Source organism: Gastrolobium bilobum, unplaced genomic scaffold (genome assembly GCF_033153095.1).
Source record: "Gastrolobium bilobum isolate Gb01-03AN ecotype WA unplaced genomic scaffold, APGP_CSIRO_Gbil_v1 utg14319, whole genome shotgun sequence".
Lineage (NCBI taxonomy): Eukaryota > Viridiplantae > Streptophyta > Magnoliopsida > Fabales > Fabaceae > Gastrolobium > Gastrolobium bilobum.
The window spans coordinates 345,820-477,260 of record NW_026898237.1 but is presented as its reverse complement, the minus strand read 5'-3'; the positions used below and the strand labels follow the sequence as shown (position 1 = coordinate 477,260).

The 131,441-nt window shown below is 33.7% G+C and overlaps 9 protein-coding genes, 1 long non-coding RNA gene and 1 pseudogene across 13 annotated transcripts; 5 read left to right on the top strand and 6 right to left on the bottom strand.

Annotated features, from left to right (window-relative positions):
* Positions 1 to 10,837: 10,837 nt before the first annotated feature.
* Positions 10,838 to 13,420, top strand: LOC133314170 (NAC domain-containing protein 71-like). 2 transcript variants are annotated; one of them, XM_061515615.1, is made up of 4 exons: positions 10,838 to 11,671; positions 11,995 to 12,287; positions 12,378 to 12,683; positions 12,769 to 13,420. In XM_061515615.1, the coding sequence occupies exons 1-4, from the start codon at positions 11,515 to 11,517 to the stop codon at positions 13,030 to 13,032; spliced, it is 1,020 nt and encodes a 339-aa protein (XP_061371599.1). In that variant the 5' UTR covers positions 10,838 to 11,514; the 3' UTR covers positions 13,033 to 13,420. The 2 variants fall into 2 exon arrangements, with proteins under 2 accessions (XP_061371599.1, XP_061371598.1); XM_061515614.1 differs by having other exon boundaries at positions 12,763 to 13,420.
* Positions 13,421 to 16,499: 3,079 nt separating this feature from the next.
* LOC133314169 (aluminum-activated malate transporter 12-like) lies at positions 16,500 to 19,320 on the bottom strand. The gene is made up of 6 exons (XM_061515613.1): positions 18,798 to 19,320; positions 18,522 to 18,662; positions 17,966 to 18,238; positions 17,677 to 17,798; positions 17,430 to 17,573; positions 16,500 to 17,257 (listed from the first exon to the last, which is right to left on the bottom strand). The coding sequence occupies exons 1-6, from the start codon at positions 19,075 to 19,077 to the stop codon at positions 16,625 to 16,627; spliced, it is 1,593 nt and encodes a 530-aa protein (XP_061371597.1). The 5' UTR covers positions 19,078 to 19,320; the 3' UTR covers positions 16,500 to 16,624.
* A 20,757-nt stretch (positions 19,321 to 40,077) lies between these two features.
* Positions 40,078 to 42,285, top strand: LOC133314177 (protein LOL1-like). 2 transcript variants are annotated; one of them, XM_061515622.1, is made up of 7 exons: positions 40,078 to 40,125; positions 40,244 to 40,383; positions 40,650 to 40,658; positions 40,975 to 41,088; positions 41,217 to 41,330; positions 41,527 to 41,636; positions 42,058 to 42,285. In XM_061515622.1, exons 2-7 carry the CDS (start codon positions 40,323 to 40,325, stop codon positions 42,094 to 42,096), a joined length of 447 nt encoding a protein of 148 aa, XP_061371606.1. In that variant the 5' UTR covers positions 40,078 to 40,125; positions 40,244 to 40,322; the 3' UTR covers positions 42,097 to 42,285. The 2 variants fall into 2 exon arrangements, with proteins under 2 accessions (XP_061371606.1, XP_061371605.1); XM_061515621.1 differs by lacking the exon at positions 40,650 to 40,658.
* Positions 42,286 to 42,992: 707 nt separating this feature from the next.
* LOC133314176 (uncharacterized) lies at positions 42,993 to 47,996 on the bottom strand. Its single transcript, XM_061515619.1, has 2 exons — positions 47,652 to 47,996; positions 42,993 to 43,726 (listed from the first exon to the last, which is right to left on the bottom strand). The coding sequence occupies exons 1-2, from the start codon at positions 47,880 to 47,882 to the stop codon at positions 43,493 to 43,495; spliced, it is 465 nt and encodes a 154-aa protein (XP_061371603.1). The 5' UTR covers positions 47,883 to 47,996; the 3' UTR covers positions 42,993 to 43,492.
* Positions 47,997 to 50,421: 2,425 nt separating this feature from the next.
* LOC133314168 (serine/threonine-protein phosphatase 7 long form homolog) lies at positions 50,422 to 51,750 on the bottom strand. The gene is made up of 3 exons (XM_061515612.1): positions 51,490 to 51,750; positions 50,781 to 51,388; positions 50,422 to 50,686 (listed from the first exon to the last, which is right to left on the bottom strand). Exons 1-3 carry the CDS (start codon positions 51,748 to 51,750, stop codon positions 50,422 to 50,424), a joined length of 1,134 nt encoding a protein of 377 aa, XP_061371596.1.
* A 4,818-nt stretch (positions 51,751 to 56,568) lies between these two features.
* Positions 56,569 to 62,533, bottom strand: LOC133314181 (AP-2 complex subunit mu-like; annotated as a pseudogene).
* A 1,010-nt stretch (positions 62,534 to 63,543) lies between these two features.
* Positions 63,544 to 66,014, bottom strand: LOC133314186 (uncharacterized). 2 transcript variants are annotated; one of them, XR_009751906.1, is made up of 4 exons: positions 65,878 to 65,990; positions 65,602 to 65,785; positions 64,083 to 64,331; positions 63,544 to 63,986 (listed from the first exon to the last, which is right to left on the bottom strand). It is a non-coding gene; the product is annotated as an uncharacterized LOC133314186 (long non-coding RNA). The 2 variants fall into 2 exon arrangements; XR_009751905.1 differs by having other exon boundaries at positions 65,602 to 66,014.
* Positions 66,015 to 73,553: 7,539 nt separating this feature from the next.
* Positions 73,554 to 76,904, top strand: LOC133314167 (AT-hook motif nuclear-localized protein 10-like). Its single transcript, XM_061515610.1, has 7 exons — positions 73,554 to 73,697; positions 73,783 to 73,890; positions 74,691 to 74,976; positions 75,067 to 75,119; positions 75,538 to 75,669; positions 76,264 to 76,425; positions 76,629 to 76,904. The coding sequence occupies exons 1-7, from the start codon at positions 73,554 to 73,556 to the stop codon at positions 76,902 to 76,904; spliced, it is 1,161 nt and encodes a 386-aa protein (XP_061371594.1).
* Positions 76,905 to 80,745: 3,841 nt separating this feature from the next.
* LOC133314189 (uncharacterized) lies at positions 80,746 to 81,276 on the top strand. The gene has a single exon (XM_061515637.1). It carries the CDS (start codon positions 80,746 to 80,748, stop codon positions 81,130 to 81,132), a length of 387 nt encoding a protein of 128 aa, XP_061371621.1. The 3' UTR covers positions 81,133 to 81,276.
* Positions 81,277 to 89,878: 8,602 nt separating this feature from the next.
* Positions 89,879 to 90,700, bottom strand: LOC133314166 (AT-hook motif nuclear-localized protein 23-like). Its single transcript, XM_061515609.1, has one exon. It carries the CDS (start codon positions 90,698 to 90,700, stop codon positions 89,879 to 89,881), a length of 822 nt encoding a protein of 273 aa, XP_061371593.1.
* Positions 90,701 to 127,121: 36,421 nt separating this feature from the next.
* LOC133314164 (transcriptional regulator SUPERMAN) lies at positions 127,122 to 127,802 on the top strand. The gene has a single exon (XM_061515608.1). It carries the CDS (start codon positions 127,122 to 127,124, stop codon positions 127,800 to 127,802), a length of 681 nt encoding a protein of 226 aa, XP_061371592.1.
* The last annotated feature ends 3,639 nt before the right edge of the window (positions 127,803 to 131,441 follow it).

Sequence of the window (131,441 nt, the reverse complement as noted above, 5' to 3'; positions counted from 1 at the left end):
GCCTTGAAGTGACGACGAAAGCAAATCAGATCTGTTAGAGGCTAATAGGTTGGCCAATCAAGAAATGATGGCAGCAAGCAGAATGGCGAATATTGAAATGATGAGATTACTCTTGGTTGAGGTGAGGGCGGGTGGGCAAGGTCCACAGCCACAGCCTGAGCCACAACCACAACAGCCTGCTCCTCCTCCTCCATCCTATTGTTGTGGAGGGTGAAGGAAATGATGATGTGAATGAAGAATCTAGTCACAGGGGTGGTGTGGCACAGCCAGCCACTAATAGAGAGCAAAGAGAAAGAATGCTAAATGCCTTCCGAAACATGCACCACCAAATTATAAAGGAGGCATTGATCCTATTGCTGCAATTCAGTGGTTAGAAGAATTGGATCGCATTTTTACTGTCATGGAGTGTGATGATCAGCAGAAATTGTTGTATGCTTCTTATATGTTGCAGAATGATGCAGCTGATTGGTGGAGAAATACCCGTCTGCCCTTGGAATGTCAGGGTTATGCTATTACCTGGCCTTTATTTGAAAGGCAATCCTTGCTGAAATACTTTCCGGCTGAAGCCCGGATAAGGAAGAAGGGTGAATTTGAAGAACTAAAGCAGGGTCAGATGTCTATTGATGAATACTTGAATAAGTTCAATAAGCTGGCCAAATACTCTCATTTCCAGAGAGCTCCACCTACAGAGGATGACTTGATTTTTAAATTTCATAGAGGATTACATGATAACATCTCTGAAAAACTTGCAGGTGACTCATTTGATACTTTTGCTGCACTTGTTAAAAAGTGTAAAAATATTCAAGAATATTACAGAAGGAAGCATAAGGACCAATCTGCTCCTAATTCTGGTCCTAAAAACACCTCTGGGAATTCTAAAGGAAAAGGGTTGCAGGTTAGACAGTCTGATGGTAAGTTCAAAAAGGCAGGAAATTCTAAGCCTGGAAATATTAAGCCTGCTTCTCTATGTGCTACATGTGGTAAAGTTCATGTTGGGGTTTGCAGAAAAGAGCAAAGATTGTGTTACAAATGTGGCCAACCTGGGCATTTTATTAGGGACTTCCCTTTAATGGGGGGACCACTATTCAGGCCACTCCGGCTCCTATTGTGGTTGAGGAACCATCTCTACCTCTCCCACCTCCAGTTGCCCGAGTATATGCAGTGACTCAGCAAGAGGCTGAGAGGTCAGCTAGTTTGGTGCGAGGTATGATTTCTATTCATGATGAAATGCTTAGTGTTTTGTTTGATTCAACTCCTATGCGTATTGTTACGGCTGTGGGAAGAGTTTTTAATGAAGACTATGTTTGTGAAAATGTGAAATTCAAGTATGAAGGCAGGGAATATTCTGCCGACTTTATTGTCTTGCACCTTGCTTCTGTGAATTTAATTCTGGGGATGGATTGGTTGTCCAAGTACTGTGTGAAGATTGACTGCTGCAGTAAAACCATTTATGTCTCATCTCATGATGAAGAAATGGAGTCTCCTTATTTGTCTGTACTTCAGGTGGTAAAGGCCTTGAAGGAAGGAGATTCCGGGTATGTTTTATTGGGAGGTCTGGTTGGCGTCAACAAGGAGCCAATTTCTGTTATTCCGATTGTCTCTGAGTTTGAGGATGTCTTTCCGGATGAAATTCCGCACTTTCCTCCAGAGAGGGAAATTGAATTTGCAATTGACTTATTGCCTGGTGTGGGACCTATCTCCCTTGCCCCATACCGGATGTCACCTCTAGAATTATCTGAATTGAAGAAGCAGATTGAAGACTTGTCCAGTAAGAATTTTATCAGACCGAGTGTGTCTCCGTGGGGAGCACCGGTGATCTTTGTTAAGAAGAAGGATGGGTCTATGAGATTATGTACAGACTACCGGCAGTTGAATAAGGTTACTGTTAAGAATAAGTATCCTTTGCCGCGTATAGATGATTTGTTGGATCAGTTGCGTGGTGCGACTGTATTTTCTAAGATTGATCTCCGGTCCGGGTATCATCAGATCCGGGTAAAGCCGGATGACGTTCCGAAGACAGCTTTCAGGTCCCGTTATGGGCACTATGAGTATCTGGTTATTCCTTTTGGGCTTACAAATGCACCAGCCGTTTTCATGGGTTATATGAATCAGATCTTTAAAGCCTATCTGGATCAGTTTGTGGTGGTCTTTATAGATGACATACTGATATATTCAAAGAGTAAAGAAGAGCATTCTGAGCATCTAAAGGTTGTTTTGCAGATTCTGAGAGAGCATCAGTTGTATGCTAAACCATCAAAATGTGAATTCTGGCTTTCTGAGATACAATTTCTGGGCCATGTCATCTCATCTGAAGGAGTGGCAGTGGACCCGAGCAAGATTGAAGCAGTGGTAGAATGGGAACGTCCTAAAAATGTTACAGAGATCAGGAGTTTTCTTGGTTTGGCTGGATATTATAGGCGTTTTATTGAGGGATTCTCACGGATGGTTTTACCGTTGACACGGTTAACCCGTAAAGGGAACCCATTTGTGTGGACCCAAGAATGTGAAGTGAGCTTTCAAGAGTTAAAAAGGAAGTTGACTACAGCTCCGGTATTAATATTGCCGGATCCTACAAGTAAGTTTGTGGTGTATTGTGATGCTTCTAAGTTTGGGTTAGGTTGTGTGTTAATGCAGTTCCGTCAGGTGGTCGCTTATGCTTCTCGGCAGTTGAAACCACATGAGGAGAATTATCCGACACATGATCTTGAGTTGGCAGCCGTAGTGTTCACATTGAAAATTTGGCGACACTTTCTATACGGGGCCGATTTTATTGTCTACAGTGACCACAAAAGTCTAAAGTATCTGTTTGATCAGAAGGAGCTAAATATGAGGCAACGCCGATGGGTGGAATTTCTGAAGGATTATGATTTTGAATTGCAATATCACCCTGGTAAAGCCAATGTAGTAGCTGATGCTTTAAGCAGAAAGACGCTTGGTATGGCCAATTTGATGATTTCCGAGTATAATTTGATTGAGAAATTCAGGGATCTCCACATTCCTGTGAATACAGAAGATAGTCCGCATTTATTGACTACTACGGTAGTCCTGAATTCATTAGTTGAGCGGATTAAAGAAGCTCAATTGCTTGATGAAGAGATTCAGTCTATGAAAGAGCAGGACTTTGTGTCCACTGATAGGTTCGGTCTTAAGTTTTACAAGGATCGGATCATTGTTCCAAAAGGTCAGATGGTAGATGAGGTATTAACTGAGGGTCACATGGGTAAGTACACTATCCATCCTGGTGCTACCAAGATGTACCAAGACTTGAAACGGAATTTCTGGTGGTCGGGAATGAAGAAAGACATTGCTCTATTTGTGAGTAAGTGTTTGACATGTCAGAAAGTTAAGATTGAACATCAGAGACCTTCTGGATTACTGCAACCCTTGGATATTCCGGAATGGAAATGGGTCAGTATTTCTATGGATTTTGTAGTAGCATTACCGAGAACTCTGGCTGGTTTTGATTCCATCTGGGTAGTTGTTGACAGATTGACAAAGTCTGCACATTTCATACCAGTTAAAACGAGTTTCTCCACAGAGCAGTTGGCTCGGATATATGTAAGAGAGATTGTGAAACTTCATGGTGTTCCTGAAAGTATCATTAGTGATCGGGACCCTAAATTTACTTCTAGACTCTGGGATGCAGTGCAACAGGCCTTCGGTACACAGTTGAGGCTGAGCACGGCTTATCATCCCCAGACTGATGGTCAGACTGAGAGGACTATTCAGACCCTGGAGGACATGTTGAGGGCTTGTGCCTTAGAGCAGGGAAATGCATGGGATAAATATCTTCCTCTAGTGGAATTTTCCTACAATAATAGTTATCATGCCAGTTTGGGCATGGCTCCGTATGAAGCTTTGTATGGCCGTAGGTGCAGGGCGCCTACTTGTTGGTCAGAAATTGGAGAGAGGCAGTTATTTGGGCCTGATATGGTCCAAGAGACTACCGATCAAATTATGATGATTAAGGATCGATTGAAGAAAGCACAGAGTCGCCAAAAGAGTTATTATGATGCAAAGCATAGACCCCTTGAATTTTCAGAAGGGGATCATGTATTTATCCGTTTGTCTCCGACTACGGGTGTTGGGCGTGCTCTAGGAGTGAAGAAGTTGAGTCCTAGGTTCATTGGGCCCTACCAGATTATGAAAAGGGTCGGACCTGTGGCTTATCAGCTTGCTTTACCTCCACATCTGTCAAATTTGCATAGTGTTTTTCACATCAGTCAACTTCGAAAATACGTGCCGGATGAATCCCACATTGTACAGCCGGACAATATCGAAGTAAGAAAAGACTTGAAGTTTGTTGTGGGACCGTTTAAGGTTCTAGCACGTGATGAAAAAGTGTTGAGAAACAGGACTATTCCCATGATCAAGGTACAATGGGAAGGATTGACTCCTGAGGACGCCACTTGGGAGCGGGAGAATGAAATTCTCCAGCGATATCCTGAGTTTGATGTCAGGTATATGTATATTTGATATTTGATTTTGTGGGCAAAATCCTTAAAAGGTGGGGTGAATATAATGACCCTAACTGGTAAATCTTAGTTAGAGATTTAATTTAAGGATTTAAATGCCATAATTAGATTCAGTGAGCGATTTCGAGTATTTTGACTGTAATCATGACTATGTTATGAACAGTGCGTTCTGCCGGAGAATTTACAGTTTTGTGAATTAACCGGTAGAGCTTAAAATGAGCAAAATAATTTTAGGAACATAATTTGAAAATTCTGATGACAAATATGAGTTTAGAACGAAAAATTGTATAGTCTGGCACCTTCCGTGAAAATCTCGTGAATAGTGTTTCTACCGGGTATTTTGTACTGCTGTTTAAGCAACCGGTAGAGTCCAGAAATAAATAATTGATGAAATAAGAATAAGAAAGTCCAATATATGCCAAGCAAGTCAATATAGGCCCAAGAAAATGATAAGTTTATAAGTGTTAAGTTTCAGAATTAAATAAAGTACAGTTAGTGGTTCACAGTGCATTTCGTTAAAAACGGTGCAAAAACCATACTGTGAATTATGAATATTGTTCCTTAGGAAATAAAAATTAATTTAAATAACTTTAGAAAAATAAAAATATATCCGTAGCTTTAAGTTAAGTTTCCGGGTCAGTTTAAGTGAAAATACGCGAAAGAAAAACATCTGTTAAAAAGTCACATGTGGCTATAAAGCTTTGTCATTCAAGTGAATCACTATTCACACAACTAAAACTCCTTTCTCTCTCTTGCAAGCCGTGGAGTTCATCATGGAAGGGGGGGGTTTAGGGCTTTATTTCTTTTCTTGATTTCTTCTTGAATATGCCACCAAATCCAATGACCCACCACATGAAATTGATTGGAAACCACTCAATGAATCCATTCCTCCTATCCATTTGAGCTATAGTTGAGTGTGTGAAGAGTTATTCCTCCTCTCATTTTCGAGTTACTATTCATTGGAGGAGAAAAAGTGAGTTTTTGATGGAGCTTGGCTTGGAGGTTGCTTTCTAGGCTTTGGGAAGTTGATTAGTGGTAAGAAACCTTTGTTTCCATGATGTTATTTTGATGGTTTGTGTCATAGAAATTGTGAGCATATGTTGGTGTGAAATAAATTAGTTTAAAATTTGAATTGATGATGGATTGATGATGTGTTGGATATAGGAATGTGGAATAAGCATATGAACATGTATAAAAAAATTGGAAAAAAAAATCCCATGGTGACATACCCTAGATTTCGGCCTTGATAGGGTAATTAGGGATGATGCACAAAGATTTATTGTATGTATTGGGAAGGTTTAATGTGCTTGAATAAGAGGAAATTTGATGAGTTAGTAAGAATGTTAAATTTGAAAGAAAATCCTTTGAAACATACCCTTGATGTTTCGTCCTTGAAGGATTTAAAGAGCTTGAGATTTCCCAAAAATTAAATTGGAACTTGGTATATATATATATATTTATGTACGTGTAGTTGTTAAATTAAGTGAGGAAAATGTATTGTAAAAGAGAATGATCCTTGGAAATTCCCTTAAAGGATTCGACATATAGGGTGTTTAGGGAAAGATGTTGTCATATTTTATTTTAATAAAATATGTGTGTTTCAAAGTATGAAAATGATAAGGCATGAAGTGAAATGGTTTGAAAAGAAATCATGGAAAAATATATTGATTTCCTAATTTTAGGCTCACGGTCCTTTAAAGTAAAATGTTATGATTTATGTTGGAAATTCGTAAGGGAATGGATGATTAAATTAAAGAACACCAACGGTTATAAAGAGGTCTAGACTTGTGTATTGGCATAGGATTGGCAAAAATGCAAAGAAATGAAAAGAAGCGATAAAATGTGTGCCTTATGTGAAAGCTAGGCATGATGGCATTTTATTAATTGGTATTTGTGGATTCTTGCTCTAGGTGTACCTAGGGACTAAAAAGGAATCAGAATCTCTTGAAGATATATAAGTAACTTGTGCAACAAGTAAGGGTATTGGTAAAGCTTCAAGAGGTAAGCTCTATGTTTAAGGAGTCTTTTCCTGCTTGAGTGCTCCACCATGGTTAGTGAACTATGGTTGGACTGTATGACTGTGATTTAGATGCTTTGTATAGATGCATTCATATAGAGTTATTTGATAACATGATATGTTTTGCTCTGATATGACTTCTGTAATATGATTTCGGTAACAATCTCTGGCCATTGATTGTATAGTACCCGGACGTCCGCTTTGGGGTCCTCCCTCGGGACTGATGGTGTACTCCTCTGATATGTCTGGTTCCGCTTTGGGGTCCTCCCTCGGGAACACGTGCGTTGATTTCCGCTTGGGGTCCTCCCTTGGGAATGACGGCGCACATCCCTGATATGATATGGATATATGCTCTGTTCTGTTATGATATCTGTTATATGTTGTATTTGTATACTCTGTATCTGAATTTCATGCAGGAGTGAGCCAGGGGTATGGAGAATTCTCTATAAACCTGGAGCTTATTGAGATTTGTAATCTCACCCCTCTTTGGGGACACATTTTCAGGGGCCCAGATTTCCGGTGAGTCCTCACTAGGCAGGGACACGACACGTGGCTGAGGCAGTTGACAGACCGGATTTTGAGTGGCTGTAGGCTACTACCTTTTTGGAGTGTTTGATGTATTTTAGTATTTTCGCATTTGATGGATCATGATATTGATCCTTTATTTTGTATATGGCCTGTATATGTTTTGTACATGTCTATCAGTTTGATGCATGTACATTTGAGTATTCAGGAACGTTATATGATGATGTAGTATTCAGATAGGTTTATGTTTTGATGGCATGCTGTTAGATTTAGTGGCACGGAGCCATGTTATGCATGCGCCCATGTATGGGTATTTGATTATATTTGGATATCTGGCATTTCTGAATTGATATGTTGTATAAACTGTTTATCAGGAAATGCTTCTGAGTGGGATTGGAAAATCCCCAGTTGTCCGATTTATAGAGGAAACTCTGCCCGATTTTCGTTTACGCCGAGTAAGAATTAAGTTAGAAAAAGAAAAAGTTAGCTCATATTTTTGTAAGTTAAGTCTTCCGCTGTTTCTGTTTGTATCATATGTATGTTAATTGAACCGGCTCGAGACGGGGATGTTACAAGACTCCGATGGGTTAATAAACTAGAAGTACAAGAAAGCTAAAATAAGAATGACATCAAATTCAAAATAGAAACTAGGCAAAAGGAACACTTAATTATTGTGCTTCTTTTGCCTTTTTCACATCTTAAAAAGTGGCAAGGGTTTCAATGCCAATTGCTGCTTTGTCTAATTTAACTTCTAAGCCACACAAGCGGGGGAAAATCGACCAATATGTTCAAACGAAAACAAGAACTTAGAAGCTCAATAATGAGAAAATAACTCGTATTCTCCCCTTGGTGGCAGGGTCGTTCTGCTTTCTTTCATGTCCCGCTATTGAAAAAGCAAAAGCTTTTGCTCTTGTGCCTTTACTTTCTTTGCTAATAAGTGTAAAAAAGCAAATGCTTCATTACAGTTAGCCTTAGTAATGGATGACTAAGCATGATACATCACTTTAATGAGAGATTGCGTCACTACAATTTTATATGGTAAATCGTATGCTTCCTATCCTACATAGCTTTTGAAGTGTCTTTTTTTTTTTTTTTTTAAATAGTTATCAGCTAAGGATCATTCAATTGCAGGACTCAAAAGATTGATTGCTAGATAGATCCCACCAAAAAAAAATAAAAATACCTTACATGGTTAGGAAAAAAAATGGCAAAAATTGATTGCTAGATAGATCCCACCAAAAATAAATAAATACCTTGCATGGTTAGGGAAAAAAATGGCAAAAATATTCTCATTCTCAAAATTAACTCTCATCTTACATCGTAAATGAAGCCCTATATATATATATATATATATATATATGGGAAAACATTTTCTCATGTTGCATGAGAATTCAATTCTCATGTTGTGACCCTTCGATTTGCGTGCAAAGCTTTTTTTTTTTTTAATAAATGTGGGACCCACCACTAGTTGAGTCACAACATGAGAATTGAATTCTCATGCAACATGAGAAAATCAAAACCTTATATATATATATATATATATATATATATATATATGATTATACGAAGGAAAGCTCATTTTATACCTTTTACAAACCTCAAACAATACTCGTTATCTTTTCCAAAATTCCAGAGAGGAGTAGTGGTTAGATTCATAATTAAGGAGTAAGTATTTCATATAAAACTCTTGAGATATATAGTCCCACATTAGTTGTATGTGCAACTAATGTGGAGTTTATAAGGCCTTGGACACTCTCACCCTTTGAGCTGGCTTTTGGGGTGGTGTATCCCAAGGTTCTTTACATGGTATCAAAGTCTCGCCGTCTCCCGCTTTCTCTTGTGGCGTTTCTTAGCACAGGTAGGCTGGGCCTGTTGCATTGTCCACTCTTCAAGCCCAATGGGCTCTTGTGTGAGGGGGCGTGTTGAGATATATAATCTTACATTGATTGTATGTGCAACTAATGTGGAGTTTATAAGGCCTTGAACACTCCCACTCTTTGAACTAGCTTTTGGGATGGTGTATCCCAAGATTCTTTACAAAAGCAAATAGTAAATTAACCCAACCAGGTGTTAAAGCAAGCTTTAGTTTTACCTTTTGCTATTTTTGCTCGTACAAACGCAAGATAATCCACTATTTACATAGTATTTAATTTTTTGCAGCAACCAGTCCTTGGTTGGTCCCACTAATAGGAGTTTAGAGGGAGCTTGACTGCTTTTAACATCTAAATGTGAATTGATAAGAAGAAACGAACCTCTGAAAGTTAAAAAACTCGTGAAACACTTTTCGAGATTTTCCTTTTGGAAGGGTTGGACCCGCCTGATGACACAATCACTTGAATTAAAAAAGCCTAAAGTGTTCAATCCGACTCAGGATGACATGGAATAGACTTGAGGGTAATGGCAGCTTCAAGGAACCCCATATTCCCTAATTAATTGTTCTCCCTCCTCCTAGTGTTTACAAATTAGCCAATTTTTTTGGTGTTTTGTGAGAAAACTCGCTTTGTACAATATGTATCATCTTAATTATATAGCTAAAAATTATATAGTTAAACAAAGTCTGAGACAGTAATAATTCACATAAATGATATGGTACATATTCAATGGGAATGAAAAATGCTTTGCTATGTCATAGCACTAAGAATTTCTCTTGAACTTAAATACTAATGCTTACGTTAGGAATGATGAGTCTTGCAGTATTGGTGCTGTGGTTGGCAACGTAGATGGAGCCATCATGGCAGCTGCAATTTGAGAGCTTTGTTGGAAAACACGTGTGTGATCTAAGAGGTTACAAGTTTCACATTAGAAAGATTAGAAGAAAAAATGTGTTTTATAAACTTGGATGGACCACACTTCGATCACTTTGTGGAACCAAAAATGACTGAAATGTGGAGTTCTAATTTGGAAATAAAGTGGTTCCATGGCTTTACTCAAATTACAGCATTCCATACGAGTAATATATTACTATTCACCCCGTATTTACTCTTATCAGGCACAAATAAAGTTAAGGTGGCCAAATATAACTAACGTGACTTCTTTCTACTCATTTTACTAGAGAAAATGGTCAAACACGAGTAAAAAAACAAGAACACTTATACTTCGTGTACTAATGATGACTCTTGTTGGCGGGGAAAAGCCAACTGGGATCCCACTCTTGTAACTAGTGACGGTGAGGTGAATATAACACATGGACATAGTCTACGTTGGATGAACCTGAATAAATTACCGTGCCGATTTCAATCTTTCCTTTTTCTTTTTCTTTTTTGATTTGTGTGTGTGGATTTCCAACATGAGAGTGAGAAAGGCTTGCAAGAGAATATTTAAGGCTCATGGAGAATAATATTGTACTTGTAACATTTGTATTATTAGTTTGAAGGCTCACGGGTCAAGATAGGTTTGAAAATTGAAATGCACTTTGATGAAATTGGAGGTACACTGCTCTGCTTTTGCAAACAATTTGGGGGAGCTAAATCAGTTCTGAGTTGTTGAATCCATTGTTCAACTCGGATGCAGAGGAAGCGGCTCTTGCATCTTGGAAAGAACCAACAAAAACGCAGGAAAGATATCAAATAATTGTCACGAATAATTTGAACCGCGGGAATTGAATTTTAACTTTGTAGGTGTGAACACTGAACAGGTTTGAAATGGTGGGCCATTTGCTTTGGAATTTTGGGTGCACTAGGGACAAGCAATCTCAAACTTTCGGTGTGTGTAATTTTTGGACTGTTGGTTCCCTTCTCAAATGCTATATATAGCACACAAGTAGTTGCTTCTTCTTTTACTCTACTCTCTCTTTTCTTCTTCATCTCTCTCAATTCACTGATCCATCACCAGTTTTTTTTTTCTTTTTTTGGGTAGAAGTTTGTTTTCTTTTAGTCTCTCTAAACATAGTAACTACCCCATTATTCAATTTGGTTTATTTCAAATTGTGGGCTTTGAAAAGCTTCCACTTTTAGAAAATCTTTCTAATCAAGTTTTCAGAGCTCTTCTCATTTTTTCTTGGAGTCAAAAGTTAGTAGTTGATTACAGTGGTATTCCTCAGTTTCGTTCATTCTATTCTGTTCCAGGGATTAAATATTGTGGTTGAAGGGGTGGGGGTGAGATAGCTTCATAAGAGACCTTGAATTTCTTTAAGACGATGATTTTGGCACATAAAGGATGCACTCTGTTGAAGTGTCATCTGACTCTTGATAAAAAATATATTGTAGACAAAAGCTTCTATTTTTGGATCTTTCAGGTTTTTAATAGGTATAGTTTCGGTACTTAGCACAAGTTCTCACTATATCATTCCAAAACATCCTGGAAACTGCAACCTTTTTTTTTTTTCTTTTTCAATTTTTCACTATAAAGCTCTTGGCTTTGTTGGGGGAAATTTTTGGGTATATTTTTGTGTTGTGTTAAACTTGGATTGGAAGAGACTAGAGCTTCCTATAGCTTTGTTTCTAAGTTTCAATTTTTCTCTATTTTTGCTGATATAAGTAAGGAACACATAAATTTAAAATGGGAGGGGCATCACTGCCTCCGGGTTTTCGTTTCCATCCAACTGATGAAGAACTGCTAGGATATTACCTAAAAAGAAAAGTGGAGGGGCTTGAAATTGAGCTTGAAGTTATCCCCGTGATTGATTTGTACAAATTTGATCCCTGGGAGTTGCCGGGTAATCTTCAATTTCACATGTTGATCATTTGCACAGTAATATGTGTACTAATAAAAAAAGTAAAAGATAATCTTTCATACTAGTGTGAACTGAGACTTTATGAATGCTAGAAAGTAGAAAGCAGTGTTTTGTTCGTTTCCTTTACACTTTACTTTAGTGATTAATCTTTTTCCACTGAAAAAGCCGGTTCAATGGGGTTACTTGAGTCAAGGTTGGAAAAAGCAATGTTTTTTTTGTTTTTTGGTGTGTGACTGCATTTTTTTTTTTTATGGTAAGGAAAATTGAGAAGGCTAATAATATTTTGTGATGTGTGTGGAATGCAGAGAAATCGTTCCTACCAAAAAGAGATTTGGAATGGTTTTTCTTCTGTCCACGGGATCGCAAGTACCCAAATGGATCACGGACAAATAGAGCTACCAAAGCTGGGTACTGGAAAGCCACTGGAAAAGACAGAAAGGTTGTATGCCATTCTTGTCCACACATATCCACCACATCCACTGTGACAGGTTTCCGCAAGACCCTTGTTTTCTATCGTGGAAGGGCCCCCTTAGGAGATCGAACGGATTGGGTCATGCATGAGTATCGCCTATGTGATGATATTGGCCAAGGCTCACAGGTTAAGTTTTTTATTCTAGTTATTATTTATGTGTTAGCTTTGAATTTGATTGGCCTTAGAGCTTTAAGGTTCTTGTGGTCACTGTTGTAGGGTGCTTTTGCTTTGTGCCGAGTTATTAAAAAGAATGAGAAGGCCAATGATTCCCAAGGAGAACAAAAGGGTAAAGGAAAGGGTGAGGGCAACTCCACCAATGGGAATGACAACTCAATGAGATTCTCCGACCAGCTTTCCATTATCTCTGGTGACATTTCCTCTCAGGTTAGTCAACTGTGCAGCGAGAGTCGTTATTCAAGCCCTATTGATTCTCCTTACAATGTGGCTCCAGTGCAAGCTTCCTTGGACACCAATCCTTCCAACATCTGGGTCTCCCCTGATATGATTCTTGATTCTTCAAAGGTATTGTGTGTTTTGTAGGAATAGAGAAGGAAACTTGAGATTGAATGACTAGATGTTTATGACATTTTTCCTCCTCTAGCTGCAGGAATACTGTCAAATTCAAGATGGTGTTGGATTCTTTCCACAGTATGACTTACCAAGTACTATGTTTGAACATACAGAAATTTCACCCAGTTCATCATACTCAAATTTTAATGTGGAAATTGAATTTGCTGATGATCTCAGTCGAATTGGCTGCATGTCACCTTATTCCGGACAAGGAAACTTCATGGACTTTTATGGAAATGCAGATGTGACTTATGAAGGTTATGACCAAATTAATTCAATCGGGGACCTTAAACAATTCTGAAAAGAAAAGGAAGACCACTCTCCTTTTGCTTGCAGATCAGGATGTTTAGGAAAGCTTAGTGGTCTATGATTGCAGGAAGACTATTTAATGATTTTGGTGTGAGGGTCTAAAAGGGATCTCTGAGACTGCGCCTTTTAATGTATGTCTTGGAGTGAGAAATAATGAGTACAATCAAATCACCTTCTTATGCACCACGCGGAAACTGTTATCTGCTTGGAAGTGCTCTTGACTATGTTTATCATTAATGCTGTCATGTAGGATGCCCGGGTGACAACACTTTTATCGATTTCACCCGAAGTTGGTTTACATTCAGTCATTGTATGTGTGGCTTTATAAATCCATCTTATGTAATGGAGGAGGACTTCTTATATATGTTGTACCCCCTCACCCTCCATGTTCATGTTCCCTTTCTAGTGCTTCTGAAGTTATTTTCATATGAGCTTTCGTGACATATTACCTTATATATATGTGCAAAAACACGCCTAAGCCTAACTCTATTTAATACATATAGGCTGCATACTTAACCAGGCTTTTTTTCTCAAATGCTTGTCTTATATGTGGGTCCCTGAACTAATGTTGGATATTGAAACATGGTTTCTCTTGGCCATGTTGCTTTATATCAAATTTTCATTGCTGAAAGACTACAGGTTCAAGAAGCTTTATTATTCCCTCCCCTCTTCCCCCATAAAAAAAGGGTATGGTTAATTTTGAAAAGCTGCAAGATAAAGATAAAACTAACATGAGATAGATTATGCAACTGAACAAAGTAGGACTCCTGTTTCTACTTTCAGTTACAAGAGCCGCCATTTAAAAATAAAGCTATGGATGAATTTCACTTTTAGAGTTGATAAGACATTCCAATATGCAGTTGCTTCGAGAAAAGAAAAAGCAAACAAAAGCAAGGCTAAAGCGCAAGCAAACAAAAAATAGATGAAAATAGAGTTGTTATTAGATAGCAGGTAAAGAATCTAAAGACTGCACACATTAGACGATTGTGTTCAAAATATCAATATTTTTTACTATAGTTGTTTCATTTTTTGCTCTGTGAACTCCTCCTTAGTTTGAAATCAGAAGTAAACCTTCTGCTTTTACATGTTGACCCTACTTAACTAAATATGCAATTACCCCTTAATTCACTGTAGCCTCCCCAAGCAGGGAAAAGTTAACCTTTAAACAAAGGGTGTCACATGTTTCTTCATTGAAAGGAAACCAAAAAAGAAAGTGGACTATTACCAAAAAAAAAAAGAAGAAGAAGAAAGAAAGTGGAAAGAAAACGAGAGAATCAAATGAGAATTTTGTTCATTTAATATTGCACCAAATAAGCTCATTAGGATTAGAATTAGCCAATGATAACCATGCATACACTGATGCAGAGTTCTACATCATATACCCTCTCCTGATTACACAACACATATATTCTCAGAATACTTGGCTAGTTTAACGTCCACTATAATCTGAACACAGCTAGAAGAAAGATATTATGAATTTAAACATGGTCAACTGTTTAACAATTTAAAGAGATTATGAATTTCCAGTACTAGTTGTTTCAAACACTAATGAGTGCCTTGTGAAGTTGCGCCTTGATAAGGCCACGAGTTTCCAGGAAGCTACTAACTGAAAAAGATACCTTCCGAAATTTGCAAATTGTTCCCCACTAGTTCTTCTCCCTCTTAGCAAGAATCTCTATAAAGAAGGCTCATTAAGTTATGAGTTTTAGCAACGCTTTATTAAAGGTATGGGTGTAAATAGGTTGGGTTGAGTTAGATTTTGACTTAAATAAGTCAGGCCTATCTAAAATCCCTTAGACCTGGCCTAGTTTGTTAGCTTTGTATAGACTCAAATTATAAATTTGTTCTGACTTATAATTAAAAAATAAAAGCCTTAACTTAGAGACCTGTTAGTTTATTTAAGCCTATTAGTCATTTAATAATTAAAATAATATTACGTTAGTATTCAAAATTATTAAAATAATATATTATTTATTTTATTTAAAATAAATAATATAACATAGGTGGACCCAAGGTAGTCAAAATCGGGATTTTACCTAAAATCGGAAAGGGAATAAAAAATCGTAAATCGTAAAATCGTAATACAAATCGTAGATTTTACCTGCACTCTAAAATTAAATTTTTATATAAATATGCTTAAGTATAAAAAAATTAAGAAAAATAGACTACCCGCCACCATCCTTATACATTTGCATACAATTGTCACACTCTAAGGGTCTAAGCTAATAAATCATTCAAGTTATTATCATCGAAGACATTCTGTTCCACGTGATCTTCAACTACATCATTCAAAATTGTCTTCATCTAAACTTTCATCATGAGATAAAGTTCCTTCATTTTCCACAATCCATTCATCTTCGGATGAAACATCAGCAATGTTATATTCAACAATTTTTCTAACTTGCTTAACATCATTCCAATAGTTAAAATTGGGATTTAAATCTTAAAATCGAGACTTAAGTAAATGTCTAAATCGAGATTTTATATTGGAAAGGATTTTAAGTGAAATCTAAATCGTTTTAGCAAAAATAAATCGTTAAAATCGGGATTTTAAGATTTAAATCCAGATTTTAACTACCATGGGTGGACCTGTAAGATTATAGGTCAAATATATAAAAAAAAGTTTATAACTTACTTTTTAAATAGATTTTTTTTGAAGTCTGAATCTATTTTATTTGACTGTATGTGATAGGCTGAGCTGATGTAAGTTTAACTGAATGTTACGCCAAGAGACTCGTACGCCTAGTGACTAATAATTCCAAAACTCATATAAATGCAAAAACTATCCCATACTACAATCTTAGCACCTACCATCCACTGACTCCATTCTAAAGTATATAAGTGGCTTTTCCCTCACTAAACAATTGCTTTTATGTGGTTGTCGAGGAAAAATTCCTTCGACCATTATGCTCCACTTGCGGTGTTGAAAACGAAATGAGTGAAAAGCATCCTCAATGGAAGTTAATTTATAGAAACTGGTATTTTATATTTCTCTGTGTGAATCTTTCTACTGGAAGATGAGAAAATGGCCTAAATAGTATTGGTTCTTCATGCACAAAATATTACAGACACTGACAGCGGTCATGAAAGTCAAAAGGGTAGTATTCCTTACCCCTTATGCAGTTCTAGTATAAGCTTGCCATTTAAGACCGCAAAAGAAATCAACTTCTTCCTTTGTAACGTGTACTCATTCCCCCAAATGTGACTCTTGCCCACCATCATAAGACAATCCCAATCTATACTTGCTGTAATGTAAGTTGCCAAATTTTGTGCCTCTAGGCGCATATTAGAGAACAAACCTTGAAAGGAAGGGTTTTCTATAATCTGTAGGATTATAACTGTGGGGCATCTTTGTTTCCATAGTTAGTGTCATTCCATCACACAGTCTGACAGCTAATGTATATATGCATTTTATAACCGGAAATATATCATTATCCTGAGAAATATTCCTACTAAGTATTAAAAGTAGATCAAAAATTTAAAACATAAATATATCTTTTAATATTCATCACCATAATTCATCAAATAACAGATCATCGATATCCATGAAATAATGCAATTTCTAAGGGCTATCTGTCTCTTAATTAGTCTACTCCATGAGAAGGTAAATGATTCTGTAACACATCAACTCGGGGCCCCTCACAAGTCACAACAATCTCATCACCAGGTCTGAACTCTTTGAAGCATGCTAATCTCCCCAGTTCTTCAATTTCCTCTATGACAAGGTCCAGTTTGGCCACTGTTTCCACAAGCAAAGATGCAAAAGCAGCAAAAGGAAGGGCCTCAGAGAACTCAAGGCTAGTGATTGCAATTTTACTCAATTGGGGTCTTAAAGACTTTCTTTCTGTTTCCTTTGACTGTTCAGTGGAAACCCTTTTGGATTTCCATTCTAGCAAAGCTGAAGAGTCAGTTTTAACGCTTGATAGAGAGACTCCAGAGGTCTTTCCATGCCTTTCATTTCCAACCTGTGCTGCAGCTATTTTAAGCATGTTGCTAGTATGGTTTTGTTTGTGCTTGGAGCCTAAGAAGAGGCGAGGTTGAGATTTTATGGCAGTGTTGAGGTCCTTAAGGGCTTCATGAAGATGGTCTGAGAGTATTTCCGGAGAGCAATGGCGGCGATTCCTTATGCTGTTGGAAAGTTCTATCAGTACTTTGGATACCTCTGCTGCTAGCCTTATACAGGGGTCCTTGAACAGGGCTCTAACAGATCGTGGTGTCTAAAATAAATTTTCAAATCAAAGAAAAAATGTGTAAATAACAGTATTAGTGGGATTAAAGCATCCAATTGCATTTTAAATGTTTTACATTATAGATAATCCAATTGTTGTTGAGGCCAAATGATCCAAATTGATCATTATCTATCAGAATAAAATTACTCAAAAGTGTTACCTGAATTTCTGTTCTCAAACAGCCATGTAGGGCTACCACAGTATACCCAAATTGACGAAGAACAGCTCCAACTTTTACATACTGCTGCCATGGAAATCTGTGACAGTACCTCGAATGCCTCGGTTCCCAGCTTGCATGTAATGCCTGTCCAATTCAAAATAGAAGCATTAGAAGATCAGTTTTCATTGCTTCATTGAATTCCAAAAGGTTGTATTAAAATGAACCAAGAGATGATGGATGGGGTTACCAGCATTTCATCAGTGGATTTTGAATCCAAAACAGCCTTGTAACCTTTGTATATGGGATCCTCGGACAATTTGATATCTCCAGAAGCTTCAACTTCTCCATAAAAGTATTCATTGACACAAGCTGCAAGATTTTACCTTGACTAAGTGTTAATTTATATTCACACATGTAAGTTTCAAAAGGTATGATTATTTTGCAAGTTCAGAAAAGAAAATATGGAATATGAAATATGAATATTAAGTACTAGAATTTCGTGATACTATTATTATATGTATTATGAGGTTGCTTACCTTCAATAGATTTGGCAAGGCCTTCAAGCTTGAAAACCGTGGAATTGTGGAGGTCTTCTCCTGACCAATTTGGAAATATTAGTAGACTCATCAGAAGGCAAATGGCACATCCTATGGCAATGGTGTAGATGCGGTCATGTGCAATCTTCAAGACATTGTCAACTCGGTAGCTCGACACAGTAATGAGGTTGAAAGTCAAAAGAAATATAACTAGACCATAGTCATAGTTCTTCTTTATATAGGGAACAAACCTCATATAAGAAGCTACAGTTCCTGCAAGAAGAAAACCACATGAAAGCATAGATTTAGTTAGGAGTAACGTTTAGTCATCACAAGCTTGCTTATCCGTTGTCACTACTATAAAAGGTCCTTGCATGCTAACCATTTGTTCTCTCTGTAGAATGGATTATGGTAATATAAATTTGAAAGCTAAAAAACAAATTGAGTTAATCAAAATTCACAACGTTAACATTGTTAGAATCATTAAAAGTGCAATTTAAGTCTTAATTTTTTTGCTTGATTTCTTTTGAGCTTGTAAAGCAGCATATTTATATACCTATAAGAAAAACGGCAGCTCCAATGAGAACAGCTTGAAGGACCCGACCACATGCATTTGCAATAAACCCAATAAGAAGTGCCAATAGTCCAGCTAACAGTGTCCCCAATCCTCTGTTGAGCCCTTTGCATAAAGTTGCCCCTGCAAACCAAAAGAAAGTTGGAAAAAGTTAAGGTCATCAAACACATGCAGGAAGGGGACACACACACACACACATACATATATATATTATAGCACCAAACAGAAGGAATGAACGTAGATTTAAGAGAAACTTGCCTGCTGTGAACTCAAGCACAACCACCACTGTCATGACAGCCCAAATTGCACTCTGCCCAAATCCATTGTAGCATGGCTCCAACAGATACAGCAAAGAAACCAAAGTCAGAGACAAACCCACTTTGAATGCATGGATCACCCTTCTTGGGTCTTCACGTCCCACCTTCCACGTAGTCTGCCAAGCCAAACTAGGATATCTCCTCACCTTCTCACCAAAAACATGTAAACGTTTCTTCCAGTTCACATCCATTCTGCCATTCTCATTCTCAGCCATTGCCATGATTTCCTAGCCAGCATGAACTTAAGGTAACATTTCTTAATTAATTAACGTGTAGAATCAGATTGAGACTAATGGAAGCAGGTGGTAATTAAAGACGATGGTAATCCAAGCACAACACAAGAGGCTTCTCAGATGGTGTTTAATATTTCAGCCCAAGAGCAAGTAGCCATAATAGAGGAAATTTTTTTTTTTCTTAAAATAAGGAAAGGAACATATATTTTATTGGGATACTGGGGAGTCTAGACGTATGATACGAGAAACCCAATTTTGTCAAAGGAGCAAGTGTGAACTTTATATGGTCTGGGATAGGTAGAAGCTGGCCATGTTATTTCCACCTTCACATGCATTCCGTGAAAGTAACAAGGCTTTAGAGGGAATAGCTTTCTCAAGTCTTAAATGAGAAGTCAGCAAAGAGTAGAACTCTAATTACACCAGTCCTATTTTTTGTGGTGAATAATTCCATGTCATCTTGGTGATTATGTTTTCAGTCCACTTTTATGGAGAACAATAATAGGACTCTAGGAGGGAAACATGTAAACCATTGAAAATCGGCAAAGAATAATGCTTATAATTTTCCCATCCATAACAGTTAAATAGATATTTAAAATATTTAAATTTGTTGAATATGATAAAGAAACATTTCAACCCAACAGAAATGACACTACACTAATGATTTTTATATTATAATTCTTTAACATACCTTTTCGTAAAGAGCTCAGTTTATTGGACTTGAATGATGGGCAATGCTTAGGCCTCTCTTACCTATGCATGGTAACACATTAATAATTTTTATAATATATTTCTTTAATAAATATCATAAACTATATCGTAACATATGTTCGCCCCATTCGTTTTTATTATTCCTCATGTATGAAAAAGAAATTGAAGAGTTCTTCAAAGTTGGTAACTAAGCTTTCAAGGATTTGCTTAGGTCAGGGGTTTAAACCCTGTCTCAAGCAAATTCTTGGAAAAATTTTGGGGGCCAGAGGACATGTTCTCTTCTCGAAGGGGGGATTAGTCTCATCCTTCCTTCGGTAGTGAAGCTCAACGCACCCGTATTCTAATAAGGGATAGCCTTCGGGCCGTACTCCGAGGATAAAGTGACCGAAAAAGGTTGAATAAGAATACCTTCCAGATTATATCAATATATATATATATATATATATATATATATATATGGACAAGATCCGTTTACAAACTTTTTTTGCAATTACACTAATGTAGAACCGGTCGTACATTGTATGATTAATGTAAGACCGGTCCTACATAACGTAGTTTGTAAGAGTTTGTAAACAAAAAAGTTTGTAAATATAACCTGACTCATATATATATATATATATATATATATATATATATATAGAGGTAGGATCCTTTGACATCGGTGTCAAATTTGAAGTTTAGGGTTTAGGGTCTTTTTTTATCTAACGGCTCTCAGATGAGATGTCAAACTTCAAATTTGACACCAGTGTCAAAGGATCCTACCTCATATATATATTATTTTAGTTAAGCTAATAGTTGCACCTACGAAGGTTAAGTACGAAAAGGTACAATGCAAAACTTGAGTAAGTTCAACAAACGGGAAGCTCATGCACTTTTTAACATAAATGCTCAATTACTGCTTAAGCTTTGTGAATTCCAGTTTGCACTACCTCTCCCTAGTTGACATAACTCTAATTGATCGCGGCTGTTACAGACTCACATTTCTTTTCACAAAGCAAGGAAATAGTTCAGACAATTCCACCTTGGCCTGGTTGAGAGTTTCAATGGCATTAAAGAGTGCAGCTGCCAGCTACAATGACATAGTGATGATGGCATTGCAGCATAGTCCAAACTCCAAAGTAGCTCTTGACTCCTTGAGCTTCACGGGAAAACGGAAATACAACCAATAATAGCCATAATATAATATCTATATATCTCTAAAAGGAAAGAACCGAGTGAACGGTTCTGTTTGATATTAACCTAACTTTTTTGAACCAAAATGCGTGCGTTGTTGTCCCCACACAACTGAGGTTGATTTCTTTCTTTCTTTTGTTTTGTTCTATTAATGAGCGGTTCTCTCGTGCATTTCCAACTTCTCCATGACTCAATTTTGCCATTTGAAGCTGAGATTTCACCATGTGGCTCCATAAACTAATTGCCATTTGTGTTGTTATGTTGTATATATATATTAGAAACAATTTATAAATTACTTTAATATATTTTATGCAGCTACTGGTCATGCATCAACCCTTAACAGCTGCAAATAAGGGTTTTTTGATTTATTGAAAACTAAGTCTTTGAGAGTTCAATGAAATTGTTTGATCACATAATTGTTAATTTTTATTATGAGATTAGTGTTTTTCATATTATAGGAAATAAATTTATTTCCTACACACATAAAAGTGTGTGTGACCCTTTTTTTTCTCTCTCTTTTCTTTCACATAATCCCATATGGAACCCACGTACTTTTATACGTATGTAAGAAATAAAATTATCTCTTAATATGAAAAACATTAATCCTTTTATTATAGGGAGCATCTAATCTCATGTTGTAGGAGATACTTCTCTCATATCATAGACACAACACATGGTGGATCCCACCATGTGTTAAAAAAACACGTTTATCAATGTATCTATAACATAAGATAACTCTCTTTTATTAGGAGAATAATTTTCCCTTATTATATATAGAAAATTAAGATTGGAGTGGCAGACCAAAATCTTACTTGATAACATGTTAACAATAAAAACACAATCTAGTCACTTGTCAGTGGTTTTTCATACTAACAACTAGATCTATCAGTCGGGTTGGTTCCTTTGAACCAAATGCATAGCCAAGCCAAGGTTGAATTAGGGTATGTTTGAGGCCATTTTTTAATTTAAAATTTATTTTTTAGTTAAAATTAAAAAAAAAATTTAAAAATTAAAATTAGAAGCTGTTTGTGATTATATAAAAAATTTAACTTTAAAATTCAAGTTAAAAGTAAGTTATTTAATTAATACAATAACTTTCACTAGCTCTACACAAATATAATAAGAAATAAAAGACAATAATTTTAAAGGAAAAAAAGATTTAAGAATTAATAAAATAATTTATTTATTTTTTTGTGACCTTTTTAACATTTTTGAGGGGAGCAGGAGATCACATTATTTATCATTAGAATATATAGTAAAATTTGTAAGTATAATTTTAGATTAGTAACATAATTGAAGAAAAAAAATATGAAGACTCAAAAAAGTTGGAGTAAATTTTAAAAAAATTCATAGTTTTTTCTTATTTTAATAATTATAAAAAAAATTCATTTTATGATAACAACTTTTATTAAAATACACTTAGTTAAACTTCTCTTTATAAGAAGAAACGAAGTTAAAAATTTACCAAAAAAGAAAAAAGAAATGAAATGAAGTTAAAAAAAAGATCCGCGGAATGAGTACTTATAATATATGTCATTATTATTTTTAATACTTTATATATTTCATTATAAGTATTCATGGACTGGGCCGTTGATTGAGGTTTGGGAAAAAGATGTCCAAACTGATAAAATGGCCCAAGCTAGTCTAAGGAATTTGGATGGGTTTCTTCAACTTTTTCACGAAAAAGAATAGTCAAAATTGACTGAGCTTCATGAACAACTCAAATAACCCAATGAAATATGTGAGCCTAGCCGAATAAACAGTGCATGAAAACATCATTATCATTTTCTTCACATTTCATATTTCATTATAGTATTCATGGATTGAGTCTAAATAATTGTCCATACTAATAAAAATAAAATGGTTTCCTCCACTTTGTTACGAAACAGATATGTCAAACTGACTAAGTTTTATGAACAACTCAAATATTGTAAATGGGTAATACTTAGTTTTTTTTTTTTTTTTTTTTTTGGTTTCCCAAGGTATCTTCCAGCCAGACACTAATCCTTTCGAGGCGGGAGATCACATTAAATGGATAAACCTCTCCCAACAAAGTCTTTTCCATACACACGGCCAGGGATCGAACCTCTGTCAGCATGCTTAAGGAATCCAGCTATCTACCAACTGTGCTGGACTTTGTTGGTGTATAGTCGAAGTCTATGTAAAATATTTAGAGTCTGTACTGACCTATTAGTCTCTTAAAGACTTAATTCATAAGTCTGACCTAGCCTATTATAAAAAAACTTAAAAGTCTAACACGGACCTACCAAGTTGCAAACTAAAGTTTATAGGCCCAAACAAAATTCAAATATAAAAGATAAAATTTCTTATTCACAAAGATCACATAAAATAATATTCTCATTAACAACACATGAAATAATATTTTCATTAACAACACATGAAATAATGTTGATAAAAATCACATGAAAATTTCATTAAAAATTCTCAAACAATTTTTTTAACAAGATCACAATGATCCTTAAATAATGTTCATAACAACACATGAAATAATATTTTCATGAGCTTTTTATTTGTTGTTGGCAACCTTCACAATCTTTTAGTGAACATTCTTCTTATCTTTTCCCTGCTTTAATTGATCATTTTCACTTTTTGTGTCACTCAAACATCACATTCTTAAAAAATAACTACTTATTTTTACATAAAGTAATGATCAATTATACATGATAAGTGATAAACTTTTAAGGTGAAGTAGAATCTTTCCAAGAAATAAAATTATAAATGCATATTTGAGGTCATTGAAAATTTTCATGTACAAAATATAACAAATAACGTGCACACGTAGTGAATGCACACACAAACATATATATATATATATATATATATATATATATATATATATATATATATATATATATTTGGCAAAATAATTTCTGCAGCTGATGTACCTACAGCTAGCCAGGATTCGCGTGCGGATCCTAAGATATGGCACTGGATTCTTGATTTTTTTTAGAACGTCGTGGGGCCCACTTTTCTATGTCAGATGTAAAGAGTGTTATCTACGGCGGCTACAGAAATGATAAGCCATATATATATATATATAGCTTTAATATTTCTAAAATGAATGTAGATAAGTTATCTACATTCGCTGCTAAAACGACGTCGGTTTTTATTGAAAAATTAAAAAATTATAATGAAAAATACTATTATAACCCTGAAAAAATTATAATTATAAAAATACCTTGATTTTTGTCTCAAAACGACGTTGTTTTGGGCTCAAAGTAGATAAGTTATCTATATTGACCGTAGAAAAAGTGAACCATATATATATATATATAATATATATATATATATATATATATATATATATATAATTTACACCTTCTTTATCAATTTAATTTAATATTGAATTTGAAATTTTAAATAAATATTTATTATTTATTAAAATAACATCAATTATATTACTTTGAAAATTAGTGTTACAATTACAAATCATGATCTCAGAAAATATCTTTTAAGTGAACAATAAATAAATAAATATATATATTATTTAAAAAAGTTATAGGTCAGGTTTTTTAGAATGAGTGTATGACACCTAATTTTTAAATAGACTTTTCGATAAAAGCTTAAACCTGGCCTATTTAAAAATGTCGAACAAGATCGTTAGATAACTTTATAATATCTTATCATATCGTGAATGATAAAAAAGGTTAATGATATTTTATTTGAAAATATTAATAAAATCAAATAAGATTATTTTAAAATATCTCAGAGCATCTTAAAATATATTCTTTTTTCTAACTAATGTTGTTTTGAAAGCTAAAAAATAGCAAAAAAAACATGTGTCGAATCTTTCCAGTATCATTTTTTGGAGGGGTTTAAAGCCTTAATCTTGGACCCGCCCGATCGGATTAGTTGCAAAGCAATGAACCGATTGGAATATTTAAAAAAAAAAATAGCAAAAGAAACTTCTCATATCTAATTAAATCCACAATCAAAATTCACATGATCCATTCATATGAAAATACACAAAATCAAGTAACATGAATTCAAATAACAATGTCTGATCAATTGCTTCTATTGAAGTGAGCATGGGATAGTGACACAAAGTACACATATGACTTGTTTTCAACCACTGGTTGAGACATTCTTGGTGATACATATGCTTGAGCGCATCAACAAAACTTCCATATTATCATCGAATTCACTACATCTTTGCATTGTAGCATCACCTGCTTCACTTTCTTGAGGGATTCAATGGCGGTCTTTGATGCAAGAACCATTTTAACCTCTCTCATGGACTCCGTGACTATCTTGATGATCATCATCACCTGATATAACTTTTGAACAAATATTTATAGCCAAAGTAAGCAAGTGGGTGCTTTCCTAATGTAAATTTGAACTATAATTCTGATCTATGGCTTTGGCGTATGTTATCAGGTTTGGCATCATTGGAAATGATAGGGAGATGAAAGTATATTTGCATGTATTATGTACCGTTTTCTAGAAATTTTTGGGTCAATAGGATGACGGAGCTCTCGCGTGAAAACAATTCAAAGGATATTCATGAAGAGGTTACATGTGGCTGCGTATACGTGAAGCTTAGTTGATGTCTAACACGAATCTCAGGGACGTTTGGTAGAGGAGAAATTTTTTTTGTCCGAGAATTTCGATTTTCAAAGATATGATTTTTACATTCAGTTTACGATAATATCTGAAAATTTAAAATTTAAAAAAAATCAATTTTCCGGAAATCCTGCTAAAAGCCATGTACCAAACGGCCCCTTGTTGTTAAAATAATCACTAACATGATTTTGTTCGATGGTTTGAGAATATTCCTTTGATAGTATTCAAAGGCTAATGACCCATTTATACCTGACCCATTATATTTAAACAAATATTTAATATTTCTGAAATTATATTTATTTTGGAAATTAATTTTTTAGGATTTTTGCTGTTGATTGAAATTTAATTTTTATTAATTTATAATTGACCTATTAAAAAGCATGTAAATATAAAACGATACATTAAATAGATTTGATATAACCACAAATTGAAACGCTTTTTTCTTCTTCATATTTTTAGTCGAAGAAGTTCAACAATAAATTCTAATGTAAATTTTTTCAAATATTTTAATTTAAAATTATAAGCCACTAATATTTCAGAAGAAATAAAAAAATTTAAAAATAGAAAGAGAAATTAAGATTTGTAAAGAAGAAATTAACATAGAAAGAGAAATTTAAAAATGAATAATAATTTGGGAATTAGTAAAACCGTTATTTAATTTAATAATATGTTATCAATTTATCATATCTCAAATGATATGATACCGGCTGAAATTATATTTTGTCAAGAATAAAGAATCATTATATTTAAACAAATATTTAATACTGATTGGTTTTAGGTTCAGTTATATTTATTTTAGGAATTACTTTTTTTGGAGTTTTTATCCCTGGTTGAAATTTTATTTTTATTGATTTATAATTAATTTATTAAAAGGCAGACAAAAATGAAAAGAGACATTAAACAAATTTGATATAATCACAAATTGAAAACGCTTTTTTCTTCTTCATATTTTTAGTCGAATTAGGTCAACAACAAATTTCAATCTAATTTTTTCTAAAAACAATTTCATTTAATAGTATGAGCCACTGACATTTCAAAACAAACAAAATTTAAGCATAAAAAAGAAAATTTTAAACAAAATATTTTAAAAAATTGGTAATTAAGATTTGTGAAGAAAAAATTGTATAACAAAAAGAGAAATTAGAAAATAATTAATAATTCGAGAATTATTAAAAAAAATAAATTATCATATCTTAAATGATATAATGTTGGCTCAAATTATATTTAGCCAAGAAGAAAGCATCATTACATATAATGCATTCACCATTACAGCTGCTTTTATCTAATTTTCAAGCCAATGGACTGACCAAATAAAATTTCAAACATTCAACTAAGTACTGACATAAGCTGACGGCAGAACTTACTTTTCTTAATTTACATGATAATTTTTTATAATGATCACGCCTCACAACAAGGAGTGTATGAGATTATGGACAAATGAGTAGCAATAATGACTGCAAACAAATGTGAACCCTAATGCTCTGTTCGATTGAAACCCGACAGCATGAACAAAAAGCTTTGCCCTTTCTCCCATACTCCTCGTAGCGCCGAAATATTTAATATGTTCCAGAATCATTTAATGATTTGGTGCTTCCTCTCACAACACTAATTTTTTCCTTTTCATCCTATCTATGTTATTTTTTTTCTTTTTTAATTTTACCTTTTCATTTACATTAAGGAATCACCTAAAAAATGATGATTCCGGATCACAATAAATTATGTCCTCGTAGCATCTCGCATACATAACTTTGTGTGCACGTGTCAATAAAACAATTGAAACTTCATCCTTAGTACATATAATGCATTTCTCTATCCCCTTTGTGTATAGAATTCAGGTTTAACAATGGTGAATATTTGGACAATTCACTTTCAGGATTATGAATCAGAAAACACCAAGAATGTATATAATTTACGATCATCAAGGACTGAAAGACATAAGTTTAATATTTTTCTCGGTAAAGAATTACTTTCCAGGGCCCACCTTGGTGAAGCTCTTTTTTTTATTCACTTAGCTAAACCCACACGCACCCATTTTACCCATCGTAGACCTAACCCCCAAATTACCCCCAAAATTATCTTCTCTTTCACCCTGTATTCCTTGCCGTCATGAATTCTCACGAAGACGTTTCCAATGCGACTGAAGAACACATATTTCTGAGTGGGTTGGATCCTGAGTTTGAATCTAACACATATTTCTGAAGAACACATGCCTCTGCACTCTCTACTTGTTGTCAAAATTCGATTTGGATAATTGATACTGGGGCTACGGACCATATGGTCCATGACTTTTCTCTGTTAGATTCCCTTGGTCCCTCTACTAAGTCCTCTATGTTTACTGCAAATGGTAGCCATTCTATCATTACTGGGACAAGTTCTCTTAAATTACCTAATTCCATGTCACTTAACTCTGTGCTAGTTGTACCCTCCCTTGATTACAATCTATTGTCTGTTAGTCAGCTTGTTAATGATCTAAATTGTTTTGTCACTTTTGGTCCTACTTCTTGTGTTTTTTAGGACATCCAACATGGAAGAATCTTGGTTATGGTGTTAAGAGAGACAAACTATATTTCTTGGAGGTCCCTGCTGCTGCACTTTCCACTTTGGCTTCCACCTCTGTCACTGCTCGCACTAATATAATTATGCCTCATATCTGGCTATGCCATAGGCGTTTAGGCCATATCTCCTTCAGTTATCTCCAGAAATTACTTCCTCGTTTATTTACTACTTTGAATAAGGAAAAATTCCATTGTAGTGTTTGCGAATTAGCTAAAAGCCATTGTATTCCTTTTTATCCTAGTTTGAATAAAAGTAAGCTTCCCTTTGAAGTTGTCCATTCAGATGTTTGGGGGCTTGCTAAAATACCCTCATTTTCCAAAGCTCTTTATTATGTAACATTCATTGATGAGTGCACTAGAATGACATGGGTGACATTGTTAAAAAATAAGAGTGAGGTATTTACTGCATTCAAACAGTTTCATGCGTTAGTTGGCACCCAGTATCACGGTTTTATCAAAATCTTGCAATCTGATAATGGTTCTGAATATGTGAATGGCCCATTTACTAATTTCTTGCTTGAACATGGCATTAGACATCATCTGTCCTGTCCTTACATGCCACAACAAAATGGCTTGGCAGAGAGAAAGAACAGACATCTCCTGGAAGTGGTTCGGGCCTTGTTATTTGGTATGAATATGCCTAAGTCATATTAGGCTGAGGCAGTTAAATGTGCAACTTACGTCATCAACCGGACTTCTTCAAGTGTACTTAAGTTTCAGACTCCACAACAGAAATTAGAATCCTATTTCTCATTACCCCAGGTTCTCAACTTGGAACCTCGTGTGTTTGGTTGCACTGTGTTTTGTTAATATACCAAAGGCTTTACGCAGCAAGTTGGATTTATGTGCTACAAAATGTGTTTTTGTCAGATACTCTGATATGCATAAAGGTTATAAATGTTATGATCTGGTCTTCCACAAGCTTCATATCACTTTGGAAGCATCATTCAAAGAAAATATCCCTTTTTACTCAAGGGGAGTTTCTCAGCCTTCTTCTCAGGGGGAGAGTAGTAATGGAGAAGAAGTCTTTCTCCTTCCATCTGGGTATTATGAAGGTTCCACACCTATTCCTCATTGCTGACCTCACTGCTCCTACACCTGAGATTGATGTTGCCTTAGAATCACATCCTAGGCCACATGAGGTTGTGATAAAAGACTCTATCATGGATCATGACTTTTCATAAAACATAGTTCCAGCTGATTCATCACACTTAACACCCATAACTGAAGAATCAACCAGGGATGCTCTTGCTCGGCCACTATACACCATCATAAAGGTAAATTCTTCTCATACTGGTTCTGAAATACCTTGCATTAATGTTGAAACTAATACACCTAAACCAATTAGACGTTCACAAAGGTCCAACATAGGTGTACCTAAATAGCTGTATGAACCTGATCCTAGAGCAAAGGTAAAATATCCTATTAGTAATTACGTGTCTTCCCATAGGTTGTATGAATCGTATGCTCTAACCACCACTCAATTATCCAGTATATGTGTTCCTAACAATGTATAGGAAGCCTTGCAAGATCCAAAATGGAAAACAACCATGAATATTGAAAAGGAAGCACTTCAAAAGAATGCAACTTAGGAGCTAGTTCCTTTGCCACATGAAAAAAAATACTATTGGATACAAATGGGTGTTTGGTGTAAAATTAAAGGCGGATGGAAGCGTAGACAGGTACAAGGCAAGCTAGTCGCTAAAGGATACACACAGAAGTATAGAGTAGACTACCAGGAGACTTTTGCACTAGTGTCTAAGCTTAACACCATTCGTATCCTCATATCTTTATTAGCAAACAAAGATTGGCCATTAAAGCAATTGACGTTAAAAATGCCTTCTTGAACGGTGACCTCGAAGAAGAAGTGTATATGCAAATACCACCAGGAATAAAAGAAGGATTAGTGCAAGAAAATACAGTTTACAGGCTAAGAAAAGCTTTATATGGGCTCAAACAGTCACCTCGGGCGTGGTTTGGAAGGTTCTCTATAGATATGAAATCGTTTGGTTACAAACAAAGTAATGTAGATCAGAGACTATTCATCAAACACAAAGGTGGAAAGGTAACTACTTTGATTATTTATGTAGATGATATGGTCCTGACAGGTGATGATCCAATTGAAATGAAGTTAGTACAGGAATATTTAGCCACTGAATTTGAAATGAAAGACTTAGGACACCTCAAATACTTCTTGGGAATTGAGATTGCTTGATCTAAGCAGGGCATCTTCTTATCACAACAAAAATACATCTTAGACCTGTTAACCGAGACAGGAATGCTTGGGTGTAAACCAGTGGAAACACCTATGGAGATGAACTATAAGTTGGGAGTCTTTTCAGATCAAACAAAAATAGATATTGGTAGATACCAAAGGTTAGTTGGAAGTTTAATTTACCTATCTCACACTAGGCCAGATAGGGGTGTTCATCAACCAATCCAAACCGATTCAAACTATAATAACCGAACCGAAAAATCGATAACCGAATAAATCGAAAACCGAAAAATCGAAAACCGAAAAAAAACTGCAAATTTTAATTGGATTGGATCGGATTTCGAATTGGTTGATGAAAGCCGATCCAATCCAAACCGATCCAATATATTAATTTCTCTCTACCTAATTAGGTCTTTTCCCAATCATAACCTAAAAAATTCTAAACCCAAGACTTATTAACCCATCAACTAAATCCAAGAAAAAACTTAGTCACATCTCATCAGCAAAATTTCATCTATGAAAAGCTTCATATCTCATTGTCAAAAAAAAAAAACTATATTGTCGTTTCTTAATGCTTTTGTATTTCAAAAAAAGAAATTACAAAGCCAATATATACAAAAGATGTTATTTGCACAATAATCATGAAACAAATTTTAGGATTTTCAAAAAACCGAAAACTGATTCAATCCAAACCGAAAAAAATTGGATCGGATCGGATCGGATTTGAAAAAAAATCCAAACCGAATGGATGATTACATGATCAAACCGAAGGAATTGGATCAGATGATTTTTGCTTTCAAAACCGATCCAATCCAGACCGCGAACACCCCTAAGGCCAGATATAGTTTATGCTGTGAGTGTAGTCATGAGATTCATGCTTGCCCCTAGTGAAGACCACATGGATGTTGTGTACCGAATAATAGAAATAATTGTGTACATGATTACGCTTGGGATGAGAGAGTATACAATTGATTACATTAGTTCTATAAATTATTTCAAATCTACATTAATTTAGTATTACTTTTGTAAATTATTTCAAATCTGCATAGATTTATTATGATCAATTACAATTTGAGAATTGATCTATAATTTTTTCCATCTTCAAAAGAAGAATTCGAATATTCTCCAACCATAACTTGAATATTCAAATATTTTTGGAGCCATTTTTTCTTCTTCATGATTTCAGTCAAATTATGTTAGCAACAAATGTTATTAAGAGTATAAGCCACTAAAATTTCAGTAGAAATAAAAAAGTTTAACATATAAAAGAATTTTGAAAGAAAAATTAAAAATGTAAGTATAAAATATTTTAATATATTTTTAATATTTTGAATTTAATAATATATTATCACGTCTTAATTGATATGATGCCCTTCAGATTATATTTTTCCAAGAATAAAAAATCATTATATTTAAACAAATATTTAATGCTGATATATTGGTTTTTGTTTAGTTATATTTGTTTTTATCGCAGATTAAAATTTAAATTTTTATTGATTTGTAATTTACTTATTTAATGGCATACAAATATTAAAAGAGACATTAAATAGATTTGATATAATTACAAATTGAAATGCTTTTATCTTCGTATATTTAGTCGAATTATACAGGTCAACAACAAATTTCGATATAAATTTTTTTAAAAGAATTTTGTGCGGTCGGAGCAACGTCGTGCACACCTAAATCATGTTGTATTGAGATCGAGTTCCCGCAATAAACATGACGTCGTTCAGCCATCGACAATGCATGAACAATGTAACTTGGGAGTCTGGGACATCTCATATAGGTGTTTGAATCCTTTTGCATCCACAAACAAACGTTGCATGTTTGGTACGTCCCTTAAGAATTTAAGTAACTAAGATTTCAAAAATAATTAAATAAAATAAACCATAAATAAATAAAATTTTAATTTTTTTGTATAATTTGGGAATTGTTATAAAAGAAAATCGTTATTTAATTTAATAATATATTATATATCTTAAATGATATGATACTGGCTCAAATTATATTTTCTCAAGAATAAAGAATCATTATATTTAAACAAATATTTAATGCTGATTAAAGGATAATACGAAAAGTAAATCAGTGCTAGAGATTTGGTTGATAAATATTTGCTTCATATATTATAAGTACCGGATCAGTACTATAGGATACTATCGGGAACAGTGACCGTTATGCCACTGTTCCCATTCTTTATTACTTAAATGTCTCGTCCAAAAACTTATTTTTTAAACTGCCACGCAGGTAAGTTTGCTGGGCAAAGAGGCGAACTCGTTTTGCTGATGTGTCAACTTCCTGGTGGTGCACAAGTTCACTGCCTGATGTAACAAACTTGTTTGCAATAAATGCTCCTGCAGCTTCCCACCTTCCCAGACACGTGGCAGACAACAGTGAAGTTCGCTGGGCAGGCAGGCGAACTCTTCCCAACGAATCCAATGACACGTGGCAGCCATGCAACAAGTTCGCTTGGGTGGGCAGCGAACTTGTTCCAACGGATACATTTCCCCACCCCTTGCATGTCATCAATTTCTTGATCGGGGTGTGCCCAGTTAATGTTCGTGTAAAGTGGTATTTGCGACCAAAATGGTACACTATCCTCCCCTGTTTGACACAAGTTCGCATTTCATTACTAATAACATTTCAAAAAATAAAATAAAAACAACGATAAATAACCTAACCTGGAGCAGGTGATGGGTCATGCGTACCAACAATGCCTGGTGATGGAATCGGTTCAAACAATGCAGTAGACGGCTCTATTTCGAAATCACCATCAACGTCTGTATCTGATGAGTCACTGTCAGGGACAAGACCTTCATCAACATCTTCCTCAGAACTATCAGTACGCCATGACGGATCATACATGTCATTAGCAGGAATCACATCTAAAGGCATTGTTAGTGGGGGTGATGGTGGTGGGGGTGAGACATGCATATCATCCAGAGTTACTTGCGGCTCCCTGTTAATGTCTATGGAGTAACTGGTAGGGACGAAACTTTGAGTGCTTGCCTCTCCACCGGTGTTTAGTTCCGCATACAACTCGATGTATGAGGACTCTCCATGTTGTCGAAATGCATCAACTACTAATGATACATCTTCATCCTCCACCACCTCCACAGCAACCCATTGCACCGGGTTACCAGAAGCGCATCTAACAATCAGTCGAGACAGGGATTGACCTCGTTATAATCTCAACTTCTTGTATATTATTTTCTTCAGCTCAGTATATTTGCAACGCGGACTCATGCGGAAGATCTTCGTATCTCCTTCAAACACTTGATCGTTCGGTCCAAAATATCTTCTCCCATTGTAATATAGAAGGCATATTACATCGTTGTTACTCTCACTCATTATGTACTGAAATAGCAAAAAATAACAAACAAAAATGGAAACTTTAAAGGAAAACGGACGAGAATGACTTCGGGAGAGGAAGAAAGGTGTTTATATAGAACTGAGTTCGCTACCCAGGCCAGCGAACTGTAACTGTCGGCAGGTAGTTCGCTTCCCCGTGCAACAAATTTCTAGGGGACTGCCACGTGGCACACAGTTCGCTACAGGGCCCAGCGACCTGTGTCATTGTCTGCCACGTGGCAAGCAGTTCGCCTGGACCCCCAGCGAACTATATTGGTGTCAGACACGTGGCAAACCAAGTTCGCTTTGAGGAACAGCGAACTTGTCATACGTGTCAGCATTTATTGCACTCAAGTTCGCCTATGTCAGTAGCGAACTTGATCACCATCAGGCTGCTGACACATCACCATACCTAGTTCGCTACAACCCAAAGCGAACTTGCCTGCGTGGCAATTTGGGAAATAAGTTTTTGGGCGTTGCATTTAGGTAATAAAGAATGGGAACAATGGCATAACGATCATTGTTCCATACTATCGGTTTCTTGATTTGCATTATACAAAAATAAAAAATAAAACTTTGACCAACCAAACACTTTTTCGCAACTTAACTGACAAAAAGTCATTCTCGTCATATTTCACTTCTTTTTTATTTTTTGATAAAAAAAATATCTCCTGTATCAAACGCCTTCTGATAATCCATCGGTATTGTTATAGGAAAATATATTTTTTTCTTGTAGAGACAATCTTTTATGGGGCCATGCATTATTTTTTATTTCTCCTTATATCATTTTCTCTCTTCCAAAATGTTATTTATGCAAAACAATATTTTTTTAATAAGGAGAGATATTCTTACTACCAAAATCTTCTACTACCAACTCAGTACCTATCTAATCATCATGGATCAACATTTTCTCTTTCTTTAAATTTTTTTTAGTATTTTCTCTCTTTGATTCAATGGTAATTAGATAAGTAGTAAGTTAGTAATACATCTTTTTGATAATAAGAATTTTTTTTTTTTAATAGCACCGATGTATTCCCCATAAAATTATGGCTAAGGGAACCAAAGTTTACAGCTGAAAACTTGTGGTTAATTTTAGAAAGAAAGAAAAAAGAATAATGAGAGGAATATCCAATTGGGATCCAAGTTGGAATGCGGAGAAAATCCGGCAAAAAGTACAACTTCGGGGTCCATGTGCTTCTTGCTGTCTTGCATGCTTAACTATAGACTTGTTTTGGGTTCTCTGCAACGTATCACATGGTTCAGAAAAAAGTACTGCCCATACATCATGAGATGACTCATGAAGACTTGTGGTATGCCATTATCCGGAGAATATTTTTAGGACTCCCGTTATATTGATTAATGGGTGTTATTTTTATTTAAAATAAAATTAGAAATTTTATATTTATAAAAATATATAAATATAATATTAATTTTTTTTCATTTTTCAAAAAAATATGTCAACACATATATTATATTTTTATTGACCAAATGTAAGTACTAACGGAGCATGTTGGATTTTTTCCCCTTGTCGGTGGTTCTGAGCATGTCATTCTCGCACTTTCTTTTTTTTTTTTTGGAAAAAAAGGAAATTAAAACAAAAACACAACAAAAAGAAACTAGGCACAAAGCCAAGACCAGTGAACACCTATAGTGTCACCATACAGACTATCAATACAACCTGACGGTGGACAATCAAATTCCTGAATTACCCAAGAGAAACCATAAGAGTAAGAGGCTAGAAAGTCCGCTACTCTATTTCCTTCACGGTGAATGTGAGACATATAAATCTGCCAATCTCGCTGCATCAAATTTCGAATACGATTCACCAAATTAGCCGCAGGGTAATCATGGTGGCACCCATTTGTAATGAGCTGTTGAGCTGAAAGAGAATCTCCTTCGAGCCAAACTTGCCTAAAACCTCTATCCCAAGCTAGCTCCAAACCAACCAAGCAAGCCCATAACTCAGCATGCAAAACTGTACCTGAGCCTAAATTTTTACAGAATCCGACGATCCAAGTTCCTGAGGCATCGCGAAAAACTCCTCCACACCCAGTCCTAATACCATTAGCATCACATGCACCATCAACATTAAGCTTAACCCAATCCACAGGAGGACAACACCAAGCAACCAATCTCTCTATTCGATTCCTTGGTTGATTGCCCGCTCCAAAAACAGGGTTAGCTGCAAGAGCGACACTATCTCTGAAACCAATTGCTGAACGGATAAGTGAATAAGCATTCTGGCGATCACCTTCAAAAACCCAAGAATTCCTACATTTCCAAATTTTCCAGGCTAAGATTCCAAATAAAAGAGGCCAGTCCGACCCCATCCCCCAATCCTTTGAGCTGTCTAAATTAGAAATGATCCAATTGTGCAGGTTGAGGTTGAAAAAATCACGCTGATTTATATGAGGCATTATCATGCACCATACTTCCTTTGATTGTGGACAGTCGCGAATAGTATGAAGGATAGTTTCACTAGACTGATTACATCTAGGACACAGATCTGAAAGAGCCATATGACGGCGGAGTCTACAAACATTAGTCATCAGCTTCTCCCCTGCCATTAACCAAAGAAAAAAGCGAATTCTTTCTGGCCCCTGCCATCTCCAAACACTTTCCCAAGGAAACTGTTGGATTGTAGTATCTTTGATGGCTAATATTGCATATGCTGACTTAACAGTAAACTTGTCATCTGTCGTTCCATTCCAAATTAAATGATCCTGGCCATCTTGACTAGAAGGAGGAAGAAAATTCATAAATCGATGCAGCACAGAATCTGGAAGCAATTGTCGAAGAGAATTCCATTTCCATTGCCCCAATTCATCCACGTAGTCCACCACCTTCTGAAGAGTATCACTAATAGAAAACTGAGAACCTGCATATGAGATCAAAGGACCACAATCGGGCAGCCAGCTATCAAGCCAGAACATAGTGGACTGACCATTGCCTAACTGCACCCGACTATGATCCATTATAATATTCCAATGACGCGTAATTCCCTTCCAAAGCTGGGAGCTGCTGTTTGGAGCATGAATAATTGGTGTCATGCCTGCCTCCACATTATACTTAGCACGTAAGAACTTTGACCACAAGGCATCTGGATGAGCTACGAGGTTGAACCCAACCTTCATGATAAATGCTGAGTTCATTTCCCTCATACTCCGCAGTCCAAGGCCTCCATTTTTTTTATCCATGCAAATCTGCTTCCAGGCCACAAGATGAGAACGTCTAGAGTGTGGAGATGAACTCCAAACAAAATTTCGAATCTTCCTATCAATCTCTTCACAGGTGACTTGCGGTAATGAACACACCTGCATTGGATATGATGGGATTGCTAATAACACTGCTTTAGATAATGTAACACGACCTGCTAGAGATAGACTGGCATGATTCCAAGCAGCAATTCTAGAATTCATTCTCGCACTTTCTTTGTCAATTCAATGCACTAGTATACTTTTTTTTTCTGGTTTATATGACTTCATTTTATTCTTTGATATTCTGAGCCTCATAAATTTCTTTTTCTTTCCTTTCAATTGACTTTTATCTGATATTAGTATAATAGTATCTTCGAAGATTATATGTTTTATAATTTTCATTTAACATGAAAATTCAAATTTTTCTACACACTCTTCGATTTTCGTGCTGACATGGATCTTACATATAATTTTTTCTAACACATGGGTCTCACATATTTTTTATCTCTACAACATGATAATTGAATTCTCATTTAACACGAGAAAATCAAACCACATACTTTAATCACTGTCTCTGGCTCTCTGCCCACTTAACACGCCGATCTTTTTTGAAAAATAAGATCACACTGTCTCCAACAACATTGCTTTGGATCCGTTGAGCTTCATTGAACCGTAATAGTAAAAATCTAATACAAGAGAATTTATCAAATTTATTTATCAGATGAGTGATAATTATTTACCCATTAATTAATTAGTTCGGATATAACTGGATCGTAAAAGAAACGTTCCTCTTCATATCTCGCCTTAAAGCAAAAAAAACTTGAAGGACCACAATCTTAATAAATAATAGGTCCACCCGCACTCTCTAGTCCCTAATTTCTCAGCACAAAACTGCAATGGGGGATTTCTCTGATTGATGTGTTCTGGTGACGTGGCTCATCGGGTACCATCAATTTAGAAACTCTAACAAAGGAAAAAAAAAAAAAAAGGAGTGTGGATACTTTGCATCCCTCACGTGCTTGCACTGTGTTTTGAATTTTCCACCAATGGTGAAGCTTGAAAGAGAGAAGCAATGAATGGATATTTTCAGGTGACATGCCGCCCACAGAATCTGAATCGCGCACATATTATAGAGGGAAAGTAGACGTTGAAACCATGGAAGTTTCTTTTACACTTGAAAATGATAACTTACGCAAATGAAGGTTAAAAGAAGGGAAATATAAGTATGTAGTATCATGATGTAGTAATGAGATTTTTATCCTCTATTTGTTTTTAATTATATATTTTGGAGAGTATATAAATATAATATTAAAATTATTATTTTTTGCTTATGTAGAAATGAGAAAAAAAAAGTAATTTTTTTTTTTTAAGATATTCCAATTGATTTATCATTTAACAACTAATTCGATTTGGGACGGTTTCAGAGATTAAGACTTTAAATCTTTCTCAAAGATGAAAAATAACTTTAATATTACAATTAGAGGAGCTTTATTCTTACAATTTAAAAGTTTTATAATCTCTTACAACTTATTTTTTTACAGTTGATTTCAGTCAATTCAACGGTTATAATTTAAAAATTATAATCAATTAATAAATATGATTCAATAAATCATAACTGTTGGATTGATAGAAATTAATGATGAAAAAATAGGTTGTAAAATTTTTAAGTTGTAAGAATAACCCTCCTCTTATAATTATGTATTCTCTAGAGTATGTTGTTAAAGAGTTTTATACTTCTTTTGTCATCGAGAAGAAATGAGTTTTATACTTCTGTTGTCACTGAAAAGAAATTTTTTGCAGCAACATGTGAATCCTGACTTTTTAAAATGGGATATATATGTATTATGTAACATAATTTTTTTAATTTTTACTGTAGACACAAATTTAAAAGAGAGAGAAAGTGAAAGCAAGAGAGAGAACTAAAAACCAATGGACCCCAACTAATTAACTTAGTGTCTGCAGGAAAAACTAAAAAATTTCTGTGACATTATAGATATATATCCCACAAATTTTTTTTTATGGGATCACATTTTCTGTATATTCAACATCGGAGTTGGGAACCATAGTTAAAAATGAATTATACGAAAAAAAGATGTTGTTACTTAACACGACATCCGACCGATCCTTGAAAAGAATTGTGTTTTTTTTTTTTTTTTTTTACTTACCACAACATTTTTTCTTCATCTATTTTTCTTCTAAAGTTTTTTTATGTTTGGTGAAGGATAAAAAAATTTTTGCCCAAAAATTATGATTTTTGAAAATATGGTGAGAAAATCACTTTTCTGAAAAAGTTATTAAAAAATTGTTTGATAGGTCAAAATATTACATAAATTTTATCCCAAAAAAAAGTGTAAATTTTTTTTCAACACCTGATATTCCAAAAATATCATCTTTTGGTGATCTTCTTGGATAGCATTTAAAAAAAAAATTGTACATTAAATAAAATCTCAAAAAAATTAGATTTCCAATAAAATTTTTAGAAACCTTATATCAAAACATAAATAAATAACATTGTTGGGGAATCTAAAAACATTCTTGTTAGCAAATGACATATTTGGTAAGTGTTGATTTTTAATTCTATATTTGCTTGGTGTTATTATACTATGAGTGATATGCATTTTTATTTTCATATCCCTTCCTCATGTTAACATTGTGCAGTATAACGTATTATGGTGTATTATGATGTCTTAGTATGCAGAAATAATTGATCCCTCCCAATAGCAAATTTTTGTTTGTTGTTGATATTTACAAAGTTCTGTGTCAATGCCGTAGTTTTTCCCTCCTGAAATATAGAACAAAATAGTAACACAATTTTTTTTATAAGTATAAGATTTACAAAACGATTAACCAACCAAATAATAAAAAATTTGATCTTTTTTCTCCGTGCATCACATCACATGGATAATACACTACTTGTTGGGGAATCTAAAAACATTCTTGTTACCAAACACCCCAGATGCTTTTGCTCTATTTCTTTTTTTCTCTCTCTCTCTCTCTTTTAATTCATCTGTAACAAGTTGTCAGGGGCATGTGTTCGCTTTGACCCACTTCCACATTATTCAAGTAAATGAAATTCCATTTCTGGTGAGAGGGCCTTAACGCTTCTCTTCTTCTTGGCTCCTTCCATCTAGCTTCATGCATGGCTTCCTAAAGGGAAGAAAGCTTGTCATTTGACTGTCATGTTATCTGATTTACAAATTAATTTGTTGGCACCCTCTGCTTCACTCCAATCTCTTTCATTTCTGGGTGTTAACTGGTATTAAAGTTAAATTATAGTTCATTTTTCATGCCTTTTTATTCCACCATCATGATTCGGGTGCATCACTTACTTTCCCCCTATTGAATATTTTCAATCTTTCCACTTTTTTTTCCAGGAGTTCTTAAAATGGGGGAGAGAGTTTTGTTCTGTGTGTAGAGTTTGGAAGAGAAAGATACTATTTTGAGACTTGTATAATGCCAGTTCCACTTGCCCCCTACCCGACACCACCAGCTCCATATACACCTCCAGCAAATGGTATCTTGCTTACTCTGTTCTTTCTTTGCTCATTGATGTTGGTTATCTCAATACTGTATAGTGATGGAATGATTGGACTGATGAATTCTTATTTCTTTTCAAACGTTTGAAAAATCCAATGTCCAATTTTGCTGTTGGTAGTTAGTGGAGGGAACAAGTTATTGTGTTGAAGACAAGTTCATTAGATAGACTGACTGATATATAATAGAAATACCCAATTTACCAAGTAGGGAGAAGAGAAAAATTTCACTTCCCATTTGCTGAAGGGAAGACTGGTAAATTGAATATGAGTATGTGTTCAGTGAAATTCCTCTGAGACTCTTGATTTGTGTGGAATGTAAGGATTGGGAATAGCTAGCTGGTGAGATGCCTTTTTCAAGTGTAGTTCTCCATTCTAGTCCAATTTCTCAACTGGTCGGGCTTGCCATTTGCAAATTGGACCTGTATTAAAGACAGCAAGAATACTAGAACCTTTATTACTTGCTATATCAAAGGGAAAAAAGAGAAAAAATAAACAAATAAAAAGATCATGAGAGGTCATTTATTTGACACTTTCAAATAACTTATGTCAAAAACTTCTTTGGTAACCAGGGGCACAGAGTCAACTTGTCTGTTCTGGGTGTAGAAACCTTCTGCTCTATCCAATTGGAGCCACCTCTGTGTGCTGTGCTGTTTGCAATGCAGTCACAGCAGTGCCACCTCCTGGTATGGTACAGTTTCTTTCTCTAATTTCTTATATGTAGGTTACTTATTAAGTTCAACTTGCTACCTATTCCATTCTTTTCAATCAACCCAATATGAGGCAGAAAAATCACCAGCATTTATGTGCACAGGCACAGAAATGGCCCAGTTAGTTTGTGGAGGCTGTCACACTTTCCTCATGTACATCCGTGGAGCCACAAGTGTGCACTGCTCTTGTTGTCACACAGTCAATCTAGCTTTGGAAGGTATTGGGATATTAATGGCCAAGTATGATTTAAAGGTTGTATGCGTATGTTGTGTGTGTGTGTGTGTGTGTGTGTGTGTGTGTGTGTGTATATATATATATATATATGGATAGAAATGATTCTTGAGTGAGCTAAATCGTTATGATCTGAGTCACTACTTTGTGGGTAAGCATCAAATATATGTACATTGTAACAGCAAATCAGGTGGCACATGTCAACTGTGGGAATTGTAGGATGCTACTCAGGTACCAATATGGAGCTAGGTCCGTGAAATGTGCGGTTTGCAGTTTTGTAACATCAATTGGGGTCAGTACAATCTCTTGTTTTCTTACTATTTACATTTCTGTTAATTGTCACGAGTTACAACTTGAAAGTGAAGGATCATACAAATGTTTATTTGTGAAGAGCACATCCCTTTCCCTCTTTCCGTTTTGTAAGAATAGGGATAGAGAAAATAACTTTAAATCAGTAGCAAATACGATATTTTTTCTAGTCATTTACTAAACAGAAGGAATAAAATGAGGGTGAATTTCTATAATAATGTGAAAAGTATAATGCTGTTTTGCATGAAAAGCATATGGTAGAAGTTGCACGACTTAATATGATTGGTTGATTTTCTGAGTCAACTTCACAAAAATTAAATAGCATTGTTGAATGTGAAAAATGTTTATACAAGAGTTTTCTAATTTGCGCATTGGTTTACACTGGTGTTACTCGAATGATGCAGGCCTCAACAAGCACCATTGAGCAGAAATTCATCTCCTAAATCTTCCTATGAAAGTTGTTACAGACTACTTGGTTTTAATAGTTACATATCGCTGTTGAGGAATAACAAGTGCATCTGAGATGGCAGAGAAAATTGTCTTCGCATGTATAGAGTTATATTTCCCTTGAGTGAATTAATTAAATAATTTTGGTATTACTGTGTGTACGGATAACTATTGATGAATAGATACTGGATTCTGAGTGCACCTTTAGATAAGGGAAGGTTTCCCTTCCGATGTTGATATCTTGTTTGTGAAGACTGAAGGAGAACTAAAGACATCATTATTTTCTTTCAGATAAATTTCTGTCTCTTGAATTAGCAAAAGGTCGAAGTACGGCCACTTAATCCAGGATTTCAAATGAATCATTATGGTTATGGGTTGATAAATTCAATAAGATAATCTGATTCTGAAATCACGATAGATACTTTAGAAATGAAATTGATGTGAGAATGGTTCAGCACAGGTTCATTATTCCATGGTTACTAATTGCTACTTCTGACTTGCATGAGCATGACTATATACACTAGTATTGTAAGGTAGATAAACCTTGTTAGTCAATAATCGATATACTTTATGGTCATTATCAAAATCTGAATACTAATGGATTCCTTGCCTTCTCCTTTACGGATTGACAACATTGCACCTTACATGTACACCTTCAAATTGAGGTAGTAATATTTTTTATAATGGAAATTATCATTTATGTGTGGTTGGAAAATTGGATGTGGGGTGAACTTCTACTTAATTACAGATTTTAAGTTCTTTACATGGAAGCTGCTTCGGAAACCTTGCCATTTTAAACAAGATTCTCATGTTCAGATGGTACAACGTGCCATCATTATTGATAGTCCATTTTTAAAATCAAAATTGACTTTATTGATCAAATACAAGCGTTACACAAAATTAAAGCAATAGCTAAAAAGGAGAAGCAAAGAACAGATTGTCACAATTAATTAGCAGAATCACACTTCAATACTTACAGGAAACTACCGTACCTCACTAGGAATAACTTCACTTCAAGTGTCTACTAGTAGAAGTTCAGAGCTTCATAAATCTCCTCACAAACCCTTCTACATTATTCAATGTCTGTACTAAAAAGATTCTCAACTGCTAGATTCTCAATAGCTTGGACATGAGATTCGGCAGCTCATTTTGTAGGGTAACAGACTCGGACTTAAATTGTACATTTAATTCCCACATACTTTCACCAAATGCAGCAATTCCCAGACATACTCATAGCTAGTGAAAGACATAACCAAAGAGCAAAAAGGAACCATCAAGTAAAGCTCAATAAAAATATTAGTTGTTTTTGACTTCAGGTTCCCCCAGTATGCACGACTAAACAGATAAAACCCAACGAATTTTAATAGTCAGACCAATTTCTAATAAGATTTTTTATACCCACTGCAATCTGCCCTGGTGTTCCACACACTGCTGAATTTTCCCATCTGATAGGACCTGTTTCTTCACTGTGACTGGCTTAGTACCGTTCTTCAGTGTAAATCTTGCCACTGTTTTATGATGATCTACTGCAAATCCTGGCGTCTCTGAAGAAACCTCATCAAGGAATTCATCCGCTACATCTCCATCTTCATCTATCCTAAGTCGCTTTGCATACCACCTCAGACCCTGATGAAGAGAAAACACAAGAACCAAGAAATATTAATCACCTGCTAGCAGTAAATTACTTGACACTGGAAAATTATCAAACCATGTAGCACACGAAATAGTCTCAGGTTTAAATATAATGATTTTTCACCACTACCAGCTCTAGTTATAATTCAGAGAAAATTTTTAGGAGAACTAAAATTTAGGAAATCTTAGTAAAAATATTTCCAATATAAAAACTATTAATCACACAGGTGGTTAATAATTTTCAAAACGTGGTTGATCAGTTAAATACATATTTACTTAGTTGATCCCTCATTTGGTTATATTTTAAGTTAAGTTTTGAAAATTCATAAATCATTAAATTGTAGTCCTTCCAAATTGTTTGAGCTCATAATTAGAGGCAACTACATGTGAACAGCTATATTGAACTGAACCTGAAAAAAAATGAAGAGTAAAATTTAATACCCAAGCACTAAAAATGTCATATCCCTAGCCACCCCTCCCCCTTCACATGTCACACTTACTATAGTTTGGACGTTAAATTCAAATTGTGTGATTTTCCTTACTTCTACATACATATTACTAAAGGTCATGAATGTACATAAAAAGCAACCCACTAATAAGTTGGCATTATTAATGCCACCCTTATCCAAGCCAGAAAAGCTATTACAAGAACGATGAAACCCAAAATTACAACACATTTTATCGAATCAATGAAGGCATAGCCTTTTTTACAAACACTACTTGACACTAAAACACCCTTCCCAACTCGCCCTTAGAACCAACAAACCTAGGTTCCAAGAGATCCCCAATTCCCCAATATTCACTCATACATGCTTACCTCACTCCACACATTCCTCCTTTTATCCAATCCTCTAAGAATGTTCTAGAAGAATTCCCTAACTAACTAACTCTCTCACTTTCATACCCATCAATACTCTCCCTCCAAAACTCACCTTGTCCTCAAGGTGAAGAAAGAGGGTAGGATCTAGCCATAATTGAGAGAAACACTTTCCACCTGGATCCCGTTGCCTGAAGCATATTGGTCCCATTGGAGTGAATTTTGGGTACCACCGGTGTAGGTACAATCTTTCCCCATTTAGAAAATAACAAGGGTATAAAGGTAAATAAATAAAAAATACAGGATACATATGATATTAAAAATTTCTTATTTTGGAAAGATGAGGTATTGAGTTCAGTACCACCGTGGTATTCAAAAATTTTCCGTCCCATTGGCAGCAAGATTTCTGTTTTCTTTACCTGAACCTCACCCCACAACTTCAATGAATATCTAGAAGTGAGACCCACAAAGTTATGGACACTTAACTAAAGAAAGCCTTGCAGGCCTTTATGTTTTCCCCATTGCATAATTGCCCTCCATCTTCAGGCTCGAGTTTACCAGTACCCACTGCCATGGCATGGAGCAGCTAGTTCTGACACTCATGCTGGTTCTGGTTTCGGTCGGGTCCTACTCCTTTCCATCAACCATCGTATTATTTTTTGCATGATTTCCTTTATTTGATCCCACACTCAAAGAACATGTTTGCCCTCCTGTCTGATTCAACACATCGTATGAGCTCACTATGTTAGACCAATTGCGTTCCCCTTGGCCCAGCATAATTGGCTCATTTCATCCCTCATTAATGCCAGAATTGGGCCGCACATCAGCATTACTCACTTCAGTTTGGACCTGGCCCATTAGGCTAAACTTGAGACCCACTTTGTAGAATTTCCACTTGTTGTCGCCTACTTTCTGCTTCCTGCAAAATCCTCCATCTCTTTTACATTGTCCAGTGCATCCCCACGACTGCCCTGCTCGGAAATACCCATTATCCACAGCATGTGAGATTGGTTCCAGCGGCTTCAGTGGCGGAGGATTTGTTGATGGACTGTGTAAAACCCGCATCCTCATGGCAGTTGCTGTTTCTAACTTCATTGATATAGAATCTGCCAACATTGTTGCATCTCGACATTCTCCTTCTTCCGCTTTTTCTTTTGCTTCTTTTTTTTCCTCTTTTCTTCTTCTTCAACCTCTATGCCTTCCATTCCTTTATATTTTTCAGTATCTGCCTTTATTTTTTTCAGATTTGGTTTTAAACTCAAATTCTCCTCTTCTTGATTCTTCTTTGACTGAATATTGGCATCAAGATTGTGCTCCTTCTTGATTTTGAATTCCGGTGCCTCCTTCTTCTTTATCACCTCATCCAGAATCTTCAACATTTTTTTCATCATTTCTTGAGTTCTGACATGTTGGTGGCTCCCATGGTTTTCACTCTCTCAAGGATTTGGACCAAAAGCACCCCTAGATCGGAAGTGCTCTAATACCAAAATTATGAAACCCAAAATTACAACACAGAATTTTATTGAATCATTGGAGGCATAGCCTCTTTTACAAACACTAATTGGCACTAAAAGACCATTCCCAACTCACCCTTAGAACCAACAAACCTACGCTCCAAGAGATCCCCAATTCCCCAATATTCGCTCAATACATGCTTACCTCACTCCACAGATTCCCCCTCCTTTTATCCTATCCTCTAAGAATATTCTAGAAGAATTCCATAACTAACTAACTCTCACTTTCATGCCCATCAAAGAACAAGGCTCACTGATTATGCAGAGAATAGACTAGCAAACCATTTTTGAAACAAAGCATCAGAGCAAGCTGCCTAAAGTATACCATTGCCAATTCAAATCTTAAATAATTCCCTTCTCATACTCTTCATTGCGTTTTGCTGTTAAGTTCATTCATTCATTCATGTGCTCTAAGGGAGATAAATCGATAGCAGGTTAAGCTTTGTATGTTATACATAGATGAACTATATCCAGTAAAATATAATAACTAATAAGCATGCACAAGCCCTATATGTTACTGTACTTACACCATCAGCCATCCTACCTAATTCTGCTATGTTAAAGTCAATACAAATGACGCCAATCCCATTAATGTGCTCACAAAAAGACACTAAAGCATCCCTAAGCAGCTAGAAACAAAAGGCTTAGTTCCGTTAATTGTGCCAGACAACTTAAGAAGACAAGGGCTAAAAACGGTAATGCGTTAATTGTGCCAGACAACTTAAGAAGACAAGGGCTAAAAACGGTAATGCATAATGGACCGTGCAACATTACAAATGTCATAACTACTTACTACTTTCCTGATAACATTGAGTATTTCCAATAATGAAAACATCCTGATGATAACCGAAAGAAATGATACAATACAGCATCTAGATGTGAAGAGCATGCTTCAACTCTAGATGCAGGAACTCCAAGACAAAACAAGGTAAGGGCAGAATGATCTTCATGAACACTAACACTAGAGAATACTATCAAAGGATGACTGCATTTCCACACCGAAAATATTTACAACCTTAGTTTGAGCATACACAAGGACTCAACAAAGAAACTATTGACCCAAATACTTGGAGTGAAAACGAGCAAGAAACAAAAGAAGCTCCTTCTCAAACATACACCGCCAATAATTAGAATTCCCCAACCATTCAAAAGGACCTTGATGTCCCCAATGCACAAAAGTAAATACAAATATTTTTCTCTTCCTTAATCATTTCCGCGCGCATTCAAGATTCAATCTATTTTCTTTAATAAAGTCAAATTATTTAAAAAAAAATAAAAACACAATTAACAAATGACATATAAGATCCACAAAAATAATTCAAAGAACAGTAAAATCCATAATCACATAACTAATTTTTTAAGAAAGAGAATTTTTCCATCGTATATATCCAAATAACTAATTTGTTACTAACATGATAACAAAGAAGAGTGCTTTGTTAGGTTTCCCCAATTAGATTCAACGGTTATGAAACCCAAACTACTTTCAAGCACAAAAAAAAAGTAGATGTGCTCGATTGTTAAATATGAGGAAGTGCCTCGATGACGTGAAAATGGAATTGATAAAAGAAAATGATGAGAAAGGAAGGACCTGAACTCCGCCGTCGCCGGACGAAGAAAGAGTGAGAACGGGACCAAAGTGAGGGCGATCGACGACCACCTGGGCAGGGACGCTAAGCCCTTTTCTAGGAACACCAGTTTCTTTGAAGCGCGACGTCGTGGTACGAGGTTGAAGGTTGGGTTCATCGTCGGCATTATCCTTGGAATCATGTTCGTCCTTTGCAAACCCTAGCAATCCAGCTATCCTTCTGAAAAATCCCATGAGTCAGCAGAAAACGACGTCGCAGCAGCACTGAGCAGGTCAAGAATCGTCCTTGCACCTCTCTCTCTGCGCTCTTTTGTTTGCTGCTGTTTTATTGTTGCACAGAAACTCAGACACAAATAAACAAGGGGACCGTATATAACCAACCAATGCACAGCTCTCACCCAGTTTTAATTTTATAATACATAGATATGAATAACTCACTAAGCATGTTTGGTACATGAGATAGAATAAAGCCTGATAGTATAAAATTTGATAATATAAGGTCTAATTGAATTTTAATACTATCTAGCGTTTGGTACAGTATTGTATAAAATAATATATTGTATAAGATAATATCATTCAGTATTTGGTAATGCACTATATAATACTATATATGATAAAAATAAATATTTTTAATAAAAATATCCTTTAATAAAGAATTTATATAATTTTCTAAAAAATGTCATGTGATATTAATTTTTATAAAATTTATTGATCAGTGTATCCAAAATATAAATTAATTTTTATAAAGATAAAAATATTCAATATTTTAAAAATTAATATATTGAAAAATTAATTTTTATTTTAATAGATTAATATTAAAATAATATTTAATTTTTGAGAATTACATTGGTCAACGATATTAATACATCAATCTCTTATCAGACCTTATCCCTCACCCTTAGGCCGGATTAAGTTATACATCATTTTGATGTATTAAGGGATTATGCTGTATAAGCTTATACTATACGATGGTCACACCAAACAGCTGAAAATGCCATAACGTATAGTATAAGCTTATACTATCATGCCTTATACGTCACACCAAACAGGCCCTAAATTAATATAAATTAAGGAGATGTATTCGATTGAGTTTTCAAAAGGATTTTAATGAATTATTTTTGGACAAAAAAATCCGTTGGTATTCGATTAGGATTTTAATGGATTGAAAAAAAAGGGGACAGTGACCAATGTTCCACGCATTGGCAAACAAATTACCAGAATGCCACGCGAACAGTAAAATTTCCCAAACTGCCACGCGGGATAATTCGCTACACAGTGTAGCGAATTACGTTTGCAAATAATTCGCTACACCGTGCAGCGAATTATGCCAGGTCAGATTGCCCCGTCAGCAAGAATGTCACGTGTCATCCCAGGAGTAATTCGCTGGGGTATGTAGCGAATTACAGTGAGGAGGAGTCATTCATGGCAGTCTCTTGTCGGACACGTGTCACAACTCCTGTAATTCGCTGTACCTTGCACGAATTATGTGTCAGTTTTCCAGTCCTGTCCAGTCATTGTCAGGACACGTGTCAATACCCCCATAATTCGCTGTACTGCCTAGCGAATTATGTACTAATTTTGCCATGACTCATAGCGAAATAGGGACCACTCTGATTGATAATGGACAGGTGTCAGCCCCCTAGTAATTCGCTAGGGGGCATAGCGAATTATGTTGCATAAAGTAGAACCTCATGTAGCAAACTTTGTTACTATAAATCAGCTCAATTCCATTTCAGGAACGGACTCTGAGTGCGAAAATTTGCCATTTATATACAAACATTACTACTTTTGTGTTATCTTTTGTGAATGTTAGTTTATTTTCTACTTTGGTAAGATGAGTGAGGGTAGGAATGATGTAATCGCCACAGTTTATTATAATGGGAGAAGATATTTGGGACCAAACGGGCAAGTTTTTGAAGGTGATGCAAAAATGTTTCGCATGAGCCCAACATGCAATCTTCACGAGCTTAAGAAGATAATCTACAAGAAGTTGAGATTACAAAGTGGTCAAACTCTTGCTCGATTGACCGCTAGGTGTGCCTCTGGTAACCCCGTGCAATGGGTTGGCGTCGAAATTGTTGAAGATGACGATGTAACGTTAGTAGTAGATGCAAGCACTTCAGAACACGGCGAGTCAAGATTTATTGAATTTTATGCAGAAGTCAACTACGGTGGACAATCAAGTAGTCAACTTTGTCCACCATCCACTGACATCATCGACATACACATGGTTCCAGTGGTTAATCCGGAAGATGAGGACGCGTCCCCCGCGCTTGCACCACAAACTCAACAACTGTTTGATGAAAGCTTGCCGGTCCACGACATGTACGATCCATCATGGCGTACCGATAGTTCAGAGGAAGAGGTTGATGAAGGTCTTGTTCCGGACAGTGAGTCCTCGGATACAGATGTCGATGGTGATTTTGATTGTTGTCCGTCCACTGCAGTTGGTCTACCAATTCCATCGCTTGGCATTGTAGGAATGCAAGACCCTCCAGTTGCAGGTATGTAGAATCGATTAATAACCGTGGTAGAGGTGTATGTTATGTCATATAAACAAATTATATGATTTTGGGGTTTTGGATATGTTATTGAACAGGAAATGATAATGTACCATTTTGGGATGGAATCAGCCATTTCACAAATGTTAATTGGGAATATCCAGATTAAGAATTAGAAGATATGCATGGAGCACAAATACCTAACTGGCAGATGGGCCACGAGCTATATAAGGACCAATTGTTTGACACCAAACATGATGTTCAAATGGCAATTAAACAATATTGTATGGAAAAAAATCGCACAACAGTCGTAGAGAAAAGTGATAAGAAAAGGTTGATAATGGTTTGTCAAAATCATAACGCCGGTTGTCCGTGGAGGATGAGAGCATACCAAAAAAAGGGTGGCAGTGAGGTACATTATGGGTCACGCCCAGGTATGGTCTCCAACGACACTGTCGTCTACGCATGACGTCCATATGATGGCGGTACCTGCGAATGTGATTAAACACAGTATGGCGCTGATCATAAATGTTAAACCTGCATTTATGATAATATATTATATTACAAACAGCAATATAAACAATTTCAAGAACGAAAAGATGAACAAGTGACATAGTCAAAGGATACATACCTCGCTCCATAAATGGCATACTCATCGATGACCTCAGGGAGTGGAGGAGAGATAGTCGGGAACCTGGTCCAGACCCATAATTGCAGTAACAGTGCACAACCACCCATATTTGAACGTCTCCTGTCAGTCACTTTGCATAACTCCTTATATAAGAGTGCAAGAACTGTAGAGCCCCAACTATACGTCCCACATCGCTGGAAATCATCAAGATATAACAAATATTTCGCAGGGACGAAGCTGGAGGCAGTGTCCACAAACAACATACCACCTAGTATCTGCAATATTAATGCGCGTGTATACCTCCTACGGTCAACCTCATTACCAGTGTGGTCTGCGTAATCCTTAAACTTCTCCCATAGATAGTGGAGACCCAACAAACCTCCATTCAGATCCCTACCAGCTGTGGGCTGAACGCCTAAGAAGTCACGGTACAAATCCTTAAAGGGATGTCGTCCGTGGCGCCCGGACACAACCTGACCATCTGTGGGCAACCCCAATAAATGATGAACATCCTCCAAGGTGATGGTCACCTCGCCCATAGTCATATGAAAAGTCCGTGTCTCTGGACGCCATCGCTCGACAAGCGCAGAGACAAGGTGATGGTCTATCTGAGAGCATATCATAATGAGTTGACATCATCAGAGATAACATAAATTATCACAATACAATATAAGAGTGATTACGTAGTTATGCATACAAATATACTAACCTCATGGTTGCGTAAGCGAGCAACATGATAGAAGCCAGCCTGCATCAGCCATGGCTGAATCTCCTCGAGAATGTCAAGGTGATTATGGGTCACAGCATGGCGCACATTAATTACACGATCATTGGCATTCGGATCTTCACAGGTGTTCCACACATGTGTGGAAATATGTCTGTCCTGCAAAGTCAGGAGAGTATTAACCTCCGGCCCAGGGTCGATCACGCTGAGTGGTGACCCAGGACGAGCTGCATCATCATGCTCCATAAATCTAATTACAAGCATAAAATCAGCATATTAGCGATAATTTAAACTGACAGAATGCAAAGTTATATAATTGCACAATTATAATGCACAACAATGAAAACAAAATTATATTTATTTATGACTTACGTAAATGTTATAATATTATGTACATTATTAACATAAATTATTAACCCAAATTATAATCAAAAACTAAAAATACATTAATATAACCCTAAATAAATACAAAAAAAAAACAATTGAAAAGTTTACAACTAATAGAAGATTATGCTTTAAATAAATTAACAAATTTCTAACCTAACATTTAAAAAATCAACACTAACTAATATTATAAAATTATTAAAGCCTAATAAAAAAAGAAAATAAATTATATTAACATTAAATTATATTACAAAATTATATTTATTTATGACTTACGTAAATGTTATAATTATGTACACTATTAACATAAATTATTAACCCAAATTATAATCAAAAACTAAAAATACATTAATATAACCCTAAATAAATACAAAAAAAACAATTGAAAAGTTTACAACTAATTGAAGATTATGCTTTAAATAAATTAACAAATTTCTAACCTAACATTTAAAAAATCAACAGTAACTAATATTATAAAATTATTAAAGCCTAATCAAAAAAGAAAATAAATTATATTAACATTAAATTATATTACAAAATTATAAAACCATAATTATAAAATTAAATTTATAGGGAAATTTTTAAGAGCATGAACATTTCCGTAGATAAAACTCAATTCAGATTATAGGAAAATTTTTAATAGCATAAATATAAAACTAAACTAACTTAACTTTATAAGAAAGAGAATGAACCTTAAATAATACTTTAACTAACCTAATGTTTGAAATATCTACATTAACTAACCTAATGTTTAAAATATCTACACTAACTAACATTAAACATTAAATAATGCATTAAATAATACATTAAATAAAATGGATTCAACCAAAACTAACCCAAATAACTACATTAACTAACCTAATGTTTCAAAAATCTATACTAACTACTATTAAACATTAAATAATGCATTAAATAATAAATTAAATACAATATTGAAACAACATAAACTAATCAAACAAAAACACTAACCCAAATAACTACATTAACTACTACTAAACATTAAATAATAACTTAAATAAAATTTTAAAACAAAAACAACTAAAGAAAAAATAAAACTAACCTTTAGAGAGAGAGACCACACTTTAAGAGAGAAGGGTGAGGATGGAGAGGTGGGGAAGGGGCGGGGGGCGGAGGGGATTTATAGAAAAATTTTGAGGGAAGTTCGTTGGGGTGTCTAGCGAATTTGTGTATGATTGACACGTGTCCAGCATGCTGCTGTGCAGCAGGTTTTCGTTAGGAGTAATTCGCTACATACCCCAGCGAATTACTCCTGGGATGACATGTGGCAGTGATGCTGACGGGGCAACATGACATGGCATAATTCGCTGCACAGTGTAGCGAATTATTTGCATACGTAATTCGCTACACTGTGTAGCGAATTATCCCGCGTGGCAGTTTGGGAAATTTTACTGTTCGCGTGGCATTTTGGTAATTTGTTTGCCAAAGCGTGGCACATTGGTCACTGTCCCGAAAAAAAATCTTGTGGTATTTGATTAGGATTTTAAAAGATTATTTTAGAATTCGTCCAAATCCGTTGGTATTCAATCAGGATTTTAAACAATGGAATCACAATATCGTGGTATTCAAAAATTCGACGATTTTAATGGATTTTCTATTGGTGTGGATTTCGTGAGACTTTTTAGTGAAAAATATAAATAGGATGCCTCTCTCACAATCTCACCCTAACCCCTAGGATTTCTTGATATTCTTCTATTGCAGTATTTTCTTCTTCCTTTGGCAGGTTGACTGCTTGAAATTGGGTTCCATCACGGGAGCTTCGTTAAAACTAAAAAAAAAATATTTTTGAGCGATTTTCATCACAAAGCAACCCAGAAACAACAAACCAACGAGATTTTAATATAATCTATCTCAAAAACGTGATTTTAACATATTTTTGAGCCATTTTTTAGAAATTTTAGAAGTTTAAAAAGTGATTTTTCAAGCTATGGGTTACAGTTTTTCTTGGCACAAAAACGTGTGATTTTTGTATTAAAAACAACATAAAATAGTGAAAAATAACAGGGGAACTAAAACCCTCAAACCAATTTTCGTTTTACATCAATGAAACAATATCAATTTAAAGAAAGATTGAAACTTTCATAATATGAACCTTATATTTCGTAACAATACATTCATGAACGAAATTCATTCACTATAGGAAATGATTTCAAACAATTTTTGTGTCAATAAATAACTAAAAGCTTGTTTCTCAAAAGTCCCAAAGCAATTTAAGGTTTCAATGTATCGAGTGAAAAAAATTTGAGAAATTTTCAAAACTTTTATGTAATTAAACCCAAAATTTTAGATTCGAAATTTTCTTAGAATATTCAATGAAAATATGCATATGATATATGGTTAGAAAACTCTCATCACGTAAAATAAAAACCCCAAGGTTTTCAAGATCAATTGCAAAAAATTCCAAACGAAATTTTATCATGAACTTTGATACCAAATGAAGAAGATAATTTTCAACCCATTAGATATGTGAAAAGCTGTTGTCTAGTAATTTTGAATGTTTGTTAAAAATTATATTATGTTTTACTGATTGAGAAAATTATATTAGGTTTAACTTTTTTTCATTAATTTCATTGCATTTCTTTGTTATTTTTTGTAGTGGGAAGATTATACTTACAACCTATTTTTGTTTACAACCTTTTACAATCATATCTTAACCGTTGATTTCCGTCAATCAAAGGTTATTATTTTCGCAAATCAAACTCATTAATTAATATTTAATTTGCAATGAATGGTAACCGTTGATTGATGGAAATCAACGGTTAAGATATGATTGTAAATATTGTAAACAAAAATAGATTGTAAGTATAACTTTCCCTTTTTTATTGACTCTTGTAATTTTGAATGTTTGTTAAAAATTCATATGATTTTTTAAAGTCTTATAAATCCATGTTGTCCGTTCAAATCTTATAATGCCACCTTCTAGGTGGTATTTGCTTGTTTACCAGGCAAATCGAAAAAGGACCGTGAAGCAAGAGACCAAAATGACCTTTGTTAATGGGAACCTTTGCCATCTTCTAGAAAGAGGGTCCAAGGCATTGACCTTTGTTATGGTAATTTAAGGGTTGTTGTGGTAATTTAACTCTATTTTCCCAGAAATATTTTTCCTTCAAACAAACATAGACTTAGAAAATTTAAACCAATTTTTTCGGTAGTTTTTCGGCCTACCAAACAATTTTTTGTTCACTTTCCTACCAAACTCATTTTTCTACCACTTCTCAAATAATTATATTTCCCTGGTACAAAAATATTTCTCCTCCACCAAACACCCCCTAATCAAATTTTACATCATTAGACCAATTCTAATGGTTTAATATAGCTGCTTTAAGAAAATGGATCATCCTGTTAAAATTTCAGGTAATAATATGTGGAGTCTAATTATCATTAATAAACAAAAGACAAGCACAAAAATTTCACATTATAAAAGTCATAAAATTTTAATACGAGACGATGAACTCCCTTGATTGTGTATTCCTTTTCCTTTTTTTTTTGTTAATATATATTTTTTAATTTTTATATATTTCTTAATTTTGAGTTAATTTTTATACACTTTTTCAAATTAAAAAAATAGATTATGGGAAGCGAATCCAATTGCAAGTAAGGGTGAAATGGGCCGAGATTTATCTCAAAAAGTTTAAGTCTATATAAAAAAAATTTAATTTAATCTGACCCGATAGCATAGTACGAATCTAATTGTTAGTCTGACCTGACACATTTATAGAAAAATAAATGGCCCGACCTAGCCCGTTAGCATGTTAATTTTTAATTTCCAAGCAGAACATGAATCAACTTCACAAAATACTCAAATTTTATTGTTAAAACAAAAATCATAATTGCAACATTTAAACAAAACCATGAATCACAACAATAATTTATCACAATTTTTTTTAAGTCATTTTCAGAAACAAGATACTCAAACTAACTAACATATATTTTATCAGATCCAACAAATCAATCTATACTATGTAAATTAAAATAACTGCATGAATCCAATAAATATATCATGATACTTGTAGTAGACAAAATTTCTCATCAACTTCTTTCCGCTGCAAATACAATTCCAAGGTTACATAAGTTGGTAAACAATTTGTAAATGTAGAGAACAAAAAACAAGATTAAAGAATAGAAAAAAAAAAAAGGAAAAAAACTAAAATCCTTTTTATACCTTTTGTTTTTTTTTTTCAAACCATACTTATTACGTAGCCAATCTCTACCATATATTAAAGCTTAGAAAGTATCTTCAAGCAAGTTAGAACAATAGACATCAATAACTCTTCCTCCAACGTTGATTTTGATGGTATTATAGAGATTGGTACAGTTTTTGTGCTACTCCCAAAGGTAGTTTTGGTTGAGGATCGAACATAGGTCCTTCCATCCATGGTAGTTAAAATCTCAATTTATCACTACGATTTTACATTATTTTTCCATCAAAATGATTTTATCAATATTCTAAACGCTTTTACATTTTTATGATTTTTTATCCCCTTCCAAGTTTTACGCTTTTACTTATGCTTCCTTGTCTGCGCCTTATTCCCTCGAAGCAACAAGCCCATCTCTCACCCTACTAACAAGCACACAAAGACTCTGTTGTATGTAATGAGTAACCATATAAACACTTTATTAAACAGTAGTCTACCACATTTATCTTCTCAAGGAGGGGGCTTCAGTACAAATCAACACCAACATGAACCGTGACATATAAATTACAGACTGCCTCACTCAATAAACATTATCATTAAAACAAAATACAAAGAGTACAAGAGAGCTAGAGAGAATCACTTTAAGCTTTCATTAACAAGCTGACCTTTGCAACAAAAATGTTAAACTGATTTTTCACGCGCACAATCATTTTGACAGCACACTATATCTTGAGAGACGCCTCAACCGTAACAAGAACCGCGGCAATAAATGGATAACTAGATTAAACCACGCCTTCAATTTTTTGGGATTGCTTCAATCTCCACCCATTAATCCCTGACGTTTGAAATCAGTAATCCCGATGTGTCTAGCACCTTATCTCGTATGATCCTGCTTTTGTAATATAACGAACCCACTCAACAGTGTTGTCTCCGCTCTTCTCCCACACCTTCAGAGAGTACATTAAAGATCCAAACCCACTGGGTTCTAAGAAAATGCAGAACAAAAAAAATAAAAGCCTAGTAAGTAGGATGGATACCTTCAGAAAACGGACACGTAAACCAGATGCAGCGAACATGGGAACTTACATCGACAAATATAAGACAAAGAGATCAAGCTACTATATAAGAAGGGGAAGGGGAAGTTTGAAGAGATAAGCTCCACATGCGAATGTGATATATTATTTTAGAAGTTCTGCCCGGAGTAGAGGACCAATATCCACTAAAGTTACCCAAAAAGAAAAAGGGAAGTTAAAAAAAAAAAAAAATTAGTTGAGGGAGAGAAAAAAGAAGCAAATGCTGAAAACTGTTCGTCAATGCACACTACAGACAACTAAATATATACTAATCTAATAAATAAAAAGGTCCTAACTCCTATTTTACCTAATTAACGGATATACAACGAAGCTGGACACTAAACTAAGCTATCTTTGATTACATATCAAACAGTTTTCATGAATAGGCTTTGACAAATACTTTTAAGCCAATCAAGAAGTTCCAGCCCATTTTCATGGAATTTGCTAAAGAAACTGATAATAAACCTGAAACTCCATCTGAATTGGTGGTCTAGTCCAAGATTTCTTTTCTATCATCGTAGAAATAAGTTCAATTTCTGCACTCAAGGTTGGCTCAGTTTGACAAGGAAATTTTCTTATCCTGCAAAATAAGAACAAAATCAGATATTAGAACAGCTCTATACTGAAAGGAAAACACTAAACACCAGGGAACCAATGGAAAAAATAAAGGCAGGGGAAGAGTTACAGCTGATTAAAAAACATATAACTTGAGGATAACGGAAAGACAATGCCCTTGGGCTAAAAATGAAACAAGTCAAAGAAACCTGGAATCTTAACATACAATAACAATGTAAAATAACATTCCACACATTGCTATCAAAATCTCAATTTACAAAGTAAAAAAGCATACAGCTTTACGCTTTTACTTAGGCCACTTTATATTTTCCTCAAGATCCTTTTTGAGTGAAAGTGTCTGAATTCTAACAACCTTTTTCAGTAACCCTATTTCACATAGTAGTGACCATAAAGTGAGACAATTACTTCCAAACCAAACAATCAATAGCTGCATTGTATTTTGCTCGGCCAGACGTGACCATGAAACTCATTTTTGCTGTTTGTTTTGGCACAGGAATTTTGACAACAACCCCTAGTGCAAACATCCTTGCACCAAAGACACTCTTAACCTGAAAAACAAGTTTAAAAAAATAAATAACTAGAAAGATAGATGACCTTCATTAGATTTGATCTTCAACATGAAAATTTCCAAACCTTAACATTCACTTCCGTTCGTGTTCGACCAAGTTCCTTGATGGTTGGCAATACTTTGAAGGGAAGATTAACACCCTCAGTGATACGATACCTACCAAGAGAAAATCATTTTAGCAGATATTAGACGAAACCAATGGCCATTCTGCACCATTTAAGAATTCACCTGATCCTATATTGTGGTTTTGTTTTGAAATACCAAGTGATGCAAAATGGTAAAGTAGACTAGGAACTACGAAGGAAGCTTTGAATTTCATGATGATCTAACACTATGCAGAAGGAGATGACACTACAATACGATAAACATTATAAAAGGAAGAAATGACCGACAAAGGGAGCATATCCATATGCCTAAATAAATAAAACTAGGATTCCAGGAAAATGCAAAGGGAATGAACAAAAAGCAGATTTCCAGGAAAATATTAGGTAATGGTATATAAGTTAAATTCTTAGGATAGGTAAGGAAACTCAAACTGAAGAAATGGATGCTAATAAGAAAGATTTCAGATACTCCCCCTTGACTTTGCTCCTTGGTAATAAACAGAATTGGATTTTTAAAATTGGGCAGTTGTAAGCATTATTAACCGTAGCTCAATTAGCTTTAAATGTAGTTTTTGGTGGCCTATTGGGGTGTCTTAGTGGGAACAAAGCTCTTTCATGGAAGGCTTAAATCATAATCCATTTTCCCAATCAAAGTTTGATGATGGTGATCTACCAAGAAATAGATTACCAAGTACCTAGTAGAAAAACCAACAAAGAGTGGTTTTGAAATAGTTAATCAAGAATAGGTCAAAGGACAGAGAGAGGTAATTACAAACCCTTCTATTCGCCTTCCCCTTTTCTGACGAAAGCATGCATGTAACATCTTTGCTGTAGGTTCACAAAATTCAGTAACATGATATAGAATCAAAGGGCAAGTGCTTACTTCATTAGTTCAAATTCACCATCAGGTGGCACAAAACTACAGTTTTCTCCGAGTTGAACCTTGTCAAATTTACACATTGATGGAAAGTGACATCATCAAGCTCAATAGTTTTACCACTGCAAAATAGATTTTGTTGATAATAGAAAGTGATATTATTAGAATCGCAGAGAAAACAAAACAGAAGAATGAAATATCCTCCCAGTACAACGCACAAAAAGGACTAAATCGGAAAAAAAAAAAATGAAAACAGCAAACATCATTTTCTGTGATAATGAAACAGAACATGGACACAACTTTTAGACGACAATATCAAAGGAAAATATCATTGGCAGGAAAAATGTGGGGAAACCATGTCCAAATGAAAGCTACCTTTTAGTAGGACGGGATTTAAGTTGTGACTCTTTCTCAAGGCCAATCTTGTCATTCAAACCCAGCTTCAAATCAGGCATTCCAGAAAGAAAGAACTTCATAAGTATCTTCCCGGTTACATCACAGCGCAAAACAACACCTAAAACCATAAAAAAATTAGCAGGAAATCTTGCAAAAATCAACATGTAGACAATCAAAATTCATGACCCACCTGTTGAAGACATAAGGAGATTCACGCTTTCCACAATATCCAGGAAGACCTGCAATGGGTCAGTGTTGTAAACTAGCATTAGTATGGCAATAATCATAAAGAGTAGATGTAGGATAGTATAAAACTCACGACTCACCTCATTCTTTTTGTACCCAAGGCCTTCTCTCTGCCAACAATAGCACCAGTAACTTGTAAAGTTGCATTTGGAACAGGTCTATCTGCGGGCTGTCCCCCCAACCCATTGCGCACAACATAAAATGAATCAAAGCATTTTATGGAATACTCAACAGACAAAACATATTAAGAAATGTAAAAGTTAAAACAAAATAAATGGACAGACAGACACAACAGACGTACACACAGGCACACAGCCACTAATGTGTAAAGTCACATTCGGAACAGGTCTATCTGTGGGCTGTTCTCCCTCCCCCCAAAACGAATTGCAGAGAGAAAGAAAATGCTATGTATAATTTATATTATTAGATATTTGGTATTTTTATATGTACATGCAATTATACATATATTGTATTCTCCAAGATTCCTTTTTCTAATTTTATTTTTTTTCATCTCAGTAACCCCATGGCTGTGTCCTATCAAGTCTGTGTCCACGTCCTTACATCATGATATTTACAATGGCATGTGCAGACTAACCTTGGATGAAAATGGGGAATGAACTCCTTCCTGAGTGATATAAAGCTTTAAGATCTCAGGTGAAAGATTTTGAGGATAACCAAAGTCCATTATTTCTGCAAATATGCATAAATATTTATCATAACCCCAGTCAAATGATAAATACTTTTCTATCACAAGAACATTACTTGATCTTTTATTATTACACAAAGTATGACTTTGCAAAACATACTTCTCCCACCTGTTAACAAAATATAAATGCACAAAGCAGAAAACCATGTATAATTATCAAGCAAGAGCACTATAGCAGTTTCACACAGCCAAGCATGACATACCAGCCACTTCCATTACAATTCACAAGCAAAGCTCTAAGTTACTACCTATTTTGACCAAGGTAGATTCCATAAAATTCTGAAGAGTTGATATAATTATGACAATCATTTTGGTCAAGCTATTATTTCCCATATAATTTAGAGTTTGCAAGAGGCATCAAAATTGCAACGAACAAAATGTATCCTTCCCTTTGTTAGCCTTAAATTTTTATCACCATTAGTTTACAATAAGATTCTTTATGCTTTTTCCAGCTGAAAGCGCAGTTTCATAAAGTATGTCATGCTTATGTGGTATTCCGTATTTCCAGCAAATTCAAATTAAATAAATATTTTACATTGTGCACAGTCAAGATCTCGCATCTCCATCCCCTCTTCATTGTAGGTACCCACTTACACATGCAACTCCTCACTTAAAAAGACTTGCGAAGATATATGAACTTGGCTACAAAATATTCTTCTAACTAACAAAAGTTTTTTAAAATATAGGCAACTGAAACACTTGCATTAACTTTCAGATATTGCATGCATTACAGAACAATATCAAAATCGAACATAGAAGGAATTTAGTTCCTCACCATGTAATTACATATCATCTAGAAGTTCATAAATGAGTACAAAATTATTGCGAATTGCATCTTCCTCAAAAGCTCCACCAAAATATGATTTGAATAGTGCAACAGCCTGCAAAGAAAAGAGGACATATTATCAACCACAATCATTTAAATAACCACATGCAAATGTTAATTATAATCAAATATCAAGAATTAAAAGCCAGAAAGTCATGCACAAGCAACAAAGATGACAACGCCTTCATCCCAGAGAGTGGAGGAAGGATAGAATAGAATAGAAAAGAACTAAAGCCCACGTCTTGAATCATAATTTAAGTGTCAATGACAGGCAGAGATTAAATACCTCAACAACAAACTTGAAAGCGCAAGCTACATTAGCATTGCTGCTGACAACAATCACGATGTATACATTGCTGATCCTCATGTAAAAGAAAGTGCAGCCACCAATCTTCCTCACAGGACAGGTACCAAGTTCTTTTGTTTGCGTTATACGCGTCCGAAAAGCATCAACCATATTTCCCCTGAAAAGCTATGAATTAGAAGACAAAGTGTTGCACCCGATAAAATCATAAACGAACTTCTAACAGCACAATCAACAAGTTCCATAGCTTCAGTAAGTGACATTCTAAAAGCAAAAACTCGTTATCACTAGTCCTAGCTGCACTAAAAGCGAAATGTTCTGCATTAAAAGTGATATCACCACTCCACATGCCGGCTTTGATAGAGACATGCTTAATTGTTCCTCACCAAAAACACAGAGTATTTTACAGAATCCGAGCTCACTAATATAAACGATGATAAAAATTAGATCATAGAACGTTTTTTCAGTGCAAAAAATGGAGACGGTTCATTCCATTTCATCACTAAGATATCTCCACTAAGCAGCAACGTTGACATAAGTTGAATAAAGAGAGAGAAAAGGAAGAGATGTTACCCAACATTGTCGCGATAGAGGCGATTGATGAGAACGTCACCGCGGAGGTTCAAGAAGTATGCAGCGGAAGAAGCCATCGGCATCTCCGGTCCAGTGTATCGGCTTCCAAATTCTCCGACAAAGAAATTCCGGAAGAAGAAGAAGAATCAGACACGGTGGCTCCGCCGCAGATCTGTGGCTTGGAGAAGGAGTAGCAACCAAACGTCGTTGTCGTCGTCGACGGAGAAAAGAAAAGAAACAGAGTGAGAAAAATTCCAGACTCCGTGACGAGTCAGCGAAAGTTACACACCAACACCCGACACCGTTCAGCAATGCACTTAGACGGCACGTGCGTCTCCCGTGAGGGGCCGTTTGGTTAACGATAAATTTTTATGAATAACCGGGAAATGAGATTAAGAGGGAAATAGTTGGAATATGAGTTTGGTAATAAAATGTAAAAAAAGTTGTTTCGTTAGATAAAATTTTGATGGAGAAATTAGGTAACCTTTACAAAGTCTATGTTTGGGTGTAGATAAAATATAGATAGAGAAATTAATTGATATTACGAAAATAACTTGTATTTAAAATTTTTATAAAGTCTATTTATGACGTGGCAAACTAGCTTCCCCGTTATGTCTTTCACATCAATGCCCTTTTGGCCAGGCGTTAGTTCAATATATCCATATTGCTTATGTATTCTACAGAAATATTTTGTTTGTCAATTTTTTGTAATTCATATTTCATTCTAATGAGATACCTTTATATGGTTCGTGAATAGGAAGTGTAGTAATAGACTACTAGTAAAGATTAAAACTATAATACTCAAACTGAAGGATTCAATCCGCAATGATTAGTTAAATCTGCCAGCATAATATGTCGACATTTTCGGTTTTAGATGATGAAGCAAATTAAGTTTTGAATGATAAATTTAACCAGATGTAATTCGTGGACGGTTGCACCTAATCAAAACTTAACCTGGATAAGATTTAAGGAACGATATCTCAATATCAAAATTTAACTTGGTTACTATTTGAGTCAAAACTTCGTCAATTGTCTACTGATGTCGATCAATGGTCATATTTTTATTTAATTGGTGTGCCGCTTGTTAAGGTTTGTCTGTATTTAGACAGAATAGGAATCCAGAAAGCAATATATATATATATATATATATATATATATATATATATATATATATATATACCAAGGTGTGATTAACTGAAAATGCCACTGAAGGTGAAGAGACAAATTATTTTTCAACTAAGTAGGTGCCTTGTGAGAAAGATGCATGTTTAACATAAATAAATTCAGTTGATTCCACACCCATATGGTGATGGCTGCCGAGAAGACACAAATGACAAGTCGGACCAACTGGCATAGCAGCAGACAAAGTTGTTGATGCTTACGTAATAGATGTAAATGGTAAGATTCTTGATAGAAAATCAATGGGAGAAGATGTATTTTGGGCCATTACAGGATTGGAGGATAAAGATTGCATAGTATTGAAATTATACACATTCACCCATAACACAGTTGCCAAAATGCATCAATCTGATGTCCTCTGCATTATGGTCTGGCTGTCTATTGTCATCATCCTTTGGAGGCAACGCTGTCAATCTGATTGAAATTTTTTCAAGATACAAATAAACTAAAGCCTTCAATGACTCCAAAGCAGTCCACATTGTATGACAGTGCATCCTTCGTACCATCACCCATACACTGTCAAACCAAAGAATTAATAAATCAAGTTAAGCACATTATTGAAGGCTTATCAACACCTCTTAGCATAAACATATAATGGACATATGCATATACCAGGAAATATATATCCAATGCTATTACTCAAACATGACATGGATTGGAAGATTCAAATAAGCAGTCCCCAATGAGTTGGAAATCGGTACAGCCATCTGACTTGCAAAGTGACTGCAACGGCAGGAACAAAGCATCAAAGCCAGCAACGACTTCAAAAGTGTCTTCAGTTTGCCTCTTTGTGTTGGAACTCAGTATTTATAAGCACAAAGACAGTTTACTTGTATCAGTTATGGCTAATACAAAAAATCCCTAAGACAAGCAATGAGTCAGTATTTGTACGAGTTTCTACTGCAGACATTTCTGTACAATGACTCTTACCATGGTATTAACCCCATGTACTAGGAAATGAAACCACACCAAAAGGGAACACATATATAGTGTAGCAAAAAGTCCTTACTGGACCAAAAAATACTGTGCCTATATGATCAACATGATGCATCAAGTTAGTTCACAAAAAAAAAAATACTCAGCAAGTGACCTTTCGATCACATGATAAGACTCAACTGAAGAGCACAGGGGTTTGTTTCTTGGGTGAGCATACTAGAGATCGTTAGTTGTTTGTTGATTCCACATACACAGGCATGCAATTAAAACTTGATATCCTTTTTCTGTTTCAACTTAGTCAAACCCTCGAATAATGTATCTTTTCATCTATGGTCCACTACATTGATTAAGGACTCGATACAATTCAAGAAATTTTTGTTGTAACTGGCATGCCCTGTTTTCCTTTTATTCTAAACTCTTACATTTTTTAAACAAAAAAAAAAAGGAGAAGGGATCCATTATCTTTATGACCCCTGAAGTTCTACCGTCAACTTGAGGCAAAATTTTCATAATATATGAAACTGTTCTTCAAACTCGCCTAGAAAAGATTCATAATTGAATCATAAAATGGAATTTGTCATAAACATCATTTTGCTTTGAACATTCAAGGAGTGGGATGTGGGCTTCCAACATTCTTCATGCATATGTTTAACTGCCCCAAAATAAATATTCTTTTTTGGACACTGAAGTCATGCTTCCCTTTTTTAATTTTTAAATTTCCCCACCTTAGTCATTAAGCACCTCCATTGGGTAAATGATTTTCTTATCTTATTTTAGAAAAAAGGCAAACACATTATGGTTTTTCATCATGAGGGGAAGGAGAATAAGCAGTCAGCTCTTTAGCCAACTCATTCAAATTTTTTAAAAAACACAAATATGAAGACTCTCTTCTTTTCGTGTAGTATTTGGAACACTGTCAGACAATTTCAAGACATTGAAAACGAGGGGTTAAACAAATGAACCATTTTACCCACTGCTGAAATATGATGCTATTTGTATCTAAAATTCTTGAATAAAAAAATGACAGAACTGAAGTATCACAAGTCCTTATTTATTTGTTTTATTTAAGAAAAGAAGAAAAGAAAAAGTGGTTCTGTATGTGACAAAAAGAATAAGATAATTTTTTTCATATCAGTTGTCTTTTGCAAGAGGGAAAAAAACTGGGAGAAGCTATACGATTAAGTAACATAGTTACCGGAGAGGTTGTGGAAGAAGTTGACGGCAAAGACTAAGTGCAGGCTCTGTCGGTGACCGTTGCTTCTAGACGCTATAAATATACTCCAACCAGAAACGCGATGTGATAACAACACTGACGATTTTGTGTTATCTCAGATGTGAAGGAGAAATCTCAAGTTCAACACCTGCCAAACCTTTTTCACCTACATGCAATTTACTCAATTAAAATCTAACACCATGGATGAAGGAAAAAACGCAAACTTTTTGTGGAACTGATAGGGTAAACGATAACTACTCTCTTCGAGGGAGAGCAACCTCCACAAAAGCTAAAGAAATACTATAATTCTTCTCTGATCTTATTCACAAATGAGTGTCCCCTTAAATACACGAATCAGGGAATCTTTGGAGGAATACACAAAACAGAATTGCAAAGGGAAGGGAATACAATCAGAGAATGCAAATAACAATATTCCGCAACTCGCGGAGATGCTTCATTGCGCACTATAACAACCTAACACGTCACAGCTTGAAGTCTCTCATCCATTTGGGCTTAGTACGATTCCTTTTAGCCCATCTGCTGTTTTGGTTAGCCACTTGTTCTTCCTCTTGGGCCATCAGCACATCTGTCACATGGTCCTGGCCTTCTTCGTTAGCTGTATCAGCGTTAGCCCCATTCATATCATCCCTGGTTGCTTCCAAAAACACCTTGTCCTCAAGGTGTAGCTTTGGATAATCATCTAAGACTTCAGACAAATTTTCCCAGGTGGCATCCTCTGGAAACATTCCACTCCACTGGACTAGTACCTGTTGCAATCCTGTTTCTGCACACACCCTCTCAGCCAATACAGATATTGGTTGGATCACTGGTTGACTGTCAATGATCGCTGGTGGTAAAGCTAAGCAAGGTTCGACATCAGACCCATGAAATGGTTTGAGAAGTGACGCATGAAATACATCATGAATCCTACAATTTTCAGGCAACTGTAACTGAAAAGCTACCTCACCAATGCACTTAATGATCTTGTAAGGGCCATAAAAACGTTTTGCTAACTTCTGCACTCGTCTCCCAGCAAGTGACTGTTGGCGATATGGCCTGAGTTTCACCATGACCCAATCACCTAGACAAAAGGAATGATCCTGTCGTCCCCTATCAGCTGCCACCTTCATGTTTTGTTGTGCTTTAGTCAAATTCTTCCTTAGTGTCTCCAAAACCACTTCTCGGTTGCTAAGTTCGAAATCAACAGCCCCCACCGAACTAGTGTTGCTAATATACTGGGGAATTGAAGGTGGTTTCTTGCCATACACCGCCTCAAATGGAGTGAACCCAGTCGAGGCATGGACAGCAGTATTATAGCACCATTCTGCCCACACAACCAACCTACTCCAAAGTTGTGGTTTATGCATCGCAAAAGCCCTCAAGTACTGCTGCAGTGTCCTGTTGACGACCTCAGTTTGGCCATCACTTTGTGGGTGATAGGCAGTAGAGAAGCGAAGCTTAGTCCCACTCATCTTAAACAACTCCTGCCAAAAATGACTCAGAAATACTGGATCGCGGTCAGAAATAATGCTCTTGGGCATTCCATGAAGTCGACAAACCATATGAGCAAATAAATCAGCAACTTTAGCTGCTGTATAGTGGCTAGGGAGCAAACCAAAATGAGCCGCCTTTGAAAACCTATCAACAACCACCAAAATCACAGTATAGTTGTTTGAGGGGGGTAGCCCTACCACGAAGTCCATTGATATGTCTTCCCAAATTTGAGTGGGAATGGGAATTGGCTGTAAAAGTCCCAATGGCAAAGTGTTGGGTGTTTTAATTTGCTGGCATACCAAGCATTTCTTCACAAACTGAGCCACGTCGCTCCTCATGCCTTTCCATGAGAAATTCTCACTAAGCCTTCCTACTGTCTTGGCTATACCAAAATGACCCCCAATCTGAGATGAGTGGAATTCCTCCATCAGTAGCTGCTTAAACGGAGAAAGAGCACCCAAAAATACACGACCTTCATAGAGCACCAACCCTTGGGCCAATGAAAACTTCGGGTGATGTTCTGGTGTCTCCTGTAGTTCTAACACCAGTTGTCGCATGTCAGGCTCGGCTGCATAAGACTCTTTAATTTTGGTAATTATCTCAAAGTGCGGTATAGTCAGGGCAGACATCTGTGCATGGGCCTCATGGCAACGAGAGAGGGCATCTGCTACTCTGTTCTCCGTTCCTGGTTTATAAAGGATGGAGTAATCATAACCAAGCAGTTTAGCCAAGTAATAGTGCTGCTCAGGAGTCTGGATCACCTGGGTCATTAGCTCCCGGAGGCTCTTTTGATCAGTGTGTATGACGAACCGTCGACCCAGCAAATACGGCCTCCACTTCTTGACTGCAGAGGTAATAGCATGTAATTCTCGCACATAGGTACTTGCTGTTAGCAGTTTTGGGCAGAATTTTTTGCTGAAAAAACTAATGGGATGCCCCCCTTGGAGTAAGACTGCACCCATCCCAAGCCCCGACGCATCTGTTTCAATTACAAAGTCAGTAGAAAAATTAGGTAAGGCTAAAACAGGGGCTTCGGTCATGGCCCTTTTTAGCCACTCGAAAGCTTCCTGTGATTTGGGAGTCCATTCAAAAGAGTCCTTCTTCAACATATCAGTCAATGGGGCTGCTATTGAGGCATAGTTCATGACAAACTTCCTATAGAACCCAGTCAACCCCAAAAACCCGCGCAACTGCTTCAAGTTCTTCGGTAATGGCCATTCGACCATGGCTTTGATTTTCTCTGGGTCCGGACTTACCCCTTCCCTAGAAATTATATGCCCCAAGTACTCCAGTGACTCCTGCGCAAAAAAACACTTAGATTTTTTTAAGAAGAACTGATTTGCCTTCAACTCAGCAAACACTTGTTCCAAGTGCGACGCGTGATCTGTCAGAGTCCTGCTATAAACTAAAATGTCATCAAAAAACACAATAGCAAAATGACGTAGGTAAGGTTTGAGAAGTGAGTTCATGGTCGCCTGGAATGTCGAGGGTGCGTTGCAAAGGCCGAAAGGCATCACCAGAAACTCGTAATGGCCGTCATGTGTGCGAAAGGCTGTCTTTGCTACATCCTCCGGGGCCATTCGGATCTGATGGTACCCTGCGCGCAGATCCAGCTTAGAAAACCATTTTGCGCCATGAAGTTCATCCAGAAGCTCATCAATCGCCGGTATCGGAAAACGATCTTTGTGGGTGATTGCGTTTAAGGCTCGGTAGTCAACACAAAAACGCCACGAGCCATCTTTCTTTTTCACCAGTAAAGCTGGAGACGAAAACGGGCTGACGCTATCTTGTATGATTCCCGATGAGAGCATCTCACGGTCTAACCTTTCAATTTCGCGTTTTTGGAAGTGGGGATAGCGATATGGCCGGACGTTCACCGGCTCGGAGCACGCTTCCAGCGTGATATGGTGATCAGTTGCACGCGACGGAGGAAGTGTTGCTGGTGTCTCAAAAATCTCGACGAAGGTCTGGAGTAGGCGTTCTATCTCAGGCGGCACTCTCTGCTCTTGATTCGGGCTCGTAATGGGCACTGCTTGAAAATGAAACATTTCAGCAATGGCTTGTGTGGAAGCCATCCTTTTCAATTGGGTTGTGGATATACTTTGCAGCTTCATGGGTTGGGCCCCCGTTAACTGCACTACTTGCCCTTCTTTTATGAATTTCAGAGTTAATGAGTCATAATCTGTCAACACTGGGCCCAAAGTTTTGAGCCATTGCACCCCCAATACTAGGTCTGCCCCGGTTAGAGGTAAGAGGAAAAAATCCACGATGAATTTATGCTTGTTAAGTTGCAGGGGTACTTGCCTACACACAGAAGAGCATACCAATTCTTCCCCATTTCCAACTACCACAGAGAACGCTTGGGCCACTTGTGTTTCCAAGCCCAAAAACTTAGCAATTCTATCTTGCATAAAATTATGAGTACTGCCACTATCGATTAAAACTGACAACTCAGACTTACCAATTCGCCCTGGGACCCGCAGAGTTTGTGGTATGCTATGGCCCACCAAAGCATTAAAACTGATCTGGACCTCACTTGGGCCAGTATCTGTACCCACTGTTTCAACCTCAGCCGCTTGAGCTCCTCCCGTCAGCATATCTCCAGGGTCAAGCAACTCCTCAGAGTTGTGTTCAGGTGGGACGATGAGCATCATAAACTTCCTCTTACAACGGTGCCCAACGTGATACTTTTCATCACAATAGAAACAGAGGCCCTTTTCTTTCCGTGCTTGTGCATCCTCGGGTGATAACCGCAAGATATTTGGCTTCTGGTTTGTTGTTAGAGAAGGCTTCAGAGTATTAGTAAACTGATGCGAATTCTTTGTAATCCCCGCGCCGGAGCTTGAGGACGAAGGCGTAATGGTTTTCCCTTTCTGGGTATTAGCAAAGTCACTCCACTTGTCTTCCTGGAGTCGTGCAAGCCCAATGGCCTGAACCAGAGTGTTTGGTTGCAGAGCCATCACTTCCCGTCGAATCTCTGGTTTTAATCCGGAGATAAAACAGCTGAGGAATGCATTCGTCGGTAGACCAACAATGCGATTAGCTAAAGCCTCAAATTGAGTCTGATACTCACGAACCGTTGAGGTTTGAGTTAGCTTAAATAGAGCTCCTCTGGGGTCCTCATATTGTGACGGGGCAAAACGCAGCTCAACAGCATGGAGAAAATGTACCCACGTCGGTAACTGTCCATTTGCGTGCATCCACTGGAACCACCCTATCGCCTCACCTTCCATGTAAAAGGATGCAATCCGTAAACGCTGGTCATCAGGTGTCTGATGATACTCGAAAAACTGCGAGATTTTAAAGATCCAGCCCAAGGGGTCAGATCCGTTAAATCTGGGAACGTCCAGCTTCATTCTTGTATTCAAGTTCGTGAGAGGGGGATGGTTAGGTGCACCTTCCACGATGGAGTTTTTTTGTTCGATTGCTGTAACCTTGCTCATCAACTGTTGCATATCTGCCTGCATTTGACGCTGGGTTTCCATCATCATGTTCATTACTTTTTCTAATTTTTCTGCGGAGATAGATTGAGAACTGGCCATGGTGGCTCTCAATGAAAGCACCACTTGATAGGGTAAACGATAACTACTCTCTTCGAGGGAGAGCAACCTCCACAAAAGCTAAAGAAATACTATAATTCTTCTCTGATCTTATTCACAAATGAGTGTCCCCTTAAATACACGAATCAGGGAATCTTTGGAGGAATACACAAAACAGAATTGCAAAGGGAAGGGAATACAATCAGAGAATGCAAATAACAATATTCCGCAACTCGCGGAGATGCTTCATTGCGCACTATAACAACCTAACACGTCACAGCTTGAAGTCTCTCATCCATTTGGGCTTAGTACGATTCCTTTTAGCCCATCTGCTGTTTTGGTTAGCCACTTGTTCTTCCTCTTGGGCCATCAGCACATCTGTCACATGGTCCTGGCCTTCTTCGTTAGCTGTATCAGCGTTAGCCCCATTCATATCAGGAACAAACCGAAAAACACAGCCGAAATCAAAATGTGTACCTTCGAGTTACCTCCCATAGTGACCAACTTCGTTCTCAGTAATGGTTCTTTTGGATTTCAGACCACAATCAAGAAGATGGTGAAGACAAGCTTGTGCACATCCAATTCGTTTGCATGTTTCCGTCTGCCTCTTGCCAAGTCTTGGTCTTTGGATAGTGATAACTCTAAACACTGCAATGGTACGACATTTTCCATTTGCGCGCTTGTCAAAGGGTACGCTCGTCAATTGGTTATTAAACACTGTGACAAGATAGGTAGCAATAGCATAATACCACATCTGAGAAGGGCATTTTTGGAGACAGATACATATGCATCTTAGTTTCATAACTATTTCATTTACCTAGCCAAATTTCCAAAATCGTTCAACCAAACATAATCACCACATAATTCCACTTCACATTTTCTCATCTTTTTCATCAAAATCCTCCAACCAAACGCCCCTTAAGGTGGTGTTTGGCTGGCGTCTTTCCAAAATATTCCTAGACAAGTGAGAGAAGTATTCCAGAATATCATTGTTTGGTTGAATAGTTTAGAGTAAAAGTCAGGCATCCAAAATACATAGGTTTTTCAATTTAAGTGGAAAATGACAGATATCGGTACTGTTTGAAAAGCGTTTTCATATGTGGTTTTTTGTAAAATCACGGCTAAACCACTGTTTGAATCATTTGTTTGTAACTAATATATCCTTTCAAAATGCAACAAAGATGATACGATGAGAGATCTTCTGTGTGTGGTCAGCAGCTTAGGGCGTCAGTAGGTTGTCTTCCTTAGAGCACCTTCCCGCAAGTAGGGACCGGAAGAAAGCAAGGTGGTGCACGGTGGTTGTCGATCTCACCTTCCCGCAAGTAGCGTCAGAAGGTTTGGCACTGGAACCCGTTCAGCCACCAATTGCTCTGCATCCAATTCTGGGGTTTCCAGCAGCTTTCTAAAGTTCTCATGATCTGGGTCCTTATCATAACCAAGCTTCCTCCACTGAGCAATTTTGGACCCATGATGAATCACCGTATGGAAGAAAGAATCAAAGAGCAAGATAAAATATGGACAAACGGAACGAATATCTAGAAGTACTAGGTGGCCCATCAAATGAACATTGGAATAGCGTGGGTTGAATCATTATAAGAGAGCCCACTACTCCCTCGCGGTTCAGCATAAGCCGGAAAAATGCAGAATTATCAGGAGTAGTGTTACAGAGATCAATAAATTGAGAGCGCCTTAAGTGGAACATAAATCGGGGATCAAATTGTAATTTAAAACATTTACCTATCTATATTTTTTCCAAAACCAAACATAGATTTTCAAAATTTGGATATATTTACCTGGTAAAATTTTATCCAACCAAACAACTTTTTTTTACATTTTCTTATCTATCTCAGTTTATCTCACTTTCTTACCATTTTCCTATCAATTCTATTTCTCTAGTATTCCAAAAATTTCTCATCAATTAAACGCTCCCTAAGAGTTTTTTTTTTTTTTTTGGTAAACATAAGCGTTTTTAGTTAACTATTGATTCTTTTTTAATCAATTATTTCAATGATATAAATTCTCGCTCATTTTTTTATGTTATAAAGAAATAATAAAAAAATATGATAACACCTATTACTGTTTATATAATATGTATTAAATTTATTTTTTAGAAATAAGAAAACATGAAAATATTCAAGATTCAAATTTATGACAGTATATTTTTATTGCAACTAATCAATCATAGTTGAGTTGTTGATTTTTTTGTTTGTTTTAAACTATGATAAATAATTAAAAAAAACTTTAAAAATATAATATTAAACACAAAAACGACTAGGCAGTTGAACATTTGCAAATTTTTTTAATAATTTATTGTATTAATGATTTGTCTGGGTATGTATGTGCTTATGATAAGTGAAAAGAAAAAAATGTTAAAAATAGAAGTCGGGCTTAAATAATTTTCTTCCAAAAACGAAAATATTTTTCCCCGTGATTGTATTGTACAAACAAGTGTAATCGTAAAAAAAAAAAATACAATTGTGACTAGTTTTTTTTATTTTAGAGTAAATATCCTTTTACGAAGCTCATTTTGATCCTTAATTTTAGAAAAATAGTGTCACGTTTGTTCTTCTGTTAGTTGGCATCCAACAGCCCAACTAACGGAGCACAGGTGGACTGTTAGTTTGCTAAGTGACTGTTAAGTAGTCTAGCATGGAAGTAATACGATGACGTTTTGAACATGCCTTATGTCTTGTTGGAGTTTTGGACAGCTGACCCTAGCATCGAAACAGCAAGTGACCTAATATGGTCCATGTCAATTTTAGAACCCTAAATCAGCCAAAATCAACCATAAACAAAAAAATTCTCCAAAAGCTCTGCACGTTGATGACTGAAAATTGAGGAGAGTAGAAGTTATTTACTAGATTTGCTGAGGCGTAGGAGAAGATGAGTCTTTCATCTGGCATGGGGGGCTCAAGTGAGAGTACTTCAATAGGGGTAGAACAACCTCAAGTAGATGACGTATGTAATGAAAGGCTGGGGCTTGAAGATGGAAGAATACACAAGGTGGAGTTGGAAGTTGCTGAAATGGATTTCAAGTTGAAGTATGTGAACATGATGATGAGTGAACAATTTTAAGCTGAAAGACCAAGGTGTGAAGATTATTGAGCAAGAAGTGTAGATTAATGACCAGGAAAGGAAGCTGAATGAGCTATGCTTGAAGATGGTTTCAGAGTTAGATAGGATGAACAATGAAATTAGGTATGTTAGTTGGTCAGCTAAAGTCATAGTTGGTGCTTGTGTAGGTGTGATGATGATTTGTATTTTTGTTGCAAGTGTGGTAACAACCAAATTAACTACTTTATATAGTTAATTTTTTAATAACATATATTATAAAAGAAATTAAATCCTCTCATATGTAATTATGTGTTCAAATTATTTGATCATAATTATTCAAAAAATATATACATATTTTTTAAATGGGTGATTATAGAGGTGGCAAAGTGGGCGCCCCACCCCGCCCCACCCCGTTATCAACCCGCCAAAAAATGAGTCAGCCCGTCTCACCCTGCTTTTGAAAGTGAGCTGAAAAACTCAGCCCGCACCGCCCCGTTTGACGAGTTGTTCGCCAGCTCGAGCCTATTTTATACTGACCCGCCTCGGCCCGCAATGCCCGCCGTCAACCTGCCAAAAAATGAACCCGTCCCGCCCCGCTTTTGAGATGGGTTAAAAAACTCAGTCTGTCCCGCTACGTTTGACGGGTTGAGCGGATTGACCCGCCGAGCCCGTTTTGCCGGCTCTGGGTGATTATAGTAAAATAACATCTAACACATTTTTTCACATTATCCAAATCCATTATAAAGTAATTTCAATGTTGTTCCCTCGCTGCCCCTGATTCTGAATTTTGGGGTCAGCTTTTTATTCATCAGTCATTCATATTTATAATCACACTGCTCTTCAGTCTTCACTCACTCACTGTCTTTTCAACTTCCCTTTCCTCTTCTACGCTATCAGTCTTGTTTCTCTCTCATGTCATCAAACTAGCAAACTCTACTCCAAGACTGCACTTCGGTTTTCATTTCTGTATCGATGGATTCTCAGGAACAGCTAAACATGGTGGTGGGTGGCGGTTCCTACCCCGATACAATGACCCGGTTCGCATTCAACAACAACGCCACCCATTACGACGGTTTGACGCCGTGCGACTCCGTCAAGAAGAAGAGGGGCCGTCCGAGGAAGTACTCGCCTTCGCCAGCTGGCAACATCGCTTTGGGTTTGACTCCCACACATGTGTCTTGTGCTTCTTCCGCACCCTCCACTGAACCTCTGGCCAAGAAGAATAGGGGAAGACCCTCTGGCTCTGTAAAGAAGCAGCTTAACGCGCTTGGTATCTATTTTGCTATTTGAGGCGTTACTTTTTTTTTTTTTTTTTTTTTCTAACTTGTGATTATTTTGATTGTGGTTGTTTATTGCTCAGGAACTGGTGGGACTGGTTTTACTCCTCATGTAATCTTGGTTGATACTGGCGAGGTATGAAGTAGGAGCAGTGACTGGTTATTGGCTATTTATTCTTACTTGCATTTTCTTTTTTTCTCTCTTTTTCAAGTATTATCTGAAATTTTTAAATTCAAATAGCATCGTATATAGTGTTTGAAAGAGCGGCAAAGTTACTGAACTCCGTGGAGTTTAGACTATTTAGTGATGTTTGGCAAATGGTAGTTGATGTTGATGTTACATTTACCTCCCCTTTTTCCAGTTAGTGAGGGATATGAACTGTAAAGCTTTGCTTTTCACAATTTCAAAAGCTCGGTTACTTTGTGAATTGCAATGCTAATGTAGATTCACTATCTTTATATTTTATTTGTACTTAACTTTTTAGGTGGGTTTTTGAACTAGTCCCTATTGGCAGGGGTGGTGCTTCTTAACATTGTTCCCCTCTTGTTTGTAGGACATTGCTGCAAAAATTATGGCCTTTTGTCAACAAGGACCCCGGACAGTTTGCATTCTTTCTGCTAATGGTGCAATCTGCAATGTCACCCTTAGACAGCCAGCAGTGTCTGGGGGTACTGTGACATATGAGGTACTTTTTTGACATCTTTTTAGAATCCATTCAATACCCATTTATCAATCATTAAATGTTTCGTTTATACTATATTAATTGGAAATAAACTGATGTAATATATGCTTGCTTGATGTGCTTACTCCTAAAAGCACTGCTTGTCAAGGAGAACATGAAACTACGTGCATCTATTATCTTCCATCACATAACCAGCATTTTCCTTATTTTCCACTACAGAATATTACTAAGCTTTTAAGCATGAAATCTATCTATCACAAACATTAATCGGAGTGCCATATTTGTCTTTCCCTACTAAAACAAGAAAGCTTGTGTACTTTCACTACATGATGTTTCCTGTCTTCCCGGCAGTCTCTGAATTGGCAAAGGGTATATTAGTTTAATAACGGGGTTCGAAAGTCAATATTCATATTGATGGGTTTTCTTCTAAGAGAGAACTACGTTTAGCAGCATCTTTAGTTCTGCTTATGTTTAATTTTAGTACTTTAGATGTAAAATTTTCATTATTTTGACACTGTTGGTTGATTATATAATTAAATATTAAAAATTTATGTGTTTAGGTTTAATTCTCTTCACATGATGTCTCTTTCATTACAGGACAAATTTGAGATTATATCCCTTTCAGGTTCTTTACTACTATCTGAAAATAATAGTGGTTGCAGCAGAACGGGTGGCTTGAGTGTTGTCATCGCAAGGTCTGATGGACTAGTATTGGGTGGCGGAGTTGCTGGAATGCTTACTGCTGCATCACCAGTACAGGTATTGCTCTCAAATGATGGAAATTTTATATCAATTGTAAACAATGGGCCTTCATAGAATTTTCCTTCTACCCATTTACATGTTCTAAGAGCACATTGTGTATGTAAGTTCTTGGGTATTGGAAAATGGAAAGTCTTTTTTGCATGAAAGGTTGATCCAACTCTGCTGCATTACTTTTGTTACTTTTTAAAATTCATTATCAGGTCATTGTGGGTAGCTTTATTGCGGATAGCAAAAAGTCTAGCTCAAATAACCTGAAATCTGGGCCATCTACGACGCCATCATCCCAAATGTTAACTTTTGATGCTACTATGACTCCAAGCAGTCCTATCTCTCAAGGGCCTTCCAATGAGTACTCTGATGACAATGATAATAGTCCTTTTAGTAGGGGGCCTGGACTCTACAATAATGCTAGTCAGCCCACTTATATTATGCCAGCGTACCATCATCAATTGTGGGCTGGCCAAACTCAGCAGTGAGGATGCTTTTTTAGACTGAAAAGTGCAGAAGCTGGGTACTTGCATGATGATTGTTCAAAGTAGTGGCTAGAGGTCAAATTCTAAAATGCTAACATGTGTTATTGGTACTGGTTTTAGAAAAATCTATCTTGAGTACTAGTTGTTGTACTTAATTAATTGCTGTAGTAGAAAGTAACTCTAAAATTTAGTTCTCCTTTTGTATTCCCAGGGTTGTTGAGTTATCCATTTCTAAAAAAGAATGTCATCGCGTACATTCAACAATATGCTTGTTACGTAAACTTGGGTCAACCACAATACTACTGATTTAATTGTAATTTCAACATCATCATCATCCGACCAGAGTCGAACTTATAAGCCCATTCTCATGTTTATTTCTAATTTTCAGCACTTTAATTTACTCTGAAGACCTAAAAGTTCACAATAAATTGAGGGCTACATATATTTATTTTTTGGTTGATTTCTATGAACTAGTAATCAAGTGAAATATTTTTTGAAAAAAAAAAGTAATCAAGTGAAATCGAGCAGACAGGACAAAAAAAAGGAAAAACGAGTGGGAGCATTCGAGGATGAAGATAGTTGCATGCATAGTTTGGATACTTATTATTACAAGTTTCACATTACTTGCCTATGCAATTAATGTAGGGTTTATAACCTTATACACTTTCACTTTTTTAGTTAGTTTTTAGGGTAATGGTCTCATGGTTCGTAATAAATGGGTGAAACTGCCCCAAAAGGAAAAAGTTAGTGTCAACAAAGTGAAAGGTGTTGTTGACATCGGCTCTAAAAGGATATGGTGTCTTAATAACTCTCACCCTTTGAATTAATTTTTGGGTGGTGACTACAAGATTCGTAACACCTGCGTAAGAATTATTGTCCGGTTTAACATTGTAAATTCCTTGAGTTTCCTTCAGAAAAAAAGTTGTCGAAGAGCTCCACCGCAAGACATCAAATTGCTTTGAAGTTAAAATTAACCTCAATATCAACTTTTGGAGTTCAAATCTTTGTGTTTGCTTACTTCTTCGGCTTTCTACGTGATGTAATTTAGTCGATCGAAATATTCTTTTCAGGTAATTTTGTCCACAAGTGATTTGGAGATACAAACTTATATTGATGTATGGGAGAGGACCCTCTGGATATATTGCTTCTACTCTTTACAGGCCCAAAACAATATTATATTACTCATAAGCAGAGGTGCCAAACTCAGCGACTCGCTCCACGTCATTAATTCATCGAAAAATAAGTCAGTTCATCCTGTCTTGTTTTTTGAGAGTGAGTTCAAAAATTCAACTCATCTTGTCTCGTTTGACAAACAGGGCGGATTGGCCTACTAATCTGAACATGTTTTATACTAACATGCTTTCCTCCATCATCAATTCGCCAAAAAACAAGTCAGTCCGCTTCATCTTGCTTTTGAAAATAGATTGTAAAACTCTTATTTGATGGACGGGACGGGTGGCAGGCCAAACCCGTTTTGTTGGCCTTAATTACTACGCCTCAATTCATGATTACAAGCCCTTGTGCTATAAATTTTGATTTAGATATAAATGAAAATTACATAATACCTTTTATTAAAATTCTATTTATCTGTTTATGTGTATCCTTAACGTTGAATTTAATAAAGGTGGATAAAGACGAAAATTATATATATTTTAATTTAAAGTGGTGATTAAAATAAATAATTTAATTATATTTAAAAAGTTCATATATATTTCTTAATTGAAAAAATGGTTGTTCTTAAAAACATTCCAGGACACAGGTCATATTGAAACTGTGAATGGTTCCGAATAAGAGGTGGCGTTAATTGAAATCATTCCATTGTGATTAATTGAGGGTGAACTACCTAATAAATTGACGGATGGGTACGCGTTAATACGCGCAATCGACACATCAAAACCTTTGACAATTTTTTACCACCGACAAACCACAAGCGTACCGAACCATCCTTTAAAAAAAACCGTTTACCTAATTTATTAACTAACTAAAACCACTACTGGGTATGTATACAATGCACATGCCTATGCCTTGATTTTCTACAAATTCTGGGAGCGAGTGTGACTCCAAATCTAATCTGGTAATAATAAACTTAACTCTATCTTTTAATTAATGATGGAACAATATATACATTACTCTCAACAACCAGAATAGAAGGACATTTGTTTATTTTATATATAAACCATAGGTATCCTCCATCCTCCTAAAGATAGTATTGAAGAAGATCGAAAATATGCTCTCACATCATCTATTCAATTCTTATATATCAACTGAGCTATTATCATTAACTAGAATGTCATCTTTTTAAGAACGAGATCAACGACCCAAAAACAACCAACAATAATATTTTCATGAATGATTAGCTAACGGAGCATCTTATTCCGTATATTGTCCAATTAATTATTGTCATGAATATGCGTTAACCAAATAGATTTAGTTTTGTTTTGAAGGGAAAAAAAAACCTAAACCATGCAAAATAAATTTGTTCAATTTTATTCGGTTATGCAATTTCTTATTTTATTTTTCCAAATCCTAATTAATGTGATTTGATTCGAGTCATTAAGTTTGATATTTTTTTTAAAAAAAAATCCTACGAACAGAAATCAAGGAATTATAAGGTTCATTTGTTGCATCTAGTGCCTACAACAAGAGTCATCCATTGCTTCCTAGAGTCATTAGTTGCTATTCTAGCTTTTTAAGGAATTTTCAAGATTGATTGAAAGAAATACTCAAATTGCTACTGCGGTTTGTTGGATCAGTCCAAAGCAATAAACACGCCATTCCTGAATGTATTTGATAATCACTTATGTTCTGCACAGAGAAGTTGATTTGTTTTTTAAAATGGGAATTATGATACATCTTTCCAATAACTTCTTTATTGAGATTCAAATTCGCATTATAGTTGTAGGTAGATGAGATTGCTCACATTAAAATAAAATTAATAATTTAGTTCTTCTGTGTACTACTTTATTATTGAAATGTGGTTTTTATAAATAAAGATATTTTTAAATGATCAAATTAATTTTTAAAACAAATACAATAATTTTTTAAATAAGCTGTCAATAAATAAAATTCTCCACCAAGTATGTGGTTATTCGGATGCATAAAACGACAACTAGTTCCTTTTTTTCTTTTTTTTTTTGTTTCTTCGTTAAATGTTCATTGTGGATATACCTTCGGATTTTAAAATGTTCAAAATCGAAATTTCGCTTTCAGATGTCATATATTGTTATTAAATATATATTATTTTGGGGTATGTTTCGTTTACAATGCACTCTTTTGTCTCTTGTACTAACTTAGAAGGCGCCTGCTATCTAACGATGTTTACCAATTCATTATGTTAACTTGGAACTTGCGTGTCCGAGTGGAGCGTAACCCAACGCATTGACCAAAGTCGGCAGAACCAAACTTACGCCACGCGCCACTCATTCCTCAATCACTTATCGCCTTCGGCGGAGGAGACTCATAAGTCATAAGTAAACAACATCTCACGCTCCCACGCGCCTCTTCACGAGCGTGATTCTCTTGCAGTACAAGGGATCCTTTCTCCAACGGCTACTTCCCATTGAAGAACCGAGAACGCAAGGCAACACGGAAATAATCCAAAGCAACCCTCTCTCTCTTCTCTATGGCCACCTAAATAATAATAATAATAAATTTAATAACAATTATCTCAAAAAAATTATATATATTTGTTATTGTTATTAATTATTATGTCCCCTTCCCCTTAAACTTTTCATATATAATATGCTATTGTAGATATAGAAAGTGTTGTTGCAGGTTATATAGCTACAAACGTAAATTCCAAAATTCAACTTCAACCTCAACCTCAACCTCGTCTCTTGCATCTATGGATTGCTTGGTGATGCCAGTTTCATTGATCCGACGACGCTCCACGGGTTCTCGGTTGGGTTATATGCCTCTGACCAAGGATGAGTTGGACCAAGAATCCGAGAGACCCGTGACGGTGGTGGTCGGAAAAGAGAAGAGGGTGTTCCTGGTGGATCCTTTCATATTACAAGAGAACCCATTTCGGGTTTTGATGGATATCTCTATGAAGAAGGATCCAGCGGAGAAGGACCGTTTCCATTTCACGACAAGCCAGCGGAGAGTAATCTTTGTCGATGTGGACGACATTTTGTTCGAGCACATGTTGTGGCTCATGCACAATGATACCTCTTCTTTGTTTCAACTCAATTTGAAGGAGATTATTGACTTCTATGCTCAGGATATGTAATCATCTAAATTAGAGGCTAGCTTTCCTTTCACCACAACAGAGGTACTCTGTTTTACAAATTTCGGTTCGTACCTCGTTACTATAACCCAGAACGAACTCCTAGCTTCTTGTATTATGTGTCTAATAACACACACTAATATATTATTACACACACATGACACATGATGGTTGATAATATATATTATTCCTGAATAATATGCCTAATTTGTCACTCGTCTTTACCTACATCAATTTTAGATAATTATCACTCCTATATTGTTGACATTTTCATGGGAACAGCAAGAATGTATAGAGTGTAAATTCAATTCAAAAACTTAAATTTAGAAGTTATTAACAGTTTTTACATTATATCTCTCTCACATATCCTATCAAGCAAAGGATATTGAACAGACTCATTTTTTACTTTTATACTTACTTAATTAAAGACAGTAAAAGTTGAATTCGTGACGACCCACTTGAATATAAACAACTAATTAAACTCAAAAACTAAACATTAGAAGTTAAGGCTCTTAATGATTTTTTGTATTATATTTCTTAGCTATAGTGGTGTTAATAAAACATTAAATGCTTCGTTTGAAGTTTTGAACTCTGGAATCTGTAAATGGAATAAGCGTTGCTTCCCCTGCATCCTACGTTTCTTATCTTGTAATCAAAATGGAACAATAAGGTGCAATTGGATTGGATGATTAATTGTTTCACACCCAACCTTTTTATTTATCTTGTGTGGTTGGTTGGGGTTTAGACTTTACAGCGAACAATCTCACGGTAACCACGTTGTCAAAATCAAAAGAGTTAATGTTTCAATCTGGCTCTGGGTTTAGGTGTCCGTCCAAGTTTCTTTGCTTCTAATCCTTCTCTATACAAGTGGGTTAGTTAGTTGAAATGTGTCAGTCGATTTCCGGAACTTGCTGTCATGTATCCATTAATTAATTTTAATAATAATCACCGAGTTTCGAACAACCAAAGGCTTTTCTTAAATGCGAACATACCACAGATGAGGAGGCTGGAAAAAAACAATCCCACTACTTAGTTGGTATAATAGATACCGATATCCTTCTTTTGCATGCCTGCACATATGCCTTCTGTCTTTTGGGCTAAATGTAGGGAATCAGAAATACTATGGACAAGATGTAGGCCCATTTTCATGACAAACAGTTCACTAATGACCAGCCGGGCAGCACATCGCATTTTCCTTATGTAAGAAAAAAGTAATCTACCAACTTTTAAAGATAAATTTGAAACCGAGGTTGGCCCAATACTCTCTACTAGCATATTTGGGTGACTGGACTCTACAGGCTGCTCTTGGCCTCCCATTTAGATTCTTGAGCTTGGAAATTCTAGTAAGGCAATCATATCCCCGCCGCAGCACCCATCCTCAAAAATAATCCTTCACAATAAGAGCATCCATAATAATCTTAAAAAAATAATCAAACATATATATCAAAAAGTACTCAGCAAAACATAATCAAAATTTAAAATGTAACCATACTTAATTTTAAAGTGGCTAGACTTTTCACTGCTGTCTTTGTCTAATGGGTGAAAGGGTCATTGTGGAAGATAGAAATCTGAGCTTTCTCAATTGACTCCTCCAAATAATGCTGCCATCTTGTTCATTTAAATATTTATTGCTCCATGCAAATAGACTTTTGTCACCTTAAATGGGCCAGACCATCTAGATTTCAATTTACCAGGAAAGAGATTTAATCTAGAATTGAAAAGTAAAACCTCTTGTCCCACTTCAAACTTCCTTTCTAAAATCTAGCGTATCATGCCACCTCTTCATTTTTTTCTTATAAAGCTTGACATTGTCATAGGCATGTAGTCTAAATTCATCCAACTCATTGAGTTGGAGGAGCCTATTTTCTCCTGAAACAGTGACATCCACATTCAACTGTCCCTCTAGGATACTCCCCATACAAGTTAGTCTTTGAAAAGAATTGTCATCTACCTTTAGAATTGGAGTATAAAGCTTACATAGTAATCTTATGTGTTTCGATGCCATTTTTTTTAATAAAAAAACTTAAAATACTATCATTTCTAAAGCCGGTGTAAAACGATGAAATATAAAAAATATTTTTAAACCTTGAGATTTTTGAGTTGAATTATTTTTTATATGGTATCAAATTTTTTGTGATCAGGTCACGAGATCAATTCTTACTGTTATTATAAACAAATTTAACATAAGTAGGCATGCAGGACGTGTTAAAGAAACATAATATAAAACTTTTATGGGAAATATAATCATCATGTTATATGACACAAGTTACATTATGTTGTACAGACAAAGTTGGTGGGATTCACTGTTTAATTTATTTTTTATTTAAACAGTGGACCCTACCAACTTTGTCTCTACAACATGATGTAACTTGTGTCATGTAACATGACCAAATACAATCCCAACTTTTATACCATAAACTAAAAGTAACCACCACTAGTGTTCTCGCCAACCACCTTCGTTATCTATAGCCAGCAATCTAGTGCATTACTAGAAAAATCCTATATAAAGAGAGAATTGCTATGCAAATTTCGTCGCTAATTTCATCCTCGCTACTACTTTCCCTCGCAAAATCGTTTGCGAGGAAAAGTAGTAGCGAGGATGAAATTAGCGACAGAATTTTTATAGCAATTCCCTCGCTATACAGGAATTTTCTAGTAGTGTGGTGGCATCCACAATTCTGTTAAAATGTTATTTAGATAATACAAGCGTGCACAAAAATGTGTTCTCTGGCACGATTTCTAGAAAGAAATATATTTCTTTTATTCCAGTGCTTAAAAAAAGCTTCTATAATTTTTTTTTGATAACACAAACAAAAATAATTTGCTGATTGGGATGATGAAGACTTGCTCATTATGACTTGACTATGGGACTCTATGACTCCTTAGATTAGCAACATTGCATGTTCTTACCTACTGCCTTTGAGATCTGAGATGTTCTTAGGCAGACCTATTTAATGAAACAAGATGCCGCCACCTGCTATGATCTGCGAAATAGGATTTTTTTCTACCAAGCAGGGCTCTTTCCCAGTAACAGAGTATTATGGCATTCTGAATGCATTGTGGACTGAGCTTGATCAGTACCAGAGTTTGAAAATGGAGTTTAGCAAGGATGCAGCCACTCTAGCCACCTCTTTTAAAAGAAATCAGATTTTTGACTTTCTTTGTGGTCTCAACTCAGAATATGACCTTATTCTGGTTCAAATTCTTGGTAAGAAAAAATTACATTCTCCTTCTGAAGTTTTTCACACTGTTAGGAGTGAAGAAAGTTGCAAGGCTGTCATGATGAATACCAAGTTGTCTGAAGGATCTGTCATGCTCTCATCTAAAGTCACTACTCCAGCTCCTTCTAATTCTGAGCCCACTGACGGGTTTGCAATGATCTCGGCTAAGCCATCTCTAAGGTTTTTTTCTTCTAAGCCCAGCAAAGAGGGGAGGGGCGTTGGTGCAACTATTGTAAAAGAAATAATGTATTTAATAAAAAAATAAAAATAATGTACATTTAGCATTGATAACACGTTATATGATGTTTGTATTTAATAAATAATTTGTCAGGAAAAAATAAAAAAAATATTTATTATTTCTGTTAATTTATGTTCCAAGCAACCAAACAAAAATAATACAATTTTATTAAATACTATTTTAAATTATTTTTGTTTTCTAAATTAAAAATAAATACATAAATAAAGAATGAGAAAAGCGTTTGTTATTTTGAAGGATACAACTTTGTATAATTTTTAATCAAACAATGTCGTTTTGGTGTATATTTAGTGATTTTTTACACTCTCTCCTTCACTTTCTCTCTCTTCCTAATATTATGTACTTTAAAATGATAAATATTTTTTCAAAAAAAATATTTTTGAAAATATGACCATACACCTACATTTAGACGTAAAATAGATTTACATTTAAAAAGAAAATATTTATGAAGAAACAATTCATAAGTTTTTTTAATCCATCCAAAATGTTTCCCAAGATTGGAATTTAACACCTTATTACAATTTCTCTTTTTATTAGCTAAAAATTTCCTTACCTTAATTCGAGTAATTGTATGGATACCTTGCAATGAGCTGCCTAAAGAAATTTGGAATTTTGGCGATTTTGACCAATAGAGAAGAGGAGGAAAAGTACAAAATGTCAAAGCAAAGCAAGCACAAATCTGCTTTAACTTGACGGATATTGCTTATTTGCTGCCTCCAATATTGCCCTAACAATTTAAATTAGTCAATGGTCAAGATATATGACATAAATTTGAACATTTCAGATTGTGACATCTTTCAGCATATTTCACATTCAAATATTATGAAAATTGTTAGTCAGGATTGGCATATCTAGCGGAATTTCTATCCGTCCTACTTATGATTTGGATTCTATTATGATATGGCGATATGGAAAGAAGAAAATACATGTTCTTTATATAATTTTATTCACTACCTTAGTCAAACATCTGAGTTGTATATATATCTAAGGGAAAAGTGTTTGTCCTTTTAAATGACACAACTTGCATCTTTTCACTCTCACAAAAAGATGGGACCCACACCTTTATTTTTTTTGTTCACTCTCTCTCTTCCTTTATTTATCTCTTTCTCTCACTTAAAATGACACAACTTTACATCCTTTAAAATGACACACATTTATGTTATCAAAAAAAAAAAAAATGACACACATTTAATCCTATATCTAAATATAAAACATTCAATCTTAAATGACTACCATTAATTAACAACAACGATTTTTTTTTCCTAATATTATAAGAATCCCACGATCAGGTTTTTCCTAAATTATTTCATTTGTTTACGGATCTTCCTAAAACTGTGGGTGACAATATTATTTACTTCATATACATACGGGCATCCCAACCATGTTTTTTGGGGATATTATAAATAAGTTCATCCGCAGCATCTTTTGGAGTTAGGTTAGGACAGCATCATCTCCAAAATATCATTATACCATAAAATCATGAAGTTTGATTAATAACAATAAACATAAATGTCATCATGACTTAAAACTAGTTATGACATTTCTTAGTTGAAGCTTGATTAATAAACTCAAAGCAACTCCGTAGTACTTTGACATCATTATCATTTTGGCCCCATCCATCATGGCCGCTATACGACAACACCATAAACAGTCCTCGAAGCGTGGTTATGTTTAATTAATCACTCTATATTTCCAACGTTATATATATTTAATTAAATAACACGAAAACTATGATTTCTTTTGGGAAATATAAAGTTCAACTGCTCTATATGTTATTATTATATCAAAACATATTAATGAAGTTGACAGCTTAGAAACAAATGGATGTAAAGCATTAGAATGAAATGATATTATATTGCACATACGACTTTCTCAGTTTGATTCTTTTATTCAAGCCTTATTATTTATTTTCTTACTTAATTATTAACCACACTTGCTCTAATTTATTTATGTTAATTGATGGGGAGCTGGAATCTTTCTTCCCAACTACCCTTCAGGTGTCGTGTACCATGTATATTTCTTATATATATTCTCATCTTTGTCGCTACCTTTATCACAGTATTATAATTAAGATTTTATACAATAAGAATATGTTCCCTCGAAATATATAAATACATTAGTTTTTGTGGGTTAATCAACACAATACAAGCGGTAATATATTTCATCAATACGACCTAAATCAATGTTTTCCATGTTTTTTAGTATGTTCAAAACTTGATAATGTTTTTTATAGTCTTTATAATGTTACTCTTTAATAAAAATATGACATGTATTATTTTTTTACGTCTCAACTATGAAATCTTTGAAAAGGAAGATTTAATTGCCAAAAATCAATATTCATATCATGTTTTTTTTTATTAAAAATTAACACTACAATTATTCTAATAATTTTACTTAAATTTTATTTTTATAAACTATAGTATACTACTATTATTAATGATTAAACTTAAAATTTCTAAAAAAACGAATGAAACTTAAAATAGAAGTTATATAGAACTTAAAAGAACATGTTTTTAAAACAAATTAGAAAAAATGTATTTTTTTGTTGTGATTTAAAATAGATCGTGATTTTAATCAATTAAACAATTTAATAATGGATAGACAAGTTCGTTTTGAATTAGCATTTTATAAATTTGGCAAGGATAATCTACATAACAAATTATAATTCGATAAGGCCTCTTTCTCTCCGTGATGTTAGAGAAATATAAAAGTCATTGAGTGAGCAGTTTTTAGTGGAATTAAATGAGTATAACGTAAAATTAAGAAAATGAGTATGTAAAATTTCCATACTTTAAGTCCAAATAACTTTTGCATAAAGACGTGCGTTAAAGAGATATAATATAAAATTATTGAATACTCGTCACTTACAAACTTAAGCATTTAAGTGATGACTCATCCATAATTTTTATATTTCTCTAACTAATATATAGAACTATAGGAGAAAATTGGTGAATATGTCTAAAGCAGGTTAGCCCAGCATCATCAAATAGCGAAGAATTCTCCAAGAAACTTCATTTGAAGAACTAATAAAATAAATTTTAATTTACATTTATTTTCAATAAAAAAGGAAAAATCGAATGTCTTTACAAACTTTAAAGATAAATATATGTAAGTACGGAAAGGAGATGACAGCTTTTGCCTATATTATTATTTGAGAAATTCTTGGCGACTCCTAGAGCAAGAGAATATATATTATTATCATTTCGGTTCCATATATGTAAATTATTATTGTTTCTCACTTTAACTATATTTTATAACAAAGATGATAGACAAGCTAAGGTAATACATATTTAGTTATCTAGCTGTCTAGTCTCTAGAGATTGGTTGGCCAGGGCAAACCAGTACATTGGAAAGCATATCCTTAAGCGAAGTGCTTAATGGAATCAAATACAATTCTCGGATAATAATGAAGCGCCATTACATCTTGTTTGAGCAAAGCGTGGTACGGCTTCATTACTGTGTGTGTGCAAAGCCAACACTCTCTCCAATTCCATCAGAAACGCAAGCCACTTTGCGTAAAAACATATTAAGTGGAGAATAATTAAAGTCATTTGGCATTACATCTTTGCAATATTTAAGTCGTGGGCGCCGGAAACCTAGCTACCTAATCGAACCTACACTTACAAATTTCTGATCCACAGATAAATATCTTCTAAGTAATTAACCTCTTCAAGCTACTCAAATTAACATGAGGTCATGACTTGTAAGATTAGTGTGATTCGGGCCTAATTAAAAAGGGGATTAGTATGCAATCAATTCCATATTTTATAATTATCTTGTCTACTAGCTACCGCGAGCGTTTTCTAACCTTTTGAGATTATGATTAAGCAAATAGATCAACCAAATGATTGGATTAGGCGTTTCAGTATATATGTGGAGGCAATATATTGTTACTATCCCTCATGCATGCATTTTCTGGTCACTTCACTTCTCCTTTGCCGACCTAAAACTTATATAGCAGATTGCTGGTGTTCCAAGTGTGATTTCATCACCATAAGATGATGGCAGTTTTAGGTTAGGGTAAATGCCATATGACTCTTTTCTTAACCAGATCAATACTTAACCAAAAGATTAGTACCAGTACTAGCCAACAGAAGTGGGCTTCCAATTCATCACTTGATCTAGCTAATAGGTTTCATATATTGTATAATCTGGTCATGAATTAATGATCAGAAAGTTGCAGGTTGCAACTAATATGTACTGAAATTAGTTAACTTTGAAAAAGGAAACCGATATCGAGTTGCATAGACACAAACAAAAAGTGATAGCTAGGGAAGCGTGATGCATGGCACATAAGATGACAGCTAGAGATTATAAACATAAATTATAATCAGGAGTTAGGCATTTGAGTTTATCAAGACTAAGTTCACTCCAAGCAAATATAAGAGAAGTAGTCATGCGCAAAGATTCATTGTTGCAAAACTGTTTTAATGTATGATTGCTGAGCATAATTAAGTAGCCAGAACTTCTCCTGGGAAGAAAACCCTTTCTTCTTACGGCAGGTTTTAGTTCCCCCAATATCTACTGTTTATTAATCAATAAATTCAACACCAAAAGGCCCACCCTTATTTTTTTTAAAAATCCCTAGTAATGCTTTCATATACTTAAATATACAAAAACAGATTCAATTGTCATTTGACATTATTTGTAACTCGTTAAACCAAGGACTTTCACGAAGAGGGAAAGTTGTGTTGGCGAGGTGACATTAAAAAAAGAAGCCAACCAGCTGCTAATATGAAATATATATAGAAGGGTGAAAGTAATAGACGAAAATAAAATGTTCTGAAATAGAAAGTGGGGGAGTTATTGCTTCATGTTAAGTTCGTTGAAACGTGGCTAGAGTGCAAGTGCTTGTTTAAAAGCTGAATCCCTCAAGGCTCAAATTAACATCTAATTAATAAAATGAAATAACTAAGATACACTAATGATATATATATATAGTTCTATAGTAAATTAAACAAGGATCCCAAAGATAAAATCAAAACCAATGAGACACTAATTAAGTAGAACATAACTCAAACGCACTACATCTTATCCATGAGAGTAACAAGATAGAAGAAATTAGAGAACAAGTAGAAGCAGCATCATATATATATAGATATAAAGTCCATGAACTTGCTGACCTCAATTTAACAAAGCATTGAATTAATGCCCAACTTGCAATTGCTAGCTTTGATCAACATCTTCATCTTCATCACATTAGATTAAGAGACATAAATAGAGACAGGAGCATGTAACAATCCACAAGAAAAGGAAAAGACCTTGCAAACCCTCAATATGGTTTTCCCGCCCAACCATCCACTGGTAACTGAACATTCTGCATAGTCTGAAGCGGCAAATTGAAGAAGGGAAGTCCAGACGATGGGTCAGGAAATGGGTTGTTCCCCAAACCACCGCCGCCTCCTCCGCCGGAACTCTGACCACCTCCTGACGGCGGTTGTATCTGAAGTTGTTCTTCCTCATCCAAAGGTAACCTCTCATAAGCCACGTTAGTGAACGAAGCTGCGATTACAGTCACGGGTCCCGCTGCGGTCAACTCGCCGACCACACTCCCACCCACCACTTGTCCTTGCCCTCCGGCAAGGTATATGGTGAGGCTCGTCGCGCCTGGCGGAGCCGGAGGAGGTAGGAAAGATCCGGAGAGTGACAATATCTCGAACCTTCCGTGTAGGGTGACGATGGCTCCCGCTGATGCTGGCTGCCTCAAGCTGACATTGGTGACGGTGCCACTCCCACTCAGAATACAGATCCCCCGCTGGCGCCGCCGTGCGTAGGTGGAGACGCAGTCGAACACGTCGCAGCCGTTGCCAACTTCGAGAATATGAGCCCGAAGCGTGTTTGCGCTCTCCCTCGTTATGATGACCGGCGGCTTCGGTTTGTTCTTGGAGCCCGGCGGGCGTCCCCGTGGTCGACGGCCAACGATATCGCCGGGACCGGCGGAGGTGAGGTCGAATCCTTGGTGGGGTCCATCTTCGGTGGAAAAGGGGTCTGGTTGGTTGGCATCATCTTGGGATTCTTGTTGTTGTTGGTTGAAGTCTGGTCTGTGGAGATTTTGAACAAAGCGTGAAGCTGTGCCTAAATCCAAACCAGCCATAGACACATCAAAGGAAGAGAGAGATATAGAATTTTTATTCAAAGAAAACAGAAAACTAATTAAAAATATATATATATATATATTATTATTTTTTTGGGTTATTTGATCATATTAATTAATACTAGCTACGAGCAAATTTTCTTTAAATACTGTTCTTTTCCCCCGTTGCTTTTTTGTTTATGGTTATTTTAAACGAAGTGGTGTGTTTGTGTGCATATGTATATATATGAAATAAAAAAGATATGGATGGGAAAGGAAAAAGAGTTAGACACAGTGAATGAGAGAAGGAGCTTGTGTTGTGATTAGTTGAATTGGATGGAGATAAGAAATTAAGGGGATAATACAAAAGAGAAAGAGAGAAGCGGCGGTGGATGGAGTGCAGAGAAAGAAAAGGAAGCGGAAGGAGCAGAAAAAGAAGAACAAAGGCAAGAGAGAGAGAGAGAAGACACAAAACGCAGTCATTTGTTTGGACAACCAAAAGTTTAAATAATAGTCATAAAATAATAATTGGTTGGGAAAATCTTTAATACGCTTTCTTATTCGAAAGGTCGATGAAGAATTGAACGAATAGATTGCGAGTGTTCATCACTCCAATTCCCGGAGCGTGCGCATTACGCGATCCTAAATTCATTATTGGCTATTAATACAGGGAGGATCGGCTTACAAATGTTTTTTACAAATTTTACTATATTTATCTGTGTTTGTAAATATATTCTGCCCCATTAACATAACTCAAATATTTGGGATAGATTATTCTATCTATCATTTTTTTGTCTACCTTTATCTATCATTCTCCAACTTCATTAGATTAGAATCTTAACTACATTTATCTTTTTTCTCTCTTATTGAGATTTTAATTCAACAATGTTAGAAAATAATAGACAAAGATAAGCAGAAAAAATAATAGATAGAATAAGTTATACCTAAATATTTTTTACAAAAGATAGATTTGGATAGATAGATACCCATTACCCAAGTATTCAACAAGGTTGCTCTGGCTCCGAAGGTGGTATTTTGAGTTTTTAAAAAATAACAAGGATTTATATTATTTGCATTCAAGTCTTTATTAAAAATAGTACTTTTGATCATGTTATTCTTTTTTTTCCCTGTGATAGTAATAAATAAGTAGCAATTTAAGAGAATTGATTATTTAATTTGGTAATGTTTTTAATCCGTTTTATATCTCTCGTCCATTACTATGTATGTAGCTTTGACTCTGCAATACAATAGTTTTTTAAAAAAAAATTCGTTGTTAAACTGATTACATTAAAATATTATTCATGTACATAGACTATTTAATTCATTGAAGACATTCTTAATGCATTTGAGTATTTTGATACACAAATGATTAAAAAAAGTCAAAAAAATTGAAAAAGGTAGTTTTCAGCAACTGATAATTGGGTTTTGTTTATGTTGCATTGTTGTTAAGGATGAACCCGAACCGGTTTTTTTTTACTATCGGTTGCTAAAAATTACCAAAATACCTTTTTCAAAACCGGTCAAAATACACAAATTGTTGTTCATAGAAATTAACAAAAATGTACAAGCAAAATTATTCACATTGCTTAGTAATTCTACTATCAATCTCTCTCTTTATTTTTAATAAATAATTTTATATCTTTTTAATACTAATTTTAATATCTCACAGAAAATATTTTTATTTTTTATTTAATAATTTAAAAAAATTGTTTGAAGGATATAGAATTATTCCGTTGAGAACTGCCACTACTCAAAAAGGGACTCTACCTAAATCAAAGTGCTCCTCAACTACCACAATTAGCCTAAGCGGTTAAGCCCTCTAAAATTTTTTCGTTACATGCATGGATAACTTATTTGTTGACAATTTACCAAAGAATATATCCTTTTGGTAAACTCATAAAACATATTAGCCTTTTCATGAGAGACAAATTAGGACATGATTATAATTATATAAAACGTTTAACATTGCAAATTGCAATAGACGGATAGAGACAAAAGCTTATGGGTCAGAAGTAGATCTTATCACAGCATGCCATAACCAAGAATAAATATTCTCTCCATGCGTACAAAGACAAGAACCAACCAAACCAATTTCAATGAACCAAAAGCAGGACGAGAAACAGTACAAGAAGAAAAAAATTGGGAAGAGCACATGGATTTCAAGCCTTGTAAAATGGTCGCTTTATGGTTCAAAATGCAACTGATCTTCCTTCTTGCGTTATGATTTATAGTGGTTATTTTTTTATTTAATAAGCATTATCATTAAGCTGAGTAAAAAAAGATAAAAGTAATTTTTCATTTAATAAAAACGTACAAAGTACTATAACCTTTGTGTAAAAATGCGTAAGTTAACAAATTACATGAAATAAACGAATTTAATGAACAATATGTGTGAAAACAAATTATATGAGAAATTCTCTTACCCAATTCAATTATTAATGAATGAATATTTAATTAAATATGCTAACGAGAGGTACTAATTAAAAATATAATTTAAAGTTTGATCAGTCTAAGGTGATTATGGGCTGATCATGATTTAATGAAGTTATTTTGTTGATGATTTGATGCAACTCTCCTGTGAGTTCTCCATTGAATAATGCATGAGGTGTACTTTCAATGCTCAACTCAGATTTTGTAAAGCAAATTTAAGTATATAGAAGTAAATGTGTAGTTTGTGTTCAGAATACTGGTATTTATAATAAAAGTGATGAACAGCTTTGTGAGAGGTCACTGATTGTTCTTAGTAAATGATGAGGTGACAAAGTCTTTCCATTGACTATTGATAGAGGTGGCTTGAGGTTGCAGAGAAGCATAAAAAATTCCAACAACTATTGTTAATTTGGGAAGCCTCTTTGAAGATGTTTTCTAAATGGTGAAGGATTTATGTGTGGGCTTTAATATATTAGTTCAAAACAAAGTGTAAAATTAAAAATAGTATTAAAATTTAAGCAACATTTCACAATTTTTTAAATAATTGTAAATATTAAATACTTCTTAATTAATACATTTAGGGCATTAATTACCAAGACATATTTGAAGAAATATTTTTTTAGTGAGGTAGATTTCCTCCTTTGGCATTGAAGAATTATAACATGTTTGTTTGACGGTATGAACAAACATTGATACGGCGCATATTAATCAACATACTTTTAAGTCAATATATATATATATATATATATATATATATATATATATATATACACACAAAAATTTCCTCCATATTTTTAATTTTTATTTATTTTTTTAAATTTAGCTATCCCAACCAAATTAATTTAAGATAAAGGAAAAATTAATTTTATGTTAATATTATTCAAAATTAAATGGATGTTTATTAAAAAAAATTAAATGGATGTTGAATATATTTTATTCATTTAAATATTTATGATAAAAATTTAAAATTAATAATTAACTAAATATTAAAAATATTTTACATATTACAAGAAAAAATTTAATATGTTGATTATTTTAATGATATTTTTGCATGGTTGTAAGATCGGGTGATGGAGTGGTTTTTTTTTTTTTTTTCTCAACCAGATCTTATTCCGCATTCTTATGTATTGAATTTGTATTCACCTCTCAAGCAAAATATCAAATTTGCATTTGTCTTATTTTGCTTAATACTATTTAAAAATAAATTCATACAATAATCAATATCTATCTTAAAATTAGTTAATCATTTTATACCAATAGAAAAATATTTTTAGGTTAAGCATTAAATTAATAAAATAATTTATAATAAAATTCATACTCGAATATCATCAATAATTGCTACTTTACTTTGACAATATCTAAAACTCAATTAAAACTATCACGGTTATGACTTTTTTTCTGTCTTCTTTTTTTAATTTCAAATCTTTAAAATAATACAATCCCTGACAAGATTATAATTCTTTTTTTTAGTATATGACAAGATTATAATTTGGGTTTAGTGTTTGTCCTCCTAAAGGATATGGAGTTATGTCATTTTAAGTGAGAGAAAGACACAAGCAATAAAAATCATAGAAAAGAAAATGAATTATTTTTAAATTTAAATTTTAAATAAAAAAATATTATATTATGTCTTTCTTTATCTTAAAATGACATAAATATATGTTCTTTAAAAGGACAAATATTTTTTCCTTATAATTTTTCTTATTCATTTATTATAAAAAATCTAATTTTTTATCTGAATCTTTAATCTTCACGTTTTCATAACGATTTCATAGCATTAATTTATTCACAATTTGTCGCATATTATATCTTGTAATAAACTTGTAAACACTCAAAAAATATGGTTGATAACATGACATTATTTATTTGTTATCATCATAATTAGATAAAGTATGAGATTTAACTCTATTAATATATTTTTTATTTTTAATCTTATATTAAATCGTAAAGTGTTTTTCTTTTTTAAGATGATATTATTAGCCGAATATAGAGTATGTGGATGGGGTTAGGCCAATGGAATATGGAGGCTTGGCACTAGAATGAATTTGGGGACCTTGTCATTGTGGGCTGACACCTACCCCGGTTTTTTATAAGTTGACCATATCAGATTGAGTTGACCATATACCAAAGGCCAAAGGGTGGGGTGGAGAGTTACTACCTCCCCCATAAAATTCACATTATTTGTTATTGTAATATAAAAAAAGGTTTGTTGTTTGTCATTTTAAATGATATAAATTATGTTATTTTAGAAGAGAGATAAATACAAAAAATAAAAATCATAAAGAGAGAAAATAGATGGTTTTTTTTAAATAAAATTTATTTTATATCTATCTCGCTTATATTAAATGACAAACACTTTTGTCAATAAAAAACATGATTTACGCATCACATTAATAAACGAGGGTGGAACGAGGCAAGTGGGACATGTTGCTGTGGCGCGTGGGTCGCACTCTTGTCTCCTTACTCCCCTACCAAGGATGACCCTCTGCCGCCCTCAGCACCCATAGTCTGCCTCCTTCTTCATCTTTCACTCCAAAATACCTGCTATTCTGTAAGTTTAATATTATGGCTGGAAGCCTGGAACGTACAAGTAATAAAAAAAAAAAAGGTAAAGAAATTAGATGAAGGAAAATTAAGGCCTGTTTTGTTTATCAAAAAAACAAAAAGGCCTGTTTGAATTTCATTTTTAAAAACAGTTTTTTTTTTCAGAAAAAAAAACTTGTTTGATAAGATATATTTTGTAAAAATAGCTGTAAAAATTATAATTATTTTTTTTAGAATCAAATTTAGAGAACATGTTTTAATTGTTTTTGCTGTGTTTTGACTTTTAGCTTTCAAAACAAAAACAAAAAAAATACAAAAAAAAAATATTTTCATAAAAATTTTATAAAATATTTTTAAGAATAAAAAAAAAAAAGACAATCAAACAAGTCCTAAGTTTCTTTATTTAGAGATTTGAAATTAAATAAAGAAGGAAAAGAAAATTTCAACCGGCGGTATTCCCGCCCTCCTTCTTTCAGATATTAGATTTTTCTCTTTGATTTTCTTATTAATCTTTTAAATAAGAAAAAAGATATAGTTCTATTTCTTTTTTTCTTTTTTTTAATACATATTCACATATTTTTTTTTTATTGTTATTATTAACACCTAAATACAACATATATTTATTTATGATATAGTTATTTTCATAAAGGCTTGAGAAAAATACCATCCTAAGATTCACGATACAGTTATTTTCAGAGTGTGGGTGTACTTCAATAGAATGATCATGCAAAAAGGAGAAAAAGGTTTTCAAATATTTATTTATTTCTTTAATTAAGGGTTTCGTGTTCGAGTAATGAAAAAACAAGTGTTTTATGTTTATTATGTTACATAATATAATTTTACTTTCCTACACATACATTAAAAAGGTGGGGTTAACATTTTTTTTCCTCTTTTTCATCATTTCATTTTCTCTCTTCCCTTTGTTGTGTGTGTAGGAAAGTAAAATTATGTTACGTAACATAATAAACATAAAATTCAAAAAACAATGTTGAGAAATTGTGTTAGGAGAGTTGTTCCAATATGTATATGATAGCACCCGAATTGGTTTAAATCAGTTTAGATTAAAAATATTAAAACTCCACTACTAAATCTATAATTTAAGGCCCATTACACAAACGATTGAAGGCTCGAATCATACATCATTCACCACTAAATAAATACTATAAAAAGGAAAGTGTAGTCAAATATTTTTGTTCATATACAACTGTTAAGATACCTGTTAGAAATGTATATAAAATATAAATCATGGAAAAAATATTTGTAATTTTAAAGTATATATACTTGTGTCATTTTAAGTGAAACAAAGACACAATCTAGTATTTTTTATTTATAATTTAAATTTAAAAAAAAATCACTAACTTTTTTTCTTATAATTTTTATTGTTTGTGTCTTTTTCTTAATTAAAAATACATAACTTTATATTCTTTAAAATAACAAACACTAAACCTATAAATCATTCATTTGCTTTATCTAACCATTTTATTTTTTATGTTGAATTGATTTTTTACATACTTCTAACTTCACCGCAAAGGCCACCTCAAGTCATATATATCTATAAAAAATAAAAGGATATTGTCGCCTCACTCACCTGCTAGGTCTATTCACATGAACCTCAAAGCAGGTCATTTATATCTATAACATTAGCAGATCGTGTTGATCCTTAAGAAGCATATGTGAATACATATTTAACTATTTGTTAAGCCACAATAGCAAAGTGATATGAAGAATGTTGGGCAGCATATGAAACCCAATAACTTTCTAATTTAGAATATTATCATAGTATAATACAAAGAAGAAGCAAAAATAATCACTGAACGAAGACCAAAGACTATTCACTACTAGAAAAAGCTAAAATTGCGATGGGAATTTGTATTGGTCTTGAATGCCATCGTAAATTGCAACAAAATTTTTGGCCGACACGCGATTTCGATGGAATTTGGTCCAAATTTTCGTGGTAAAAAATTCATCGCAAGATGCAAATTGTAATATTTGTCACAAACACAGCAAGTATATCGGTTGTACAAGTAATAAAATGATGAGTAGAGTATCGGTCCTACGAAGATTGGTGTTTCAAGCACTAATTCACTATTTTTACTTAAATTAGACAAATCAGAGTTGGTTTAGGAATAATAATTTCTAATTAATGGGAAACCAATTTAAAAGAAAACAAATAAAAAAACAAATGTCAAGCAACAATTGAATGCAAGAGAAGGATTCAAACAATTAAAAGATGAATTGGAAATTAAGAATAGAAAATGCAATTAGGGTTTATTTCACCTCCGACCCCCTTAAATAATTTAACTCAATTCAATAATTTATGTCTCTATTTTTTCAAATAATTCATCATCTAAAGAATAGTTGGTTAAATCCCTAATGTCTTAGTTATTTAACCCTTTAACCTAATTAGAATCCTAATATCTTTGAAACCCCTTTTAGATTAAGTCTTACGCCCGATGAATCTCACAAGTTTGTAATTTCCACAAATCTATGTCTAGAACATGTAAGAATTGATGTATATCCTTGTCTAGATTAAGATCTCAATATCTCTATTAAGAACTCTAACCCTTTTTATTCCTATATGGTTGATCAAATCATACAAGAATTTAAACAAATAATTTGCGATAAACAAATAAAAATTTGAAACAGATTTTATTGAAAAGAAAGTTAAACCAAAATAAGGATTTATGCTGAATCCCTATCCCTAACTACAAAAAAATTAGCCAGATATAGTTGGCTTAAACAAAACAAGAAAAGAGAAGAAAATCGAAAAAATCATTGAGATGGGAATGTCGGTTGATCTTCACAGTCACACGTTGATCTTTTTTTGAACCCTTCCTCTAATCGTCAATTCTCTCCTTTGAATTCTCTTGTCTGTTTCATTTCTTTTCCTAATGTGCTAGATGAACCTCCCATTTTTCCAAATTCTGCCCTTATATATTAAAGGAAAAGTTTCCTTAAAATATCCAATTAGACCCTCGTAAAAGTTTCCTTAAAATCTCCAATAAATCTTCAATCATGATCTGATTCAAAATTCAAATAAATTCAAAATGAGGAATGATGGCGTTAGTGGCGTAGGAACTAACTTAGAGACTTGGCGTTTGTAGCGCCATGCTATATGAAGGGTTGGCGTTAGTGGCGCGAGCTTGTTATGGACTTGGCGCAAGCGCCTTCTTGTATGAAAGGTTAGCACTTGAAGCATGGGAGCTTAGGAAGTTAGCGCCTAAAGCGCCATAGTGGGCGCTAGTGGCGCGGACAAGCCGAGATCTTCGATTGTTGGTGTTTTAAGCGCCATGCTTGCGCTCCTAGCGCCAGCTCTTCTGCTTCTTTTAATTGCTCTTTCTGAGCACTCCAACTTGATATTCTTTAATAAGTCAAAATCCCTACAAAACACAAGAATTTCTTATGAGAATACAATTGAGAGTAAAATAAAACTTTAATCATAACTCTCATGTCTTCTAGAAGCTCACCAACTGCGTAAATTTCCATCACAAATTCTGAGAATTTGATACGAGATACTGTGACAGAACTTTTTTTGACGACTGTAGTTGTAGCAAATGTGTAGGGAAAACCTTGCGACAATGATGAGACTGTTTCCATCATAATTTGTGATGGGATTTCATATATGAAGTGCGAGGGATTATGTGATGGGTTAATTGCGATGAAATCTTTGAGATGAGTCGTGCTGCTGAATTTCATATATGGATGTGAAGGATTTTGCGATGGTTTATGATGGGGTGATTGCAACAGAATTAGATTCTGTTGCAAATTTTGAAATAAAATTGTAGGTATTTTATAATACCTTGATTAATCAATTATGAAATTACAGAGTTTCAATTTCCATTATTGCCATTTGCGACGGAAGTGGACGAGTTAGCAATGGAAACAATTGATCTGTCGCAAAATTCATTTGCGACGAGGGTTTCATCGACGACTATGTTCCCTTCGCAAACCTTATTTGCCACAGAATTTGGCTAGTTTGCGACGGATATTGCCCATCGCAAATAACCTATTTTTTAGTAGTGATTTTTCCACACAATTTTGTTGGGACGATGTTCCTCTATGAATGTGGAAGCGAATAAGCCTCAAGTGGAGTTGTGGAACTCTACACTTGAAGGTCATCCCAATGCGCAAAAATTTCAAAAATTCAAAAATAAATAGATGGAGAGAAAAGAGATGAGTCAACACTTTTTACCATGGAAACCCTCCCTAATGCAGAGGAATAAAAATAACGAGACCTAGTCTAGAAAATCTTTCACTATATGAATAATGGAATTACTAGAGTTTCTTTTCTAATGAACACTAGAGATACACATGATTTCTTCACCCTAAGACGATGGAATACACTTTATTATTCCTATAAACGGTTACACACTCAATCTCCTATTACAAAGGAAATACATTTCACAAGTTATCCAACAAGTTAACCATTTACAAAGGGAACTTATCCCATTTTATACAAGGGAGGAATCCTTCTTTGTCGTCGAAAAACTTCTCATTAATGGAGAGTGGTTGCATTTATTGGGGTGGTTCAGACATCAAACCATAAGAATAAAAAATTCCTTACATGCTTAGCCACCAAAGCATTGAACGAGGAACACACAACAAATCTCTACCTTCCAAATTCAATGCATTGGGTTCATCATCCCGACACTTTGGCAACAATCTTCAAATTTTCTTGATAGTACGAGCTTGGTCATCATATTAGACAAATTCAGGTTGGTACGTACCTTGACTACCTTAAGGTACTTTTCTTGTAACACATCCTAGATCCAATGATATATCGCATCAATGTGTTTCAAATGTGAGTGATAGGTGGAATTTTCGACAAAGTGAATGAACTCTGATTGTCACACTTTAGCACATATTTTTCTTATTTATGGCTGAGCTTAGGGAGGAAGTACTTTAGCCATATTATTTCCTTGCTAGCTTCAATCATGGCTATGTGCTCGACCTCGGTTGTTGATAATGCAACACATTTATGGAGCCTTAGTTGTTAAGAAACTGCTTCTCCTGCAAAGGTCATCGGTAGCCTCTAGTCGACTTCCTCGAATTAATGGTTCTCCTTAAATCAGCATTCGTAAAGCCTTCGAGCTTGACATTACGTTCTCCAAAACGGAGGCATAACTTGAAATACCTAAAGATTCACTTTGCTTCTTCTAAATGTTCTTTATCAATATTTGACATAAACCGACTTACTAATCTTATAGTATATGTCAGTTCAGTTCTGATAATTAACTTACTAATGAGAAAGATTTATTTTACAATTTACATGAAATTAAATTAATTATAACTAAAATTTGAATTTAATTTTAGCATTAAAAAATTAAAATTATAAAATTAAATTTTGTTAAATAATAATACAATTGTACGAAGAAAATATAAATTCAGAAAAACAAATCATGCATAACTTAAACGTAATATTAGTTTTTTTATATAATAATACATAGAAATAATGTTAAGTTAATAGTGATTGGTTGAAATGAAAATACATTGTGACCCAAATAAACTTTACTTGCAATGTAAAAAACAAACAAATAAATAAAATGTTACACGCTTGACCGTAAGCCAGTAATACTTTAATTAAATCAACAAGGGCGCAAGAAGTGACATATACACTACCAACAATAGATATTTGCTGTGTTCTTTTAACGACAACTTACCAATTGTTACCAAAAGTTGAATCTGATTTCCGGGCATCAATTTGCCACTTCACCCCACTAATTGTTACCAAAAGTTGAATCTGATTTCCACATATTTGCTGTTTTCTTTTAACGACAACTTACCAACGAAATTAAGTTTAACCAACAAATATGCATCCATTTGGAATCGTTTAATTGTTCTTCAGCAATTTTTCCTTATGTTATGTGATTACACTACAAATATATAGGGGACATAAATCCATCTAGAAAAAAGAAAAGGTAACTGAAAAGAAAATTTTACTTTTTAAAAGAAACAGCTAGCTTACTTTAATTAGTGGAGCACTGGAGATAAGATATAATAGTATACTTAAACAAATGTAATTTAATATGCTTAAAAGTGATATAAAACCTTTATATGGTTGGATCTGACAAATACTTAGTGTTATTTCATAAGTGGATTACTGATAAAATATACAAAGTATATTACATAGTCATTGCTGGATGTTGGATGGCCTTGTCTAAATGTAATCAAACTGTTTTCTAATAAGATGCAATCATAAGATATGGCCTAAGGGAGCATGCATGTATTTTTGAAATTTCTAACTTCTAAGAGGGCTTCGTGTTAGGAGAAGATCACCTTTGATCTTATCCTTTAGCAACTAAGTCCTAGTTTTTAGCAAGAATAGTTTGTTATTATTCCATGTATAGTTTGTTGAACAGTATACTTTATTCTAGTTCATCCTCCTTGATTTTGTATAATCGACTTGTGTATATATTGGCTATCAGCCATTTCATTAAATATAACAACATATTCAAATCCTCTTAGTTTTCTATATACCTCTTAGTTTTCTATACTTCGCGCTTCCTAGCAGTTAGCTAAAAATCAACATACAAATTGTACGAAGATTCTTTAATTTATCCCTTTTTTTAATTAATTTGAATGGAAAAGAAATCAACTAGTGTGTATATATAGAGAGAAAGAAATTCATCAAAGCGTTTTTTTTTTTATATACTGACCCTAATTACTCAAAGAAATATTTTTTATTATATACAGAATTGATTTAGTAAATTAAAATTAAAATACTAAAAAATCAATATTCAATAATCAAAGGTGGAGGTTCATTGCACCTGGACCTGTAACCATCACTTATGTAAACAATCAATTCAACCAAAAATCTTAAGATGTTGGGTAAATGCCTCTTTAATGATTTATATTATATCCTCTAACACACCCCCTCACGCAAGAGCTCTTTGGGCTTGAAGCGTAGATATGGCACAAGCCCATTATTGGTCTGTCTTGTGCTGCACAAGCCAAGTTTTTGGCCTGCCTTGTGTTTTTCTTAGTTCCACCTGAAAGAGAGGGCGATGAGGATCGAACTCGTGACCTCGTGGTCATTGAAGCTCTTGATACCATATAAAAAATGACTTGTGCAGCACAAGACAAACCAATAATGGACTTGTGTTATATCCACGCTTCAAGCCTTTGACAAAAGGCTATTGCGTGAAGGGGTGTGTTAGAAAATAAAATATAAAGTATTAAAAAGATCATCACCTATTACCTTAAAGTTAGATAGCAGTAATTTACAATATGTGTAGAATATCATTTGAAGTAAAGTATTTTAATTAGAAGAATTGGTTGACAAAACTGATTGAAGCAAATCGGTGTTCTGTTAAAATATTTTAGTATAACAATATATTTAAGTAAATTGGTTTAGAGTGCGATACGTACCGTCTCATGCTTTTAACAAAAATCCTAGCTTAATATAGTTGGGTATGTATATTATTTACGCTTTAATCTCAAATGATTTTTGGTGTAAGGAAACATATTAAAAATGTAATATAAAATTATGGGTTTAATATTTTTGTTTTTACTACAGAATATATTTATAGGGTTTGGTGTTTGTCATTTTAAATGACATAAGTTATGTCATTTTAGGAGAGAGATAGACACAGAAAAACAGAAATTATGAGAGAGAAAGTGTGTGCTTTTTTTTAATTTAAAATTTAAATTTTCTGTGTCTGTATCTCTCTTAAAATGACATAACTTTTTGTCATTTAAAATGACAAACACTTTTCACATTTATATATCACACTTACATAAAAAAAAGGGAATCACATTATTTTTTTTATCTCTTCTCTTTACAATGAAACTCATTCATTTTTATATGAATGTCACAAAAAAAAAAAATTCAACAAAATCAAAAATATATTTTCTCCTAAATTATTTATATATTTTCACGTTATATTTTAATTTTTGAAAGAATTAAATATATATCATGGGCAAAGTAGCTAGGTTGATAATGCGTGTGAGGTGAAGAGAAAATAAATTCTCATAAAATCGAACATCTCAAAATATGGAAATATCGTTGGATTCAATGTATTATAAATGCCGCCATGAGAATACTCCCAAAAAAAATTTAAAAAAAGTCACCAGTACGAGATGCAAAGTTGAATTTTCATGGTATTTTCATTTTCCTAGTTCGAAAATGATATACTTACTACTAAAAAAGTTTACAACATTTACAACTAACCTAATTACCATTGATTTTCGTCAATTTAACGGTTATAATTTATTGAAAATTATTGGATCACACTTATTAATAATTATTAATTCTAATAAATTATAACTGTTAGATTGACGGAAATCAACGGTGATTAGGATGGTTGTAAAAGTGATAAACTTTTTTGGTAATAAGTATATACTGCCCCTTCGTAGTTTGCAACGAAAAAATTTCATAAAAAGAATAATTTTTTTAGTAGTGTGAAAAGTACATAAATAATTGTTTAAAAAATTTTAAATTTTATTTTATTTGTATAATAATTTTATTAATTTTTAAAAAAAGTTAAAATTGTAAAAACATATCATTAACCCTCCATTTTTTTCTCTTACCATTTTTTTAATTCTCAAGAAAGAAAATATCCTTATTTTTTCTTCCCCTCCTTACCCTTGATCCCCTTCTTTTTCTTCTCCTCCAATCTTTCAAACAAAGTCATATATATAGTTTTTCTCAAACTGCTCCATTAAGCAGGGGCGGACCCAGGGGGTGTTAGGGTTGACGCCCCCCCCCCCTCCCCCAAAAAATTTGAAGAAATTTTTTTAACATAAGTATAATGCAAGAAATCTCTATTTTTCCTCTACATTAATGTGAAGTAGTTTTCTCCCCCCGCAAAGTTTATAGAACCTCTTTGTATTCTCAAGTCCTATATCTATTGAAACCCCTCTAACTCTGACTGCATTTTTTCTCCCTCTAGTAAAGTTAACGAAATAAACTAAAGCTAAAAGAAAAGTTAGAAGCTGCTTCATAATTACATAAAAATTTTAATTTAAAAGTTACTTAAAAGCACATATTTCAAAAAAATTATCTCTCTATTTATCTTTATAACTCTTTATTTTAAAAAAAGCACACAATTCAAGAAAAACAGATAAGAACTTAAAAAAAAGAGCTTTTCATTATAAGAATTTTTTTCAAAACCTGTTTAGTCTAACTTATGTTTATAAGTAGCTTCTAGCTTAAAAAAGAGAAGATCCACGTACACATATTTAATTTTTTATTTTGACCTTCCATATATTATGTTTGAAGAGAGAAACAAATGTTTAATTTTTAGCACCTCAGAAAAAAAAAATCTGGCATTAAGCATCAATTACTAATCGTTGCCATATTTTCTTAACAAGTTTTGAGAAGCTATGAGCCTGTTTGATTGTGTTTTGGTTTTTTTGTTCTTAAAACTGTTTTTAGAATAATTATGAAAACAGTTGTTTTCTATGTTTTTTTTTTGTTTTGAAAGTTAAAAACCAAAACAGAAAACAAAAACAACTCAGACATGTTCTCTAAATTTGATTCTAAAAACAAAAAAATAGTTGCAGTTTTTAAAACTTTTTTTTACAGAACAGGCATTACCAAACGATTTTTTTTTATTTTTTTGTTCTGAAAACTAAAAAACTGTTTTTAAAAACAGTAATCAAACAGAGCCTATAACATCAATTCTAATACTTTGTATCTGTTTGGACTCAACCCCAACAGAAGTGCTCGGACATAACTGGCTCTTTTAAGTAATTGAATATTTTTCAATTGTTTTCTCTTTTCCTTATAACTATAAACTTAATTAAATATGTTTTTAAGAAAACTTTTATTATAAAAATAGTTATTTGTTATAATAAATATGGGTTTCGATTTTCTGATGCAGTAGGAGAAAATTTTCTCATATTATAGACACATCTTATGTGAGACCCACATCTATTAAAAAAATAAAAAATAAAATAAAATATTGCACGAAAATCGAAAGATCACTAGTAGAGGAAAACTACTCTCCTACGACATGAGAAAATATTTTCCCAATAAATAAAATGACATAAGGTAAAAGCTTCCGAGAAGAGTTTTTCAAGATATACATTAATTTTTTAGAGTTCTTATATTTATTTTTCAATTTCAACCTTATTCTAAATTTATATTTATTAATTGAACTCTTTATCCTAATAATTCATCATAATAATAAATTATTTTATTTTTCCTCCTTCAAAACCCTCAGAATAGCTTTCTATGATCACCAAACAACTTTTAACTTTATTTTCAAGCTCTTTTTTAACTCTGGCTTAAAAATAATTTTTTACTTAAAAAAAAAGATGTGTCAAACAGTCTCTTATGGCCTGTTTGGTGTATGTATAAGGCCTTACAGTATAAGCTTATACTATACGTTATAACATTTTTAATCTTTTGGTGTGACCATCGTATAGTATAAGCTTATACAGCAGAATCCCTTAATATATCAAGATATGTATAACTTAATTAAAACTAAAGGGGTGAGATTGGGCCTAATAAGTGTTGGGTATGGCTCATACTTCGCATGCTGATGAAGACCCTAGTTATCGGGGTCAGCAGAAAGGCAACTAGGGTCTCGCTCCAAGGTGAGCGGGCCCGTAGAGGCTAGGTACTGTTGTGGGCCTCTATTTTATTGTAATTTTCTTAGCAGTTTGGGCTTGGGCCCATGAATAGCTGCTGTTAGGATTTTCTAATCTTATTTATATTTTTTTTTGTAAACCGAGCGACTTGTAACGAATGGTGGTGAGGTGAATATAGTACAGACAAGCTGGACGTAGCCTATATTGGGTGAACCAGGATAAATCGGTGTCTATTATCTCTCTCTCTCTTTTTCTTTTTCGTTTTCGATTTGTGTAATTGTCGATTTTCAACAATAAGGAATTGATATATTAACATTGCTTAACAATGCAATTCTCAAGAATTAATAAATTATTTTAATATTAATATATTAAAATAAAAATTAATTTTTAAAATATTAGATATTTTTATTTTTAAAAATTAATATTTTTTTGACACATTAATCAATAGATTTTTATAAAAATTAACTTTATATGACATATTTGGAAGAATTATATAAATTCTTTAATAAAGGATATTTTTGGCAAAAGTATTTATTTTTATCCTATCTAGTATTATACAGCGTATTACCAAACATTATATGATATTATCTTTTACAATACATTATCTTATACAATTCAATCCCGAATGTTGGATAGTATTAAAATTTAATCAGATTTTATACAATCAGACCTTATAATATCATATTTTATCTTATACCGTGCACTAAACATGCCCTTAGAGTCTTCCACTCCGTATATCTCTTTATAGAAAATTTATTTTTTAATAAATATTTAACAAAATAGTTTGTTCGCTTAAATAATTTTATTTTTAAATGTTATTTTTAACTTTTTAATATGTAATTGCTTTAATTTATAACTAAATTAAAGGATATACAATTGTAGACTAATCAGTTCTGAACAATTCGGATAGGCGGAATTGGGTATCAAATCTTTGAATTATAGATAAAATCCAAGCACACTCCCTCGTCTTTGGTTGTACGAAAATTTCCATATAATTTGTGCATATTTATGTAAAATGAGAGAGAATATTTTTACTATCAAAATTTTTCATTCATTAATAACTTACTATCTATTTAATCACTGTTAGATCAGTATTTTCTCTCTCTTCAAAAACTTTTTAATATTCTCCCTCGTTTAATGATAATTAGATAGGTAGTTAGTTGATAGTGTAAAATATAACTACAATGTAACAAGTCTAAAAGATTATAATGTGTTTCCGTATTTTTTTGGTATGAATTAAGCCATACTCGAATTTCAATTTGGTCATTATTAAAGCTGCAACATCTAGTAGCGATGACCGTCATAACTATATCAGATTAAATTACAGATTGTATTAGTCATAAATAGTTCGTATTAATTACAACACAACCACATTAACAACAATTTGAAACGTTGAGTATAATTATTAATCCTTTTGAAATAATTTAGACCATAGATAAAAATTCATCGTGTGTAGATTACCAAAAAATAAAATAAAAAATTCATCGTGTGTGTGTGTGAAGATGGTTGGCGGACAGAATGAAAGGAGAGAGAGGATAAGAGAGGGGAGGGGACTGGAAAATATTTTGAGTACTATAGATGTATGGAATATTCTGTATATCTTTTACTAAAAAAATAAAAAAATTATGCTACCATTAACTTTATGATTATTTCTTTTCATATTTTTTTTATAAGGGAGTTGGGTCTTATGAGGACTCTTACTCGTAAATCTGATGGTTTTAGAGCTCAGACTTGAATACATTTTTAGTATTCCCGTCATATCATATGTATATCACATAAACATTAGTAGGAGTGTGACACATTAATCGATAAGTTTTTTAAGAGAGAAAAAAAAAATTGCTATGAAAAATAATTTTAATATTATAATTATGGGAAATATTAATCTCCTTTCACATAAGGTAACTTATCTCATTTTCTCTCACTTCGATTTTCGCACCCTACTTTTTTCTTCTTTTTCTTTTTTCTTACAATGGTGGGACCCACTCATTTTCTCTCTACCACATAAGATAACTATCTTATGTGGAAGGAGATTAATAAAACCCTATAGTTATATATTTCCCAAAATATATAATTATAATATTACTATAGCACCCGATGTTCAATACAACTGAAGATTTGTTCGACTTCAGACTCCCATGTCAGCGATGCAACTGCGACTTAGTAAATTCTTACACGCGATTTGATATCATAAAAAGACAAACCCATGATGACTGGCCAATTTACAAAGAGAACAAAGAGAAAAACAAAATTATGATTAAATTCGGCTAAGTTAACGATTCATATTATTGAGTCAATAATATATAGAAGTTTAATTATGTGGATGTAATTGTATTAAAAGTTTAATAGGAAATTTTTTTATCACTCTTGTAGTTTTGTTTGACTTGAATAGATTTGTATGGAGATTTTTTTTTTAAAAAAATTATTAAATATTTTTGTCTTTATTATTAAAGATTATATCTACCACGCATCTAAAAAAATACAAATATAAAAAATTTCAAATGTCAATTTAAAAAGAAAAATATATATAATTTTTTCAAATATCAAAAAGGGCTAAAGGAGTACCAGGTTTCTATGCTTGGCATGTATGTGGTTTTTTTTTTTTTTTTTACTTTACAAAAAAATGTAGGTTCTGTTTATGTTTATACAGTTTCTTTTTCTTTTTTTATTAATTAAAATGATGACATTGGTTACGACTACAACTCAACACATTGAGAGTCATGGTTATCGTCGGTTTTCTTTTTTAATCTGTTCATCGTAAATTCAATTAGTCTTATTAGAGATAAAAAGCGACTTTTCCAATATATTAAATTAAATCATAAGATAAGATAGATAATACATTAAAATAATCCTATTCGGTTTTTTCAAAGAAAATGCTAGCTCTAATCAAGTCTATATTCACGCACAAAATTGTCGTCTTCCCCAGAATAATTTTATTAATAATTGAAAACGTTAACATCAGTTTTTGTCACTAGCACATCTTCGATCGGAAGCCAAAGATGTAATTAACTTAACCTTGTAACAAACTTAAATCCGACTGGGCTCCATGTGCTATCACTTTCAAACTAATATGTTTTAATAATATGAATCAACTCCACGATATAGCTATTAAACAATATTTCTTAATCAAGCGTTGGCTTAACTTGTAACTATTTAGTACGCCGTCCAATTCATGAGTTGTTTTTTAAAGTTTTGAAGTGTGATTAAATTATTGCTTAGAAATTTTTCAAAAAAATTATTATAATCTATATTGAAAAGATATATTATTATGTAATAATAACTTGTGTTTTGTACAAGTATTTTTTAATATTTGAATTTGCTTTCATCTCTTAATATTATAAATTTAATTTAATTTATTATATTCAATCAAAGAATCAAATTCGTAACAAAATAAAATGAAAGAAAAATGCTTACCAAAAAAAAAAAATGAAAGCAAAATAAATCATATTTTTGTGACGTTTGAGAAATAATATTAATAAAATTTAAACCCTATATTGTAAATCCTAAACTTCCTTAATATCATGCGAATAAACACACTTTCATAATGGAATACGACAATAACATTTTAAAATTTCATTAAATAAATTTAAAAATTGATGTTATTAATTTTGGCATAAATTAAAATTTAGGCTTAGTATAGTATTCTCAGTAGAATAGAATAAATCAAGTTTTTAATTTTAAATTTACTAATTTTACGTTATAAGAATACAATAAAAATATTAACATTATTAAGATACAATAAAACTTCTTTAATTCTATATTTATTAAATATGTTTTATGGTTGAATAAGGTAATAAAATTGAAATAAATTCATTAATTACTATTCCTAAAATGATAATATAAATATTTATTATTGAAGAACCAATTTTTATTTGTATATATATAAAAGATCAATTAAGGAGGACAAGATAAAGACTAGCATAAAAACACGTGGTACATAATAAGAAAGTACACGTGGTTATAGAAAAAAGAGAGTATGTTAGACAATTATCTTACTCTTAAAAATAAAAACCGTATATAATAATAATAATAATAATAATAATAATAGAGCTCAACTGTCTTGTTATTATAGCGTCAATGACTCGTCCAATAAGGTAAAGTTTTTTGTGTTAGATATACACTGATTTAACTTTAATTAACTATTCGATATAATTATTTTTGAGTTGAGCAAATAAGTGTCAAACATTAAATATACTAATTACTTTATTCTTGTTGATCTAAAAGAATTAGTATGATATATAACTTGCTGTTATAACTCGTAAGATATAGACTAATTAATTAATAGACGTTAAAGAATTAAAATATAAGCCACTTGTTTTTTATTATATGTTTTTCCTGTTTTGATTTTGAAAGATTGCTGAGATGATAGAATTGCCTAGTAGTAACCTAGGATATTTTCCTCTTTCGGGCCAATCATTATATAATGAGTTTGTCCGTAAATTGCAAAAACATAGGTATCCAATGTTGTTATTATAAAAGAAGGAAAAAAAGCAGTAAGCTGACTACTTGAATCATTTTATACGGCAAAAGTAACATATAAAATGCATTTTGCTTATATATATATTATATATATATATATATATATATATATATATATATATATATATATATATATAATAAAAGTTGCTTCTCATACAATTACTAATTAATTAGTACGGCAAATTAATAGTTCTGCTGTTAGCTATGACATACAACTTTTTTTAACTGAGACTAATATATTTATGCCAGTCATGTCAAATAATTACAATGATATTAATTGACTAAACCAATAGACATGGATTAATTTTTGAAATCTACGGGTCAAATGTTAAACAACATAACGGGTTTGGCGGAAAGCAAATTACATTTATATGAAAACGATAAATACAGTAAACCTGAAGGAAAGGGATGCACTGATGCTTATCATTGTATATACATATAGTATCTAACAAATGCATTACATGATTGGAAAAAGCATTGATTGTTTGGATTTTGCCCACATTTTCGGAAGTATTGGATTTCGATCCTTTATATTATATAGCCGAACACATAAAAAAATAAGTTGAACACAACTTATTTTTATAAAAAAAAATGTGTGTATTCAATTAATAGTGTTTTTAATAATTAAAGTGTATTTAATGCTGATAATATATTCTATGATGTTTGTATTTAATAAATAATGTGCGAGAAAAAAAATACTTCTTAATTCTGCAATCCAGATAACCGGTTCATTATTTCAAATAGAAAAATAAATTGATTTTATCAAATACTATTTTTATCCACTTTTATTCTTCAGATTACAAAATAGGGGGAATTTTAGGAATGTTGTTGTGCATACCTTAAATAGGTCAAATATTATATCTCATTCGAAAACCCTTAAACATTGAGTTCATGAGTCTTTTCGTTTATATGATTCTCAATTAATTCATTCATAACTAATGTGAAACTTCATCACTCACACTTGAATTATAACATTTTAGCACTGAAGCGAGTCTCTCCCAATATTTGCTCCCCCTCTTGCATAAGCTTCTTCAAGTATTTTATAAGGTTACAAACCAAAAATCAACACTTGGCTCTATAATAAGTGCAAGTGGCTCTATATTTTATGGGTCTTTTCAGTTATATATATGATACTCACTTAGTTCATCATAACTAATGTGGAATTTCACCACTAAATCCCAATAATTCTATCTTTATCTAAACTTTGCCCATGCATAATTCTAACTTACAATCAACAAGATTGATCTTTCATTTATAAATATATCAAAGCAGTTCTTTGATGTCAACTAATACCATTCAATTAGTTCTTAAAAAAGTTAAACTAATGACATCTTTCATGGTTAAGGGGAGAGTCTACCATTGAAATGGACCATGGGAATGTGCATAAAAGATGAGGAAAAGCGAGATATAGTACATTGTGAAGGTTTAAACCCATTCGTTTTCTAAGACTTTGTTTTTTATTTTTATGTAAAAAATTATTTGTCATTTTAAAAGACATAAAATTATGTTTTTAATTAAACTATGTCGTTTTAGTGTGTTTTATTATTATTTTTTATAAAATTAGGAGAAAAAAGAAAGTGGACGAGAGAGAATGTAAAAACCCATAATATTTTTAGATTTTTGAGATCAAGATCGCTTAAATTTTAAATGGATGATTTCAACTAGTCCCATAATAATTTTGGCGGGAAGGAAGACTTCTGTAATCATTTTAACTCTGTTATCACCAATCATATATATAACAAAAATCTTCACTACGAAAATCATCATAAGATAATGTACATCTGTTCTAGATTGGTAACCATTTATAAAATTAAATCAGTTTCAGAACTTCATAATTGCTTGTTTTAATTTAGTTTGTTTTGTAATGTTGGGAATCAGAGTGCTAATGATCTATTGGTTACACATTCAAACAGAATATTAACAATAACACTCCCCCGGTGAGGGTTTCTAGAAACGAACAAGTAAACTTTCAGTCATAAATTAACAAACAACTTTACCACTGTTTAAAGCTTGCTCTCTTATATATTCAAACAGAATTACTAATTAAATAAAATAATGTAAATACTGAGAGAAGAAAGAACCAAAAATTAAAAAAGAGTTATTCTTTAATACTTTAGGAGATCTGCGGGAAAGTTCAGACATATTTGAATAGCGAACATCTCAACATCTTAAAAGTGAGATCGAAATGCAGACGTGTTTTTCCCGTTTCATGAGACTAATTCGCCTGTTTCGGTGTTTAATCAAAATGATATGCATTCAATTGTCAAAGAAACGAAGAAAATGTATGCAATTACAATTACTATCAAGATGCTTCAGTGAAATATTTTGTAATTCCGATATTTTAATATACCATGTCAGAGGTATCTATCATAACTAAATCTCTCTTCAATCCTTGATTAAATTCTATATTTCAGTTAATCTTGATTAATAAAGGCATATCTGTATTTATATTAATTGATTTGATGTTCGACTGCTACCACTCTTTCAGCCCAAAAAATATGTATAAGAGTTCGCTTTTTGTTATGTCACGTGACAAGAGCTTTTTACTTACACACAAATCAAATATGGGTCTCTCACTTAAAAAAAAAATTATAGGATACAAAACCGGATCCTGTTGCAAGGCGAAACAGTGTCATTCTTATAACATGACAAATTGATTTCCCTGTGTATAATGTCATTTTAAGAAATCTACGTTTGTTTTGTTGATGGTCGAACTTGTAATCCCATTGTCATGTAGATTTTGATATAATGTAAAAATTTATTTCAACCTAAAAACTTAAATTAATAAACGAAGACCTACCAATAATTTTTATATTTCTCTAATAAATTAACGTGCTCAAAAGGGCATCTCCGAACTCTGAAGAGATGGCCTTTTGAAAATGTAGACTAGAGTCGTATCTTAAAAGTTGAAAGGCTCAGCAAGATTAATTATAAAGAGAAATTAAGGGCAACAAACAATACGACTGTGAGGGCAAAGAAAATCACACCTCTCACCGTGCACACTTATATAGCTATACTAACTTGTAAAGTAACTCCAAATACAGAACCTATACATTCCATTGTCAAACTCAAACACAGTCCAGTCTAAGCCATCATTTCGAAAAAAGCCTACTTCACTGTATTATACTGATTAATGGCCAACTTGTTAACAGCATATAATTTATAACCTAATGTTCCTTGTTCTTTCCAAGAAAGGGCCACACTTAACAAATTTGATTTGTCTAAGCACCCGGCAAGTTACAAGCATATATAGATTCCCCATGGTTGTTAAAAAAAAGTTAAAGAAAGCCAGGGGTAGATTAATAGTGGACCCCGTGTTGATAATGACACCATATTGTCGTTTTACTATCATAATTCTTGTGGGTTGCTTGGGTGGTCTTTATCTTCTCAACTTGCAGGTTCTTCACATTGTTTTTCTGTTAGCACATGCATCAGTATTTTATATTTATATAATTCGAAATATTTAATTATGCTCGAGAAACTCTAGTCATTATGCAGTACTTTTTTACTTTATGACAGGAACATAAAGATATTAGGTTGATGGGTCTAAACATATAAAAATGAATAATTAATTGTCGTTAAGGAAATTCAATCGTGGATATATAGTGGATTGAGGGGTAGGAAATATAACCTGAATAATTAATTGTCTGAGATCCTCTTTGAACAAGTTTGAAAGATAACACGTATGCAATTAGCGGCTTGTCAATGATCACCCTAATGGGGGGAACAAAGTACCATTATAAAAGAATTGAGGTCCTAATTAATAGATACAGTATGTGAAGTAAGTGCAGTACTTCTGGATTTTGGAAAATAAATTATGTGACTGGAACAACTTCCTGGCCATCAAATGGTCTTGGTAATTTCAAATTCATGTATGAGGATGAGGGCACCGCATATGCAAACGAATCTACTCAATAAAACCTTGTGTCCTCAGTTACACTCTTTAATTCTCATTAACACGTGATCCAGCCGTCAAGAATTGGATTTCTATTAGATTTTTTTTTTTTTTTTTTTGATAACAGGATTTCTATTAGATTTTAACGAGTCCTTTTCTTTGTCTTGTTATTTTTGCTGATGATTAGTTATTTTCAGGGCTCCTTGGTTTGAGTGGGTTTCAAGTTTCCTCAATTGGGTCCTGACAAATTTCTTATTGGAGGCCCATTCAACTAACGAACATGGGCTAACGAACATGGTCCAATAAGTAAACTGTGTATTCAAGAATTAGGGTCACTTATTGATGAGAGAGAGAAGAAGAAGAAGCATTAGGGTGGTAGTCTGGTAGAGACCAGTGTCTCAGTGGTGTTATTACATAAGAAATTAATTTTTAGATGATCCAGTGAGGTTCCCACCCTACTTTTTGTATAAAAATTATTTTATATTTAATTCTTTTTGTTAATTTAATGCATGACTACAAATATTATTTGAAAAATTCTCAAAATTTTGATTCTACCTACCATTGGTCAGTTCTTTTGATGTAACACAATCTCCACAGCATAAGGAAATTCCTCAAAATTAAGTCACGCATAGTTATTTTAACCACCAATTACGAGTGCTCAAAGTCTTCTATATACTTTATTCTCCTTCGTTTTTAATCAAAATTACGTCAGTGTTTCGATGGTTTTTTTTCATTTATAAAACGAAGCTTTTAAAAAAAAAAAAAAAAAAAAATCCTTTTGAGTCTTTTTATGCCTTTGGATAGCAACTTAAAAAACTGTTAAAATAATACTTTTAGGGGAAGTTTGGTTGAGGATAAATTTTAAGAATACTAGGAAAATGTAATTACTAGAAATCCACGGGAAAAGTTGAATAGATGGGAAAGTTAAAAAAAAGTAGTTTGGTTTGACATAATTTTACCAGGAAAATATATGAAAATTTTGGAAACCTATGTTTGATTAAAAAAAATATTTTGATGGGTAAATGATGTAAAATTACAAAATTAACCCTGATACACAGCTTATTAACTAAACAAGTGGCCAGAGCGCTTTAGCCGATACCTTTCTAAACAGTGTATAATGGGAGTTCAAAAATGGTGTGAACAGTACCTTACCCAGGTTTTAAAAAAAAACCACCCTCAAATTAGATTTCTAAATAGTGCCAATATCTGTCTTTCTCAGCCAAAGTTGAAAAAGCCATGCAAATCACATAGATGGGGATTTGGTCAAAATCTATTGAAACATACATTGGCTTTCTAAAAATCATACTTTATTTGCATAGAAATCTGTTGAAACACCACCTTATAGAAGTTAGGATTTCTTACTTATGCCAAAAGTCGAATAATTTATTGAAAATTCAATTTTATCTCAACCCCACTTCAATTACTCCACCCCAGTATCTCCACTACTATCACATATCATTTTGAGTAATTTTATATATAAAAAATACTTAATAATTTTAACATCCAAATAATTTTTTATTTAAAAGTACTTTTGATATATTTAATCTAAATATAAAATAACTTTAAATTTTTAAAAAGTCATTCTAAGTGAAGAAAACCATAAAAAATCCTTTCTTTAAAAGCCAATCTCTAAATTTGTTTCCAAAAATACGTTTGAATAAAAGTGCAAAAAAAATGTAGCTTTTACGTTGAGTAGACAATTTTGAACTAAATTTTAATATAGACTTACTTTTGAAATAAATTTTATAAATTGAATTACGTCATTTTAATATTTTAACTCACTTTTAACTAAAATTAATTTTATGAAATAAAAAATGTTCAAAATTAAGTTGGAAAATACTCACCTAAGCACACATTTAATTAGTAAAAAGTATCACTAAATTGACAACAAATATATTTCACTCTTGGAAAATTTTCGAATTTTAACAATATTACATGGTTTCACTAGATTTTGTTTCCTAAAACCAGCTGATCTTGTTATCAAAAAAAAAAAAAAAAAAACCAGCTGATCTCATTTCATTGTCAATTACTTTGAGGGAATATAGGATCTCATATTACATAAAATAATTTTATCTCATATAATATGAAAAATTATATTCCCTTACTTTGACTTAGATTATTTTGGTGTGAAGCAATTATTTTGATTAAATATGTTACCAAAAAAAATGATTAAATACGAAGTAAATTGTATAATCATCAAAAGCTTATGTTCTGGAATAGATTGAAGCAAATTTTGTGAAATAAAGTTTTTTTTTTTTTACCAATACAGTTAAATACCAAGTGTTGTGAAGTCTATGTAAGGAATGCCTTTTAGGTGCATCGGTCGTTTGTGCTACTTCCATTAAAAAAAATACACATGGATTAAAATTTATTTTTTTCCAATTTATTATATAACCTGCACATTGTCTCTCCCAATGAGATTGGTTCGTCACACTGACCAAATGATACGACGGTAGCACTTTAGAAATTTCTCTATGTAAGATAATATATTTATGGAAAATTATTCTCTCATTTAATAGGAGAGAGTTATCTTATATTGTAGATACATCGACAAAACGTGTTATTTATTTATTTATTTTTTAACACATGGTGGGACCCACCATGTGTTTGGTGTATGACATGAGAGGAGTATCTCCTACAACATGAGATTAAATATTGCTCTCTATATTTATAGGATTTTATGTTTGTTATGTTACATAACATAACTTCACTTTTCTACACACATAACAAAGAAGTGGGATCCACATATTTTTTTTTTTTCATCATTTCATTTTCTCTCTCCTTTTTGTTGAGTGTGTAGGAAAATAAAGTTGTTATGTAACATAACAAACATAAAACCTATATTTATATTTACCCTTAGCATAATAGGATATGACAAACAAGTGATCATATCAATTTAAACAAAATTATGGTCCCTTTCACACTAAATAATCATTTTATCTCTATTTTTTTTTACCAAAATTCCCATTTATCATCCTATATAACACAAGGGCTAGGTAATCCACTGGACCATGAAAAGAGATTTCGTGCAGAATTTTAAATGGTCTAGGACCATTTAAACAAATCATGGTCCCTCTCACACCAAATGATCATTTTATCACTGTTTTTTTTACCAAAATTCTCATTTTATCCCCCTATATAACACAAGGATCAAGTGGTCTTGGACCATTGAAGCAGATCTTGTGTAGAATTTTTTAAATGGTCCAGGATCATTTAAACAAATTCTAGTCCTTCTCAAACCAAATGATTGTTTATTCCTTATTCCTGCTTTTTTTTTTTTATCAAAATCCCTATATAACACAAGGAGCAAGTGGTTGAATAAATTTTTGGTACTACTGCTGTACCAAAGATTCAGTGCATCCCACCAATGAAAATATTACATGTCAGTTAAATTTTTTTTTTTTTCTATCAAATTTTTTCTCTCTCCTGTAATGTGTAATGTCCTCATTGATGGAAAGTATTGAATCTAGGTACATCAGTAATACCAAACGTTTATTCCAAATGGTTGTGGATCCGGGAAATCTCCAATTAGTGCACAAGACAACGCAAAAGAAGCATCCCTATTATTGGGCTCCTATAGAAAAGAGAACGTTTTTTTTTACCAAAAATAGAAAAAGGTACAATAAGAGAAATTCTTAATTTTTGTAAAGTAAGAAATATCCCTTATTTCGTATCATTTAATATTGTTAGTCGTATTATTTTATAGTTGTAAAGGGTTTATTTAAAGATACAACGATAGACCACTAAGCTAATATAAACTAATATTACATAAACTAAGATTGGAACCAAGAGTGGCTGGCTCGAAGAGCACCATCTCCTAATTAACTGCACCAATTCTTTTTTTTTTCTTTTTCTTTTTTGGATTATGAAGGAAATTATCAATTCTTTTTTCTTTTGAGATGGGAAAAATTTATTGTACTACAGGCGCAGATACATCGTGTCAATAGGAGTGCGTCACATCAGCGTGTATTGTTTGTATCAAAAAAAGGAAAATAAAAACAAATTTTATATTTTACATTATGTATTGCTGCTAAGACATAGTATGATTAGTGCATCTAATGCATTATAGTCTTATAGATGCTCTCGAGACGATGATAGCACCCTTGTGCAAACACACCACCTTTTGATAGAATTTAAAACACACATCAAATGAGTCTCAAAAGTCAACTCTCACCTTAGCCAACCTTTCCCCGTGAGATTTACTCAAAGTTATCCACAAGTCAAGACTCCCTAAGTTGATATTTAACAATTAAGAGGCATTCCTTTAAAGTAATCAAGTCAAACAGTAATACGAATAAAAGTAGAAATTAGTTAAATGATGTTACTAGTCAGAAGTTGCTATGTAATTATTTAGTTAATATATTTTACCCTTGTAATTGCATTGATTTTGTATAAATAGGAGAAGAAGGCATTGTAAATTTGTAATGGCATAATGGAATGTGTAAGAAATTGATTATTAGTTAACCACTGGAGTTTTATTTTTACACCAAACAAGGAAGGAAGGTAAGTAATTGTGTTCATTAGTAATAAAACTTTGATGCATTAGATGTATTCAATTGAGTACATCTTTTTTTTTTAAAGGAAATTTTTTTTAATGTGTTGGAAAAAAAAATTCAAAAGTGATAAAAAAATTTCAAATATAAAAAAAAATGTATTCAATTAGGTACATCTTATGCACCAAAGATATTTCCGTTCATTAGATATATCAAATGGGCATACTCACTTTAAACAAGAAAAAAGTGAGTATGGGGTAAAAAAATAAATCTTACTTGTATAAATTAAATAAAGATAGCAAGGTGCAAAATTACAACATTGAAAAATTAACAATTAAAGCTCCTGGACCCACCTTGAATAAGATCGTCTCCCGAGAAAAATACTCGTGCTTTATAAAAAAATTAACTATTAAAATCAAGAAAATATTGTAATAATATAGATGCACATATGATATGAATTATAAAATTGTTTAAATCTATTCTCTTAATTTTTCAATCTAAAATACACCCCCGCATCAAAGAAGCAAAATCCAAACAACATTATTACTTTCTACGTTGTCTTCCACAGTCTCCTCACTCCGAAACAGTTCGCTGATGTTCTTTTTTCCCGCTCCCTGTTGTAATGCACATCCTGTTTTAATGCACACGCCTGAACTGATGTTTTCTTTGGCTTCTCCAATAGTTCATTGTATGTACATATCTTTATTACCTCAAGCTCCGAAAGCCCAAAGTGAGTCCAGTGATCTACAGATTCAAATGTCTTAAGCCCAATAATGTTCTCAAACAATTTTTTTAAAAGAATAATTACATAGATGCCAAAATGAGAATAAAAATGATGCATTGCATGTAGCCCCAATAATTCAAATGAACATTATCTATAGTCCTGAAGAGCAATATAGAAAATCCTCACATAGCTCCAATTAAAGATAAAATTTCTTTAATTATAGCCTTCTAAAAAAACTTTAATTTTACTATAATTTAATATTTGTAAAAGAAATTATTGATTGTCTCCAAGGGAGCATAAGCAGTCCAAATTTGTTCATTTTTACAACTTACTCTACACACACAAAAGCAGAAGTAAAAAATGGTAAAAAAAAAAACTTACAAATAAGAATTCAGTTCTTTTACAAGCCTTTTGTTTCTTTTTTAACTCTGTTCTAGCAAACAACCACCAAATTAATAACTATCCATAATTCATTGTTTCCCTCCCCTATCTTCCATTTGTCTCTGGGCTTCAGCTTATTTTCTACCTTGTTAGCTGTGTTTTTATTTCCTCGACTCAAAATCTTAAGTCTATACTATTCAAGATTCATAACTTTTATACTTTTCATTCCTAAATTTATGCATGCACATATTTTCAGTTTAAAGATATTTACTTGATGTTTTTGTGTGCTTGTTAATTCTGCATAATTTTATATCATTTTGTTTTATGAAATAAATTTATTTATTTATTTTGAGCAGCTAGAAATGATCGCTGCAAGGCATATTAGTGGAATAGTGGCCAAAGTGCCACTGTTGCAAAAAAAAAAAAAAAAACAACAAAATGTCACGTCAACAATAAATTTTGTCAAAATATCACGTGACATATTTTGCTACACTGTGTAGCGAAATATATGTGCAAATAATTAACGTGAATATATATGTTGCAGAAAAGGAATTAGTTGAGAAACGTATATTAAAATTTTACTGCCTGAAAGCTTTCCAGATAGTTTCTGAAGTCCTAAAATTTAAATAGTTGTAATAAAGATTTAAATAAAATTTCAAAGATAATAATAGAAATATTTAAAACTAATATAATGTTCAAAATTAATGGACAATGACAATAAAAGTTGCAAAAGAAAGAATGTACTAGGGAGACCTGTTTGTAATTTCTCATTATAACCAATAGATTTGTTTGCATTAAAATAGATTAGAATATAACTCATTTCATCTTAAAAAAATATATTTTCTAAAAATAGAAGAAAGCACGCTATAATATAAAGTGTAAAATATTTTCTCATGTCGTAGGAGAGTTATTTTCTCCTATTAGTAGCTCTTGAATTTTCGTGCAATATTTTCTTTTGTTTTTTTATTTTTTAATAAATATGGGTTTCACATAAAATATGTCTACAACATGAAAAAATTGCTCCTGCCGCATAAAAAAAATCGAAACTCTGTATATAAACCGCGAAAGAAGAACGCAATTTACTATTTTTTTTTTAATTAACTGATGCTCAAAAGCACAGCATGACTCTATCTGCAGATTCAAATGTATGAAGTCCAATACATAGTTTCCCTCATTCCCAATTCAGATAGGCCCACTTACCAAACCCAAAAGCCTAGACACAAAATAGATGAAAACAGAGAAATTCCTAGGAATCGGACCCGCATGTTTTGCTAGTGCTATGATGATTTGACAACAAAATCAATTTTAGAGAAAAAAAAACAATAAATGTGCTTTCTCTTCAATTTCCTCTTTTTTTCTTTTTTGGTAGAAGTAAATATGTTATCACAACATCCGTACTTTGCACAAATTGGAACAGTGGCTAAGACAAATGAATTATTACTACTTTTGAAATCCTTTATGTTTAACACAGAGAATTACAATTTTTTTGGGGAACATGATTGGATCAGATAGTTTTGCCGATATATAAGTGTAATTCAAAACCAACAGAAATATATAGGAACGAATTAAATGTGTGAATTATGATAAATCTAGCAAAAAAAGGGTTAAAGATGCAATCAGATGTTAACTTAATGTTTCATAATGAAAATGTGTTATTTAATTTAAAATCATTCTTTACGAAATATTATTTAATCAATTTGGCATAGACATATACAAAATTTGTTAACAAGCAGCTTTCCAAGAAGCACCCTTTCTTCTACTTCTTCTGACTTCTTTCTCAATGACCCTTATCATTGTCTTTATTGAATTAACAATGATAACACAGACTCATAAGTGTAAAACAAGCGATAGTTGGGAATATTTAATGGCTCCAGTCATGGGGTATATGCTTTGGAATGATAAGGTTAATAATCCGAAATGACAATGACAGATTTTAACTTAATCATATTTATTATCATTCCATTCCAAAATATTCGTTACTCACTAGACTTGAGACAATGAAAGAAATTGAACCTAGGATCCAAGTTGAATCCGTGCATTATAAAAGTAGAGTTCTACTTCTATCTTCTCGAATAAGTAGGATACGCAATTAATTACTTAATTAATAATTACAACAAAAGCTTAACATATTGAGTACTGCAAGTGAATGGTTAATTAACTATAATTAAGAACTCCCATGTCTGGGCACTTGGTGGCATGGACTAGTGGGACGACACAAACAATGATACGAGAACATAAGACGGGTGTTTCTTGGTTTGTTCGTAGGCGAAACGAGCAATGTCTTCCAGGAAATGTTTCTTCATAATCTATCTTTCATGTTTTGTCCTATCCGCATTAAAGTGAGGAAAAGGGTCCGAGGAGTGGGCGTAGTTTAATTTGATACTTTTTGCGTCGACCTTAAACGCGCACAATAAGTTTTTCTCCCTTGGGGGTTTTGCGTATTGCCAAGAAGAAATTTACAAAAGAGAGCATAATATAGCTAGCTAGGATTCTTTATTAAAGAATAATATAAATTATTAACAAGCTCTTACCCAATACTTTAAAGTTTTGGGTTGAATTGGTTCTTTAATGGTATCAGAGCTTTAGTGACCATAAGATTACGAGTTTGATCACCACCGCCCCAACTTGTGAAATTAAATAAGCATTAGGTAAACCAAAAATAGAAGAAAAAAAAATTGTGCCTAAGCAATATTCATGCTTCAAACTCAAAGGACTCTTGTATGAGGAGATGTATTAGATAATAATATAAACCATTAAAAAAGCTCTCACTGCGTTAGCCACGGTAGCAAGCGGATTTCGGCGTAACTTCCCGATAACTGCCTAAGTTCCCGGTCCTTTATTCGTTCTATAGGAGCCATCCCGATCTCATCTACCTAGAGAATCGCCATAGTATTAGGCGATTATGAACTAACATCTTAAGATTTTGGGTTGAATTTTTTTTTATAACTTATGATCTTAATTTAATGTTCATGTATACTGCGTTTTGTGACTCGGCAAAGGCCATAGCGGCATATAGCATATAGCTTCTGAATTGAATTAGGGATTTTGAAAAATACATTATCAGAATAGAACAAAATTAAAAAACCTTACTATTTATTTTTTGGAGAATGATCCGTTTACAATTTTTTTTATAAATTACATTAAGTATAATTGGTCATACACTCTTGATTAAAGTATGACCGGTCATACTTAATGTAATTTGTAAACAAAAAATTTATAAATATAATCTTCCCATTATTTTTTTGCCATCTTTTTTAAGTTACTCGAAACAAGTTGCCTGTTCACAGTCAATGTACTGGAAATACGCATGCTTTCTTTCAAGGATTTGTTAACGTCAACGTAAAGAGTGACAGACTATATCATTTAAAGGTCTTTTATAAAACGATTTAAAACCAATGTTAAAGAACCGATCATGACCCCTCAGAATACTGGGTTAATGAATTATTGGTTTAATCAATGAGTCATTAATTTAACCAATTAAATTGTGTTTATATAAAAATATGTATAAATATAATAATGTGTTTTTTTAAAATCGAAGTCCTTGCAGCTTAGTGACAAGGGTTGATGGCAAACCCCAATAGCTCATGAATTCGATCTTTGTAGAATGCAAAACTTAAAATATTTTATTAAAAATTATAAAATTGGTACTGGTTGGACAACGAATTATTCCTAATTTACCGATTTAATACTGTGGGTTATACCCGCATAATTTATCGGTTTGATATCGGATTGATTACGTAACTAGTCTGTTGATTGACTGAATTGAACCAGACCGATCCATGATATGGTTTCGGGTCAACCGGTTGGACGTGGATTTGATAACAATGTGTTAAACGACCATATTGAATTAACATCTTGTTGTTTTACATTTCCAATTTGAAAAATAAAAATAAAAATATGTATCGAAGTAATATCTTTATTTGCTTGGAAAATTTTATTTTAAAAAATATTATACAATTTTGATATATACTAAGGGAAAAATGTTTCTGCAGTTAATGCAGATAAGTTCTCTGCATTTACTTCCAAAACGACGTCGTTTTAGTATTGAAATCTTAAAAAATTATAAATATAAAGACTATTATAACCCTGAAATAAATTAAAATTACAAAAAACCATGATTTCTGCCTCAAAACGACGTCGTATTGGGTTTACTGCAGATAACTTAACTGCAGTACCTGGAGAAAAAAATGAACCCATATACTAATGGAGTAAAAAGAAAATTTGAATTAATGGAAAATTATGTATGTATGCATGTATGTTTTTGTTATAATGATAATTTAATTTTGTGATCATCCTTTGAAAGTTTATTTATTATTATTAATCTAATTTAAATCTGTAATGACAACTGGTATATATATACAAACTAATAAACACAATCTACTTTATTCCGATTCTCAGTTCCGTGCATGGGAGTTTTATATATTTGTAACACATCATTTTCACATTCTTAATCGCTTGTGTCAATTTTAAGGATTTGAAGTTATGATGCCAACTTATATATCGCGGTTTGCAGCTAAGAAATGGAAAGAGGAGCGGAAAGGATTAAAAATTATAAACAATTGGAGTGCCTGAGATATTTCAACGGCGTAGAAGCCAAAGGAAAGAAATTGCCTATAGTTAACTAGCTGCGTCGGCTAATAGTTAATTCATTACTATTTATTAATGTGTTGGATTTTTAGTTTTGGTGATGAATATTATATCTTTGAGCATGTGAAAATTTGTGTGTTCTTTAAATAAATCGATAAGATATACGTGTTTAAATTATCTTATTAATTGTGATTAAAATTTTTAAATTCCTGAGGTTGGTTTCATGTTGCAACTTGATTTTAACAGGGGGTTTATTATTAATCTGATTTAAATTTGATTTGATAGGATTTTAACGTGTTGAGTCATTGCTTATTATTTGAATCATAATAAAATTGAGATACATATTTAGAATATATGATTCAATATGTATTGTATTAATTACATTAATTAATAATGGAGATAATTAACTTTTTCTTCTTCATTCTGATCAGGCTCTAACTTCAATGAATAAAAATGACCAGTCAAAATCTATTAATTTGTTGTTGTATAAAACCAGAGAGAACAAGTGAGTCAATAAACCAGCGTAATTATGCCAATTTTATGAGCTGTGCGTTCCACAACTTAAAAGAACATTTCTTTCTAGCCCGAAGACGGCTAGCAATTGTTAAGGAGAATAGCTTTAGGGGCAATTTGGTAGAGGAAAAATATGTAGGAAAAGTCAATTTTTTGGAAATGTGACAAAAAAATTATTTGGTAGACAAAAATATTATCGAAAATATTGACTCATTATTGATTCTATGTTTGATTGATTGTTAAATATTATGTGAGATGATTTTATAAAATTACACGCATCAAACCCAGAAACCTACATCCATCGCAACGCATAATTTCCACTTCATTCGCCGGAATTTGTGAATGGAAAACCCAGAACATTGTCGTTTTGAAACCTTCCTTATTCATTCTCCAAAACTCTCATCAATGATTGACCCAATGCTCGCCGCTGACAATGACTCTCTTTCTTCACCCCCAATCGAATAAGGGTGCCATTTTTTGTTGAGTATGATCTCGAAACCCACTTTAAAAACAAAAACAAAATTTTTTTTTTTTCTTTTTGCAAATTCCGACAAACTATGTCTCTCTAATTTCTTTTTTTCTTCTCCCAGTGCGAACCTCTTGATATCAAAAAATATCTGAAAGGAAAATCAAAAGATTACAATTTGATCTCATTGTCAAGAAACAAAATGAAAACGAGAAATGACAACGGTCACAGATGGAGGAAGAAAGTCTCTAACACAGGGCATTATTGTCCCAAAAATAATGTCAAAAATACCCGGAATTTCAAGAATACCACCCTCTTTGGATGGTATTTTCGTTTACATTTTGCTTACAAAATAAAATCCGGAAAAAATCACATTTTTTAGAAAATTTTCATAAATATATTTTCTTTAGGGCCTATTTGGAGCACCTGATAAAGAAAATATGATAGGATAACTTATCATATCATACTTTTATCTCTAGTTTTATCCTATTGTCTCATTTTATCCTATCAAATACATGATTTCTTATCCTATGGGGGAGCTGGGTCAGGATTCAGCAGGACATGATACTAATATTGGATACTCAATATATTCCCACGCTATCCAATATATTTGAATTTATTGTATTATATTTTGTTTTTTCTTTCTCCTTTCTCCTTCTACATAATTATATCAGATGGCTAATCATGTGCTCATCAAATACATGACATGATATAGGCTTATCAACTCCATATCATATCCTACCCTTATCCTATCTTGTCCACCAAACGAACCCTTAATGATAAATCTCAATAAGTGGTCCAACACCACATCTCAACCCAAAACCTTAAAACACAAGTTGAATGGGTCTTTTTTGCTCTTATATGAAATTCATTTGGAACATTTCTAATCGATGTAGAACTTCATCACTACTCACACTTGGTTATTTTTAAGATATATATACTCTCTCTTTTTTTGCTAAAAAAAAAAAGGAAGTTCAGCTGGAGTCGTTGTAAGGAAAAATTCGATATGAAGTGAAGAAAATCTCAAGCGGTTTTTTGGGGACTGCATTATGACCGAATCGTGATAAACCAAATTGTACACATATCATTTTTCCTTATCTTTTGTATTTTTCTGCAGCCATATTATTTACATTTTATTCACATCAAATTTTAATTTTATAAGCTATTATTATTGAAAAGCAGGAATGAGTAGCCCTCCTCTTGGTTTGGCTGATATACAAAGTATAACGTCACTCTCACTAAGTTCCAACAGCTTACTTCAAATATTGGTGATACATTCGATTTGGTGTTTTTAAGGCTTCATTTTGTCTTGACCCTTTTCCTTAATTTTAACCCATCCTTAAATTTCATCCCCATCACCTATCTATCTATCTATCTTAAATGTCAGTGACAGTACCATGGCATGCCAGATCCAAAAATCCCAACACCACAATAAAAATCAAACTCAACCAAACCCTAACTCCACCACAAGTACCACAGCTTCATCATCATCATCAACTTGGATGTGGAACCCTAGGGAACACCACGAAGATGATGACTCATGGGAGGTAAGAGCTTTTGCAGAAGACACAAGGAACATCATGGGCACCACATGGCCTCCAAGGTCCTATACCTGCACCTTCTGCAGAAGGGAGTTCCGCTCAGCCCAAGCTCTTGGTGGCCACATGAACGTGCACCGCCGTGACCGTGCTCGTCTCCACCAAGCGCAACCGTCCGGTGGTGCCGTCAACCACCCCACGCCGGCATTCATAAATATCCCACCTCAGGAGCTTGTAGCAAATGCTGGATTGTGCTTCCTCTACCATTTGCCAAGCCCTAATCCCACCTTCCAAGTTCCAAGTCCCAATTCTACTCTGAATAATGCAAATGAAGAATCTCCCTCTACTCTTCTCTCCATCTCATCATACCCATCAAACAACTTGATGATGCAAACTTGTCCTCCATCCTTCAATATTTCTTCTTATTGCTGCAACTCTAGCACACTGGAACAACCAACAACCTCCTCCTCCGTTGATAATGGCCACCTCGAAGAGCTTGATCTAGAGCTACGCCTTGGGCATAAGCCAACACCAACCTGACATATAGCTAGATAGATAGATGGATATTTGTGAACCATCTTGGTTTTAATTAAGGTGTGAGAAAAATCGAAGTCCAACAAGTACTTTTATATATTTGCTCTCTTTTGCAGCTAGTGTGTGGAGAAGATGAGAGAGTACTGTAATTTGCTGAAGCTGATAAGCCTCTGTGGGTTTTTTCTTTTTCTTTTTTCGGTTTAATTTCTCTCATTTCTTGGTTGATTGATTTTATTAGTGTGTGATTGTATCTGTGACTGAAGATGCGCATGGAGGAGCAGGTTAATTGGGGTGGGGAAGGATAGGGAAGAAGGAGAGGCACCACATGTAAATTTTCAAAGAAAAAGAAAATGTAAGTTGCTATTAATTAATTTTTAGAGAAATTGGCAGAAATTAATAATGGAATGGAAGAAGATTAGGGTTTTCAGTGAGACACTGAAAAAGGTTGCAGTGATGTGTCATTTTCTGTTTTACAATTGTCTAAGTACATACATGTCGGTCTGGGCATACATTTCCGTGGGGATTGTTTTCTCTACCATCGCCTAAAACGAAGTAATATTATATTCACTGTTCACACCTTTTGTTTACAGAAAACTACAAATTTGCCATTTTCATTTAGTTTTCAATTTCTTTTGGTTTATTATAGATTTATTTCTTTGAGCATGGGGTATGTATAATTATAAGTATATGGTAGAGAAGTCATTAAATTTTTGTCCATGTAGAAGTTTAAATCATAGAGTCAAACACATTATAATCTTTAGGAAACTTTACCCCCTTGGTGGGTACAGAAAACCTGAGTTCTACCCTGCAAATACTTCGATTTCTAAGAGGTAAATTGTAAAATTATTATGATTGTGGAATATGGAGGCTGAAGTTTAGGAAGAGGTACAGGAAAATGCTTGGCTTAGACTGTAATGTTATATATAAGAACAAGAGCATTGCTAATTATTACAAAAGAAGTCTCCTAAAAAAAATTTATTACAAAAGAATTTCGAGAAATCACCCAAGAAACTAGATGTGCCATTCAATTACGCACACTTATATGATCTTAAACTTTTTAGTTGAGTTAATTTTTTATATTAAGTAATCATTGTACCAAATAAGTCTATTGATATTCAACATTTCGATATCCATGTAATAATAACATCTGGGAGATTAATTTAGTTCGCCTTCTCTTTTGGTTTATAAGATATATAGATGCTAATTAAGACCTCCACTCCAATTCCATCTGACGGTTATTACCACTTCATTCATATATAATTACTCAACTATCTATCTCTCATTTTAATTGAATTTTTGGCTTCCTTTAATACAAGTTTATCTTCTCTACATCTTGAAATGAAATGACTATTTTGATGTTGCATCCTTGTATTCAGATTTCAGAGAAATTCTATATCATTTTGCTTTAGTATGCATGATTCTACTTCTAATTCACGTAGTCGCTTTAACAAAAAAAAAAAAAAAAAAAAAAATCATTTTTGACATAAACCCATTAAACCTTTTTATGATTGAACCGTTAATCACAAATTAATAGAATATATGTTCAGGCATAGGGAAATGGATGAGACCCTATGAATAAAAGAGAGAGAAAAAGGAGTTATACTAACTCTCCTATATCTATAGGAGAAATATTAAACTCATAATATATGTTGGATATATTAAAAATATAGTTCAATAATATGTTCATAAACAAGTCCAATAGGTGAGAGTATGATTATCTGAGTTGGATCCAACACCATGTCACAATTCAAAATCTTAAGGCATTGGGTTAATGAGTCCTTCAATTTTTATACTCTTCATTTAGCCCATTATCAACCAATGTGGGACTCATCACATTTAAATATCTCAACATTTTTGGCACTAGCTGAGTCTTGTCACGGCTCCGCCACTGATGAGCACCCCTTTCAATCCATCTTCACAATTGATTCATAATGTTATTGTTTAGGATTTTTATTTTCCATACGTCATCGGCGGAGTTCAATTTTTTATATCAGTACTTTTTCATAAATTTTTAATATAAACAATCTCAATAAATTTTTATATATCTGCATGTTATAAGTCGATTGACACTGGAGCAACCATCTAATTTTTCTTGCATTTCAGTTTACGATTCCCCTTCTCACAGTTGAGCATATATAGATCTCCTCTAGAACAAAAAAAGATTATAATCAAGTTTTTCTTATCAAATTTGGATGCAACTAATCTTGTTGGAGCATATAGTCCCTCTTCAAGTGTTGTTACGATGTCTTCGATCGGTTTTCAGGCACTGGGTGATGTTTTACTAGCAAATATTTAGGGCTTTTTATCCAAATTTCTTGTTGTATATACTATGGAGAGGTCAATCTGTTTATAAAGATTGAGTTTTGTTGATTGAATAGAATTTTTACATTATAAAACATAAATTTAATGTATGTATTAGAATTCTTAAGAGGTATTTTATGGTAAAAATGTTTAAACCTTTAAAAGTTTGGGAAAAAAATAATTTAAAATAAGTTTATTTATAAAATGAATAAGTAAAATGTATTTACCTTTAAATTTAGGGATTTGCATTCATCATGCAACATGACCAAAAAAAATTTCCTACACACACAACATTTTGTGGAGCCTGCATTTTTGAAGCAAAAAAAAAAAACTACGGCACAGAAACGAATCTCTATAACATAACACAATCATTTTTCCTACAACATAACTTTTACAAAACCCTTAAATTTAAACGAGTTAAGATATCATAATTAATTTATTTTTATTAAAATTAAAAATAATTAGGATACCAAATCTTTTTTAAAAACAATTATATTCTTATTTACTCATTTTAATATAGCTTTATGGGACAAATTTAATCGCTTGGTAAAATCACAGTATTCAGAAATGATGTGATCCTCAGAGCCATTGGAAAAAGTTTTGATGCTTCAAACCTCATACGATCCTTTCTTCAGAAAGTGATATTTGTAAAAAAACAAAAAAATTCTCTCTCCTCTCCCTGTCTTTCTTCCCGTCCACTACTGAATGGGAATGTGCTCCGGGAGCAGAAAAATGAAGCTCCATGGCCACTTGGTGGTGAAAAATTAACTTGAGAGGGACAAAAACCAGCATAGGTTATGACCGCTATGTACTTTCTGCCCAGGACTGTGAGAAAGTCAAGACAATAGTTGCAGGACACGTTAGTGAATGTAATTTTCAAGTGGCCTTTACTGCGGTTAGAAACGCATTAGTTTACAGATATGCATCTGTCTAGTTTGCCTCATGATACAAACTCACATGAGATTAAAAAAAAAAAACTCATAAATAAGAAAAAAAGTATCAGTGACGAAATTTTATCACAAATCACTGTGTCGCAAATTTATTTATGACAAAATTTAATTATTTGTGTCGAAAATTGTTATTTGTGACAAAAATTATGACGAAATTTTTTGTCACAAATAAACTTTTTCCTTGTAGTGTAATGTATAAAAAAGGTAGAAGAGGGTCTCAATGTGTGTTTCTCTGCTAAGCATATTACTTTTTCATTGAATTGGTATCTATTTAGTTTCATATTTCGCACTGTCTCTTCACTGCGAAGGGGTCAATCTCGGCTTAATAAAGCAGCGTAGAAAAATGCGTAAAGGACAGGTATTTCTTTTCTCGTTGCTGAGTACAATAGAACTA

What these genes read in the sequence shown, in the direction of transcription:
- LOC133314170 (XM_061515614.1), top strand. Translation starts at nt 11,515, where the DNA reads ATGGGAGGGGCATCACTGCCTCCGGGTTTTCGTTTCCATCCAACTGAT. An exon ending in TGATCCCTGGGAGTTGCCGG is followed by an intron (nt 11,672 to 11,994) that starts GTAATCTTCAAT and finishes TGTGGAATGCAG; the next exon opens with AGAAATCGTTCCTACCAAAA. An exon ending in TGATTCTTGATTCTTCAAAG is followed by an intron (nt 12,684 to 12,762) that starts GTATTGTGTGTT and finishes TTCCTCCTCTAG; the next exon opens with CTGCAGGAATACTGTCAAAT.
- LOC133314169 (XM_061515613.1), bottom strand. Translation starts at nt 19,077, where the DNA reads ATGGCAATGGCTGAGAATGAGAATGGCAGAATGGATGTGAACTGGAAG. An exon ending in TGTGCTTGAGTTCACAGCAG is followed by an intron (nt 18,663 to 18,797) that starts GCAAGTTTCTCT and finishes TTTGGTTTGCAG; the next exon opens with GGGCAACTTTATGCAAAGGG. An exon ending in CCTTGCCAAATCTATTGAAG is followed by an intron (nt 17,799 to 17,965) that starts GTAAGCAACCTC and finishes AAAATCTTGCAG; the next exon opens with CTTGTGTCAATGAATACTTT.
- LOC133314177 (XM_061515622.1), top strand. Translation starts at nt 40,323, where the DNA reads ATGCCAGTTCCACTTGCCCCCTACCCGACACCACCAGCTCCATATACA. An exon ending in CACAGCAGTGCCACCTCCTG is followed by an intron (nt 41,089 to 41,216) that starts GTATGGTACAGT and finishes TTATGTGCACAG; the next exon opens with GCACAGAAATGGCCCAGTTA. An exon ending in AGTCAATCTAGCTTTGGAAG is followed by an intron (nt 41,331 to 41,526) that starts GTATTGGGATAT and finishes ACATTGTAACAG; the next exon opens with CAAATCAGGTGGCACATGTC.
- LOC133314176 (XM_061515619.1), bottom strand. Translation starts at nt 47,882, where the DNA reads ATGGGATTTTTCAGAAGGATAGCTGGATTGCTAGGGTTTGCAAAGGAC. An exon ending in CCGGCGACGGCGGAGTTCAG is followed by an intron (nt 43,727 to 47,651) that starts GTCCTTCCTTTC and finishes TCTCTTCATCAG; the next exon opens with GGTCTGAGGTGGTATGCAAA.
- LOC133314168 (XM_061515612.1), bottom strand. Translation starts at nt 51,750, where the DNA reads ATGGAGCATGATGATGCAGCTCGTCCTGGGTCACCACTCAGCGTGATC. An exon ending in CTCGCTTACGCAACCATGAG is followed by an intron (nt 51,389 to 51,489) that starts GTTAGTATATTT and finishes ATATGCTCTCAG; the next exon opens with ATAGACCATCACCTTGTCTC. An exon ending in TATGCCATTTATGGAGCGAG is followed by an intron (nt 50,687 to 50,780) that starts GTATGTATCCTT and finishes TCATAAATGCAG; the next exon opens with GTTTAACATTTATGATCAGC.
- LOC133314167 (XM_061515610.1), top strand. Translation starts at nt 73,554, where the DNA reads ATGGGGGGCTCAAGTGAGAGTACTTCAATAGGGGTAGAACAACCTCAA. An exon ending in AAGTCATAGTTGGTGCTTGT is followed by an intron (nt 73,891 to 74,690) that starts GTAGGTGTGATG and finishes ATGGATTCTCAG; the next exon opens with GAACAGCTAAACATGGTGGT. An exon ending in GAAGCAGCTTAACGCGCTTG is followed by an intron (nt 74,977 to 75,066) that starts GTATCTATTTTG and finishes TTTATTGCTCAG; the next exon opens with GAACTGGTGGGACTGGTTTT.
- LOC133314189 (XM_061515637.1), top strand. Translation starts at nt 80,746, where the DNA reads ATGGATTGCTTGGTGATGCCAGTTTCATTGATCCGACGACGCTCCACG.
- LOC133314166 (XM_061515609.1), bottom strand. Translation starts at nt 90,700, where the DNA reads ATGGCTGGTTTGGATTTAGGCACAGCTTCACGCTTTGTTCAAAATCTC.
- LOC133314164 (XM_061515608.1), top strand. Translation starts at nt 127,122, where the DNA reads ATGGCATGCCAGATCCAAAAATCCCAACACCACAATAAAAATCAAACT.